This window comes from Paramisgurnus dabryanus, chromosome 5 (assembly GCF_030506205.2).
Source record: "Paramisgurnus dabryanus chromosome 5, PD_genome_1.1, whole genome shotgun sequence".
Classification (NCBI taxonomy): Eukaryota; Metazoa; Chordata; class Actinopteri; order Cypriniformes; family Cobitidae; genus Paramisgurnus; species Paramisgurnus dabryanus.
Window position 1 is genome coordinate 32,614,508 of NC_133341.1, and position 121,896 is coordinate 32,736,403.

At 37.5% G+C, this 121,896-nt stretch overlaps 4 protein-coding genes across 5 annotated transcripts in view; 1 reads left to right on the forward strand and 3 right to left on the reverse strand.

Moving 5' to 3' along the window:
- Positions 1-31,064, reverse strand: part of rnf43 (ring finger protein 43) — a 108,652-nt gene extending 77,588 nt beyond the window's left edge. For both annotated transcript variants that reach the window (XM_065251114.1, XM_065251113.1), the window contains exon 1: positions 29,901-31,064. In XM_065251114.1, the coding sequence (XP_065107186.1) occupies positions 29,901-30,140 (240 nt within the window). In that variant the 5' untranslated portion in view covers positions 30,141-31,064. The remainder of the gene's footprint in view (positions 1-29,900) is intronic.
- Positions 31,065-34,245: 3,181 nt separating this feature from the next.
- Positions 34,246-38,801, reverse strand: hsf5 (heat shock transcription factor family member 5). Its single transcript, XM_065250115.1, has 5 exons — positions 38,351-38,801; positions 36,769-37,044; positions 36,218-36,306; positions 34,470-34,945; positions 34,246-34,368 (listed from the first exon to the last, which is right to left on the reverse strand). The coding sequence occupies exons 1-4, from the start codon at positions 38,799-38,801 to the stop codon at positions 34,487-34,489; spliced, it is 1,275 nt and encodes a 424-aa protein (XP_065106187.1). The 3' UTR covers positions 34,246-34,368; positions 34,470-34,486.
- A 1,860-nt stretch (positions 38,802-40,661) lies between these two features.
- On the forward strand, positions 40,662-42,822 carry supt4h1 (SPT4 homolog, DSIF elongation factor subunit). Its single transcript, XM_065251116.1, has 5 exons — positions 40,662-40,861; positions 41,326-41,432; positions 41,584-41,639; positions 42,228-42,281; positions 42,497-42,822. The coding sequence occupies exons 1-5, from the start codon at positions 40,793-40,795 to the stop codon at positions 42,562-42,564; spliced, it is 354 nt and encodes a 117-aa protein (XP_065107188.1). The 5' UTR covers positions 40,662-40,792; the 3' UTR covers positions 42,565-42,822.
- Positions 42,823-54,427: 11,605 nt separating this feature from the next.
- Positions 54,428-121,131, reverse strand: tspoap1 (TSPO associated protein 1). The gene is made up of 32 exons (XM_065251117.2): positions 120,105-121,131; positions 99,682-99,789; positions 98,943-99,071; positions 96,488-96,664; positions 95,754-95,909; positions 88,100-88,261; positions 87,765-87,848; positions 87,591-87,680; positions 85,234-85,356; positions 85,026-85,130; positions 84,724-84,774; positions 84,545-84,577; positions 82,607-82,778; positions 80,059-80,136; positions 77,919-78,136; positions 77,324-77,430; positions 77,093-77,202; positions 73,037-73,924; positions 72,755-72,906; positions 72,219-72,683; positions 71,714-72,130; positions 71,257-71,403; positions 69,388-70,083; positions 67,094-67,193; positions 65,417-65,547; positions 65,060-65,228; positions 62,979-63,047; positions 59,831-59,884; positions 59,188-59,291; positions 58,343-58,414; positions 58,111-58,230; positions 54,428-57,320 (listed from the first exon to the last, which is right to left on the reverse strand). Exons 1-32 carry the CDS (start codon positions 120,393-120,395, stop codon positions 57,093-57,095), a joined length of 6,006 nt encoding a protein of 2,001 aa, XP_065107189.1. The 5' UTR covers positions 120,396-121,131; the 3' UTR covers positions 54,428-57,092.
- Between the last annotated feature and the right edge of the window lie 765 nt (positions 121,132-121,896).

The following is a 121,896-nucleotide window of genomic DNA, read 5'->3' on the forward strand; positions in this document are numbered from 1 at the left end:
GTATAAGCGAGTTAGTGTGTATGTAGTAAGTGTGTTAGAGCGTGCATGCGAGTTAGAGTGTGTGTTAGTATATGCGAGTTTGTGTGTGTGTGAATGCTTGTGTGTGTGTATGTGAGTTCTTGTGTACATTAGTGTGTGTGTGTGTATGTGTGTGTGCGTGTGTATGTAAGTAAGTGTGTATGTGTTGGTCTTACTGTGTGTATAAGAGAGTTAGTAAGTGTATATGTGAATTAGCGTGTGTGAGTGCATGTGTTGGTTTTATGCCGAGTTCAGACTACACGATTTTAGCCCTGATTTTGACTCGCCGACAGGTTTTGAGAAATCGCAGACAAATCGATGCTCGCGCACGCACGTGACATCACACAGTGTAAATTATCAAAGACGTGATTTGAGAGAATTGCCGGAGCTAGGTTTCACGACACCTGTGAGATATTTGGCATGTTAAATATCTGGGTGATTCAACATCATGCTGTAGTGTTGTAGTCAAGACCACCTAAACTGAGACCAAGTCATAACCAAGACCAAGACAGGCCGAGACAGAGACCAAGACCACACTGCAAAAAATTATTTTCAAGAAAACATTTTCTTAGTATTTTTGTTTTGTTTTCAGAAAAATATCTAAAAACTCTTTTGTGCATAAAACAAAATGGGGTAAGCAAAAAAATCTTGAACATTTTTCTTACACTAAATTACACTAAATTAACTAAGAAAAAAATGCAAGAAAAATTGGCATTGGCAGATTTTTTTTTTTGCTTGTTTTATGCAAAAATCACTTAAATTTGATATTTTTGGTCTAGAAACTAGACTTATTTTCTTGGGTCGTTTTGCTCATCAAGAAAAAGCATCTTAATTTAAGAATTTTTAGATATTTTACTGAAAACAAGCAAAAATACTACAATTTTTTTTTCTTGAAAATAATTTTTTGCAGGTCGAGACCAAGTCAAGACCAGTGCAAGTCACTGCATTAAAACACATGATAAAATGTGGAATATGCATATGATTAGGCACTTCTTGTCTGTGTGTGCGTGCGTGTGTGTGTGCCATCAGAAAAGTTGATAAAATAATTAAAGGCATTGCAGATATGTGGAAATTTCTCTTTGTCTATAAGCAAATAAAAGTGAACAAACACTAAAGAGCTGAAATCAACTTAACCATTTACTCTGAACTGTCTTTCCATGGCCTGTCATCCACTTTACACAATGCAGGTGTTTTTAGTAATAAAATGAGAAAAATCAGGGTTTCCCGCAGCACAAAAGGGCGTGAAGTGCTTCTCTGAGAATAGCGTGTATGCGCTTCACTCCGCGAGCGTGCATGCGCGCCACACAAGGCGAAATGAGATAAAACGTAGTCCGTCATGTCTGGAGGATATCCAGTTGATAAAACGCGTGTCCGTGAGAACTGTAAGTGGACTTATGTTTTGGGTTTATTTAAGCCTGTTATTGTATTAGTCTATAGTTCTTGCGAATTTAAAGTAAGTTAGCTGGTGATTTTGTTGTTTGAGCAACCTGCTAGCTAGGTCTCATGTGCTTGTTGATTCAATATAATTGTTGAGCACTCTTACTCATGTTACTCATGTACATTATTTACATGCTACAGTAGTTACACACCTTTAAGATAATGTCATTAATAATGAGAAATTATCTCATTAATAATCTAGTATGTGTTCATTTTCTGTCATAGTTTCTTCAAAATTAAGTTTTATTTGAGTGTTTAAAAAATATATTTACATTTTCATCATGATGCATACATACGCCCCGCCCCGCCCCTTTGATTGCCACACCCTCGGTACCACCCAACCTTACCACCTTAACTAACAAATTTTCTGCAGGAAACCCTGAAAATTGTCATTGGGAGAAAGTTAAACAATGCTTAAACAATGCCAACATCATATGCTAAACCTGAATAAACTGCATAAAATTAATGATAAAAAATCAATTTGTGATGTGTCATCAGTTGTGGTCTTGACTGGGTTTAAAATAAAATTCAGAGTCCTCTTTGTCTGAGATCGAGTAAAAATGCAGTCGATTCCAAGACAAGACCAAGACCTTTAAAAACCGGTCTCGAGAAGTACAACACTATCATGCAGTGTGAAATGTGTTTTGACTGAAAATAACATAGACGATGACCTACAGGCAATGAGAGAGCAACATACAGGGCAGCTGGAAGTTCGGGGAGGAGTCTCTCCAACCATTTCCTCCTTCATAATCTTTATTTCTTTTTCTTTCTGCTACAAATGAGTGCACATGCAATTTGTATGGCAAACTTCTTGCAAGCTACCCTTTTTAATAATAATCCCAGTCTCACGTGAGATAAGAGGTCTTGCACGCGTGACCTCGCGTGGTTTTCCTTCGCGTCACTTCTCGCGTGCGTTTGGTTGTGAGACGTAGTTTTTGGGCCGAGACAAAGTTGTCTGCGACATGCAAACTAGTGTGTGTGTTTGTGTGTGATTTGGTCTTAGTGTGTGAGTTATTGTGCGTGTATGTTAGTGTCTATGTGAATGGGTGTGTGTGTGTCGGCGAGGAACAGCTGGTCTTTCATTGAAAAGTTTTAAATGTTGGCAGTTAATATTTCACTGTAAAAGTGTGTGTGTGTGTGTGTGTGTGTGTGTGTGTGTGTGTGTGCGTACGCGTGCATGTGTGCAATTGTGTGTGTGAGAACAACACATACACACTATGGCTTGCTGACAAAAAAGCCAACTGCATCAAAGCAAAACAGACGACAGATGCACTTTGGAAAAGCACATTGTGCCTGGAACAGAACTGAAGAGCACTAAGTGACATTATAAATCACATTACTGAACATGTAAACAACATCGTTAACATTTACAGGTTTACGTCAACACATCACACTTTATACGTCATGGCTTTATCACACCCTGAAACATAATTAGTACGACATCGGTCTAAAGCTTTCATCTCTTCACCTTATCTGTCCTCCACCAGCACGTGTATAAGTCTCTCAATACATGTCATAAATTAAAAGTATGCGGCACATTAAAGCATGCCCGACTGTAATGATGAACATTGTCCTTATCATCAAACACATCCCATAAAAGAATCAATGGTAAACAGAGATTCACGAGATGTCTGCTGTAGAGAAACCGGCCTCAGTTCCAGAGTCATTCTGGCTGTCGTCCCGCAGTGCGGAGTCATCAGGGTAAATAAATGAGCCCGTACAGATCCGGATCACAGCCGTCCACCCACTGGTAAATACAGTCACTGTGATCTTGCATGGGCAAATACTGAACCGATGCATGAGAGAGAGAGAGAGAGAGAATAAGACGGTGTGTAAAATACTGTGACATCATACTCAAAGTCATTTAATAGACTTTCAATGGTTATATATCAGCCTATAATAAACCCATCTTTTTAAGATTTGAGAGCAAGGTTACATTGTGTTACCTTTTAAGATACATTGTTACAGCTCCATTTCGAGGGAACTCACGCTGCGTCACTGCGGTGGCACTTTGGGGACGCCTCCAGGGGTAAGTGCGTCTGAATGTGTATACCAAATTCAACCAATGGTGAGGCTTAACGACAAAGACAGGGTGACGCGGGAGCCAGGAAGTATATCGCTATCTGAAATATTGCCAAAGATGGTGTTACAGGGACGCAGGAAGTATGGCAAGAGAGACGCAGCGTCTCGTTCCCTTCTCAGGGAACAACAGTTACATACGTAACCCGAGACATTTTCATGTGTCAAACACAACTATGCAAAAAAGCATTTTGGTATGAATCAACATTCGCATACAGAAGATATAATGGTAAATAAATGGTAAATGGACTGCTTTTATATAGCGCTTTTAACAGATCTACGGCCATCCAAACAATTAGCCTAACATTCACCCATTCACTCCCACATTCATACACCGACGGCGGTGTAAGCCATGCAAGGCGCCAGCCAGCTCGTCGGGAGCAGTTGGGGTTAGGTGTCTTGCTCAAGGACACCTCGACACTTGGTCCGGTGGAGCCGGGGATTGAACAACTAACCTTCCGGTTTGTAGACAACCTACATGAACCACTAGGCCACTGCCGCCCCATATAAGCATTTAAAGCGAACAGTTTAGCACGTGTGCTTAAAAAGTGTAGACTTTTTATAATATTATCCTACACTACACAGGGAATAATATGGATTTTTTCCCAGAAAACATTTTAAATAAAATTGATTGAAGCACTTTCAATGACCTATATCTATGTATGTAGATTTTCAAAAACTTCCCAGGGCCTTTTTAAGGATTTCAAGGCCCCGTGGGAGTCCTGAAAGGGAGTTTGTGTTAGAGGTCTTCTTTGGTCCAAAGAAATATACCCGACCCAAATAACCCGAATCACTTTCTACCCCAACCCAAAGTGCATAACAAATTTTTTTTAAACAAAAACAACCTGGAACAAACCTGAGAAAATTAGACCCGTGTCCGACCCCCCTGGATGAACCCCACTGGACCCGAATGTAAACGGCACCGCTGTGTGTGAAGTCTGCCGCCCCGCATGGCACAGTCAGACAAAAAGAAACCCCGCTTCTCCATTTCTTTTCATTTGTAATCCAAAAATAGAATTGATTGACAGGTCTGTCTCAACGAAAATGAACCTAATGCCAGCCACATGATGTCACAAGCACTCTCGGCAAACAGAGGAGGGGGCGAAAAAGGACTCGATGTGTACACGCAAGATTTGTCCAATCGACAAAACACATTCAAATTACCCAACACTAATTTTATTCCAGATGCGTGTCCGAGGCACACGTGAAACTTTTAGGCTCAAACCCACTCTCGGGTCGGACCTCTGGTTTTCAGATCTAAGTGGACCTGTGAAGACCTCTATATTGGGGGGCCTTGCTTGTACTTTTTGGGTGTAAAAAAGTGCATTATATTGTAAATAAAACATTATTGATCAATATTGATTATTGTTTATTAAAAACACGGATCGTTTTTCCGCCAAAGTTCTAATTTTTCAACTTGCGCGGTTGCCGCGGCAATGATCAATTCGTTCCATTCGTGCAAACTAGACACGCAAATGAGTCGGAATGGCGTCTACCGCGCTAAACGCCTCATTCGTCGCGAGATCTCCAGACACACGTAAATGGGTCTTTATATTGACTTAACATTGAAATCACTCGCGCTTGATGCTTGGTGTGAACACAGCAACTATGAGCCCTTTGTGTGTCTCTCTAGTCTACAGAAAAATCCAAGATGTCTTGTGAGGATCTCAACACATTCATTATGAGCTTTATGGCACAAACATACACACAGGATAACACACACACCCTTCCCTCATTCCATCACAACATCAACAGCTATACAAACCATGACCTCATCATATAGTCAACCCTTTACACACAACAAGCAACAGTGCTCCTGTAAACCCGGACAGTCCTGTTCCTGTGTCTTAATTGGTAGAGGGTTACATTAACAGCGCAAACGTCATAGGTTCGATCCAATGAAACACACATACCGATAGCTTAAATGTAACGTGAGCAACTTTGTCAATGTCTAACAACTTCAATATACTTTACTTTATCTGACAAAGCAGAAATATAAGTGGATGATACGGCTCGACAATGTTTGGTTGTTTGGGAGGGCATCTCTACACCTGTCAGTGCTTTTATTCTTATTTCTAAAAGCAGAACACAAACTCATCTGATCAAAGTCTAATATTACAGAGCAAAAGTCACAAACATGACAGGCAGACAGACACATCAGAGCCGTAGACAGTCAAGTAAAAACTTATTATTTACACAGCGTTCATGACAATATCAGTTGGAAACAATCGAAAAAATCATAAACTGTTTCACGTAACAATGACCCGTGGGAAAGACGCGTCTACAGTACCTGCTCGCCTATGCACAAAATAACAAATGGTGCATTACCTGTAGAGCTTGTCTGTAATGCATCTGTGCTACAGTAGTACACGGCTGTGTGTTTATGCTAATATATGCTCTTTGATGTTTTATCCTAATCCTTCATCATGTAGATGATGCACGCTATTCCTCCATCATGCGTTATACAGAACATCAACGATAGAGGAAACTAAAATATGATGTGGCTATTTGAATATTTCAACTGGTGCATTTAGTGCGAGATTAATTTAGATTTGCATTCATTTTGCATTCAATCTCGAAATACTTAAGTGAAAAAACTTCTTATTTTGCACAAGCACAGGTTCTGTTTAAGTTAAAAATCTTATTTAAAGTCATACGTGTGTGTCGGAGAAGGGAGGGTGCATGGGCTTTAAATAGCCGTGGTAAACAGAGCACTCGCTTCATTTCTATTTACATTAGATTAGCGTTTCATTTAACAATGAACAATGCAGTTGTCCTACAGTATATCACAGCAGTGCACGGTCACATCGCAGATAAAACTCAGGGGTTATGGAAATAAGGGCCGAGAGGAACAAAATACAGGTCGAACGCTCATGAAACGCACCTGGCAAAAGATCAAACTTAAACTTTTCCAGCTGCTGTGGTGCAGAACAAGTCGAACCCTGTCTGCGGCTTCGTTTTAAAATTTTGCTTTAATTCCTTAAAAACCAAGACTTTAAACTAATGAGGATGAAGATTGTACAACTGTACTTGTCTTAATAGTACAAAAGTAAATCAAAATGTCCTTGGAGTCATGTTAGCGTAAACTTTACATGCCCAACGCAAGATAATTCTGACAGGCCGAAAGGAAACGGACAATTGTGGTTTGTAAACGTTTCCTGAATTTCGATGGTTTCACGCTCTTGGCAACTAATAGTTCACCAAACAGAGTGTACATGGACAAATTTCAATTCTGGTCATGGTTTGGATGGGTGCGACCCTGCCCTGCTGGCATTTATCCAATTCAGACCAAACTGAATATCAATATCAAGAAAACTATTTCTCACTTTAAAAGATAAACGTATTAATTACATGCAGTTTGTGCCATATTAGTCCAAACACATTACCCATTGATTTAGTTGAGAATTAAAGTCTGGCATGGAAAGTGCAACCCTTGTGACACAGAAAAGCACGCAATGCCCGAGATTCATACTGATGGCTGAACAACACTCGATGCATTCGAGGCGTTAACTGCAAATAAAAGTGCAGGTGATTCAAACTGCATCCAATACATGTGTGCTGCGATGGCGCCAAAACTTTTCATGCGGTTCCAGTTACCTGCGCTGTCTTTCTTTTAAAGGCTGCTACTGAAACTTAATCCTCACCAAAAGGGCGTGTCTGTCTGTCTGTCTGTCTGTCTGTCAATTGATTTTTTTAAGATTTAATTCGCCGCTGTCCTGTCCTACATTACAATTTTGTATATTCTCCTTAGAGAAATGTGTCATGACACGCTTGGGTGCATCAGTGATGTTTGAAGCTGGTCCTGGTCAAGATGGCGACTAGTTTAACATTTAACCTTCTCGTGCACACAACCAGCTGTCAGGCGACTCCTACAGTAACCTCGATTAACTTTCTCACATACCGAGATAAACAGGCGGAGGTTGAGATTGTCTGTCTTCACTGGGGACGGCCGTCTCGTTTCAAACATGAGACTTTCTATTGTGCAGCACACATGAAAATCTCTCTCTTTGTATCAGACGGATGGTGTAACTGATCCACGACGATCCGCTTTCACTGTTTTAAAGAAGGTGAATGTGCCCCAAAAACACATAATGGATGCAAAACAAACCTCTTTGCAAACAATTCAAGAGCTGAGAAAATACAACGTATCATATACGAGTGAAGAATATTAACAGGGCCATATCAAAACTGTAATTATAATCAAATAAAAATCTTTTATTCTATACAATATTCTTTGTTTTGTAATAAGAATCTAATGGCCTGTCTGCAAAAAAATCCTTAAAATAAGATGCAATTATAAGATCAACTTTAGACACTGTGGGGCGGTTTCCCAGACAGGGTTTAGATTAATCCAGGCCTTAGTTATATTAAAGCATTTACAGACAATACTGGTGAGCATCTTGAGACAAAACAATGTCACTAATGTTTGTTAAGATATTTACATACTTTACATACCATGGCCTATGATAACCATTCAACACCAGAGTATATACAGTAGGGGAGAGCGGGGCACAACCTAAAGCTTTTTGGTTTTGGCTCAATCATGCAAAAAATATTTGAGTTTGTTTAATTATATTTTTACACAAGCAGCACACACATCTCTGCTACAAACTAACATTTGAAGTTTGTTTCTATTACTTACCTTTTTTGGACAATTACACCAAACTTGACAGAAGTGCAAATGTTAGAACTTACCCCATAGGTGGGGTTTATTGTAACAGACAGGGGGTTAGTTGTAACACTTGCTAAAAAATACGTTTTCAGGCAAATATTTCATTTTTATTTTGTCTATATACTTAAAGTGGATATTGTTTATATATCTGTCTATAATAGACAGGTATCTACACTATTCATCCCTCATCTAACCATAGTTCAATTATAAATGGATACAAATGTCTAAATATGTGAGGAAAAGCAGCACAATTATGACAAAATAATTTTTATATGTGACCCAGTCTGTAATAATCATACTATAGTTTCAATATCAAATTCAGAGATATTGAGCATTAAAGTCTGATTTTAGCCATTCATTTCATTATGATTTCAATCTTTGACGTGACCTCATTCAATCAATATTAAATATATGAACAAAAATAAAAAATCTAGTTGGCAGCCAACAATCATTCATGTGTAGCCTATATTTAAAACAACGGCAAGAATTACTTTAACGTTAGTTTTCATATCGTAAGTGCTGAGGGGTTAGTTGAAACACAGCGTTACAATTAACCCGCTAGGTCAAAATATTTTCAAGCCCAAGAAAAAAGTTGCAGACATATCTCAAAACGATGCTATGTTTTAGTCAACAAGACACTGATTAAAGGGATAGTTCGGCCAAAAACGATATTAAACCCATGATTTACTCACCCCCAAGCTGTCCGAGTTGCATATGTCCATCGTTTTTCAGACAAACACATTTTCGGATATTTTAGAAAATGTTTTAGATCTTTCAGTTGATTAAATGTAATGTTACGGGGTCCATGACCTTCAAGTCCAAAGAAAGTGCGTCCATCCTTCACAAAATAAATCCAAACAGCTCCAGGATGATAAACAAAGGACTTCTGAGGGTAATCCACGCAGTGTTTTTGTAGAAATATCCATATTTAAAACTTTATTAACGTAAATAAATCCCTTCCGGTTGCGCCGCCATCTTAGACTCCTCTGTATTCAGGAGAGAGTATTAGCGTAGTGTACGCACTTTTCTTAGTGACGTATGACAAATTCGGAGGGCGGGGGCACAGAGCAGCAGCAGAGTAGCCTCCATAGGCTGCATAAGCTCTCATCCTGAATGCGGACGCGACTAAGATGGCGGGTGGTGCTACCGGAAGGTAGTTATTTTAGTTTTATTTTTGCCCCGCGCACCCCTATCATATGATAAGATTTCATGTTTTGGAGTGTTAAAAGATGTTTGTGCATATAGAAGCTCCATAATGTCACAAAGGTTAAAATATCAAACCCAAAGAGATATTCTTTTGAAAAGTGAAGCAATCATTCAAACACGCCCCCACATATCTACGTCACTGTGTAGGAAGATTTGCATAACACCGCCCACATGTATACGCAAAGAAAGAAGGCGTTACTTTTATTCTCGCTGTAGCATTGTTGCCGCCGCCATGTCTTGGAGACACTGTGCTTTGGGAGCTGATATTGTAAATATGGTATGGGGCGAAACATCTCCATCACACGATGAACTTTGTAAAAATAGTTGCGTTTCAGAAAGATGGGGCATACAGTAGATGTTACAATAATGTACAGTATGTAAAATATATTATAGTATATTATATATAATATTTTATTTATAAATAAATTAAATATTTGTGTGGAAAATATTGTTTTTAACCCTTAACCATTTAGGTAAAGTTAAAGTATTTGATGACCTTATAATACGCGCCAAGAGCATTCGGTTAATATCATTACCTAATTTTTAACGGCTTTTGCATCTGAGCTGCTCATATCTTGTTTGGAGACTTTAAATGAAAATAGATGAAAATGTCTGTGTGTTATCCAAAATACTACTTGTATGTTTGTATCCCTGTAGTGTATGAACTTCAAACTCCGCCAACAATCCAGATTGATTTCAGTATCTCTGTCCAGGACAATGTCTTCTGACAGCGTTTGTGTCATGCTATCCATTCAGCAGTATGTCACAAAGGCGCGCTGCAGCTGGCACTTCAGAAATATTATACAGCAGATTCATAGCATGTTGACTAGGAAAAACAATCCTAACAATGTCAAGGTCAACAGGAACAGCAGCCTGTCATATAGCGAGTGGTAAAGATCACGGTACAAACAAGATAAAACAAGCTTAAATCCTGACTTCAGCTGATGTATTTAATAATAACCATCAAGACCAGGGTAGCCTGGCTGGTTAAGTTTGTTGAAAAGTCATCAACTTCACCTGCTGGTATACAGCACTGCTAGGCAACAGTATTGTGCAGTATACACTCAAACTGTACAGAATATGTAAATGTAAATCAGTATGTAAATATTATATCGTATATATGACGATCTCAGATGTGAAACCCTGCAAGTGCGTCTGACATATTTTCTTGTAAATGTTTTATCAGACTCTAATGTTAAGGTTCAGTCATTTTACTTATATATAATAAATAGGTTATTAGTCAGTAATTGAAATTTCACAAATGTCGCTTTAGTCATTTCATCTGTATTTTACAAATTAAAGCTGCAAAACCAACGCTATCTCACAAGAATTCGTGCATATTTTATGAGTTGGCTAACTCGTATTAATTTAAACATTAGACCACATTCGTAGATTTTTGTACGATTTGCCTTGACCCCTGTGACGTTGGGGTTATAGTTTTTTTCATGAGAATTGTACGTTTTTGCACAATTAACTTCCTATGAGTTCATACGAATTAGCCAACTCGTAAAATATGTACGAATTCTTGTGAGATCAGGCTGGCAAAACCCTCTAAGTGCATGCAAAAATTTCCACTTCTAAAAAAGTCTGCAGACCATTCAAAAACATGACTGGGGTTCTAACTATACAAAGCTTAATGCAAATGGGTGAAGTGTCCCTTTAATGAGTTCTGCCAACAAACTGGTCTTTTTAAAAGGCCTGAGGCCAGGATATGGTTTCTGCAGGTTTCATCAAGTCTTTTTAGGACCTTTTTAAGACCATTATGAATTAAATTTAAGACCTATATCATGACAATGAAATACAATTATACAGTACATTGTGCATGCGTCCATTTATTTTTAAGACCTTTTATGACAAAAACAAGATGTATTTTCTCATATTTCTGACACTTACACTCCACAAGACGAAACGAGAGACACGAGATTGAGTTCACAAGAATAAGACGAGATAAGATTTGTACACTTTGCTGATATTATGAGACAGTTTTTCACCTTGAGACTTTAGGACGAAGTTTTAAGGAATCCTCAATGATGAAATATATGAATAGAAAATAGCCTTTCATCTAACACAAATATTTTAACCAATCTAGGGTTTTAACTAACAATTTGTTTGGTAATTGATGATGATAAGTAATCTGATATTTCTTTAGTAATAAAAATAGAACTAAGTGGGCAAAAGCATTTAAACTATTAATAATGATGAGACATTAATAATTGGTTCAAATAAAGTATCAAAACCAAATAACACATGGTTTTACTAAACAACAAAATATTTAAATATATATGGGTGGTTTGCCAGACAGGGTTTAGATAATCCAGGACTAGGTCTTATTTATATTAGGACATTTAAGGAGTTTTGAGAAATATACCTTTTTTTGCTTGTGATCTTCTTTGAAATTGTAGCACTTTGAGATTTTGCTGAAATGTTTTGTTGCTATTTATTGTTTATGATCTTCTTTGAAATTGTAGCACTTATTTTATAAAAAAAATATAATTATTTATTTTATTTTAATATTTATTTATTTATTTATTTTGATAAAATGTATTTAATTATTATTATTATTTATTTTTATTATTATTATACCTTACAAAATTAGGGTGACCATACTTGCCTTTTTTCCCAGACACGTCCTAGCCTGGAAGTCGGATTTGTCGACCACATGAGTCATCGAGATTTATTCCATGTTTTATTTCAGAAAAGCAAACATTACATTTCATGGTAAGAATTAAATGTATAAATAAATGTTAATTTTATAACGTCTTTAATTGAAATGTCAGAACCTCAATGACGTATGCGGTTGACAATTGCGACTTTCGGAGGAGGCATCCAAAATCCTGGCCAGGAATACGTTATGGTGTGCATCTTGAGACAAAACAATGACACTGAAACGAGTATTCGATGAACAAATAATAGCATTCGGTTAATTTCATTATCTCATTTTTGACAAATGTGGCGTTTAGCGGTATTTGCATACAGTATGAGCTCATATATAGTATAGTCAAAGATTCAGACAGCATAAGAGATTAAAGTCATAAGGTTCAAGTGTTTCACACTGGCCTTCATAAAAACTGCTTCAGCATGAAAAGACTAAAAAGATGACACAGTAATTTTAACCAATTAGAAGCCCCAAAGGTAAATAGATAAAAGTGCAAGGGAGCCAATCAGGAGTCAGATGGAAGGGTTTTCCCCACTGGATTCCCATCAATCATCTTTATCATCTGATGATTGATGGACGTGTTAACAATACACAACACCACACACAGCCAAATGTTCATCTATTGTTTCAGAGAGCTCAAAATCTTACATTCCCTTGTCAACTAATCTCCAATTTAATTTAAACACTTATTGACAAACTGACCACCAAACTTTTAAGTTCATATCTCCTCTAAAAAAAAAGAAAAAAAAGAAAAGAGTCAGTGCACAGGATTGACGGGAACACCGGGGAAAGAGGAAATTAATGAATAACCGTTCGGCTGAAGTACTGTGGGAGATATTAGGGTAAGTAAACACAGTAAAGTTGTGCTGCAGGCGATGGGCCTTTGATCGGCCGCCATCAGTAACCGGAGAGAGCGGGGCGGAGCTACAAATGAGCAGCAACATCTGTGTGTGTTTATCAAGTTTGTGTGAACAATAGACATAAAGAAATATGAATATGAAAGTGAGTAAATGAGGAAGAACGTGGCACAATAGCGTCTCGAAAGCAACGTTTCTCCGAGCGCCTTCGGGCCATAATGCCTTTTGATATTCACCCATGTGTGTGCAAGAGCGCTGGGATTCAGCCAAATTACACATGCTTTGCTAATAGTTAACAGTCCACAAACACAGAAAGAGAGACGCTGAAACCCATATCATACACATTCTGGGATCATTTGTTTTATGTTAATAAATTTTTTTTAATAATTCATCGATGTAACGGTCACAGGTGTTCATGCTCCACAATCTCCCTTTTGTTTATTTAAAACATATGGCGTCAATATTTGGATAAATGATGACCGGCGTAAAAGCAAAGTCCATAACAACCCCTAAATCATATAAACCACGTGCATTCATTTCGTTGCTTGCTTTGGATAAAATTGCCTACTAAATGGCTACAACACTTCCATGCGTGCTCGTACGGTAAATGAGTAGGAACGTTAATTATTTCTTCAGCGTTTAAGATGGATGGCCGCTCGAAGCGAGTATGAAGCAATAACTTTACAAATGGTTTTGCCGCTGTCAAAGTTGAGCGCGCACGCATAAACGTGGCCAAACGTTCAGGAGCTCTTTGAAGAAACATTCCGAGCGTGTCCGAACAAACGCGGGTCCGCAAACCTGCGTCGAATGGAAGGAATGCAAAATTGAGAGCGCACTCAACACTAATTGAGCCCCTGCATTAATATAATAAAAGTGAGGAATGTTCAGATCAAAAGAGAAATTCTCCATCGTTACAGCGATCCGACAGGCCACGCCCACTGCAGATCCGGCCAGGCAATCAGGTTTTAAAGGAAATGAAGGGAAGATGCGACTCGAGGGAAAGAAAAGCAGGGATCACAAACACACGATCACCAATATCATCTTCAACACCAGACAAATTCACTTGTATGCCTGTGTTATGGTTTAAAGATTAATATGAACCCATATCATAATCATAATTAAATAAATAATTAATTTAATAGCTTTTTTATCAAAATAATGACAAAACTATTAGATGCTAAAAAATACAAGTTTAATGCAGCAACTGCAGCCTTGTTAATACGATCTAGGTTAGCATTAGTCTTTCCCACATACACAGACACATTTTCTTGACGTGAGCACTTTCTCTATTCAATGTAAATGTATTGTGATTTTGTCAGACGATGTCGCTAGGGATGTGCATCTCCATAACACATTTTGTTTTTGCTTCTGAAACCCACGGATTTGTAATTACTTAGTGAAGGATAGCTGGTGACTTGGATATTGGTCACTTTCTAAATAATAAAAGTATAGTGCATCTACTAATAATTATATATAAATAAATCTGTTTTTAACCGATGCATCGTTTCTTAGCCTGACTACGTCAGACTTTGTACTTCCGCTAAATTCCATGAAGCGAAGCAAAATAGCAGAGGATGGTATTACCAGGCTAATCGTTTCTAACATTTTGCATCACAATGCAAATGCGAATTAAATCCGATGCACAGTTTTTAAAGCAATGCATTGCGTAGTTAACTTTTTATGCTGATGCACCGAGCGAATCAGGGAATTTCCCCTACCTTATTATTTTGAACACATTTGTATTTGCATACATTTCGATAACGTCCCATGTTTTCGCGTGACTCTTGACTAGTTGTCATAAGCATGTTTCATCACAAGACGTACAAGAACCAATGAGATTCAATGTGCTGCCGTATCTAAATTTACAGCACTGATCTGTATGTAAGCTTAACATATTCATAGTTTTTCACACTGATTCAACAACAACCTTAACCATGGCCTTAACACAGCCATGATCGGCTACTTTAATACAATAATGAAAAGGACAGAAGTAAATATGATCATTCAAAATGTAAAGTGTGTGTGTTAGTGTGTGTGTATGAGGAATGCAATTGGAGGCCATACGTGCTGCCCGGCGTTCCAGACAGTCCAGAGTCTTCTGGGAGACATATCATTATCTAAAGGGAAACCAGCCGCACAAACTCGGACAGGAAGACACAGCACACACACACACACACACACACACAGTAACATACACTTGATTAACACACCAAAATACAGGAGGGGGTCAACAACTTGTGACTTTTGGCTAAATTTCCTTATACTGTAATGCAGTAAGTAGATCTGATATTTGGTAGATAACACATATTAGATCGCTTTTACAAATCCTGTTTTAGAAAACTGAGTAACAGTATAAATACAATTCATATAAAGAATAACAAGGATTACAAAAAATTACAAAAAAAAGAATCTGGAGGACACAGAACGAAGTGCAGAATGGGAAATAAAAAATTCAGGGTGTGCATGTTTGGTCTAATCCTGCAGTCCGACACAAAACATCACTTCGACTGATATAACAGAGGCCTTGAAGTGGAAGAGACAAAGCAAAGATAGAAAGAAAATAATGTTGTGAATAAAACTAACACCGCACTGTGTGATGCAAGTTCTGGACTTTACAACTAAGAGACAATTACACAAAGCAAGACCAATGGATAAAGTTTGTCTTGTGAGTAATGGGTTAATGGTGTGTGCTTTCTGTGACTTGTGAAGCTTCAATCATCTGAGCTTAGTAGCAGAAGCCAACAGAGCAGCAGTCCTTAAACATTCCTGCAATGAGCCAAAGCATTTCACCTCCAACACCAGAGAGAGAGAGAGACATAGAGAGAGAGAGAGAGAGAGAGAGAGAGAGAGAGAGAGAGAGAGAGAGAGAGAGAGACATAGAGAGAGAGAGAGAGAGAGACATAGAGAGAGAGAGAGAGAGAGAGAGAGAGAGAGATAGATAGACATAGAGAGAGAGAGAGAGAGAGACATAGAGAGAGAGAGAGATAGAGAGAGAGAGAGAGATAGACATAGAGAGAGAGAGAGAGAGAGAGAGAGAGAGAGAGAGAGAGAGAGAGAGAGATAGACATAGAGAGAGAGAGAGAGAGAGAGAGAGAGATAGATAGACATAGAGAGAGAGAGAGACATAGAGAGAGAAAGAGGCCAGTGTCAGGGTCATGTGACTCAGGGGCACCACGGGGAGAGAGATTTTCTTTCCATGCTCATCATGTCTCTCTCTCTCTCTCTCTCTCTCTCTCTCGCTTTCTTTGTTCTCCAGTCAGTGAGAGAGGACGGTCGAGTCACACAGTTTTTAATTGTTGGTACACAGACATCAGATGCATCACTACATCAGTGCCACGATGTGAAAGACAGCATGACCAACATGACATGACTGCTGCTCTCTTAAGATCGTGCCAATGTTAGAAGCAGCTCACAAAAGTCAATACTGGATGAGAAATACACTTTCCTGCCCGTCTGAATGAGTGTAAGAACTTCAGACGATGACACAGCAAAGGTCTCGCATAGCCACGCCCACTGCCACACCCACTGCCCACCCCATGACCGTCTGAAGTGTATAGCAAACAAAAATGACAAATTTCTCAATACTAATCTTACTGGCTAACAGATTTTAAAGCATAAAGATGCAATGAAAATCTTGCCTTGCATTCATGTAGAAAGGGCCGGCCCATGAGGTTATAGGGCCCTAGGTGAGATCATTGCTGCGTCTGAAACCGCATACTGAATGAGATGAAGTACCTACTTACTGACCGTTAAAACAGTATGTACTGTATACTGTAGTATGAATCCTGGTAGTATGAATGTGATTCGGACGTCATGCCATACCAGCGCAAATACCATAGACAGTAAAAGAAATGGACACAGCGACCCCATTGGATTCAACAGAGACAAGTGAAGTCAATTAGAAGCCCGACCATTGATCTGTGTGCGATGTGTCTATGCGGTTTGTGTAATGACAATTTTTTTTTTATGCTTGGAGGGCCCTCGTCTTGTCGCGGGGCCCCAGTTAATCGCCTGTATTGACTGTTGGACGGGCCGGCCCTGCATGTACAGCATGTTTCAGACAGTGGATAGACCTTTATGTCCACAGTGACAGAAAAACTCAAGCAAATAAAACGGTCTGTTCCAACACGCCGATCTGCTAACACAACCTGCATCGAATATATTTGCTTAAGCATCAAAAAAACATTACCATGATTACAAATCTTGGAAAAATGTCTTGTCGGGCGGCACCTTTTCTGAGGCCTGAACCGAGGTTGTTTGGAAACTTTGAAGGAGTGTTTGAGAAAGGCACGGTTGGCACAAACCAGTTGACAGTCAACTCTGAACTCTTTTACAAGGAGAGAAACGGCGAGGAAAGGTCAGGTGAGGGACAGCGCGAACGCCATTGGCCGTCTGCACGGCGAGCATGTGATTTCCAGGAGCATAAAGCGTCAGTGAGTGCGCGTACAATATGGCTTTTGTAGTCAGAATTGCACAAGATCCAAGACGCTTTGATGTGAGGTAATGGAGTTTAGTAAATGACACACATAAACCTCACACACAGCACACATTTCAGATGAATATCAGTGACACTTGCTTAAAACAGCAAACTGAATTTAGGTTCACACAGAAAATCATTTATTGATAAAGCGTGACCCAGCTTACATTATGAAGATCTGTATTTCCGGAGCTCACATCTCAATGAAAAGCTAAACATCTAGCATCTAAGTTTCTCTATGTTTGATGATCAAGCATAATGACTTAAAGACATTTAATGTAACTGAAGTGTGTGTATGGCCAGCGAGTTTCCACACGGTTCCCATCTGTCTCTCTGTTTTTTCTTCTCTAATCACCGTCTTCCTACGTTTAAACTCAGCGTTTGATGTTTACTGATGGAAAAGCTACACGATGCGTGTTATTTACAAAGTCCTAAAATTCCTCTCGGAAAACACATCCGGAGAAAAACGATGCAGGCTATTAATAAAACCACGAGACAATCACACAGAGATTGACAAAATCACAAACAAGTTAGTTTGCTTAAGCACATTGACGGATGTTAGACTAACAAGCTTCCACCTGATCAAAGCAGGCATGCTTACTAAAATCAGTTAGACACACAACATACAATATGATAATCCATGCTTCACAACCTTATACGTAATAAAACAGTATATCTTGAATTTTTCATGCAGTTTCTCCATACACAGTTCATGTCATTTTGTGTCAAGTTCATTTGCTTTTAGATATTTAAGATATAGCGCGTTGTTTATTTATACAATGTTTCATTGGCCTCGTACACACTGCATATAAATTCGGTTGTCAATTCATCTTTTAAAGTTATTTTTTGGCCATTTTGCCTTTATTTTAACAGTGAGTAAGAAAAGGACAGGAATGTAGAGGGAGGAGAGAGGGGTATGGGATCGGCAAATGACCACGAGTCGAGAATCAAACTCCACATGTCGGAGCGCTGCCCACTACATCGGCTCTGACGTCACTTAACCTTTTAATGTTTCATCCTTTTCTGTACACACAAACTTTAGTAATTTACAGGACTGACAACCACATTGTACAACTGAATGAACTCCCGCAAAATGCAGGTAGTGACAACCGCATTTACAGAAACTCTGCATAAGTTAGTGGTTGCAATCAATTTATTTAAGCCACATTTAAGCAAAAGTTTTTTGTTTTGTTTTTCTAATTTTTTTTGTTTAAATGTAGCTTAAATAAATTGATTGCGACCACTTAACTTAAAAAAAAAATAGTAAATTGAATGAAACATTTTTTTCAGTCATAACCAAACTGAACATCTAGTTGTTTATTAAGTATTTAAATTTGCATAATGGACTTAACAGGTCTCTCTTCTGAAAAAATAAATGCCTAGTACAGGAAAGTAAGTCTTCTGTACACTGAAAAAAATTATTCATTAAATTTAAAAAACAAATTTAAGGTAAGTGGTCGCAATCAATTTATTTAGGCTACATTTAAACAAAAAAATTGAAAAACAAAACAAAAAACTTTTGCTTAAATGTGGCTTAAATAAATTGATTGCGACCACTAAATTGAATGAATCATTTTTTTCAATGTATGCGCGGTGCAGAAAAAGACAGAGGCACGAGCTTTCGCTGACTAGTGTCGCCAGATCTTGCACGAAATAAAAACAATGAACAAAAAAATCCAATAATAAACCAAAATAAATCCAAATGTTTTCCCTCAAAGATTAAATTATTGGAACCGGCACCTTCACACTTTAAAAACACCACAAACTCCTGGTAACACTGCAAGATGGCGCTTTGTCTGTAATATTATTTTGGTCAAAGCTGTGAATGATAAGCACGTGAAACGGCAAAATGTTGCCATGGTTATCTCTCTGAGTCAATCATTGCATTTTCGGGGATTCACTCCCGCATTTAAATGTGGTTACCACTCCTGAAAGTTTGCAGTGTGTACGAGGCCATGGATTCAAAGACGCTTTACATGAAAATAGAAATAAAAAAATTAAATATTAAATTATATACCAAGTAATTATTTTCTTAGCATTAAGCATTTGTTTGGATGCGAAGATTAAACTACGGTGAAGGTTTAAGATTGCATATTGATATTAAGAGCCGTCAGGTCCGGTTGTGCGGCAGATCACTGATTTATCAAGTTAAACACTGATCGAGCACAAATAAAACAAGAGATGTGCTCTGTTTATGAAGATTTCACTTTTTTATGAAGAAATCAATTCCTGTTTGACACTCAGCTGATGTTTTTATGGCTGATCTCCTCCCATAAACTCAACCGTACACATCTGAATCTCATCATCTCAGCTGAGCTTTGTGAATTATCATCGTTCATTACAGTCGAAGAAACACTGCTGAGCTCACAGATCTCATATGGACTCTGTGAATGATAATTGTGTTTATAACCCATATTTCACAATTCCTTTAAACAGCTATTATGAAGGAGACACCGCAATTTAACAGTTTTTTACTTTGTCTTCTTGGGAGGGAGAAATAAAATGAATGTTTATAAGAAGATCAACCCCTTGCACATCACATGGCTCCACCCAGTTTCATATAAAACTACTGTGTATCACCGCAATTTGAAGACTGAAGACTGAAGACCACCGGGCAGGAAGATGAACTTCCTTTTGATGTCTCAAAGGTGTCTTTACTTTAAAAGATCAAAATGCAATAAATTACTTCACCGTTCATCTGATGTCCTGACTTTAAAACCTGGACAGAGCTCAGTCTCAATCATGAACTGTGATGACAAAATAAAATAACATCTGTTACTATTAGAATATAAAAAAGTGTCATTTATACATTGTTGGCATGAGAAAGTAAGTCCTTAGCATCAGTGCTACACCCTGACCTTCTGCATCACTCTTCAACCAATCATCTGGCTCCATTCAGACCTGGAACGCCCCCTTTTCCACCATCCAATTAAATCCTGACGAGTTTTTCAAAAAGACATTTTTTTCACAGAAAGAGTTGCACATACCACTTTATGCTGACTACGAGTGTCAATAATGTGATGACTCAATACAAATACAAATACACACATAAACACTAATGGATCTAAATGAGCACTATTAGCATAACTTCAGCCTGATTTAATGAGAAACAGGATGAGAACATTTTTTCTTGCTTACAAACTCATAACTCACAAATGAACTGAATTAATCGTCTATTAATAACTTACAGTAATCGTACAGGACCTACGAACACAGCGACGACTGACTCACATTAAGAAACATTTCCACAGGCTTAATTCAAGCCTCATTAAATCTAGATTTAAAACATTAAAGAAAATGATCGCCCTGTTGGTGAATAAGTGTTGCCTTTGTAGGTGACAATCATAAAAATGCTATAATTGGGTCCCCAGTGCTTCTATCAACCTAGAAAATGTAGGGAAAAAACTCAGTAACTCAGTTTTGGTAAACCATTCTCAGCAAGCATGTAAAAAAACTAGGTAATTGATATTTGGCTCCCCTTGTGATGTCAGAAAGGGATAATACCACCCCTTATCTGCACTATCCAAACACGGCACTGCCATTAAGTGCAGAGATCAGTTCATTTGCATTTTAAACTGCACACCCAAAAACTGCACACTACACCGATCAGAAGTCCCATTGACTTTCATAGTATTTTTTCCTACCGTGGATGTCAATGGGGCTTTTGATCGGTTCGGTAACAAACGTTCCTCAAAATATCTAACTTTGTGTTCATCAGAACAAAAAAATGTATACAGGTTTGTAACAACATGAGTGAATAAATAATGCCACATTTTACCCTTTACATAACCCTTTAAAAACATTTGTCTTCCAAACCAAACTAAAGATCATAAAAGTTTGGGGAAATGATATGAACCCCAAAAATATACAGAAAGAATTACAAATAGTTAGGGCTGGGCAGTATATAGGCTATTGGGTTTTGGCAATATATAGACAATATATGACTGTTTGTCTTTACAACAGAAGTCAGTACTAGGGCTGCGTAATGATTAATCGCGACTAATCGTTTGCAGAATAAAAGTTTTTGTTTACATCATATATATGTGTGTACTGTTTATAATAATTATGTATATATAAATACACACACACACAGATCCATTTATAATTTTAAGAAAAAAATATATCTATACATTCAATATAAAAATGTATATATACACATGTCAATGTTTGTTAAATATCTGTGTGTATTTATATATACATAATTATTTTACACAGTACTCACACATACATGATGTAAACAAAAACTTTTATTCTGCAAACGATTAGTCACGATTAATCGTTCTGCAGCCTGTACACTGAGGTCAGACGGACGCTTTCCAACCAGGTTGCATTTTGTGCAGGTGTACATTTTTAAACCTCATGTCTCTTGAATTTTATTTTTAATAAAGGTGATTGAGACATCTTACATGATGCTTTGACTTGCATGTAAACATTTATTCCACTTTGTAGAAAACAGAGATATTTATCATATAGCTCTCTATTCATCACACAATTACCAAGAAAAAAGGTACAAAAGTTGTCACTGGGACGATGTCTTTTAAAAAGGTCCTAATTTATACTACTTTGGTGCAGATATGTACCTCTGACATACCAATATGCACCTTTTAGTTACAAAAGTGTTCTTTTTTACAACCTTTGAGACAACCTTTGAACCTTCTTGTACCTTTATTTCTGATGAGAGTGTATGAATTTCGGTCAATATCGTCCAGCCTTGTGTAAAGAACAGCATGAAATACCCCAGAATAATGTAAAAAAAAAATGAGTTGTAAAAGCCCACTGAAGTGTTTGGCTGTATTGCAGACAGTATACGGTTATTTTGCTGTATATACAACGTGGTTAGCTTGATAAAGCCCCCATAACACTGAAACCTCCAGAGGAATGTGTTGTATAACATGCCACTGACAGACACGAATACATCCCAGCATTCCTTTCTCATCTAATGACTAAAACAAGAGACTGTGGCCCAGTGTCTTTAAGAGCTTTGCCATGCCTGCCCTCCACTTCAACCCTCCACACACACACACACACACACACACACACACACACACACACACACACAGAATATGACATACCTTACACAACTACTGTTCACAAATAAAGCACATTTACAAGACAAAACAACATACAGAAAATGTCAACATAAATGTTTCAACCATGTCAATGTCATGTTAAAGAAACAAAGCAAGTACTGTGAGATGACAGCAGGGTCTAAAAAGATCTTCCTGTTCCTCTCGTCTTCACAAATTTCACAATGGTACAAAGCAAACAACCAGCAGTTACTGGGAAATGAAAGCATGGAAGATGATTGGTTCCTTTCCTTTTGCAATAATGTTCAGCAATATTCCAGACCTGGTGCTCTTCAATGCAATTAATGTATTCAATTTGTTTATGTCTCACATACACAGTTATTCACACATAAACATTGCATTGAATTGAGTGAATTGAATTGAATTGAATTAAAGGGCAGAAGGTCTGGAGTGTTGCTAAACATAATGGACTTACTTGTAACCTCCCAAACCCTGGCATTCCCATTTTCTAGCAAAGCTCAGGGTGAAGCTAGTTTGCATTAATTTACCCAAAGCTGATATAGTATAGAGTAGTGATAGGACAATATATTGCAGAGGCCTATATATCGGCCAATATTTTGATTTTTTTTATTATTGCCATCGGCCGATAAATCTTTTCTATTGGCCAGTAAATTTCTCTATTATTTTAATTTGATGTTTGTAATAAAAAAGACACTCAGTGTCACTCAATGTAAAGCCAAAGTCTGACAGACAGTAAAATGACGTTTAACAGGCTTATTCAAACAGATGTCAGATCCACATTAATTATGTCTTGTAAGTACTTCAAACTGCTATTTTTATCAATGTTATGCATAACAAATGTTTTCTAGTTTTACCAATTTTAGTGTCCTATTTACTGTAATAACATTTGTGTTATATCAGCCTCAATAAGTAAAGTCGCACTGTAACGTCACACAAAAGTAGATATTTTTTATTTTTCTTGCCGAAAATGAGGATTGTTTTGCAAGATAAGACCTTTATGCTTCGGTTCGGATTGTTTAGAGCCCTTTGACCTGCGTTGAAACTGTGAACTATTGGGGTCCAATAAAGTATATTAAATTGAGAAAAAACCTGGAATGTTTTTCTCAAAAAAACATTTTTTTTTTTTTTTTTTGATTGAACAAAGAAAGAAATAAACATCTTGAATGACATGTGGATGAGTAAATTATAAGGATTTTTTTAACGAAAGTGCAATAATCCTTTAAGGAGAAAATTGTCTACCTTATCTAGTCTTTACAGCATAACTAGTAAAACATTTTGGGGTGGTTTCCCGGATAGGAATTAGACTAGTCCTTTGACTAAAATAAATACAAGAGGTGCCCAAACTAAAAACAACTTGCACTGAAATATCTTAAATAAATTGGTTTTGCTTCAAAATGCACACAAGTAATGTTTTTAGTAAGGCATGTTTGTTAAAAGTAGTTCTATTTCATAATTAAACTAAGCCTATTCCTGGCTTAAGCCAATCCCTGTCCGGGAAACCACCCTATTAACTATAGAAACATACTAAACTTTTATTCATACATTTTTTCAGGCCTAGACATCACTATTTTAAAATGTCCTAACGTTTCCAGGTTTATATCAATATGCTCTTCATTTAAACTAAATTACTGAGACTTGAAAAAGATCTTATATGCCACAAGATTCTTTCCTATAGATGGCTATTACTCCGAAAAGCAACGCTGCCATGGATCACACATGCAAACTAAACTAAACTACAATTTCAAAGAAGCAAAAGAGCAACAAGACAAACATCTCCAGGTCGTGAGGCGAGTGGAGGGGCGGGCAACCTGTTATCAGTTTCCAGAGGGGAAATACAGTCAGGAAATCCATCTGAATGAAGGGAGGGGAAGCCTATCGGAAACACAGAGTAAACAAGCTTCTTTTTAATCATCTAGACTCGCGTTTTCAACTCCAAAGCCCTTTGATCTTCTCCTCCGTGAACTTGTTCATCTCTTCCTCCCCATCATCTGCACTCCTGAGACATCAGAAAAGGAGTTTGAAGCTTGTAAGTGAAGATTAGTTAAAAGTGGAGAGTTACACGATAGATAGCAGGCTGCCAAAACGTTTGTTTAGTTAGCGCTAATGTGTTCGTCTGCTGTCAGGCTCTTTGTTACTCGATAATCGATTTCAGTGCGAATAACCTGAGAGACTTGCTTTGATATGACTCATTGCAAATCACAGATTTATTTTTGCTGGAGTCCTACAAGCATAAAATATATCATTAATAGTAAGCATCGCTTCATTGCAAATGTCATAACGTGAGTTAAAGATAACAGACTGAAAACGATATAACTGATATAATAAAATGACTCATTTTGATTGGATGAGCCACTTACAAAGTGCTGCATAAACATCATACATGTGCACAACACCCACACATCGGTTTAATATATTAATGTGTAAAGTTGCATTGTTACAAGGTAAATATTAAAACACTGTACACAAATATCTACACTCTAAAAAAACAAACGGTGCTATATAGCACCAAAACAATTGCTTTGGATCGTAACGATAGAAGAACCATTTTAGTGCCATATAGCACCGGTGAAGAACCAGTGAAGCACCAGTGAAGCACCAGTGAAGCACCAGTGTAGAACCATATAGGGGCCATATAGCACCACATATGGTTCTACATAGCACTATATGGTTCTACACAGGTGCTTCACTGGTGCTTCACTGGTTCTTCACTGGTGCTATATGGCACTAAAAATGGTTCTTCTATCGTTACGATCCAAAGCAACTGTTTTGGTGCTATATAGCACCGTTTGTTTTTTAGAGTGTAGCGCAGAACCTAATACAAGATCTTAAAATAGCTTTAATGCTAGGGCTGTCATAATGATTAAATAATCGTCTCATCGCAATGATTTCAGATCACCGCAATGATTGCACATCTCTCTAAAAAAACACAAGGGGGAGCTGCAGCACCTGAATAAACAAGACTTAACCGACAGTGTAACGCGATACATACATTGCAAAGCCATTCAAAAAAGTGGAAAAAAAACAGCATTTAAAAAAATGCTGCAAAACTTTGATAAACAGTATGAACTGCCAGGTAAAACATATATTTCCAAAACAGCCATTCCAAATTTAGGGAAATGAAGGATGCTATTAAGGATCTGTAAGGAATTGATTTTTTTGCAGCCACTACAGACATGTGGTCCGGTACTAATTTGACCTTAGTAGGATTGGTGTTAGTTTATTTTGATTGCATTTTTATTTTCAGTTATTTTTAGACACTCTGGTGTGTTTATTTCTTATGAAGAGTTTTCAATTTTTAGATATTTTCATTAAATAATTACTTTTGAAAGTGTGTTCTGTGTATTAATATTAACTGCCAGGTTAACCTTGCAAAAAAAGTTATTTAAATAATCACAAAAATGTGTGAAAATTATTTCATGAAAAAAAAAAATGTATAAGAATTAAAAAGCAATAAAACAGGCAATTAACCGTCAGCCAAATTTCCTAATTGTGACAGCCCTATTTAATGCAAGAGCTGGTATAACCCAATACCCAATTTGGGGAAGACCACAATGATTAAGCTGAATGAAACATGGAAATAATTCTGTAAATCAGAAGATAAAACTTCAACAGATGTGGTGTGCGTTCAAGCTCAAAGCCGGTTTTGGCTTTTGCTTCAATTCACGAGGGGAGCATCAGAACGCCTGACCTCTCCGACATGTGCAAACACTTTAAAACGGGCCTTCACTGACCTCAGGGCCAAACCGATATTGAGAAAACAATATAACATAAATATACTTACATTAAATTGAGAGGCAAATTTGTGAAACTAAATCAACTTTTGTTATGCAATATATAATCTATCAAACCTATCCCTGGCTCAAACTGAACAAAACACAGCTTGTGTCACGTCTGAAATGCACATCTTTACTAAAAAATAAACAAAGAGGGCAGTGACATTAAGGAGATGCTTTTCTCTCTAAATTAAACCTTTCCACCATCACCATCATCATCATGTCTAATCTTGTATTTTTCTGCTCTGTGATCCACCGACAGGCCCAGAAAAGAGACTTAAATTTGGGGAGTGCAGCTCGCCAACCTGTGGCCTGCAGAAACAACATGCTCGTGAAGATGAAATGGGACAGTGGATGTGTAATTACTGGTGGTTATGAAAACTGGCTGTCATCCTCTACGAGCCCGATTCAAAGCAGCCCGAGGACAGCCAGACCGACACGCCTGCATTAAACAAGAAGAAACAACAATAATCCAACTCTCTTTAGCTTCAAGTTTTTAGTACTGAATAAATGCTGCATGGCAGCGCTCGGTTATCTATCGCAGATATTTATGATTATTGTGATGGTGTTAATGCACATTTTATTTAGACGTTCAGTTCACTAAAAGAACCACACTGAGAAAAATTGTGTGATCCTTGTCTCGTGAACTGCATGAAGTGTTTGAGATTTTGGGGCGGTTTCCCGGAGAGGGTTTAGGTTAAGCCAGTCCTTAAAACTAGTCCTTAGTTATATTAGAAATTTTGAGTAGTACCTTACTGGTGTGAATCTTGAGACAAAACAATGGCACTGTAATTTTTAGATATGTCAGCGGAGGCTGTTTTTAGTTAAGATAAACATGCATTTTAGTCTGGGACTAGACTTAAGCCCTGTCAGAAAAACTGCCCAGTAAACTTCTGTCATAATACTGCAACAGACATAGCAAGGTTCATGAATCAGTTCAAACAAATCAATTCATTATTAGTTTGCTTAGAAGGTGGGTAAAACTTTACACATTTCTTAAAATGTTACAAAATTGGAATACATGAATAGCTTATTACACACCTATTTACCTCATGAGTAAGGTAAGAAACATTAAATATTGAAATATTGAAATGCAGACCTTTTGTGAGGAAAACACGTTTACTTTTGCTTTTAAGATAAGACAAGACTTTTAAATGTCACAAACACACTGTTTGGTTAAATCATTTGTAAATATAATGTCATATATATGTTATTAAAAGACATATTTGAATGTAATTTTGTGTAACATTAAGCTCTACCTGTCAAAATGATTTGCAGCATCTGGGTTACGTGTTTTATTTGTTTTAAATGGTTGATAACTAAAAGTATGAACCTTGAAATGTCGCGACTGGCAAATCAAAATCAAGCATTTTAGAGAGCTGTCACTGCAAAAAATGACTTTCTTACTAAGTATTTTTGTCTTGTTTTCAGTAAATATATCTAAAAATGTTTAAATTAAGATGCTTTTTCTTGATGAGCAAAATGACCTGAGAAAATAAGTTTAGTTTTTAAACAAAAAAATATACAATTTAGGTGAATTTGTGCTTAAAACAAGCAAAATAATCTGCCAATGGGGTGAGAAAAAAAATCTAAAAATAGGATTCACCCCATTAGCAGATTATTTCTAGGTCATTTTCCTCATCAAGAAAATACATCTTGACTTAAGAATTTTTAGATAGTATTTTTGTCTTGTTTTCAGTAGAAATAAGTAAGAAAGTCATTTTTTCCAGTGTGTTATACTAAAATTAATGAATGAGAACTTATGTAAAGTATTAGCAAAATGTGTTTCTCAAAAAGGTTCAAGCAAATCTTAATATACTAGCTGAGCTCAAGCAAAAAAGTAGTTTTAGATCAAAACATCCTTACAAACGTCATCAACATAACTGAATAATTACATTCTATAGATAACTTAACATCACTCTTCTATAAGTAGATAAAAGCCATTATGTTGTATTCAAGCGATCTGGCCTGAACAAAGACACATGAATCTATCACTTTGTCCCCTAAAGGAAGGAACATTATACAGCAGGACAATCCACCAGGGCAACCCAGACCTGTTTCAACAGGTAAACGCTACAACAAAAAAACAACAGCGACACGCTCTCAGCACTCGAGTTAAAGAGAGCAGCACCTTGTACCATCGAATACTGAGCCGTACATACACTTCAGTCATTTCATTCAACATTACAGCACACTTAGCTCATGCAAAAGAGAGAAAAGTGGCAACTTTTCTGGGCTTGAACCTTCAACCTTTGAGTTACTAACCCAGATCTCTAACAACAATCCTCCTCTGCTCGGGCATGCGTTCCCAATTTCACATATTGCATGTAGATACTAGTTAGCAGTGTTTGGAAAGACATGAATGATGTGCTGTCACTTTCTAAGCGATTGGTTGGGTTAGATCGGAGGGACTTGGAGCGGTGTCTTTTGAATTGAGAGAACTCCTGAGCCTCATGGTTGGGGTTAAAAACTGCACTCACGTTTAATTTACAGTAGACGCAAATAACTATTTAGTTCAGTAAGTGCTAGATTGAACTCACAACAACATCTTTAGTTTCTAGGTTGGTTCATACAACACACACACACACACACACACACATTCCACAAAAGCAACTTGGTCTCAAATCTATTTTTATGGTGTAATATCTTTTTCCTACAGGGATAAAGGCTTTCATGTTTCATACAGTTAGCGCATCCCCTCTGGCATTATCTGAATTGCTCTTGCAGAGAACTGTGCTGTACGCAGCCTTCAAAGACTTCACATCTGGCAGTATGGCCTCAGAGAACAGACCTAACTGTTTACAAGACCACAAATCTATCACCTCCAATAAGCCTGGGTGGAGTTTTTGGCACTAGGAGCAACACATATGAACACGTCTTCCCAGGCGAAGAGGTCTACATGCTGGCCTGAAACATTTCTCAGATGAAGGACGACATTACATTTACATTTATGCATTTGGCAGACACTTTTAACATTATTTTTTCGGCCATTATTGTCTTTATTTGACAGTATTAAGGAGACAACAGGGTGGAGAGAAGGGTATGGGATCGGCAAAGAATTGGGAATCTTGGGATTCAAACTCTGGAAGTGCGTCTGCACCATATTTCGGAGCGTTGCCCATACCATCAACATTTTTATCACTGCGTGTTCCCTGGGTTCGATCCCATGACCGTTTGCGCTGCTAATGCAATGCCCTACAACTGAGCTACACAAGATCTTCTACATCTGTACGTGTTTCTGATCTTATAAGAGGAGTGATTGAACAAGCCACCTGAGAGATGTACTGATGCTTAATTGGATGGCAGGTCATGTTATGAAGCTCCAAATGTTTTGACAGAACCTGGAAATTACTATTTTAAACAAATATTATGACATAAGTTAAACGAAAGATCTGGAACTTTGTAGCTTACAAGTTCAAAAAAAAAAAAACAATCATTGAACATCTTGGTAGAAAAATTGAGAGCTCACAAGATGCTGTTTGGACATTCAAACTCTACAGTATGATGAAACACTGCATGTCACCATAAGTACCCAGGAGGATACAAACTCCAGAATTGATGCGTATGTTCCCAACCTCATTATTCCCAGGGTTCCTCTTACAGATCCTGTGTAGATACTCTTCCCAACACCTGTAGGCTAATGCAGGACCAAAACAACACTTCCATCCACCGCTTACCTGCATCAGTTTCCCCTCGGCATAGCCGGCACTGCCTCCGACGAAAACTCCTTCCAGCGTGATGGGCCTGCTGGTGGGTTCCTGCTTCAGTAGGGTCACCTTGATCATGGCTTTGGGCGCAGATCTTTCCGACTCAACGGCAGCAGCTAGTTCCAACCCAGTGTGGCCCAACACCACCTGTAAGGCGGCCATGAGCAGCCACGGCCAGAGCCCGGCCAGTCGCCGCACAGGAACCCTCATTGTCCCGGGCGCAGCGGCGGGCTCCGGCCATACATGATGCACTGTCCCCAAATCTACCTGATCCCAGCAAAAGATACAATTCCCAGCAGTCAGGTTTACGTGTCCAAAGGATTCTGCAGTAAGGTTTAACTAGTAAACATACTACCAATAAATCATTTAACTGTTTATGAACCTCAGATTTCACTTTTATCACACACGTGTAATTTTTAAGCATTCATTCAGTGTTAGTAAAGTGGGTCACATGACTGACGTGATGAAATATGACATACTGTAGACACCACTGTAAAACACACAGGTGACCCATAGAGTTTGATGTGATCACCTGAGCTTCCAGTCAGATCGCTAATACTGGAAACATATTGTGATTTGCTGTTGTTTCCCGCGCGCACGCACTAATAAAGTCACGTCATAATCTCTCACTTCTGCGCGTCCACTTCAAAGGATTCCAAACATTCCAGAACGCAACAGGTTGTAGCAGAATGATTGTATCCATCAATGCGACAATGTATCACTCAAAGATCTGATAATACTCCAACAAATCAGATGTATAATCTCCCTTTGAAAACTTTCCCCGTCAGGTCCGAAATGAAGACGAATCGAGAAGAAAATGTTGAAAAGTTTCACCGCACGAATCGCTTACGCTTTCCCGACAACACGTGTCAATGAGAGCCGTTCACGTACATATAAATCCATTCCAACCAATGAATTAAGATGAACAATCTGTTGATCCTTTACAAACCTGTTCGCCTTCAGTTTTTCTCTCAAATTCAAATCGATTATCCGCAAATCGGTCGTGAAATCCAGTGGTTTTAGTACAAAATCCTAAAGGCGCTGTTCGTGGTGTGAAATCAAAGCTCCGTGTTGTTGAACCGTACGCGAACAGCAATGATCGCTGGAAAAGTGTAAAGTTGAAGTGTGTGTGTGTACCTGCTGTGGGACTGACACACTGAGGGTGGAGCAGAACCCGACTGATCTGACCAATTACATCCACATACACTGCGCCCTCTAGCGCACATCACTGCACTTACAGCAATCATCACTGATAAACAATAACCTATATATACAGTACTGTGCTTAGGCCTCCATTCCAGAATTAGATTTGTTGTTTTTGCAATGTTATATATAATTGTTTCTCAGTCTCTTTAATAGAATACATTCAGAAAATACAGGAAATGTGTATGTAGTATTAAAAACTGTATAAAAATGTTAACTATTGTATCAATTTTTTAGGGTAAACTCCCCTTCCACTTCAGCAATAGCAGGAAACTGCAGGATCTCTTAAACCTAAATAAATTAAATTCTATAGTCTTTTTACTTTATTCTGCTCAAAAACGCTCAACAGACGATGCCTAAAGAAGACATTTAGTCCTGAATTTTTTTTTTTTTTTACATATTTCCTGTATTATCTGTTTGTATCTTAATAAAATAGATTGAAAAATAAATATGGATGGAAATTAAAACTTCTTAAACAACAAAGCTGGTTGTGGTTGCCTAATATACATATACACTCACGTAAAGGATTATTAGGAACACCTGTATTTCTCATTAATGCAATAACGTACAATCACATGGGAGTTGCTTTAAGACAATCTCGTGAACTCCAAACTGAATGTCAGAAAGGAGATTTAAGCAATTTTAAGCGTGGCATGGTTGTTGGTGCCAGACGGGGCCGGTCTGAGTATTTCACAATCTGCTCAGTTACTTGGATTTTCACGCACAACCATTCCTAGGGTTTACAAAAAATGGCGTGAAAAGGGAAAAACATCCAGTATGCGACAATCCTGTGGGTGAAAATGCTTTGTTGATGCTAGAGGTCAGAGGAGAATGGGCCGACTGATTCAAGCTTACAGAAGAACAACTTTAACTGAAATAACCACTCATTACAAGCGAGGTATTCAGCAAAGCATTTGTGAAGCCACAACACGCACAACCTTGAGGCGGATGGGCTACAACAGCAGAAGACCCCACCGGGTACCACTCATATCCACTACAAATAGGAAAAAGAGGCTACAATTTGCACAAGCTCACCAAAATTGGACGGTTGAAGACTGGAAAAATGTTGCCTGATCTCACGAGTCTCGATTTCTATGAGACATTCAGATGGTAGAGTCAGAATTTGTCGTAAACAGAACGAGAACATGGATCTATCATGCCTTGTTACCACTGTGCAGGCTGGTGGTGGTGGTGTAATGGTGTGGGGGATGTTTTCTTGGCACACTTTAAGCCCCTTAGTGCCAATTGGGCATCGTTTAAATGCCGCGGCCTACTTGAGGATTGTTTCTGACCATGTCCATGCCTTTATGGCCACCATGTACCCATCCTCTGATGGCTACTTCCAGCAGGATAATGCACCATGTCACAAAGCTCAAATCATTTCAAATTGGTTTCTTGAACATGACAATGAGTTCACTGTACTAAAATGGCCCCCACAGTCACCAGATCTCAACTCAATAGAGCATCTTTGGGATGTGGTGGAACGGGAGCTTCGTGCCATGGATGTGCCACAAATCTCCATCAACTGCAAAATGTTATCCTATCAATATGTGCCAACATTTCTAAAGAATGCTTTCAGCACCTTGTTGAGCAGTTCTTAAGGTGAAAGGGGGGTCAAACACAGTATTAGTATGGTATTCCTAATAATCCTTTAGGTGAATGTGTATATATATATATATATATATATATATATATATATATATATATATATATATATATATATATATATACACACATACACACATATATAGACTATCTTTATAAAGTTTTGAAATACTTATTCTTTATCTTTTTACCACCTTTTAGAATCATGGCGAAAAAAATCTAAATATATCAAAACTTATATTTTAGCATCTTCTGTGTAACAGTTTCCAGAATTTGCCAAAAATGTTCATTGGCTGCTTTATCTTCATTTGGTCCACGTCATCCATCAAAAAAAAAAAAAATCTAAATAAATGATTAGTTTAAAAATAAATGTATATGTCGGCAGAGTTATACTTTTGTACACAAACATTTATAGTTTTGCACCCAGCAATCATTTTTCGTCAAAACAAGGCACAAATTGGCTGTCAGTGAAAGTCTAATAGATGTCTAACCATAGCCCAAGAATAGACAATGTGTACACATGTAAAAGAAATGAAAGCAAACACCTTGACCTTGCTTACATGATGCAATATAGTACAGTTATTTTGGCAAAAACAAACTCAAGGTTATTTAGGTAGGTGGGTTAATCATAGCCAGACTATATTGGGTGGGTCTATTAGTTAGCCGTCTTGGCTTTTGCTTGCTGGGCACCTTCAGAGAAATTATTTTTAAGATCATGAAAAAATATTTTAGTGAAATGATCTAAAACCTTGAGTGGTAAAACGTGTGTGCGTACGGTTCAAAAGTTTTACAACACTTAGTTATAATTTATTTATATGTTTTCCACATTTTAGAATAATATAACCAAATAAGTAAGACAATTATTTTAAGACAAAAATCATTACAAATAAATCTAAACTATGTTATATTTTATCATCTTCAGTGTAGTCGTCCATTGCCTAGAGTTTGCAGAAATGAACTCTTGAGATGTACCTTGAGATGTTTAGATCATAGATAGACGGACAGAAGTTCACAGACAGATAGATAGAGAATTTATGTTGATCTAAACACGTATACGTTTTTTCAGTTGATCTATGGACTTCCATAGTATTTCTTTTTCTTACTATGGAGGTCAATGGGTACCACCAAAATCTCTTCTTTTGCATTGAACAGAATAAAGAAACTCATACAGGTTTAGATGAGGTTAGTACAGTTTTGGGTGAACTATCCCTTTAAGGGATGAATCTCTTCCACAATCAATTCATCCATCTTAATATTTTCATACAATAACAACTAAAACAATAAAAACTTTAATAACACACATTTTCAGTGTTTTCATTCTGAATTTATTCAAATTAAGCTCAAATAAATGCTATTAAAATCTTTCTTTTGTTCTTGTGTTGTATTACAGATGTAGTGATTAATTATTTATAAGAAATATTTAAGATCATCAAAAATTCTATATAATAGTCTTTGTCAGTGGCTATTAGACAAATAGCTGTCTAAATCATTAAATAACTATAGAAAAAAATATAAATAACTGCTAAATATTTGTTTAACATGGAGCATTGAGAAATACTGATATATTTAAATATTTGATTGATATTTTAATGTCTGCCATGAGCATCTGCTGGGGAACATCGAGTGTCATCTGTGAATCAAAATTACCACAAATTTATAATCACTAAAGTTAACGAAATCATTTTTACAAACACAGTAGTGTTGAGGTGACATTTTCTAAAAGAGTCGTACCAAAGCAGCTGCAGTGATTATTTTCCAAGCGTTCTGCTGTCCTGTGTGGTTATGATCCTTTCCTTAGAAGATGAATGTAAGACCTGATTCACGCTGTATTTAGACATTATGTCATTGTACTGTTTATAAGCCTCTAGATTGATGTTATCGGTGCGCCTTCTACAAGCACCATCAGAGGAATCCAGGCTTGGCACAGAACTTAATGACACAGTATTGGGCCTGGAGCTTTGGTCATTGAGAGATTCAAGCTCAGATACAGCAGGTAAAGTGTAAAGAGCAGATCCAGAAGGGTCAGATAAGCCAGAGTTGTGTTGGGGTTTTACAGGAGAATCCACTTGGACTATGTCAACATTAGGTAAACCCTGAAACTCATCCACCATCTGAAACACTGTGTCCAGGTTGATGTCACCCCTATCCTTTGGTATACAATCTTGAGTTTGATTTCTGATGTGGGGGTCATTCACAGAATAGTTCTGCTAGAACAATAATAATAAAAGTCTTTAAAATGTTGAAGAGTGTGAAATTAAACACAGGAAACCAGCAAGTCAAATTTCCCACAGAGAAAAAAAATAAGGAATTGTATTTTTCATAAAGAAAATGACACCAAATGATTTTAGACCTAATCGATTTTATATGACAATAATGGTACACTGTAAACAATTTCTGTAGAAATTACAGTATTAAAATTTGCCAGTAACTAACTGTAGATAGATGTATGTTATTTTCTGGCAACAGTTTGTTCAAAATGAACATTAAACATTAACAAGTCTTTATCTTTACAGAATAAAACTATAAAATAACTGCATGTAAAGCATTCTGGGAACCAAAATCTAAAGGAAACAGAAAAAGTTTCCCAGAATGCTTTGCATGAGGCTGTTATTTTATAGTTTTATTTTGTGATGATAAAGACTTGTTAACTCATTCCCCGCCAGCTATTTTTTGAAAAGTTGCCCCCCAGCATTTTTTGTGATTTTCACAAAAATTTCACAAAATGCCTTTCAGGAAAATGTTCTTCTAAAAATATACAAACATACAAATATTTCAAATGAAAGAACAGACTCTCTGCTTTCAAACAAACAAACAAACAAAACAGGAAAAAACGTTTCATCCTATCTATTTTTTTTCTCTGCTTATAAACTCTTAAAAATTTTTTTTTTGCAAAAAGCTAAAATAATTGAATTTTTGTGATGGAATTTTGTTAGAGATCAGATTCAGAATGATTATCAAAACATACACAGAGTTTAAAATTATTAAATGACGTTTTGCTTCAGTTTTTTTTTTTATAAATTGGGTAAGTGGATAATCACGGTATTACAGATTAACATAAAAATTCATCAAAAACAGGGTTTTTAATGCAAATGTTTTCTATTAATTGACGAGATAACTCGTTAATGGCGGGGAAAGAGTTAATCAATGTTTAATGTTCATTTAACTTTGAACAAACTGTTGTTAATAACATCAATTTAAATCTACAGTAAGTTACTGGCAAACAGCTGCATAACTACAATAAATGTTTTACAGTGTAAAGTATATCACAATAATGTATAATATATTTATTTTTTTCCTGCCTAGCATTTTAGGTAGAATTGGCTTTACTATTAATATCGACGTCGGACGTACTATTGTATATTTTGACCAGTGGTGAGTTGTTGTGACTTATAAAAATAAGTCTGTAAAGACATTGAATGTTTAAAAAAATTAAAGCAGCAAAAAAAAAAAAAACAACAACAACTGTTAGCAGCTCTTACCTGGAAATAACCATAAGGGGCAAATGAATATTGACCAAAGCCTGTTCTGTCCACATCCATAAAGCAACTTCTGCTACACTGACAAATAGCTGAGAACACAAAAATCATACAACATAATAATCTATTCAATTTGCATCTAAAGTATAAATAGCATCAGAGGAAAGTGCTATGAGGCTGCTCATTCATAAGTGTATAATTCATAACTTGTCTCTGATGCTTCTCCCAAAATGCTTTTAAAAATTATGAAATAAATAAATAAATAATATGTGTAAAGCATTGCTTTTGGTTTTAGAAAACTTTCATATATATATATAATGTCTTCTGATCTCAGCAAGCATAATAAAGAAAAATCTTTAAAAAAAAAAATCTAAATGCAAAAAGCCCAATCTGATCTCCATTTAATTTCATAGCTTGTCTGAGAAACAACCGAGTTACTCAAAGAGATCGTTCTGTATTTTGAAAAATACTGAGAAACAATTGAAAACAATTCTGATAAAAGTATATAAATAAAGTTATAATACTTTAACAGGTGCTTACATAAAAGGGTTTACCTGGTGGGAAATATCTTGATGTGTATGGTGAGTAAAATGGTACAGGTACATATTTTGGCTCTTGGTGAAGCAGCATGGTGTTAGGGGTAAAGGCAAACCCGTGAGAGATGTCAGGTGGATATCGCCTCAAAACAGAAACTGGGATTCCCTTGTCAATGTAGAAGGGAGATACATCACCGTAGTGAAAGATCAAGGGATGGGATGCGATCGGGGTTCGATCATGTGATCTCAGCTGATGGGATTCAGTACCGTAGTACTGATATGGATGTACAGAGCCTAAAAACGAATTCACTTAGCATTGACATGAGATCATCAGACAATCATTAAGACACAATCAAGCAATCATCCTATATTAATGACACAGAATAGAAACATGAAATAAAACACTTATTAAATTGATACTGTAGCCAAATAACAAAATAAACCCATGATTCAAGAAACATATGCCCATCAACCTTCAGAGAAACACATTTGGAGTTATTTTAGGAAATGTTCTTGCTCTTCCAAGCTTATAATGGGAGAAAACATGGATCAGGGAACAACTTAAAAGTGAATTCATCCTTCACAGTATTAATTCACATGGCTCCAAGAGGTTAATAAAGGTCATTGCGCGACAAACTAATGGAAATGAATCCTCACTACGCTAAAACTCTCACTTGAATCGTATGAGTCAAAAATTGTGCCATTAACGGAAGCTTATTATAGTTTATAAAGTTTGAAATATGGTTATTTTCTTACAAAATCCCATTGATTACCCGCAGAAGACCTTTATTAACCCATTGGAGCAACCTGATCTTCGTGAAATCTCCTGAAATTTCCGTGAAATAGTCACGCATATTATACCCATTATTATGCCCGTGCCACGCATTTCTTTTCCGTGTCAGTTTCACGTATTGGTTACTCAACTGTTTTTCCTATTTTTAAACAATTGTCGCTTTGGTTTGGAGTTAGATTTGCTGTTTGCGTTAAGATGTCACTTTAAGTATTGGTTTATACAATTTTTTCGTATGCTTTTTAAACCATTGTCGCTTGACGTAAGGGTTAGAGTTGGGTTTGGGTAAGGATGTCATTTTATGTAACAAAAAGTTGTTCTAACCCCAAATTGGAAATAGGAAAAACCGTTAAGAAACCAATACGTGAAACAGACACGGAAAAGAAATGCGTGGCATGGGCACGTAAAATGGTGGAAAAATGTGACAATGGCACGCAAAACTGAGCAAAATAATGCATTACTATTTCACGTATTTTTTGAGATCAGGCTATATTGGAGCCATGTGGATTACTTTTGTGAAGGGTAAATACACTTTTTGGGTGTTTAAAGTCAAAAGTTGTACCCTGATCCCTGTTTTATACCATTATAAGCATGTAAGAGCAAGGACATTTACTAAAATAACTCCAAATGTGTTCCTTTGAAAGATGATGGACATATGTATGTTGAATTGCTTGAGGGTGATTAAATCATGGGGTAATTTTGATATTTGGCTGGAGTATCCCTTTAACTGCATTACAACAATCTTCTGATCAATGAACCGATCATGTTTCTAATGTAATAATGTACAATCTAGTATTAACTTAAACTGGCCTTGGTTCTCATCTGCGGTGCTGTGCTCAGATTTTCGACGGATCGGCCTTGGTGCACAATCCATCGCTGTCTCTCCGCACATCTTGACTCTATTAGTGATGGTCAGTCTCTTTAGATTGACCAAAAGTTCAGGCTGATCCTTTCTAAAGTTGGGATTGTAAAAGTGGTGGAGTTGTCTGGCCTTTGAGGAATCATCTAACATCTTCCTAAAACCGTACAGATTGAGCTGACGGATGAAGCTATGGAAGTTGGTGGTCTTAAACAGTTTGGGATTTTGTTTGACGGGTAACATCAGTTCAATCTCAAACTGCTGCTGGTTGATTATCACTCCATCTTCATTCGGGCTCCAGGTGACTGAACTGTTGTGAGGATCATTAACCAGTTTCCATAATTTTGCAGGAAAAGTGTTGTGGCTTATGGGGAGTTTTAAAACAGACCCGTCAGTCTCCATATCTTCCGTGTTTAATACAAATAACCTCTTTATTTATGACCTGCGGAAATGGACACGAGGAAACAATTTAAATATATACAAAGAAAACAATATAGTGTGTTCAAATCAGTGTGTTACCAACCAAAATATATATTCAGATTAACGTTACAGTATGACTATATGTTTGAATGATCGATCAATCTGTTTTTCATTATAGAATAATACTAATAATTCGTTCGTAATTCATTTCTTGACAGTTTAAGCTTCATAATGCTCTCGACTTTGGATAAAATTTTTAATTAATACAAGATGATAATACATGTCAGGTAATTATTAAATAAATATGTATTTAAATCTATGAAATCATGTTTTATGTATTTACCGTCGTCTGTCAGAGCCGTTATGCGCGCGTGCTTTTAAACATCAACTGAACGCGCCTCGCGCGAGCTGGTTTTACACGTCACAACAGCGACAGCTTGCGGCTATCATGGCAACTGCAGTTTACAGTGTACCGTGCAAAAAGTTTTTTTATTTGTCGGAAAATATTATTATGGGATATTGAAAAATTCCAGTTGGCTTTGTTTCTATCTATGTTATACTCTGAAATAAATATATTATTTTCTGTAATCTAAAGCGCATTTTGCGTTCTAAATACAACTTTGTGGCACGTAACTTATTAGTCAGGTTTAGAATCAAGATGTATATAATTAGTTTACGTTTGATTTACAGTGTTTGATGTCTGTATAATTTTTTTTTTAATACAAAATCATAGATAGGCTACAGCAAAGGCAAATGTATTCATTTTACATGAGGAGAATAAAAAAGGCTCAACACAGTACCAATACATGACAATTATGTATGTTTCCAATTATTTAGAAAAGACAAAGAGAATAAAATACAAATGTATAAATCATAACATTAACTTAAATAGAGAGTGACAAGAAAAAAAACGAATTAAGGGCAATATCACAATAAATCATGATATCAATAGATCAAGCAGCTTCATTGCACTCTGACCTCTCAAATTTGATCAAATTATTGTAATTTTTAATAAGCAGTGGAAGAAGAATCTACATTTATGAATGAATCAATGTTATTAAAGGGATAGTTCGCTTTAAAATAAAAATTATGTCATCATTTACTCATCCTCATGTTGTTCTAAATCTTTATGGATTTCTTTTTCCTGATGAATACAAAAAAAAAGAAATTTTGAGAAATGATGGTAAACACACAGCAGTAAGTGACCATAGACTTCCATAGTAGGATTAAAAAATATGATGGAATTTAAGGGTCACCGTCAACTGTGTGCTTACCATCATTTATCAAAACATTTTCTTAGTAATTTTTTACAATACTTCTAAAATATTTTTTCCTACTATGGAAGTCAACGGTCATTTACTGGTGTGTTTACCATCATTTCTCAAAATATCTTCTTTTGTGTTCATCAGAAAAAAAAATCATACAGGTTTAGAACAACATGAGGATGAGTAAATGAAGACAGAATTTTCATTTTAAAGTGAACCTTTAAGCAAATAAAAATGAACACAGCAGTCTTTGGGTATTCCAAATAAAATATGTGGTAAAGTAAAAGCAAAACCAACAACAACCACCTCATTTTCTATACACCAGTCTAAAACTGATATCCAGAAAAGTTGAGAAAACTTCATTAAATAAAGATATTTTTAGTTTCTTCACAATGGCTATTGCAGAAAGAACATGACATAATTTCTATATTCATTTTTTTTATTTAGGAATTTGTTATAAAAATACATTTCATTTAAAATTTTGAGGTGAGTTTCTTTTACTTTAGGAGGAATAGGAAAAGATTTCTGTACAAATAAATTGGAGCGGTCGAATGGCGCTTGTGTGTTACGTCATTAGTCCTCACCGGAAGTGGTGTTCAGGCTTGAAAGGGTAATGCTAAATGCTCGTTTAAAACTACCATCGTTTTCAAGGATTTATATCTATTAAATTTTGTGATTTGAAGTATATCTGATTAAACTATATTAGAAATGTCTCTGGAGACTGTGCCAAAGGATCTTCGCCATTTGAGAGCGTGTCTGCTTTGTTCTTTAGTCAAGGTAAGTTAAACTGACAACAGATAACTAACGTGAACTGTACTGTAGTTTATTTCAAATGTATAATTAGTAGAGCTTGTTTACTACGAAAGTTTTAAAATACGTGCACGTTTATACATTTTGCAGACGCTTTTGTCACATTGTTGAAAAACATTTTTGTCTGTAATGTTATATTATATAACTTATATTATATACATATACGTCTATATGTGTTTGTTTCTATTTCCCCTTTTGTTACCAAATCTAGATTTATACACTTAAACACCCACTTTTATTGCATGTTATCAGACAAAAAATGTATTATTAGTTATTTAATAAAATGTTAAAAATGTTTGTAGCAATAGACCATATAAACTATAGTTAGTTAGTGTTTCAGTAGTAAAACCATAGTTAATGTTGTTTCTGTGACAATTGGAAGTGAATTGTAAATGCTAGATTGTTAATGTGTTTTCATCTTCTCTTTTCAGACTATTGATCAGTTTGAGTACGATGGCTGTGATAACTGTGAATCATATCTGCAGATGAAGGGCAATCGAGAGATGGTTTATGAGTGCACCAGCTCTTCTTTTGATGGGTGTGTGATATTTCTTATTTCCTAAGAAATGTATCCAAAAATGACTTAATTCAAAGGACAAAATGTTCATTTTTCGAGCGAAATGTTCTTATTTTAATAACACATGCATTGTAATTTGACTGCCAATGTGAGTGTGTTTTTTTTTTTGTAGTGTTATTGCAATGATGAGCCCAGAAGACAGTTGGGTGGCAAAATGGCAAAGAATTGGTGAGTATTCAAGCATACCTAAGGGGAGATATGAACATTTTTTTCATAGACTTTTTTCATGTTTAAGTGCTATAATTGGGTCCAGTGCTTCTATCAATTTAGAAACCTATGTGAAAAAGGTCAACCCAGTAACTAAGTTTTGGTAGCTCATTGAAATTTGTCTCCTCTTGTGATATCAAAAGGGGATCTTGTTATAATAGTACCGCCCCTCAATTTGCACTATCCAACCACAACACTGGCATTTAGTCCAGAGAGAGAGAGAAATTACAATTGATTTTCAAATTCAACAAATGATGGTGTCATTGTGATCAGTGTTTGAATTTCATCAACTCATTTGCTTTTAAAAAGACACACACAAAAACGGCACATTTTTGCTCACACCTACAAAGTGTCTATTTTAACATGTTATAATAAATAATCTGTATGATATTTTGAGCTAGAACTTCACATATGTACTCTGCGGACACCAAAGATTTCTTTACATCTTAATAAAGTCTTGTGTAATGTCCCTATTAAGGACAAGATGTTCATAACTGTGTTATTGATAAAGTTTTTCATCATTTACCCGACTCATGCTGTCTTCCTCAGGTAACTTCAAGCCAGGTGTCTATGCAGTAACGGTAACAGGCAGGTTACCTCCAGGTTAGTGTCATATCTTCTGATGATTCGAGTGACCTGCTCATAAACATCCAATCACACAAACATTAAACACACTGTAGTGACTGCCTAAGTGGAAAGTTTACTAGACGTACCAAAAATCATAGTGTTACATTAGACCTGACATTCAATCCACAATCTGAATTCAATTTGTATTAATAATTGTTTATAAATGAATATTTGTTTGTGCTTTCTATCAGGTGTGGTGCGAGAGCTGAAGAGCAGAGGGGTGATCTACCGCTCCAGAGACACTGCTGTTAAAACATGAACATGATTTACATCACAGTTTATGGATTAAGTGTTTGTAAAATAGTTTGACCTCATGTTGCATATTGAACATCATTTCTCATATTTTTTTTTAAAAATAATTTCATTTTTGTGTCTTGTCTTCTCATAATGTTGAATATTCAGCCCTTGGTTGGGTGTAGGATATTTGGGGGTTTGGTTAGAAATTTGATAATGGAGAAATTGTTTTGATTATTGGATGTTTAAGATCTGAATGTGAATAAAGTTGTTAAAAACTCAACACCAGCAGAGGGCGCACGCAAGCTTTAGATGCCTACTGACAGTCACTATAATCCTTTATATTGTACATCAACCCAATTTAAGATTTCAACAGATTTATAATTACAAGTGTAAAATCATTACTGGTGTTTGCAGAATGATCACAAATACTTTACTCATAATTAGTGATTTAAACAAACCACTAATTTAAAGTATTAAACTTTAGCAGGTGGAAACCCATAATCTTGCACCAGGAACATCACGATCATGACTGAACAACAGTTACTGTGTACTGCTTTATTTCTCAGATTAGTTCTCCTCCAAAATGCTGAATTCAAACATACATCTGTGCATAAAACATTAGAAGCAAAGTCTGTTTGAGAAAATGTAGGAGGATAGTTTTATTTTGACATTTTAGTTCAGGCTCATATACTGTCATGATTTAAGTTTTGTTACCAGTCAGTATACTTAAACGTCATTTGTAAGATTAAACAGCTTTCAAGATTAGATAAGATACAAGTACGCCTACATTTCTGGCTATGTTGAAAGGCACAGCAGGTGCGCATTTTAATGATTTTGCCCAAAGCCTGAAGTTTTTTGGATGTGCAGGGTTGTGTAGAGGGACGTTAATGTCAAAGCACATTCAAACCCAGATACACAGAATAAAAGTTGACGTTTAAACGTTAAACAGTTGTGGAAATGAAGAGCAGATATATTCTGACCTCCTGTGGTTATTCTGCTTAACTGCTATAAAGATGAACATACAGCAGATCATCTTACAGTGTTTCTGAATTGCAAAAACACATTTTTCAAAACCTAAAACACAAATTCAAATTTTCAAACAAAATTCACAGAACCCCTGACTCTTTGAACAATTCCTTCATTTCACCTGTACTCACAATCAAAAGCTTTCAAATCATACACACATAAGTCAATAATATAAAACACTAGAGAGTATTCATTAGACACCCTAAAAAATAGAAGAACATCCAGGACATCTGCTTAAAAATACATGTTTATTTTATAAAACGACACATTGACGAATACTTGGCCTGTTGGCATTTGTATTTTGTAAAAATTTAGCAATCTAACTGCAAATTTTGCCAATTGCATCGTCTCTGGTGTCCTGCTCTTCCTCATACTCTTCATCTGCCTCTAAGATGGTTTCCAAAAAATACCATTAGAAAAAAAGTGTGTACAATTTTGAGTTGTGTTTGCTTGATGACAACTGTGTTGTAGTCATGTTCAACTTTTGCCTGCCAGTGTTTAGCATTTATCAAACAAGTGCATTGCAGTGTAAAATGTGTTTTAGTGAGAAGTTTGTGTTTAAAGTTTTGCAAAATGAGTGCATGATTTGACAAATGGGTTTAGGCCACTAGGAATTTGGGGTTTAGTTCCATTCAGAAAAACTGTAACTCCATTATATTCACATCAGAAACTTAAAAATGCAACAAAATCTCTGATATTGTTTGCTTATGCCACATGCTTTGACATTTTAGCTGACACAGTGACATTCAGATATTTGTATCCTGTAGTTAGGTGTGACACACATCCATATCGTTTTTGGGGCCTTTGAAGATACGTTTCTATAGTAACTAGAGAGTAAAAATCTCTTTATAGACCTAAAGGCTTTTCTGTGGCACCAGGCTATAAAATCATTTTTGTATTTTGAACTTAATGGTTGAGTATTGATTAGTTTGATCGTTTGATGATGGATCATTGTGAAAATCAGACAATTTTTGATAAAGCGTGTCTGATAAGGTTAATGATATTGTATAAACCCTCGCTGTCTGTTCATTTAAGAATGAACTGTACAGAGCTGCTGGTCACATGATCAAAAACCTGCATCACTGCATTTACTGTATCACTATGAACTAAAGCTCATTCGTCTTTTCAAAGAAATTTCTTATCAAATTATCTTGTGATTACAGAGGTTTGCATAGACCGCTCTCCTGATTTTGCAAAGTGGTTGATGTCCCCAGGGCAACATTATGATGACCCAACATTTCAATCAACCAATCAGATTTCCGAAATAAATGTAGAGTTTGTTTCAAATGTAAGCTTACAACCAGGATAACAACCTGCATCTAAACCATTGTTTTTATTTATAATTTCCCTCTGATTTTAGGGTTCAGTTATGGTTTTATTTACAAAATGTTGTCCTTGCGTGTTGCCCTGATGAGGACATCTCTCTCAGGTCGAGCATGCATAGACTTAGACACGTCTAAAACGTCTCCTGAACATTATTTTTGTTAAGCAATGCTGCTGTATTAAAGGGATAGTTCACCCAAAAATGAAAATCCTGTCATCATTTACTCACTCTCATGTAGTTACAAACCTGTATAAATGTCTTTGTTCTGATGGACACAAAAGAAGATATTTTGAGAAATGTTTGTAACCACACTGTTCGTGGACCCCATTCACTTCCATAGTATTCCTTTTTTCTACTATGGAAGTAAATGGGGTCCACAGACAGTTTGGTTACAAACATTTCTCTAAATATCTTCCTTCATGTTTATCAGAACAAAGAAATTGATGTGGGTTTGTAACTACATGAGAGTGAGTAAATGATGACAGGATTTCCATTTTTGGGTGAACTATCCCTTTAAAGAGCGTCTATCTATATGACTCAAAATAACGTTAATGTGCTTGAAAATCACAGAAATGATTTAAATGAGAGCATATTTTCAGTGATGCAATAAAAATGCTGGGGGGTTTTCAACCCATGGTTGGGTAAAAAAGGGACAAACCCAACCTTTGAATTAAATTAACCAAAAAAATGTCTACGTTTGAACCAGGCAACAAAGGTTAATTAATAACACAATGGTTTGGTTTCTTTTTTAACCCAACAATGGGTAAAAAAAAAGTACCCAGCTTTTTTTAAGTGTAGAAATTGTTGTAAAGCATGCAGGTATTTTTCATGTTTTTTTTTGTAGTGGGATAACCATACACTTTCAAACAATTCAGATTTAACTTAGATTTTCAAGTCATTTCAACTAACTATTATTTATGTTGACTAGAGATGAGTTTTTATAACTACAGATAAGTTGTCTATTTTGGGAATTTCCGCCTGGATTTGGCCTACCCAATTTCAAAAGCTTCCCATACCCACAAGCAGAGGTTTACATACAAAAGTTTGGTATCATTTTACAGGAAACCCTTTGAAATTTCATAAAACACTGTTGAAAGTGCTAAACATGGTTGTATGTGTTGTCAGTCCTCTAATAAACACATAAATAAATAGGCGCTTTTTTATGTTTCTTTCTGTTTTAAAAGTGTATAACTCTGGCCCTGGGTGCTCCAGCAACCTGCAGACAGTTTTGTTTGATTCCAGCAACGAAACCTGCAGATATTTTTATTATCTTTTTATCATTTTACAGAAAACCCTTTGAAGTTACACAAAAAGCTGCTGTTTGTGACAAATATTGTTATTTAAGTTGTTTTTAATATGATTAAACACCAATTTTTATTTTTTTTATGTTGTAAACACTGTCTTTGATAGTGTATAACTCTGGTTCTGTGTGCTCTAGCAGACTGCAGACAGTTCTGGTTGTTACCAGCAGCAGACAGAAAGAATGATCTCTTTAGCATGTCGCATTCAAAAGATATGCTTATTTTACTTAAGGGTGTTAAAATACATTTTTCATATAAAAATATTTTTTTTGTTTTGCACATATAATAAATAGCAAGGGATTATTAATGCACACAACCAAAGAAAATGCTGTGAATGGACTCATTGTTTAGAGTAGGACCTAAGATAAAAGATGGTGTATCATTTGTGGCAATATGTGCTATCTGAGGAAGTCCACACTCAAGTTTCCCATATGTTTACAAAAGACCATTTTTTACCTCATTATTCATTCAACGATTGTTGGATATGTGTTAATAATAGAGCAAAAATAACAATGTAGCCTTATTCCTGAGAATGAGAGCTTTCATTTGATATAAGACTTGCCCATGTTTGTCATACTTGAAAAATATGAAATATGTGAATATTAATTTGGGGGGGGATAGTGTAAATTAAGTGTAAATAACTTTCTTACAGTAAAACATCTCAAAGTGATGCATATCTGCAGTAGTAGAGATTCAAAGCTTTTAAACAGTATCTCATATGTGTTACTGGGGTCCATGACAGACAATTATAAATGAAAGGAATATTTTATATTAAGTCATAATAATTAATTTTGGACCCAGTACAGGGTCCACAGAGTTAAATTGGATAACTTATAAAATAATTTTTTTCAACTATATATTACAAGTTTTAGCAACTCATCACTAGTTAAGATAAATAAAAGTAAGTTGACATGACTTGTAAATCTGAGTTGATTCAACAAAAAAATTAATAAAAAATTTTTACAGTCAAGGTTTATTTCTGACATACAAATACTTTTACATTTAAGCATTTAGCAGACGCTTGAATCCACAACGACTTCAATATTTGAACAGAGTTCATCAGCATGAATGAATAACCTCATCTGCTTTAAAAGCCCCAACTGGAATAAGTTTTGAAACGATGTTTATATTCAAATTGAGTCTGTTGGCCACATTTGGGCGCGAAAACAGGTGACATTGCCTCCCCTCCTCCAGTGTAAGATCTGTTGGGTATAACCGCAGATACATAACAACGTCTTACTATGTAGGCTGAATATGTGCACTTCAAAGTGCTGTAGTTTTGCACCCAGGTTTACACTCCCAACACAGAGTGCAAAACACACCCGCTTAAAAACACTAAAACTCAGTTTACTCATAAAAAACAGCAAGTCAGCTCTAATCAACGTACAACATTTACACACTCATACTCGTATTACACATATTAAACATGATAATACATCTTTATATGGTATTAATAAGACACTTGTGATCTACTGGAGTTACTAAAGACTAAAACTTCAAATAAATATAAACAACACAATGTTTTTAAGCAAGACTGCAGTTTAAATGATAAAGTTCAGATCCGCATCAACTTCCTGTTTTAAAATCTGCCATTGAGTTTTTATTTCTCTGACCACACGCAGTTTGACCTCATTAACTTTTTTACTTACTGTATATAAAATTAACTAAACTTCACTAAAGTTTAAATCCCTAAATCATTTAGCTTTTGTGAATTTGTTTGCTTTACAAAAGCTCGTGTGCTCATTGGTGAAGGGAATTTCCTAATAAACCTTTGAGAGTATAACATGAAAACTCTTCCTGTGTTTAATGCATTAATGTCCAACTTTCACAATCTTGTATCACTTAATTCAAACTTATATCATTCAAAGTTATAAAAAATAATGTTTGTTAAGTGCATTAAACTGAACCCAAAAATCTCATTTACATTATTAAATATTCTGTCTTTCATCATTTCAGTCTCTGTGGAGAAAACACACACATGCATGCACACACTGACGCACAACTGGTCAGTATCTGGTCAGCATTTGGTCACTTATGCGAGTAAGCATTTCAACCACAGATACAAGAGAACAAGAGCTCAGTTGAAAATATTTTTTATGAGTGTCTTCCCGTCAACAGGACGCTCACTTCTCTATCACATCATGTCTTCTAAAGGGAAGCTGCTATTGGCCAGTTCCTTTATTGCCCATATTTGGTGATATGTGCACCAATGAGTGCGGTTGATTGATTTAAATTAGATTTTACCTCATACGAAGGAAATGTGAGGTGTCTTTGTTTTTGCAAAACTTGTCATTGCGGTGCTAAGGTGCTTGGATGCTATCACATTCTTGCTTAATTGTTATAAGTGGTTGTTAAGGTGCTGTGAGAGTTTCTAGATAACAAAAAGGTTAACAACTTTTCTTAGTTATGCAAAAAACTTTTTACTCCCTGACGAAGGCTTGTTTGCCGAAACGCGTCGGAGTTTTTAAAGGTTTATTATGACCAAGCCGTATTAATAAAGGCTATTTACTTTTTTAGAGAGTGCCTTGGAGTGTCTTTTTGTTTTTTACTATTCTGCCAAGTTCAAACCAGATCCTTACCTCTAACCATAACCTTACTTTTAAAACATAAATGTAAATGGTTTAGGACTCATGCGACATGGACCCATTTCATGTCATTAGTGGTTTTGCTAAGGCAACATGTTGCCAAATTAATCTCTCTCTCTCTCTCTCTCTCTCTCTCATGGTTGATTTTACAAACAGGAAGTAACAAGTGGTGAGAAATGGGTGGCTGTGTCTTCAACACTGGCCAGTGGTCTGTGTGTTAAAGTACAAAGATAAAGACAAAATGAAAGAAAGGAACAACGACACGAGAAGAAGAAGAAGAAGAAGAAGAGGGGTGAGGGTTTGAGAAGGAAGGGAAGTTGTTGCTAAACCAGATAAAGTCTGAGTTCAGACACAGAGAGTTTACTGTGAGCCAATCAGCTTTCAGCACAGCAACAGGTCACTTCCTGTTCTGACAGCTGTTACAGTGATAATGTACATTTACACACAACACGTCAGCTGCACACGGTTGCATTTGATAACAAAATATCAAAGCAGATGTAAAACGCAAACAATCATGTTATAGTTTTCTCACAACGGTCTCAAGCTTTCTCAGATGATTGCTGTAAAGGTGATGTTAGTGAAAGTCAGGTTACGATTAACACATAAACTATCTTTAGCACACAACAGCTTTAGTATTTTAGTCTTTATTTTGAACACTCAAACTTCTTTTAGTGAAATGTTTGACTCAAAAAGTGTGCAATCTTTACATTAAGTGAATCTAATTCATTTAGAAATTTTAAAGTATGACTTAAGCTTTTAAATTATGCTAAACATCATCATCATCATCATCGTTTTCTCTGAACATGAACAGATAGCAGAAGAGTTTGCTGTGCCACACGGCTGTGACTCCTCCTCTCATGAGAAAGTGGCAACAGAGAAACTCTCACAAAGCGTTTGTCTGACCGTTCACATTTTCCTTTCATTTCCTATGAGGACATCAAGCAAAATAATTCATTTTTATAAATAATTAGATTACATCAAACATCTTATTTGTACCTGGTTAAGTGTACAGTACAAGTGAAACTGTATTATTAGGCAAAGCGTTCCTTGGCATCGATTGGTAGGGGACTGGGTAAGCACTGCAAAGGTCATGGGGTTGATTCTTAGTGAACACATACAGTACAGTCCTGATATAATGTATAACTTGTCATGCACTGCTTTGAATAAAAGCAAGAATGGAAATGCAATATAAATGTCAACATTTTAATTATGGTTTAGGTAGTTTAGCGGACGCTTTTATCAAAAACAACTTGTAAAAAAGTGAAAAGTTGGATCAACTTATACATTACTTCAATTGGTAATGCTTAAAAATTATATATATATTTTTTTACTTGAAACATCACTGTTTAGGTGAAAAATTTAAGTTGAATAAACGTAATTGTTACCAATTGAAGTAATTTTTTTTTAAAGTTGACCCAATTTTTCCCTTTTCACAGTGTAGAAAAATGAGGAAAAAATAAAGCTATTTATCTTGGATTCTATTGACAAAGTTTGTATAATTTTTAACGATACTGTTACGTTACAGAAATACGTTGGTTTAAATACAAATTAGAAAATAAAATCAATAGCTTATTTTTGAAGCATTGCATGCCGACCCACTCTAAGTGCATACTGTGGTGCACGTCACACTGAAAAGTAAAAGTTGGATCTACTTAAAAAATGACTTTTATTAGTAACACTTAATGTTTTACCTAAAAGTGAGAACATTTTCAGCTGAAAAAACTTAAAATATTTAATGTGCTACCAATAGAAGTATTTTTTTTTTAAGTTAATCCAATTTTTACTTTTTATAGTGCAGTCAACATCAACATGTTATAAATTCAGAGAAAATGCACAATTTGTTTAATAGAAATTCTACATGAAATAGGTCACATTTGTTTTATTTGTAGAGTAGGCTAATTTAAATGATATTGATACAATATACAATTAGCATCAAACTTGTAAGTTTTACTCAAATGTATTCTATTTAATTACTTTTTGAAGCACATAAACCCTCTATCTGACGGCGGGAAGGTGTGTCATACTGAAACTACACACCAGACGAGAGTCAACGACAAAACACGTCCCTCTGTCACACCACACCTTTTTCCATACAGCTTTTTATAATTGTTCAAAAACTATGTGGTTGTGACCTCAAGCACAAGCACACACACAAAAGCGCACAAGCACACACACACAGATCAGATCTAAAGGTTGTGCTGACAGTGTGAGGTGGGGAATTGAAACCCGGCCGCTGCTCTCTGTATTAAAATAAAAGTTCAGGCCCTAAAGTAGCAACGGCTGTAAGCAACATAAACCCTCTAGATCAGGGGTCTCCAGACTTTTTGTGAGCAGGGGTTACCACAATGAATAAAACATTCTGGAATGCTACTTTTTTGATATAGTCTACTCAAAACTTTACTAGTTGATTTTATTTAGTTTTACTTGTTGATATGCTTTCATAATAATGGTTCATAATGTTAACATGCATAAAGAAAGCAAAGCTAATATAATAAAATATTCATTACATTTATAAAATGTGCTTTGGCGGGCAACTCTCAGATTCTGGGTGGGCAACCTGTTGCCAGCGGGCACCACTGCTCGAGAGTCTTTATAAAGATCGATCATATTTTGGTGTCTACATGTCTTAGGTCATTATGAGATTTTTGCTTAGTATGTTTACGCTGTAATGATGGAGGTTTAAGAAATGACTCACTAAATTATTATTCATAGACTATTGACACAAAACACAGCTCAAAATAATCACAATGACACAGTTTTTGGAATGATATAGTTCTTATTGTATTGTTGTAAGCTGTATGAAGGGTACTCAGTATGAATGACTGCCTCTTTCTTTCTAGTTGCTTATTCAATACAGACTATATAAATTTTATGCCTGAATTGGTGAATTGTATGTTAATTACCCAGATATCCTTAAATATAGATTTTTTCCCAGAAATATCTTCACAAATGGCTGCACTAAAAAAATGCTTGTTTATTTTTAACACTGTGTTGGATCAAAAAGGCACGAACCCATCCACTAGGTTAAATTAACCCCAAAAATGTTTGTTTGACATAACAATGGGTTAAAACAATCCAACATTTTGTGTTAAAACAACGCAACATGGATTAGCTACATTACGACCCAACAGATCTCTCTTTTTGACACAACGTTGGTTGAAAATAAGCCAGCATTGCAGTGTGAAGCAAAAATGGCATCAAGACTCAACGCTCAGTTCTGAATCTCATCACGACAATATAAACCTGTTACGAGACGCACGGTAAACTTTCCTTTATAAAAACAATACAGAATGACTGACAACAATAAATACCACTGAAACAGCCTTTATAAGAAAACAAGCATGAAGCAACTCTTTGTGTTGCACGCACAGGGTGTTTTGTAGCAGGTGTTGCAGGCACACAAGCAGGAAATAACACGCTCGAGTAGATCTAGAGCTTCTTCCTGTGCGTGATCTCATCTGTGATATCTTCACTGCTTTCTTCAGCTTTATACATCTCAACTCTCACAGATCTTTGCTTTCACAAATAAAATTAAATAAACTATTCTGCTTTTGGTTGGCTAGACAGACTAGGACGTGTTATGCACAGATGTCCACTGGTTCATATATCACTTCCCCTGTGAAGGCCATTTCAGAGATACACTTTGGCATTTCCTCTTGTGTTGAAACTGTTAAGCAAGAAGAAACAGCTACAAGAAAAAAGAGAGATCTCAGGAGAACAGAAACGCAGATTAAAACCCTCGGTGGGACAATAAAACTTCACCAGCAGTGTGTTCGGCGGGCGGGCGGAGACAAACAATTCGTACCAGATTAAGGCTTTGGCTTATAATGATAACAGAAGCCTTGCTTTAGGTTCAGAAAAACTAAAGTGCCCCACACAAAATAACACTTCTGTACAGACTGAATAGATGCATTTTAGTCAACATGAACTATAGAAGTCCACAAAATTATGTTTATACATTTTTATTTTCATTCAAGCTTTTGAGACACAAACAAAAGCAATGATGCCCAAAACGGCACCTGCAGAAAAACAGCGTTTGACAAACAGCCCGGCATTGGGCAGTGCGAGAGGAAATATCTGCATATCTGTAGATGTGTGGACATTAGCATGCGCTTAAAGCAAGAAAAGCGTGAGGCCGTGACTGTTATGCCTCTTCCTGTGTGGTTGGGTCACGTGATTGGCAAGAAGGTTAAATAAGAGAACTTCTCCAGCTTAGGCCTATTTCTACTTGGCCTGAGGAGGAAGAAGATGACAAAGACTCCTGAAGCGACTCAACTTCTACAAAGACACGGTGAAAATAAAGACAAAGATGATGAGGACTTGACTGACAGAGGTGAGTATAAAACTGAGGGTTTACGTTAGGAACTACTTAAGAATCTTAAGTTTGTATGTTTGTGGGTGTCCAGTCAACAAATTATTATTTATTTTTTACTTTCGTTTTTATTATTAGTTTATATTATATTGTAATAACTTGATGCATTAATGTTTTGCATAAATAACCCTTTTAACCCCTCATGTTACTGTGTGAGAGTAAATTATCTTGTATTTTCTATTTACACACAAAAATTAAATTAGCTTCATTTAAAATATTTTTATACTTTATTTTAATTTTTTTTATTTTGCATACTGTGCATTTGAATTGGTGTATTATTTTTAATGTAAATACTGCTAACGTGGGACTCGTCTTAATGTTTTATTTTATATCCAGCTCCTGTTCATTTAAATTTTTGTTTTTAAGGTTTGTAGAAAAAATTACACAGTACAAAAACCCCCACAAAATACAAGCATTTGAGAATATAAAGTTAAAGATTTAAAGCTTACTCACGCTGTTTAAAATGGCTGCCGTGTTCAGTAACGCAGCCGGTGGGAAGATGTCTGCGTTGCCAAGATGACGCATTGCATATTTTTTCTCTTTTATTTGATAAACCTATTAGCAAACATTAATGTGATTCCTGTACAAAACAAACAGAAATACCTTCCTAATGTTTTTTTACTGTCAATTTGTTGTATGTTTTTACCCATAATTCACCAGTTCACATTATTAGTTTAATGAAGAATGAATTGGGAAAAGTCTTGTACTTTGTAATTACCAAAAATAATAATGTATGATATTCTGTTTGAGAAGTTAACCAAGTGAATTGTAAAAATTTGGGTGGGGTTCACACAGCAGAAGTGCAACTATGTGTGTGTGTGTGTTTGTGCGCCGGAGACTTTGAGACCTCACGAGATCTCCACGAAGAGCTGCGGATGAGACGTGGATGTTGGGATGTACAGTGCAGTCATCCATAAAGTAGAAAGCACTACTAAACCCCTCACCACCGTGTAGTGTTTCCTACTTTATGGATGAGTGCACTGTTTGCTGCTGGGAGACGTCACGAGATGAAGACTTTATACAGAAGAAATGAGACAAAAGAGGAACTTGGCCTTGTTTCATAAAGCTGTGCAGATCTCATCGTGTGTTAATATATACATCCACGTGAGATGATTGCAAGCTTACAGAAACTAAAGCAAGATTCCTCTTCTTCTATATTTTGCAAATGTATGCATGTGTTTGAATCTTTGGATTTCTTTGTTTCAATAAAATGATTAAGAGTGAAACTATTTTTGTCTGTTGAATAAATCATGCACACACACAAAAAACACCTCACATTTTCTGTGAAAATATACTTTATTTCTGTAAAAAGTCCATATTGCAACAAGTCTTCTCATTCGCTTTAAGTGAAACGTCCCAAGAAAGTGAATCGCTCATGTTGCGAATCCACAATCATTTACCATGCAAACAAAGAAATAAATAAATACTTCACCGAAAGAAGCATTAATCACAGGTGAGTTACTTTTTACAAAAAACTTGAAATGTACAAAAGAGTTCGGTCGGCCTACGATCACGGACCGACACTAGAAGAGAGTCTCTTTCTCACCATATATGAAAATATCCTTAAAATCACAAAAATACAAATCACTGGCAATCCCACACACAAACCTGCAGTACTGACACTGCAGACGTGGCCTTTGTGTATTTCTTGCAATAAAAACAATACATGTACATGCGACCATTACAACTACACATAATAAATAGAATAAATAAGGCAGAATATAGATGGAGTAACATCATGCATGCAGTTTATTGAAGTACAGTCTTAGTTACTGTACATTAAGGCTCAGTTTTTATTATGGCCTGGCATTTACAGTATGCATCTACTTGCTGAGTTTCTATTATTAGTAGCAATGACAATATATATTTATATAAATCGGCCTGTGCGTACTTAACATTGCTGTTGCGTTCAGATTATATTTTAGCTAAGTTAACTGTATGACTACACACAGATGCTGTTCACTAACATTTTATTTGGATATTAAATAAGCAACATGAACTCATTGTGCCTACTAAGTACGATTATTGAGCATAGCTGCAAGCTTAATCTACTTCCGTCCTGTGATGTTTGATCTCAAGCCCCGCCCACTATGCGGCTGGCATTTAGTGATTGGTCTCTAGACCTAAAGGTTTGGCAAACGCTCGAGCTTGCGGTTTGGACATCAGCGAGGATCTGCTTAAGACGCAAAACTGATTCACATCCAGTTAAAACCTGAGATATGATTTAACGTGAGCCCTGTGAAAAACCAAACAAATATACAGATGAATAACACATAATCATACTGTGTGCTGCAAACAAACATTAACAGCATTTTAACAAACGTTTACTGCAAATCATATTGCAATGTGATTCAGATGAGATATTTTTACATGCTACATCTTTACAGAGCTCCTAAAACGGAGAAACGAGTACAAAAGTGAACGAATACAAGTTGAGAGTTCATGCAGAAACAAAAGAAGCAAATGTCGCTCTCATACAAATGTGCATGTAGCTTTAAGATGCACGTGACTGATTTATAATGTAAATCACTGAGATTCACGTCAGTGTGTTTGAGAAAAGGCAAAGCTGGAGATAAAATAAACCATAAAGACTTAAGTCACATCTGAACCTTCATCTGACACGCGCACACACTTTTACAGAGAAAGATTAGGTTTCTGCGTACAACTGACATGACATTCATTCATTTACAGCTTTAGATGACTTCCACTTTGAATCATCATGAAGACGGGAGAAATAAATCTGAATCAAACACTGCCAAAGAGTTGGTAACACTTTTCAATAAGGTTGCATTGGTTAATGTGAGTTAATGCATTAGCTAACATAAACTACAGCTTTATTAATCTTACCTCATGTTAATTTTAGTATTTACTCATATATTTTTTAAATCAAAAGTTGTCCCTGTTGCATGCACAATGAACTAACATGAACATCTGTGAACTTTGCTCATTGTAGTTTATGGTAGCTAATGGATTTACTAATGTTGACAAATACAATCTTATTGTAACGTGTTACCGAAAAGTTTTATCCACTCATAAATACAATATTTCATTGAGTGCAATCTTTGAAAACTCATCTGGGTTTATCAAGTAATGTTAGCATAAATGATTTGCTTTCACAGTTAAAATGCCTGGAATTGCACAAAACACAAATAAAACTTTAAGTGCCACATAAGCATAACAGAAGCCAAATGCATTCAGATTTTCACCAGTAAAATAAACAGGTATCGAGAAATTGAATCAGTATGAAAGATCTCTACTCTCAGCTCGTATTGACCTCAATAAAGTTTGGGTAAAAACTGCAGGTTAGCTTTTGCAGTCACAACACCACATCCTGTAGCTTTAACCAGCTAAACCTGTTAATATTCAACCGGCAAGTTGTGGACCAACTTAGTAGTGCAAAAACTATTAACTATTACTTTCTTTCAATGCATTTTCCATGCAATATCATTAATTTTGCCAATACATTAAACGAGTCTCCTCATAAGTGTGCTTTGCTTTTCATTGTGAATACTAACTGAAGACCATGACGTTTACACGCCATTATTAAAGTTAGCATCACCGTATGACCACAATGTGCACAGTCCATAATCCAAATCCAGACTTTGTCAATGTGAAGTTTCAGCAGACACAAACTCTTAGTCACAGCTTTAACCGATTCAAATCCCTGTTCATACACAGAGGAATCATTTCCAGAAGAATCAGTCTGAGATTCAGTATCAAAGAATCACAATCAAATCACATTCTAAATTTTACAGGACCTGGGAGAAAACCTTTTGAAGGAAACCACTTTCCCGTAGACACAATCACTATGCAGAGGACCTTAGTGAAAACCTCTCAACACAGGGCCCGGGAAACACACACACACACACACGCATGCACACAAACTAACTTAACCTAGAAAATGTGCAATCTGCAAATCCTTCCCGTCACCGTCCTTCGCCGTTATTCCTTCTTGCCGGAGCCGAGCTTTCTGAAGAGCTTCTTTCCCTTAGAGAAGAAACTTTTCTTTTTCTTCTCAGGCTGTGCGTTCTCAGGGGATGCGGGGGTTACGGGCGGAGATGAGTTTGGGTTTGGCTCAGAGTCCGGATGAGGATTCGGCTCTGATGGAGCGGGATCAGACTGACAGGGGCTCACAGGATCAGGTGCTTCTGATGACTCAGTCTGACTGACCTGTGAGGTCACACAGCCGTTAATGTGTTGAAATGATCCGACAGGACATACACAAACAACGCTTGTGATCCTTCAAAGCGTTTGATCAAAGGTTTAAGCTTTGATGCTTTAAATGAGTCGAGCAGACAAAATGAACAAAAAATGGAAAAATAAGGGAAAACAAAAACACACTGAACTGGGAGCAGTGTTGGGGAAAGTTACTTTGAAAAGTAAGGCATTACAATATTAAGATACTCCCCAAAAAAGTAATTAATTGCGTTACGTAGTTACTTTTCATGGAAAGTAATGCTTACGTTACTTTTGCGTTAAATTGCATATTTCCATTGCAAAAATGTCAAGCCATCTCCATTTCTGACCGAAACTGTTCCTGCTCAGGCGCGCACGCATAGAGTTCGTAAACCTACGTTAATACATTCAGTTTTATGCAGTACATTGTTTTTTTACATCAAATTAATTAAACTGAAAAGTTTTTTAAAAAAGTAACTCAAATCTTAATCTTATGAGAAAAGTAATATTATTACGTAATCCACGTTACTTGTAATGCGTTACCCCCAACACTGACTGGGAATGTGTTTGATTTTAGGGAAGAGGACTTGAGGTGATTTAATGTATTCAGATTTATAAAACACTTACGCTCATAGTTTAAAATGAACTCCTCTCTTGTGCCTCTGAACATCATGCAGGACAAATGAAAGAAACAGCACACATAAGACGGACATGCACGACTATAAACGGACTGATGACAGAACAGAATGAAAACATTCATGCAGAACGCAGTACAAACACACACCTGTGAATCTCTGCGGCTCTCCGCTGACGTGTGTTCAGACCTCAAGGCTTCATTCTCCGTCTCTGGAAAGACCTGGAGAAAGTTTGACGGCACCAAACCTTTCTGTCCGTTGAGATCGCCCTGAAACATCACAAACTCCCATCATGCACCGCTACTGCACTCAGCCAATGAGACATCATAATTTAACACTCGGTGAAACACCATAAACATAAAACTAGAGGGGGAAGCTTACGTAATAAAAGCCATCATCATCCATATCACCGAACACATAGATGATGTCACCCACGCTGAAGGTCAGCTCAGCCTGGAGTCAATGAAAGACAATATAACATTAATCATGTAGACAAACTTTTTTTGGTTATTAGTCAGTAAATGAAATCCCCTATTTTTACAAATGTCACTTTTACAAATTTGACTGACTTTCGCTGCAAAACCCTCTAAGTGCATGCAAGCTTTTTGGCAAAAAACAGATAGAGTAAACACTAAAGATACAAATATTGCAAATGATGAAAGTCGAAAAGTAAAAATGATTCATGTGGCTGCCACATTCCGATTGTATTCAGGTCCGAGAATTCACAAGGGACAAAGTTTGAATGGACTTAAAGGACTTTGCTGAAAAACGTATGTGGCGTTTTGTGGATCAAAGCTGTATTTCTGAATGGCCTGAGGCTGGGATTAAGCGGATTTGAAGCAAATGTATTGGATGAACGTATAATACGTGCAAAAGCATTCGCTTCATATCATTTTTGACAGAATAGCCATCTGAGCTCCATATACAACAGCTATGACAGGAGAGACTACATGACACATTCACTCCCTGTTTTTCTTTACAAAGTATCAAAATTATAGAAATCTTATGAAGATTTTTTGGCACAAACTTTATCAATGTCTTTTGATGTTTCAGAGCATAAACACATATAAAAACAACATTCTACGTTTATTAAAAATATTATATACTGTATATACAAATAAATACATGCATAGTTTAAGAGTCGGGGTTGGTTACATTTTGCTGAAGGTGTAGTTTATATAAAATACAGAAATTCAAATGTTATAATAACGTGCAATATGTGTCACCTCTATGTCAGCATTAGGTGAGCTCTCTCTCGGATCATAATCAAAGATGGCCACCATCCGACGAGGACGCGAGCTTCCCATCGGTCCGGCTGAGTGACTAAGATCTGCAGGTCGAACATACAACATCACTGAACATCATACTGTTTAAACCAGATCAGCTTCAGAGAGAAATTAATCAGATGATCAAGATGTGAACTGCTGTTCTGATGACAATGTGTAGCTGTCAAGTCTCCAAAAACAAAAAACACAAATTGTAATGCATTTTTTAATCTACTGCACACTACTTAAACACTTAATATAAATAAAATAAAAAGTGCACACAAAGTTTATTCAAATTAAGATAAAGCTCATTTCTCAGGAGAAACATGAGAGTGAAATATAAAAACATCCCATGCATGTCACAAAATGAAGCATAACAAATAAACAAGATGCAAACGAAACGTGTCAAACAGAGATCAAAAGCCAGTGATTGGTTCGAACAGGAGGGCGTGCTGGATGCTTATCTCCATGGTAACAGCACGTGATGCTGAATGAGCTGAAAGTTGACATTAACATGCGGTTAAACTGTAAGAGACTGAGTTCAGCTGTTATGGGCTGTTACAGGATGAAGAAAAGAAAGACACAACGCAGAGCGATTTCAAACCTTGACTGGACGAGTCAATCACAGATGTGTTCTCCCAAACTGCTGCTGACTCCACTGTAAAGAGAGAGAGGTGATGGGTGGAGCCAAGGGTTAGACACAATCTAATTGGCTGCCCTGATCTGATTGACACTTGGGCTCATGTGGATAAAAGGCAAACCAAACAAAGACGAGAAAAAGTTATTTGAAATGAAGAAAGCATACATTAGCCAAACACACAGCGAGACCTGAGAGTCACACCACAAACTACTGACTGTAATTCATCAACACATCTCAGTCTATGAATCACAGAAGACCACTCAAGACAAAATGATATAGTGTTTAGCTGTGTATTTACTTTCTTTAAACCTTGTCTTCAACCTTTTGAAGCAGGGATCCCTACTGGATTGACATACTTGATATGATATTAACATTACAAAGATTTGAAAATGTAAATTTACTAGTTTTTAGTTTTGGGAACTTTCATTTTGATCAAATTAATATTAATAATATTTTTTGTATGATGCCTAATTTAGAGGACCCCAGTAATACCACAGCAGTACCACAGGGGCCACCGGATCCCCTGTTGAATTCAATTAAATTCAATTTTATTTATATAGCGCTTTTCACAAGTTTTAATTGTTTCAAAGCAGCTTTACATTAATAGATGTAGAAAAAAGCATAGAAAAGCATGGATTGAAGACCCATGGATTACACCAGGTGAACCCCCTAGACCTAAATTATTTCTTTGAAGTACCCCCTAAGATTTTAAATTAATATTTTAATAATTGAATAATAGCACTGCATGTTTAACTTTAAAATCATTTATTTTTTCAAAATCAGAATTTTCTTTTATTGGTACATAAAACATATTTGTCCATTTTGCTCAGTTTTCTGATATTTTGTAGTGTTCTGTTCAGATTAAACAAACAAAATATATCTTTTGTGTAATTAAGTGCTTTTTTATAAATGATTATTTACTACCAAGGAAGATTAGGGCCAAGCTAAAATAAAAAATAAAAACATCTCGAGATTAAACTTATTATAATGCGAGATTTAACTAGTAGTTTTTTGAGAATAAAGTCTAAATAAGTAACATTACGGAATAAAGTCCTAATATTTCGAGAATAAAGTCGTAATATTCCGAGAATAAAGTCGTAATATTGCGAGAATAAAGTCGTAATATTGCGAGAATGAAGTCGTAATATTGCGAGAATAAAGTCGTAATATTGCGAGAATAAAGTCGTAATATTGCGAGAATAAAGTCGTAATATTTCGAGAATAAAGTCGTAATATTTCGAGAATAAAGTCGTAATATTGCAAGAATAAAGTCGTAATATTGCGAGAATAAAGTCGTAATATTGCGAGAATAAAGTCGTAATATTGCGAGAATAAAGTCGTAATATTGCGAGAATAAAGTCGTAATATTGCGAGAATAAAGTCGTAATATTGCGAGAATAAAGTCGTAATATTGCGAGAATAAAGTCATAATATTTCGAGAATAAATTCATAATATTTCGAGAATAAATTCATAATATTTCGAGAATAAAGTCGTAATATTGCGAGAATAAAGTCATAATATTTCGAGAATAAATTCATAATATTTCGAGAATAAAGTCGTAATATTGCGAGAATAAAGTCGATACTAAATTACATACCAGCGTTATTAATAAAACAATATGAGGGAGATGCACTTTATTTACTTTCTCTCTAAATATTATGTCTTTATTCTCGAAATATCTAGGTAAAAAAATCTACTAATTTCAAATTATTTTGACCTTTTTCTTAAAAAAAACTACTAGTTAAATCTTGCATTATAATGACTTTAATCTCGAGATGGTTTTATTTTATTATTTTAGGTAGGCTTCAGAATCAGAACCAGAATAAGAAATAGGCTTTAATCCTCTTTCGTAAATTACACTTTATAAAACGGGCAGTTCTGGTTCTTCATTCTGATTGGTTGAAACGCGTTCTAAGCCGTGATAAAATACACCGGTAACCTCACGGTTCAGACCACATTACATAAGTATCACTGCGCCACTGTTACTGCGTATTGATTTATGAAAATAAACACCACAGTCTGAAATCATATTTTTAATTTGTCTAAAATTGCACAATTAATGGCGATATCCAGATGAATGTCAATAAATATTGTTGAGTCATCTCGTCAATAAAGAGAAAACGTTGTCTAAGGATTTTATAAGTCAAGTTCACACGTCCGCTATTATCCACTGGGTGGCGATCTTACCCAACTTAAACACTGACGCATTCACTGAAAACACCGTGTAGTACTGTTCATGGCTCCGTCTGAATCTAATCTCTTACTAAAGTTCTTTACAAAAATGGAATTATCTCCGCTTTTAATAAAAAAATTTGAGAGGTGATAAGAGATCAAATGAAGGTAGGATGAAATGTTTTTTTGTTTGTTTTTGTTTCAAAGCGGATGGTCTGTTCTTTCATTTGATATTTTATGTTTATATAAAGAAGATAATTTTTTGGAAGGCATTAAACTATGGCAACTTAAAAAAAAAAACGCTGACGGGGAAAGAGTTCAGCATGCTTCCAAGCATATTTGATCATCACTTCAACAGTTGCACGATATAAATGTTAATGTATAAATTAGATGAATGGTGATTTATAAAATAAACACCACAGTCCTAAATCATATTTTCATTGTGTCTTTGCTGTGTCTGTGTTGGTTGGGAACTGCGCTCTGTTTCAGTCACACTTGATTCTGAGGAACTACTTTGTTTGGCGGAAGAGTAATATTTGTACTAATATAATTACAACTTTTTTGGGTTTTATTTTATAAAATCCCGCTAACGTTATGCATATGAAGTAACCGTTTTATAAACGCAATAAACCCCTCGAAGCGTTGGGTTACCAGTGCATTTTATAACAGCTAAGGGGGTTTAGGCACTCCGCTTCGCGTCGTGCCTAACAACGCCCCTTAGCTGTTATAAAATGCACTGGTAACCCACTGCTTCTCGGGGTTTATTGCTTTATTATGACGTGATTGTAATTAATTAATTTATCAAGTTTTTTTAATTTCAGGTTGTCTTTAAGATGTCTGCTGTAAAACATGTGACTGTGAATATCTAATGAAAGAGTCAGATGCAGAAAAGCTGATGCAAAAACGCAGGTGGAATCTGAAAGGAACGCTGACACACACCTTTCTTGGAGCGTCTAGGTTTCGGCGGTGGGGCGAGGCGGCGTGGAGTCTGAGCATGTAAGTGGGCATCTTTATGAAATTGATACAGGAAACGAGGAAACAAAAAGCAGCAGACAATAATGAATGAGAAGCCGAAAGAAAACCAAAACTTTATAAAGAAAAGAATACAGCTGAAAAGAAAGAGAATAACAAGCGTTAGCAGCGAGACACCACAGTGAGAGGAAAGTGTTGAACCATCAAAGCAGCAGCAAAGCATTCTGGGAAACGAGAGAGAAGAGAAACGAGCGCCAGCTGTCAGCTCAACTTTTTCCTTTATAATCGCTGTGTGCTCATACAAACCACAAAAACACGACATCATTCACAACACTATAAACGCAGCATGTCAGCGACTAAGTGCAACAAAACTTTGTCATGGGTGAAATGGTTTATTGATGGACACATCGTAACATCGACATTTAGATTTCTGGGCATAGACACTGAGGAAACTGTATGCGTCTTCTTCAGTATTTTAAACAAGTTCACTGTGCTGTGATGTCACATGACATTGTAAAAGGAAAAAATGAAGAGTTCAGATGCAAAACCCACTAAGTGCGTCTGGCATGATTTCTTATTAATAAACATTTTTATCAGACTCTTAAATCTTTCCCTGACAGCATTTTTATGATAAATAAATAAATATTAAAATTGAGGCTATTAGTAGAATGTGCTTTGGCGGCAGTGGCGTGTTTACCATTTTGGTGGCCCTTTGCAAAGTCCAAGAACCGGGGCCCCCATGCCCCAGCATTGTCCAAGGTTTTTCATTTGAATTGCACAACAATAATATTCAGTATATAGACTTAAGAGAGATATATAAACCTGGTTTATTTTGTTTTACACTGCTTAAAATAACACTAAATTGTTAGTTTGGTATGACAAAAATTTTTGGTTTAAAAAAATGTTTCACGCCCCTCTCAGATATATATTTTGCTTGCAAATGTATTATAGGATTTAAAACAATGTAATTAAAACTGCCACTTCAGTGTCTGAAATCTTACTAAAAAAAAAACTAAATGAGGAAAAAGAGGAAGCATTAGATTAAGATTCATACTGATCTAACAAACTGAACTAATTAACACCAGCAAACAACATTGTAAGTTGGTTATTGCTTGAATTTATGGATGGGGATCACATAAAACTCTTATGTTCATATTGCAAAAACAAACTTACTGTGAGATACAACAAGCATATAGACTAGAAATACACTAAAGATGATATTTTAATGACAATGATGAGATACAGAATATGATTTGTCGTCTATTTTTGACGTGATTAAAACCCCTGCGTGGTGTCTTTATCATGTTTATACCTGTACGAGTGTGGAACAAAAGATGCGTGTCGTCAAACCGAACCACCAATCACAGCTGTGAAGCCCAAAGTCTTTAAAGTAAACTTGACCATCGAGTGAATGTTGTGCAGTTACGAGAGCACAGAGAGAGTCGAGCGAGCGCTCATTCCAGCACTTGTGTGGCTGCATTTGTGCGCGCTGAGCAGAGGTGCGCTTTCCCGTAGAGTTTCACTCATGAAGTAGCCTATATGTGCCCTCGCGAGGATGAGCGCAAATATTATTCTACGTGCATACTCCCAAATCTCTCGCTCGCGCGTGCTTTATCCGTACCTTAGATTCGGGTCTGAATAAACGTGACATACTTTCCCACACCTTGTGGCCAGTAGGGGGCCCCCCAAGCCCGCGAGGCCCCACGCAATTGCGTGGTTTGCGTGGTGGGTAAACACGCCACTGTTTGGCGGGCAACTCACAGACTCTGTGCGGGCAACCATGTTAGAAACCACTGGTTCAAATTCATTAACACGATGTTTCAAACTAACATAAATGGACTAAAAACTCGCAATTGTGCAAACTCAATTCTGCATTCGCTCCCAGATCTATAAGCTTCTCTCAAACATGCCTCCAAATGACCTTAAGCAATGCCTTAAATGTTGTCTAGTTGGACAGTTTGAATCAGAGCTCAACAGAGGATGAGTTAATTTCAATATTTGCAAAGAATTCTGGTCATTCTGGAGATAAAAAACAGTGAAAACCACACCTATCTTCTCCATAGATGTCTCTGTAGAGAGGAAACCCTGTAGCAGAAGCTGATCTCTGGTCTCCTCATCCTCAACCTGGATCTCTGAAACCATATTGCACGGCACGTAACCGTGGCGACCGCCCGCCTCACCTCGGAAGAAACCATCTGCATCTTTGTCCCCGTAAACCTGCAGAGGGGAAATCGTATAACCATAACGAACTTTGCACAAGAAATAATATTGATCAGTTAATGAACGCTGTACTGAAAATAAAATGAAACGTATAAGTTACTTTTGGCTATACAAGATACAAGATCAACACTGACACTTTCTGATGTAAAAGCATCAAATGAAAATGTTTAATCTCGCTGTCATACCTTGATAATCTGTCCTTCTTTAAAGGGAAGTTCTTCTTCAGCGGCGTCAGGATTGGGTGACATGACGGCAGGGTCGTATGGAAATAAAGCAACAAAAATCCTCACCTCATCTTCTCTTGCTGCTCTAGACTCTGCAGCACAAACACACAGTACAGTATGTGAGTACTTTAAGCTACACCTTTAATATTTACACAAAGGAGCTTGCATTACAAAATTTTTTTCTTTGTTTTGTAGGATGACGCCTTTCGTCAATCGTTAACGCTTACGCCACATGTGAATGTACCGTTACTTTGAATGGGTGACGTCATGCTTTGCCGAACTGAATTGTGGATCCGTCAGCGCCGCGTCACTGCCGTTGCTCGCAGCAGAAGTTGAACATTTCTCAACTTTCCCAACGCCAACGCGTGCTTCAGCCAATCAGATCGCCTTATGGAAATAACCTAGTTGCGAGCCAGCCAATTATGTTTATGCAAGATCGAAGCATGTGTTGCGGGCAAAGTGATTGACTGTTGGCCACGCTTCAGACACGCTTTCCCTCAAGCGTTAACGCTTACGCCCCATGTGAATGTACAGTTACTTAAATTGGTGACATCATAAGTTGCCGAACTGAATTGTGGATCTGTCAACGTTGCATCACTGCCGTTGCTCGTGGCAGAAGTTGAACATTTCTCAATTTTTCAAGTGCCAACGTGTGCGTCAGCCAATCAGATCGCCTTATGCAAATAACCTAGTGCAGGGCCAGCCAACTACGTTTATGCAAGACCATGCGGCCACTGTGATTGGCTGTTGGCCACGCTTCAGATACGCCTTCCGTCAAGCATGAATGCTTACGCTCCGAGTGATTGTACCCATAGAGAGATGTGAGCAGCAGTCTGATGTACATTACATAATGTTTCTGAGTGTTCCCTAACTCAGTCGGTAGAGCATTACGCTAGCTATGCAAAGGTCATGGGTTAAAAATGTAGAGATTAAATGTGATGTAAGCCTCTTTGGATAAACTTTCTGCCAAATGCATCAATGTAAACATAGAGGAGTTTACTGTACATGGAGGGAAAACCAGAAATATGATTGGCTGGAAAATATGCAGTAATACGGAGATCTCTTCAATTTCGGCTTTCCTCTCCTGAGGGTGTCCAAAGGTAAGACGTCCATAAGCAAACACATAATGATTACAATACTTTCCACGCACAGCAAAATTCTAGGTTTTGAAGGGTAAATGAGCACCATGACAGTCGTGAGTTCATGTCCGTGTGTCTCCCCCCATCTGCAGAAACCTGATGGTGCGGTCCATGGGTGTCCTTAAGTGAGGTAATCGTGCTAAAAGCTGCTGTACCTAATCCAGCATGATCCTCTTGAGAAGTTTGCATTAAATACTTAAAACAGAAGGAGCTATGATGTAGCAGATACTACGTGTGTCTTTATCACTGCGCAGCATCCACAGAGACCAAATGATCAACCTAGGTTTACTTGTTAACATTTAAAAACTGTGTAAAAAAATAAAGAAGATGTCCATCTGAATGTGTATGACTGCAGAAATGTTTGTGAATAAGAAATGAAAACAAGTATCTGGAAATCTCGATAAGTGTAAGTGTGTAATGCTAATGGCAGTCTATGTAGCATGAATCAAGATAAGAGGAAAGACAAGAGATCATTTTACATCACGAGCGAGAGACTCACCTCTGGATTGTCTAATTTCAGGTCGTGTGGATTTAGTAGTGACATCATTTGTGCTGCACCACACTGCACCTGCCAGTGATGCTTCTCTACCTTCAGTCTCCTGATACAAAAGAAACTTCCAGTTAAAGACTAATAAAGATAATATGCAGTCCATCAAATACATACACTATTCCACATACAAACACCAGGGGCTTCAGACTAAAACAATACTAAAAAAAAATCTCACACTTTTAATCACTTACAACAGTGGTCACCAACCCTGTTCCTGGAGATCTGCCCTCCTACCTAAATTAGATCCAACCCTGCTTCAGCACACCTGCTTCTAATTTTAGGTAGCCGTGAAAAGCTTGATTATCAGAATCAGGTGTGTTTGATTGGGGTTGGAGGTGAACTCTGCAGGAAAGTAGGGCTGCGTCCAAAACCGCCTGCTTCCATACTATATGGTCCTAGAGGGCCACTGTCCTACAGAGTTTAGTCCCAACCCTAATTAAACACACCTGAAAAATCTAATTCAAGTCTTCAGGATTACTTGGAAATGAAATTCAGGTGTGTTTGGTTAGGATTGAAACTAAACTCTGCAGGACAGTGGCCCTCCAGGACCCAGGGTTCCCCACTCCTGATATGGTAGGTGAAAAGCAGTAGGTGAGGCGAGTAGTATGTCCGAATTCATAATATTCCTAAAACAGTAGGCGAAAAGTACCCGGATGACCTACTACTTCCGGCAAGATCCAAAATTGGTCATTTGATGAACCCTTTACTAACCCGTAAGCTCCCGGGAGAGGAGTTATTCAACAAAGATGACGAATGGGTGTTGTTTTATTCGTAAATGTCTAAAAGCGGTAACGCAGCTCTATTCAAATGCAAATACATTAAACAGCTGTCCCTTAAATTGGTTAAATTGCACTAGTTTAACGTTATCCCACTTAACGACTAACTTCTTTATATACCAACGTAGGTCACTTGATGTTTCAACATGGGAAATGTAGTACGTCTGTCCATTTGCCACAAAGAAAGTTACCCATGTTTTACTCTAATATATAAAAGGTTATTTTAAAAAAATATAAGCCCCACCCACAACTTCCTGTTTTAACAGGAAATACATCAACACAGAATATAAAAATTAACGATTATACAATTTACGGAAGCCAAGCTTCAGAAGAAAATTCAAGTTTGATGTATGCCCCCTAATGGGAAACAGTTTAGTCCTGAAGCTAGATGTCTTCACGGGTCCACTTAGATCTGAAAACCCGAGGTCCAAGACGAGACGGAGCGTGTTCAAGTCTAACGTGTGCCTCGGACACGAGTCGAGTATAAATGAGCGGCACCGGGTAATTTAAAATGAATGTGTTTTTGCCGAACAGACCATAGAAGACCCGAACTAACTCCCGTGTGTGCATCGAGTCCTTTTCCAACCCCTCCTCTGTTTGCCAAGAGCGTTTGTGGCATTGTGTGGCTGGCGGTAGGTTAATTTTCACTGAGCCAGACCTGTCAAAAATGTGAAATGCCCATTTAAGCAGTTACCTTGTTGTCATGATCAGATAACAAATAAAACATAAATGGACCAATCGGGACAAATTGGTTGGGAGGCAACTGGGTTTCTTTCTGTCTGACTGGTGCGTGAGGGGCTGCAGACTGCCCACACGTCAGTGCCATTTACATACGGGTCCCGTCAGTTCCACTGGTTCGAGTTGGACTCAGGTCTAATTTTCTCGGGTTTGTCTCAGTTCGGGTCTTTGTATTTATGCACGCTGGGTTTGGGTAAAAAGTGATTCGGGTCATTTCAGGTCGGGTACATTTCTTCGGACCGGAGAAGACCTCTAGCTGGAGCCGTGAAACCAATCACACACAATACTGCTCAAATAACATCTGATCTGTGATCAGCAGAGAAAGCTAAGGAATGTTTTAAGTTACAACACAAAGGCAGCCGATATAGGAGCTCTATACTAAAGCAGGTTAAAAACACATCTCTGAACAAACACAGCAGCTGAGCCACAGCGTACAACCACAATCTAAGCATAGCGTCAGTTTACCTGAACATCAGATATAAAAACACAACAAAAAGCCAAAAGCTACATCACTACAGGGTGTAGGGACACAGACAGCTGCAAGTGAATCGTGTTTGGACTTAAACCTTTTGCGTGGACATACATGCAAATGCACTACATGGATCAATTTAAGACAGGTGAGGTGCGAACACTTGCATGTCTTCATTTTTAGGATGCAAAAGGTTTCCATCTGGTTCAAGGAAAACAAGGACTGCTAAATAACAAGAGACGGACACACATGAAACACACCCATGAGCGGTCACTTGGTGCGAGTTGTGCCCGGAGCAGATGCTGATATTCACGATTACTGCCCTTCACCCACCACTCTGAACTCATTTGCTCTAACACCACTTCACCAGAATCAGACATTTGAGGTTCATCATTATCAGTCCCGTACTCTACATCGATCTCCGTCGAGGGCCCGGTGGGCGACTTCACGCGTCGTACGGTCTTGCTGAGTAAATATTGTCCCCGTCCTGTATCTGAACGCGAACCAACACTGGCAAACTCTGAGGTCGTCCGGCTACGGAGCAAAGCTTCTCTCTTCGGTCTGTCGCCGTGTCCTTTGTGCGATGTGTGGGGCACACACAGAGCTCCAGAATAGGAACTACCATCAGCGTCCAGCTCCACTTCTTCCCTGTCCGAATAGTTGATGGTGTCTACCGTATCCGCGTAGTGAACCTTGGGTCTGACGCGCACCGACCCCTTACCTCCTGCCAAATCAGATTTGCGTCCTTTATTGGTGTGATCGGGGGAATAACGACGCCCCTGGCCCGACACAATCCGGCCCGTGGACGATCTAATGTGAGGTTCTGACTCTGTATTGTCTTCCTCTTCTGTGACCTCTGGGATGCTAAAGAGCTGCTTGTTGTGGAAAGCCTGGGGAGGGAGCTTTATAATCTTCTCCAAGATTTCTTCATCACTGTCTGTTTCCAAGACTTCAGACTGGGTGTTTTGGAGAGGAGTGATGGGGTGAGAGTAAGAGATACCAGTGCATATACGAGTGAGGTACAGGTGTGAAAGTTGAAAACAGAAGGAAACAAAAAAGAAACAGAAGAAAATTAAAATGCAATAGAAAATATAAGAACAGAAAGAAAAGCAAAAGATAACACAGCATCTCTTGAGCAATGACCATCAAACTCATCTGTTTAAATCATATTAAGCCTTATAGTTCTGCATAATTAAGGGTGTGGCCACTTGAGTGACGGTTGAACAGTCACTGCTGTCAATAGATTCGAGCTTGGGGGGCGTGGTTTCAGCAACCAGTCATCTCAGCTTCACCCACGTCCCGCCTCTTTACCCATTTTCAGATACCCGCGAGGAATGCGCAGTGACGTGCAGCCAAGATGGCGACGGCAGGCACCGCCTACTATTGGCTTCAAAAACGATCTTCAGAAACCTATGGGTGACGTCACGGACACTACGTCCATCTTTCTTTACAGTCTATGAACATGACACAACTTTAAACAATCCAATCAATTCTCGATTGGCGAATTCAAGTCCAGCCCTACCTTTTATTCATTTCAGAAGCTGTTTTACTTGGATTTACATCACCAAGGCGAAAATAAGACAAACTCTACTTTCGTTTTAGGGCGACTTTAACCAGCAGACGTCTTCGCATATCTATAAACAGTGCATCTAGTTTTGGATCTAACATCTTACCTATTGGCGTAGTCAATGTAGTAGAATAAAAACATTACGTAGCCAATTTCACTCCATCGGTGCTGGATACCTGTGGTTCTTTTAGCTACGGACCTCAACGATGAGCTTCTCCATAGGGTCCTCTCATTTCATGCAAGCATTTTTAATTTACATAGATTTAATTAGCAGTCAATGGTTCATTGTTTATCAGACGGACAAAAAACGCTCCGAAAGTGATCCCAATGTATCTGTGAGCTCTATTGTTTTCTTAAATTGAGAACGATATTAAAAAGTATATATTATATAGTTATCATTATCGTCTGTAGTACAAACAGCCCTTAACACAGAAGAAAACTATTTTATACTTGTCATACATCATCCTGTTAAAATGTATTATGTTGTAAAGTCTGTGAGATACAGTAGGACTATTGGCGTGCTAACCAAAACAAAAATTGAGCTCATGTGTACTGTACGTACTCTGCCTGTAGGACCTCTGTTTTGGACATCTGTGAGGGATTCAGAATACAAATCTTCTTCCTCTTCCTCCAGTATGTCAGACAGATCAGATCGACTGCTCTCTCCATGATAGTCTGGTGGAGGATCCATGAGACCTCCAGCATACACCTGATAACAAAAAGATAACCTCATGTAATTGATGTTAGCTGTGCTGCTAGACTTCTCATTCATTCAACTACAAAATCACAGACGTCTGCAAATTTGATGTCAAACGCAAAAATGACTGAAAGGACAAAGGCTTTCTGATCATTTTACTACTGACAGAGTCTAGGACACACAGAAAGTATGATTTCTTAAAACACCTCCAGCATTTATGTAGGATCTGTCAGAAACTTTGGATAAAAGCACCTGCCAAATGCATAAATGTAAATCTGGAACTACTCCACAACTTGTCCTCAGACCTGATTTAGAAACAGACCTTTATTCGAGGTTGTGGTACAGGCCGCAGGAACTCCTCAATGGACACCAGTCTGCTGTTCTCACCCTCCTCCTCGGTCTCTGACTCGAATGGTGATTGATTGGGAGGTCTCAGTGGGTGTGTATCCAAGACGTTGAGAGGGTCTTTACTGGGGATGTCGACATTGGAGTGGGTGGAACTGGATAATGGCGTGTGAAGTTTGGCACAAGGTTCCTCCAAGAAGTCAGAAAGGGAAGCGACAGGACGCTGGGCACCTGGGGTGTCTTTCTCTCTAATGGGGTTTAGCGCACTACTGCCCTGCACTGGAGCAAGGGGCACGGGCACAGGTGGTGGAACAGCCACAGGAGTGCATGGTGGTGGTAAAGCCATTGACACAGGCAGGGACGGAGGTGTTGTAAGGGTCACAGGCACCTTCACCTGTTGATAAATACACAGTGTGTATTAGATTACAGACATTAACTACACACAGAGACGCAGTAGCTGAAACAACCGCGATAAGACTCACCACTGAGTTATTATGAGAGGCAGATAGTGATGGAGGATCCTCTGCTGTCATGGCAACTGACGCTGGGTTTGCCCAGGCTTCTACACATGTTGCAGTGGGCAGAGTCACCTCACGAGCGGCCGCCGTGGATGTGTTGATGTAGACTCCTCTGACGGGACCGGTGGAGCATTCTTCTGGCATCGCAGGAATTTTGGCAGCAGAGAAAGACGTGGCACAGACAGCAGGCTCTGAGTTGGCACTGGTGTTAAGGAGACTGGAGTCCGCTGGCACAGACTGGCACTGAGGCAGTGAGCTACCAGACATAATAGCAGGCAGTTTGGCAGGAACGTTCACCGGCAACGAATCCATAGACTCACCGAACGCCGACATGGTTCGTACGGTTAGCTCGTGGGCTGCCTGTAACGTCTGAATCTGTGATGGACCAATCAGAGCACTGCCTGCTGTGGGTGATGACACCTCTAATACCTGAAAAAAAAAAGAGTTTGTAAGACTCAAAATCCAAGTCCAAATTGTTCTTTTTTTAAGAATAAACAGACCTTCTTCTTGTCTGCATAGATACTGTAGCCAGTGACTCTGACACCGTTGGATGTCCCGGCAGCGTCGATGGTAACGGGCAGCCAGCTGATCTGAGCAATTCCTGGAGATGGACCGTGTTCCAGTTGAACATCCAGAGGAGCATCAGGAGGACCTAAACACGAAAGATTTAAAAATCAAACCATAGGACTTACAACAAAAACACTGAGATCTAAGCGTTTTTCTTTGTAATCTCTCATCACAATGTAATAACTTGTTTCATGTTGCAGCAGTTTACATCTCACCTTCAGTCAGTGTTGTGAAGGACGTCTCTGCAGTTTTGCGATCTCTGCATTCTGGTGGCAGCTCCAAGGCTGTGCGATGAGGCCTGGCCTCCACTTTAACACGGTAATGCAGATTGGGCGTGAGATTACTGAGGCACAATGAATAACATCCCGCTTTGACCAACTCACACTCTTCACCGTTCAAAGACACAATGTGCACATAGTTACTGTTGCTAGGCAGCCAGGTCAGGTTGGCCGAGGTAGCGGTAACGCGCTCGACGCGCAAATGCGTCGGAGCAACGCACACGTCCCGTCCGACGAGCATACTGCAGCGCAGCCGGTCCGAGTTTCCACGCTCTGTTAAGCTCTGTACCGAAATCCGATACGATTTCTGCGCCAAGTCTAACCTTTCCAGAACGGCCTTCATTTGGGTACCAAACGGCACGTTGATCCGCAACTCCTGGTCCACATAGACGTTATAGCTGTAGACAGAACCCCAGCCGGCCGGTATCACCGGAACCTCCCAACCGACAATGATGCTCTTGGCCAGCTGCTTGATCAGTGTCAGTCTGCGGGGGTAAGGCACGGTATCCACCCCGACTTCCTCTAAATCTAAATCCAAACCGTTGGTGAGGGGGGCGGCTGGGGACGAGGCAGAGGGCTTCGCTTTGGCATTGTCACCAGCGGCCGAGGCCGCCGTGGAGGTCTCCGTTCTCTCTGAAACGCTGTGAGCGAAGCGTAAGTGATGTTGGTGTAGTCTCTCGCTGCCACTGTGAAAGCTGCTTTCCTGAAAGGAATTATGGGATATATCGCCAGTCTGATGAGGGTGGCTGCTCATGAAGTCGTCGTCTGATACCCGCTCCACAAAGTTGGAGGGAAGGAGACCTCTCCTCCCATCCATTAGTTCCCCTATAGAGAACAGTACCCAAATGAAACGGCACAAGTAAGTGTAGTGATAGTAAATATGTGTTCTTAGTAGGGATGGGAATTGATAAGAATTTAACGATTCCGATTCCATTATCGATGTTGCTTATCAATCCGATTCCTTATCGATTCTCTTATCGATTCTCATTGGGTGAGGGAATAAGTACAAATTTGTATGTTTGTATTAACTCGCTTTAATATCTGTTCAGAAGACACAGAACAGAGTATACACACATTATGTCTAGCAACCTCATGAACAAACTTAAAAGTAGGTGAGCTACTTCTTAAAGTAAAGTCCAGGGACCTATAGTCTAGGGCAGTGTTTCTCAACCAGTAAATGTGATAGGACTAGGAATTAATAAAACAGAACTAGACTGACATAAAACCTGCAACTTTTGGTCATGCATGCATTTGTTATTATCTTTTAAAGACATGATGCTGGACAAAATACAGCAAATAAACCTACCGAAATGCAGAGGCATCTACTGTTGCAAACGGATGCAAACCCTTTACCACAAACTTAGTCACTGCTCGGCAGAGGGGGACACTACTTGAGTATTTTAGTTTCATTTTCCAAGCATCTGTGCTTTATCAGAGTGTTGTCTTGGAAAAAAATTACTTTACTTTACTAACAAATGTTCACTACATTCTAAAGCATAGAATCATACTGTGTATTTATATTGCATATTAAAATTGATTTAATACATAATTACATAAAAATTGTGTACTTTTACTTTTCTTGAGTAAAAGTACTTTTTACTTAAGTAAAAGTAAAAAACATTACTAGATTTTTAATGTACTTAAATATTAAATATAAACCAAAAACTTGAAATTATGAAATGTAGTGGAGTTACAATTATGATAATATTTGGAATGCATGTTTTCAAAAAAATACAAAAACACTGATAAAATACAAATACTTGAAAATGTACTTTTAAATAGAAATACTTAAGTAGTGTCCGCCTCTACTGCTCGGTGAAATGTGTTTATCCTCGCCTCGGTCATTTTATTCCTCCCTGCCTCTGTAAACGGAGTAGCTAGAGGTCCACGAAAGATACTTTCTGCAATCTCTCTGAGCCAGTGTGAGAGCCAGCCAGACTCTGGCCGTCAGCAATTTGATGGACAATGACACCGGATATTATCCGTATAGTAAAAGTTTACATAATGAAATGGCGCTCACATTAACATTAACACATTACCTTCTGCATTAATAACAGATGGCGTCCCGTTAGCTCCGCTGGTGCTTGACTCACTGGTGTTGTTGTGTATAGTGTATCAAACACGCGACAGTCCTGCAACGCGACCGTATTGTCTTATGTTTGCGTGAAATATAAGTTACTGATTCAACTGTTTCAGTGTTTCGCGAAGCCTCGCTCTGCCCACCACAAAATATAACCAAACTTTGGATCGTTCTGCCTCTATGCAATGTTTGCTGCGTTCTAAACCAAAACAACACAGCGTGTGTGTGACGTCATTTGCAACGAGCGGAACCGATAAGCGGAATCGTTAAGCAGGCATGCTTACGGTTCAATGGAATCGATTCACTGGGAACCGGTTCTTAAGTAGAACCGGTTCTCGATTCCCATCCCTAGTTCTTAGTTTGTCACACCACAGAAAATGTGTTATTAAAGGAACAATATGTAAGAAATTTATATAATTGAATCATAAAATGGCCCTGATATGTCACTAGACATTAAGAAATCATTTTCATTTCAAATACTTATGTCATTGACAACAGTGGTCCAGCCAGGATATTGTCATTTAAAAAGTGGAGTTGCAGCCCTCAACTGATATTATGTTGTCATTTTGTGTATTGGCCACAAGTTTTGTGATTGCAGTACCAGTTTTGGCCACAATCCTACATACTGTTCCTTTAACCACCAAGACAAATTTAAATGATAAAAAACTTGCCAAGTAAGTTATACAAATTTGCAAAAAACAGGCAGAATTCTCATCTCTAAACCGCGGAGGCGTGTCCGCTGTCTGCACTGAAACCAGCACACTCAAGGAAAAGCCACTGTCTCTCTCAACTATCAAATACCACTACAACCTAAATGAATGCTAGCGCTTGGGTTAGGGGGCGGGGCCATGCTCAGAGGCTCCAGTGCATCATCAAGCCACCAAACCGCCCCCCAAATAAATCCTGAACATAGAAATGTGAAAAAACTGTAACACCACAATTCAGTACTACATAGTTCACAGTCTTTTTAATGTGTTTCAGTAATACATGTTTAGAAACAATTCTCTGAAATAAATATAACTTTTTAATATAACTATTAATTAGCTATGGGTAACAGGCTTATAAAGGTCAAAAATATGCAGGGATGTATGAATAAATATCATAAAAATCCAAAACTATTGGTATCTATCAGTATTGTTAGATGTAATTCTAAGTCTCTAAATATCGGAATTAGCACAAAAATGTTGCAACGATGTATCTCTAGTAAAAATACATGCAAAATAATAACTAGAGTTTAAGAAGTAACTCTTTCACTGTCAGCATTTAAAAAAAAGCTGCTAGCCAGTGCCAGCATGTTTTATAATTTTCACAAAAGTTTAATGCCTTCCAGAAAATATTCTTCTTCAAATATATAAACATACAATATAAAAAAAACAAACAGGCAATCTGCTTTTAAACAAAAAACCTTTACCCTATCTTTATTTGTTCTCAGTTAAAACCTCTCAAATATGGGTAGGTTTCTTCAAAAATACAAAATTTTGAGCAAAAAGCTGAGATAATTGCATTTTTGTAAAGGACTTTTGTTAGAGATCAGATTCAGAGCGATGATCAAAACAGACACAGATTTTTCACTGTTTTTAAATCAGTGGATGTTTTATAAGTTGTGTAAGAGCACCACCTAGTGGAAAACAGCGCAAATATGGATTGCCGTAAAAACTCGTCATTGGCGGGGAAGCGTTTTCTCTTAATTGACGAGATAACTCAAAGTTTTGAGACAGCCACAGTTTAAACACCGCAGTGACTGAACACTCAAGATAATTCAGCGCTTATGAGCCAAAAGACAAAAACATTTCTGTGTTGCTAAATCTGATAATTAAACAACTCTGATTTGAACTGAATCCTCAATGACAATCATCTGTGACTAATGTTTGCGTTTTACAAACGCTTCACTTTTGAGTGATCAACAAACTCACCCTCATAAAAGCCGTCATCGTCCATGTCTCCATACACATAGATGTATTCACCCGCTGTGAGAGGCAGCTCGACCTCAGGGTTATCATTAGGACCCTCATACGGATTGTAACTGCGTTCAGAACAACAAAAAACCCAAATATTATCGCATTCAGCAAAATCATTTCATTTACACAAAGGTAAAAAGGCCTCCTTGCATGTATCTGGAGAAGGTCACATCAGTTAAAGTTTACCTGTAACGTGCGATGAAGACCTGGAGTTTAGCTGCTCCTTTACTGACTGAATACAGCGCTGGAGAAACATCAATATCCAAATCTTCAACCTCACTGGCAGTGTCCACCTGACACACAACACAACACAATCATATAAACTAAACATCAGCAATAACCCAAATCATTTTCTGAATGCGATAAAAAGGTTAAAGACCACACAACAATAAGTCATCATGTAAATACAGTGATGTGATATTACAGTGAGTAAAAGTTATCGAGTCATGCAGGCTGTATTTATAGCTCCAGGCTAAAACCTTTTATGGATAATCACTTACAACTACTACAACCTTCGTAATCCAGCACAGCATCGGATTATCTCACTGCATATCAGCTTAAACAGCAGCACACGCCCCGGGTAACTACTGCAATCTGACCCGGGAACAGTTGCAACTTTAAAATAATCTTCATTTTAATAATCAGAGCAGAACTGGAAGACGATAAACGGATTACAGAAACTAAAACTGATCCAGTCTGCTATTCAAGCTGTTAAAACTGACCAGCTAAGAAATGATCCCAACATTTCACCCAAAACATAACAAACAGTCTGCTGTGTCACCTCATGTGTTGGGCTGGCCTTTCGGGGACTGGCGGGGCGAGAGCCAGCAGATTTGGGCGAGAGGTGGGTGTCTGATTTGGGTGGTGTCGGGCTGGACGTGGAGCCAGATTTGACGCTGACAGTGGGAAGCTCTCTGTGCTTGATGGTCGGCGAGCGCTCGGGGCGTGACAGCTCTGCTGCGTGTGGAGTCGAACCCGAACACAGCACTGCAGCCACATCTAACACAGGAGGACACGCGATGATATCACTGCATTGCACTGAATTAATCTTTATGACTTGACATATAAAAAATCCTTTTAAATAAAAGTACTGCGGTCACACTGAAAGAAAAATAATAAATACAGTAAATATATATATGTATACATACAGTAAATCATTTTTGGTTGGGTGTCTTGTAGGGTGTAAAGCTGTGTGCACACCGCCATTGACTTTGTCCTTGTGTGTCACCCGTCTCTTTCAATGAGGTAGTCAGTAGGCAATCCTAATTCTGGTTGTAACAATTATAAACAAATGAGTAATTGTCCTTTCAGTAACTGATGAAAGACTGATGATGTAACTCCTATTGGGAGTCACTACCAAAAGTCATCCCTCATTTGCATAAAGTTTACTTTTTTCAAATTCATCGCATAGCCAGACAATTTCCTGTCGCTAAAGATCACTGAGCTTTCATCAAAATAAACAAGATGACCTCGCTTTGCCATTGCAAGTAGTAGCTGGCGGTGTGCACGCAGCTTAACTGTGAGTTAGTCTATAGTTATTACAAAAGGCTTTATATTCAACACATATATAATTGATGTGTCAGGGACTGATAAAAGACCAAAAATGGCACAGTGGATTAAAAAAACAAGCTAATAAAAATGCAAAAACCGTGCAGCATAAATGAAAAAGTGCATGCTATCAGTTTCCTGTCATAAACATGATGATAAAGCAGAAAAAAGGCTATGTTGGGAATGGGCTACCAGCGTGGTCTTTACTAGATGTACAGTACAAAAATAACACCGTTTGAAACAGTAGAAGAAACCATGATGACCTCAGGCTCTGAATGGCCTTTAATCATCAACCTTAGATTGTCCAACATTTATTTCACTTCTGTGCAGCATAAAGTCGAAGTAAACACAACTCTATCGCAGCATTTCTGCCCTTTCTATTGTTGGTTTTAGAGATCCAGTTATCTTCAGTTTTTACCTCAGCTCAATAATCATTAAGTTAAATCATTAAAGTTTCTTTCTTACAAGCTGGGTTTTCATCCCCTGACTTTATGCACATTTTGAAGTATCGCATCAGAAACGAGTGATGGAAACGCCAATTTTTGAATAAAATAAAAGATTTTACGCTCAATTAAGGTGTTTTTATGCGAATAATGGGAGATAAAGATGCATTTAATAAATTCTGTCACAGTAAACATTCAAACCCATGAGACTGATCGTCTAGTTGTTTCCGCTTTATCATATACGGGGCTCAATGTCATCACAATGCCCTTGCTGTTAGTGCCTGCATCAAAAATGCTGCATTCCTTCTTCTGTGCACAGAATTCAGTTTGGCAATTACAAGCTGCACTACTAGTAAAACTCTAACTTGCCCAATCGTTACTAAATGCTGTCCTGCCTCTATTTTCTAAGCGTGGCTTGTTTTATTTACTGTTGGTTACCAGTATCACAATCAATGCTTTGAACAACTTAACGCACCCAATTCGCATTTTTTTTCTTCTTTTTGGCAAATTTTGAAAAGATTCACTAGACGTTTGGATGGAAACCCATCTACTGTTAATTCCTCTTGTCACTTAATCATGTGATTCAGTATTTACTATAGTAACAGTACAGGAGGTATAATAGTGTGCCATTCCAAACATATCCAAGCTGTACATCTGCAAAATAAAACAGCCAACCATTTTCTCACATAGCTGAGTGACATGCAATGCGCCACCAATTATTCATATAATAAAAACTTTACGTCACAATTGTCACTTTCAACACAAGACCATTTAGCAAATCAGAAAGTAGCTTGTATTGTGGTTCCACTGAATGTGTGATCGCCTCTGAACTGTCTATCATTTACTACATGGTGACATTACGTCATTCATGCATGTTCGGTATGTGACACTGTGAACATAGGCTGGAATGATAACCGAGAGTTAAAGTACCAGGCTCAGTGGCATCACAGAGGGCTTCATTACCCTCAAAACTCCAGAATGTGATGTCTTCCCATGAGGCTTTTGTGTCTGGAAAAGAGGATATAATGCAAACACAATCTACTGAAGAAGCTCCACCACAGAAAAGTGGCTCAAAAAGAGCCGTTTACATGACAATTTCAACTGTAAACTGGGAAAGTTTGGCTTTTGGGGTCCTGAAAACACATCCTTTTGATAGTGGAAATCTCTTACACACTCCATATACATGTGGTTGTCACTTCACCTTTTAATGCTTAATCCTGTCCTGTACACACACGTCAGTCATTTACACGACGGACAAGCACACTACAATCGAATTAACTCCAGCAAAATGCAGGTAGTGACAACCACATTTACAGAAACTACATAACCGAACAACTAGTTGTTGATAAACTATTTAAATGTGCATCATGGACATGTAAGCTCTCTCTTCTGAAAAAAGTATTCTGTATGAGCAGTGCAGAAAATGACAGAGGCACGAGCATTTGCTGACGAGTGTTGCCAGGTCTTGCACGAAAAAAGCGAACAAAAAAAATCTAATAATAAACCAAAATTAATCCAAATGCTTTACATCAAAGGTCAAAAAATTGGGACCGGCACGCTTCGTGAGCCAAAAGCTATGCAAGTATAACAAAAGACGAGGACCTGGCAACACTACAAGACAGCGTGATGTGGAGCAGCCTCACAAATGCGTACAACGCCAAGACAGAGGTTTATTGCAAAACATAGCGCTGTAATATTATTTTGGTCAAGGCTGTAAATAAGCACATGAGACGGCAGATTATGGTCATCTATGTGTCAATCATTGCATTTTAAGGAGCGAGTCTTATTTGATCATTTAGGGGATTTAGTCCCGCATTTAAATGTGACTGTCACTCCTGAAAGTTTGCAGTGTGCGTGAGGCCATAGAAACCTGCTGTTTTTCAAGTAACTCTAGTGTCCTTTGAGAAATCTAATTCTGTTCATATAAAATGTCTGTGATTAGCCTGGGTGCCAGCCGATCTTAGCCCCGCCCACCACATTTTGAAAAACGGGAAGATCGGTCTGGGGTTTTTCCGTTGAGGAGCTACTATGCGATTCCCAAATTGTGAGGGCGGGCTTTATACGATGATGGACAGATGATCAACAGTAACGTATCAACCAAGTCACCAAAGAGCGCGTGTGTTGAATCTGTTTACAACGAAATGGCTGCCGCTGGAGAATTCATATGTATGGAATCTGACATTGAGTCTGTTCTGAAAGATATCGACAGAGCATTGGTTTAAAAAGAGGAACAGAGAAACGCGATCAAGGCATTTGTTTATGTTTTCGCCGTCCTTCCTACGGGATTCGGCAAAATTTGTTCGCACTTATGGAGGACAAAGTTAAAGAAGCAACTGAAATTGGTATCACGGCGATGCAACTCGGCGTGCACGACGAGATGGATATAATTAGCGGTTGTTGCCGGCTTCTTTTCGGAAGCCCGGAATCGTGACTGCTGAATAAGTGGAGGGACAAGCTAGGCTCCGATATTTTTCAAGCCAATGTAATGGGTAGCTATCGTCGTGGATGAAGTTCACCTAACGTACAAATGGTAAGAGATAGTCTTACTGTATGACCTAGTAAATACTTAATGTTGTGATATAAATGAAATATTGTGTAAACATAGTAGGTGTTGATGTACGTTCGCTAACTCAGACATAGGATAATCACAATGATGTTAGTATCATTGTAGCAAAATTACTAGCAGTTCGGTCAGGCTGCAAAAGATGACATTTCAACATACGTCACACACTCCGTTGCTCTGATTGGTCGTAGGTCTATCCAATTGAGTGCAGAGGCATTTTTCGATTGAGACACGCCTCATAATTTTAGCTCAATGGAGCGGTATCAGACTCAAATTCTGACTAGAATTGAGTATGACAACGTCAGGCTAGTCTGTGATTGCTTTTACTTTAATTTTACAAAGCTTCTTCTCATTTATTTTGGCCAAATAGCATAATTAACTCTTTCCCCGCCTTTGACAAGTTATCTTGTCAATTAACTTCCCTGACCAGTTTTTATGGCAATCCATATTTCCGCTATTATCCACTAGGTGGTGCTCGTACCCAACTTATAAAACACTGAAGCATCCACTGATCCAAAAACAAATGAAGATTGGAAGAAACTTTCTTTTTTAAAGCAGAAGATCTGTTCTTTCATTTGATATATTGCATGTTTATATATTAATAAAAAAAGTTTTTTGAAAGGGATTAAACTTTTGTGAAAATCATAAAAAATGCTGCCACTGGCTGGCAACTTTTTTCAAAAACGCTGGCGGGAAAAGAGTTAAAGCTAAATTTTGCTATCTGGAGCACCTTCACATTTACAACTTTCCCATCAAACTTCCAAGTAAAATGATCAACGGAAAACATGAAATTTCTAAAAAACCTTCACTAATGAGTCCTAAACCAAACTAACAAACTCCAAAATGAGTAATAATATTACAAACATTGATTTGAAGGTAAAAACACAAAACCTTTATTAGGCAAACCGGTCTCACCAGGAAAGTCCAGACCATTGGTCAGCTGAGTCAGCCTGGAGTCAGACAGCAGGCCGGATCCTGACAGGTCGATCTTTGATGCCTGAACCCGGAATTTATCCAGCTCCTGTGAGAGAAGTCCAAACTGTTGGGTCTGAAGTCGGCATTTGTCCTCCAGATCCCGAACTTTTGCCTACATACAAAAGTGAAAATATATTGAATGTTTCATATGCATAATAGTGAATATGCAAAATATATACATTTGTCTGATGAAGGAACACGAATGTTATTAGCATACCAATGCAATCATACGTTGCAATTGGCCAATCTGAGCATGTGATGGTACAATGAACATGTGAGGAAGCTAAACAATACAATGTCAGCCAATTAGTGTCTCTTCTATCACATTATAACTTACAAGAGTAAAAAAGTATCTGAAGGAAATCATGAATATATCCCACTCTTTCTAGGTTTATCTTCAGTGCTATGTGATTATTTTTCCCCACTAGAGAAAAGATGTAAGTGCCAAGCATCTAATGCAACAGCAAAATAAACCCAACTTGATACATCATTTAAAACGATGGAGGATGAGTTAAACTCATGGGTGTGAAATAATGATTAAAATACACCCTTTAAAGAAACACAAGCCAGTTTTTACTTGACTATAACATGACATATGCACCATCATGTAACTTGCTTTGGCAAAAAAGCATCTTGCAGCAAAACAGACATGGAAAATTGGAGAATGGAAACTGGTGAGTAAAAGTGGGAAGCAGGTGAGGAAAGTAAATAAAATGAGTGAAGGTCTTTGTGCTAAACGTGAAAGACCCAAAACTTTAGAAACGCTGTTGAGTTTGTGAGAGTACAGAGAGTTTACTTTCACTTCCAGCTTTGTGGTTCAGTTTCCTGACACAAACACACACACATGCACACATGAACACACTCTTTTTGACTGCAACTTTATCTGTTACCCTGCTGTCAGCTCTAAAAATAAAGCGAGTTTCCTGTAAAACTCTCACCTCAGATATCTCACCTTAAACTTTAGACATTACACTGCATTTGTATATTGGAACACTGGGGTCATATCAGCAGATTATAACAATAACCAGAGACTAAAGGTTAATTAAACAGTTTACATGTCAGGGACCGGATCTACCAGTATGAACTAACCCTAACTTTGGCCTAAAACACAGATGACTGCGGGTGGGTACATACAGGGTTTCTGAAAGTGTGGTCTGATACCTGCATGCAGTCCAGTGTATTCTGGTTAGCAGTTTACAAAACACAGATTATAAGACACAGAGAGAGAGAGAGAGAGAGAGAGAGAAGAAACATCATGCATTTCAAATGCAGTCAGAGCAGATATTAGTTTAGTTTATTAAACACTGCAATCCAGGACCTGTAGTACAACATCACTGAAGATGGCATCCAAAATCCCACACATTAAAAATATCTAACATTACACTTCATAAGAATATGTTGAAATGTTATATTAGCAAACATGAATATGAGCTGTGTGATCAAAAACATGTTCATGTAGCGTTGGTAGAGCATGACGCGAGAAACACCACGGTCATGGGTTTGAACCCCAGGGAAAACACAAACGGATCAAATGCATCTTAAAATAAACTAAGAGGTTGCAGACTACTTTTATCTATTTTTAAGGCCTTGCTGTATACTTTTAATGACTAAAGTTGAATACTGAATGCTTATTTTATTCAAATTATTTGAATGTTTTTTTATTCCTACTGGCATCTTTTGTCACTTCTTGTGTTGAAAGAAACAGCTATTTTGTTTGTAAAATAACCATGCCTTTAAAGTACTTATGACTTCAAATATGAAAATAGGTCAACAGAGCCCTCTGCAGGATGAAGACGCAATCATCAGTGATGTCATTCTGAGAGAGAAACAGGAAGTAGAACACATCAGACAGGAAGTGCACACTAGTTTGTACTGTACCAGCTCTCTGTGCAATACAAGCTGCACCAGATCCTGAGAATGAGACGATGCAGTTAAACGACACCATACACACGACAACAAAACACAATTCACAAACAGTTTGACCAACTTCAAATGATTTAGAAAAACACAAAGATGAGACGAAAACAAGATGTAAAGCAAAGAGGTTTGAAACTCACCTCCAACATCTGCACGACACCTTCATGTTCACGCTTGGCAAATAACTGAGCCTGTGAAGCAATGAAACATCTCTTATAAAATACACAAAGATATGATACAAGAGTCATTCAGTTAATAAAAGCTAAGTCAGAACAGCGGAGGGCGATCTCATGCATCACAAAATCAACAGCCAAGCTAATTTTTTAATAAAGGTGTAATTTCAAGTAAATACTAAGAATTTTTTTCTTGAAAATCATTTTTTGCAATGCATATTCCTCAACATAGTGTCATTAAAGCTGGAGAATTTTTTTACAATACCGACCCGCTGTAGTCGTTTAATTTCATCCTGTTTGAATTTGAGGATAGCCAGTGCCTGCTCGTGTTCCAGTTCCAGCTGCTGTCTGCGCTCGGCGACCTCTCGCATGTGCTGCGATCGCATGCAAAACACACAGAAAGCGCACCAATGACGGTTTATACATCTTGAAAGCAATGTACTGTAGTTCCCGAGTGCTGCTTCTGGAGAACGTTACCTTCAGGACCTGCTCTAGGTTCTCCAGCTTTGCACGCAGTCGCTGGTTCTCCTCCAGAACAGAACTATGCTGAGCGTTTAACACACAGAGCCGTTCCTTTAGCTCCTCATTTTCAGCCCGAGTCTACACAACACAGACACACAAATACATGCAACGTATAAATCAATAAATCATTTCACTGCTTTCAGATCTTCAGCTTAAATGGACAGAACGTCTGTGCTTTATTCACTTTTGTAATCTGGTTTCCATAAATGGGTATTAGGGAGCGTTAACACCAAAGAGTTTATACACGGCTGAAAATGGCAGGCAGACACCGACTGTAGGCCCTTGAAAGCTTTCTTCAGCTTAGCGCTTTGGTTGCTATGATACTTCATTTTTTTATCAGTGGTTGGTTGTTGTGATATTTGTCTGACCCTCCTCCACTGTGATTGGATGGCAGACTGAGAAGTGACATTTTTTAACATTCGCCGTTCAGTGTGGAAAAAACACCTTGTGCGGGGCGCAGAGCGGACAACACGCTGGCGTTTTTAGAAAATGTAGCGCTTCCATTGGAAACAATTGAAAACATATGCCAAACAACGCTTTTGTGTGCATGCTACCTTAAGCCCTAAGTACATAGGCACTGATTTCTTTTTCCGTCTGTGGGTGCTTGTCAACAACATCACACAGCGCTTAGGTTGCTTAGCAACGGCAGAGGCTACGGGAGCGCCTAAGCACTTCGGAAAAAGGATCAAAGAGGCGTGGTTTTCGACACAAAGTGTGAAATTCCCCTTTGGGGATTCACATTTTGCGTCTTTTGTGCGCTCAAGTTTGTTATTTTAAATGTAGGCATGTGGTACATGCGCTCATAATGGAAGCGACGCGGTGGCGACAAGCATGCGGTGCAATGCGCTCATTTTTAATCAAGCGCATCCGCACCGATCGAGGTAAAAACATCCCAACTTTTCAGAATGCCGCAAGCGCACCGCAGGTCATGTGACAAGAACCAACCGACGATCGTGTTTTCCGTGCAGTTTTAGACGCGAAATGTTAACCGCCCCTTTTTCAGCTTATTCATCAAAGCATTTTACATCTCGCGAGATCGACCAATCATAGAGGCTCCCAAATTTCAAATGCATTTTTGATTACAATTAATTGAGCACATCTGCCGTTTTTCCGTGGGTGCTCGGCCTTTTTGGTGGGTGCTCAAGCACCGGAGCATCCATGTTATCGGACTTTTAGGTATTTTTAAATTTCTAAGCATATGCGAGGGTCCGCGTATAGTTCATGTCATGTGCAATGTACGCGCATTGCTGGATTTGTTGCAAATGCACACGTACAAGTTAAATGAAGTATACTTAAGTATATGCTCATTTACACGTAAAAATATAAGTACATGTGACCCTTTACTGTATGCTTTTGTACTTAACCCTTGTGCATTGTTCTGATTCAATACCCTTTCATGTTGTTAGTGGACAAAAAAAGGCCATTTAATTAAATGGCTGTAAAAATGTACCATGAATTGTTGTGGGTTTTTTATTTTGCAAAGGGGTAAAGTTTGTCATTTTTACTGTTGATCACCATGTGGCACCCTTACCCCTTTAGTAGGCCTGTGCAAAAAACAGAGCATAATTTCTGGTTTGTACAATGAGTTATATGAAGTATAATCACAAAAGAACACAAAGAATCAATAATGCATGATAATAAGTTGTCATGACTCAAAAAAATTTCAACTGGGCAAAAATGGCCACAAACAATAAATGAGGGAGAACATTTTTTATCTGATGTTACACAAAAACTAAAAATGCATCAAAGCCAATGTTTTTACCAATCTTTTACATGCCCGAGACTGTGAAATGGGTAAAAAAATCCAGTCCACAATAACTTTTTATATTAAAAATATGTCATTTTGTGTGGTTTTTTCCCAAATCAGTGACACCACTTATAAAATTGGCAATTTAAGAGTTAAAATCATAGAATTTTTGTAAACATTTGGTAGTTTTGTATAGTACTGCAGTTGTTTAACAGATTTATGCAAAAAATGGGGACAAAAAATATTCATCTGATACATTTTTACAGCGGTTTAATTTAGTGGCCATTTAATTAAATGAATTTAAACAACATGAAAGGGTAGTAAATTTGCCCATGGTATATTGTCGAGTTTTTTTTTTTTCAAAGCATTTTCTTAAAATATGTGTAAATATAAGATTTTTCACCAAAAATCATTCCATTTGCTGAAACACAAAGTTGTGGCCAAAAAGACAAAATAAAGAAAAAAAAATGTCCACAAATGGCCCCAACAAGAAATAAGGGTTAATGTTGACTAAATTAACCATTAAATTATATCCACATATACTTTAGAAAACACTAACACAAACCTGCTCAAGCAGATAAGTTTTCTTCCTGAGGACTTCAGCCTCATCCACTAACAGCTCATTTCTGCTGCGCTCGGCCTGGAGCTGGTTCTCCTGTTACACAAACAAACACACAAACACGTGTGTTATCCAGCCACACATACACAAGACATTAGTGAATTTGAAACAAACACTTACCAAATCGAGACATCGCTTTCTCCTCTTCTTTACTTCATGCTCGAGAACTTCACATTCTTTCCTCTTCCCGCTGAGCTCACGTTCCTGAAAAAAAAAAAATCCCAATCTCAAGTCATTCAGACACATGGATATAACACACAACACAATCTCTCTTGTGCCTCACGTGATTTTGTTTAATGTTTAAAAATGTATTACAGAAAGTCTAAAAAACAACAGCATACAGGTGTGTAACATGAGAGTGGGTAAATAAATACAATTTTTTTGCATTTGATGACTGAGATATAAATGTATGCACATATATCTGCATATTAATGAGATTAAAATGTGTCCCTTACCAGCGACTGAAGATGGTCTTCTGTGGTCTGCTCCTCCTGGTGGTTGGGGCTTGTGGTCTGTTTAGGTTTTAATTGTTCTTCTGACTCCTCCCCCTCACAAAGAGTCTCCTCCCCCTTAACAGGGGCCTCATCTACAACTGTGACTGGGGTTTCAAATCCAACCTGCATGGAGATTAAAACATAAACATTTATAAACGACAAGCAAACATGTAGGAGGAAGGATTTACAAAGAAGAAGGCAGGGAATGTCTCCGTTTGTCAAAACTTGTTCTGCAGACAGACTCAGGGTTTAGATTAATCCAGGACTAGGTCTTAGTTATATTAGGTCATTTAAGTCGTTTTTACAAACATACCTCATAAATATTTCTTACTGATGTATGTTAAAGGTGGTGTGTGTGTACATTTGAGCGGCATCTAGTGGTAAGATTGCGAATTGCAATCAACAGCTCACCCCTCAATTTTAAAACACGCATGGTAGCCGCCACAGGACAAACATGTTGTCATTTGAGACAACGTATAGACAAAACACGATCTATAAAGCAGTTTGTCCGTTTAGGGCTGATGTAGAAACATGATGCTGACTTCCAAGTAAGGGGACCCACCGTGTGTAGATAAAAATAGTAAGGTAATTAAAAACAGTATGGTTCATTATATTACACAAAGCACCTTTAAAATATGTCTTTAAAAAGGTTTTTTAAATTGAGCCAGCTTAAACAGGCATTTTAGTCTGGGACCAGGATAAGCCCCGTCCGGAAAACTGTCCCTAAAGTGTCTACTGTGTCATGTCTAACTAATGTCAAAAATATATATATATTTATGGAAAATACTTGATTCTGATGAAAATGAAATGTGTACATTTCTTAAACTTGTTGTGTGACTCTGAAATATTTATTTCTTCACTCTTAGAAAGGATATTAACACATTGTGTAATTTTCTGTTGATTTTGTGCTAAAAGTAACACAAAATGTGTTGTTTCAATAATAACACAGAGATGGGTTGATTCTGGGACAACGCAATTAGGGTGTTGTCCCAGAATCAATACTAATGTGTTGTTTTTAACACCTCTGTTCTAAGAGTGTTGATGTGCAATATTTCAAATATATCAGAAATTTGGTCTCTTCACTCAGAAGGCCAAGGGTGAAGCCTTAGTGGTTATTTTAGTAGTGACCGTACCTGCTTATGCTTTATGTGAAAGTATTTTACTGTGGCCAACAACAGAATAACCGACTAACAGGTCTGCATGCAACACTTTCACTAAACGGTTAGCAGGGTCAAAAGCTGTTGTGTCAGACTATAATCTCTTGTATATTATAGTAGTAACATCTTAATGGGTTGCTGTTGCTCAAAATTTTATTCGGAATATGTGACCCTGTCTGTGAAAAAATTATTCATTCAATTTACTAAATTTTTTTAAGGTAAGTGGTTGCAATCAATTTATTTAAGCTACATTTAAACAAAAAAGATTAGTTAAGTAAAATAAAATAGAAAAAGTTTGTTTAAATGTAGCTTAAATAAATTGATTGCAACCACTTACCTTTGAAAAATTATTTATTCAATTTACAAAAATTTTTTGTGTATTGTTTTCTACAAAATTATTCTACATGATCTAAATAACATTCTATGAAAATGTAATCTTGATGCCTTTAATATTGACTGCGTAAAACCATGACAAAGATTGAAATCAATGAGTGAAATCAAACTTTGATGCTCCTCATCTCATCATTAGATTATAAAACTTTAGTCTGGATTTCACAGACAGGGTCACATATTCATCATTAAAACCACTTGTGTGCAATTTTCATCAAACAACAATAATAGGGAATAACATGTGAAAAATCTGCGCACAATCAGCTGCAATATGAACACACACTACAAAAACCTTTCATTAGCTAAAAGTGAAGGCTTATCATTACTCGAGTCCAAGCACAACTCTATACTTTTCTCATACAATATGTGACATCTGTTTCATCTTATCGTACGTCCTGGTGAGTTAAATACGATCCAGAACCGAGTTCAAAAGTTTCTTGAGCTAAAGGACATGTTGATGATCATCTTGCAAAAATAATTTCTGGCTGTCATTTGCAATGAATATGGCATGAAATGAATCAAGTTAAAGTGCAGTGATGGCAATTATCCAGATAACCAGGTTATAATCTAATGTCCCTGAAACACCTGCAGAATGACAGATTTAATTCATCCACCTGCCATCAGTACAACTGTTTCATTCACTGTCACGTGACTCAAATGAACCTGTGATTGTTTGAGAAGAGAAAGACTGTAGATTTCTTTCTTTTTCTTTCTCTTTCTTTCTTTCTTTCTTTCTTTCTTTCTTTCTTTCTTTCTTTCTTTCTTTCTTTCTTTCTTTCTTTCTTTCCTTTTCTTTTCAATGCCATACCAGCTTCTAAGGCTATATTCATGGCAAGAATAAAGTGCAGTTAAATAAAGTAAGTCTTGAAAAGATGTACATAACTGCTAAAAAAAAATGCAAGGAAAAAATTATTTAAATGAAATATCATGTGAAGAGTCAGGCAGCTAGTTGTGGAAATGCACTTTTACTGTTTTTCACCATAAATTTTACAGTGACTGAAATTTTTTTTTACTTGCAGAAACTGTACTTTTAACAACATTTATCATAATACTGCATGTATAATCCAGTTGAATATTATAGGGATTTTTACCATAAAATATATAAATTTTTTTACTTTATTTTACCATGAAATTAAATGTAATGTTTGTTAAATCTGTTACAGTTTTTAATTGTACATGTCAAGGTTTTTTTGAGTTAACCAAGTAATGTTTTTAGCTGTAGCATTTCTAAATTTTTTTACTGTTAAAATTACAAACATTTTTACATTATACTGTAAAGAATAATATTGCACTACCAATATAAAATACTATTTACTGTAACCAGAGAAGCCCGAGTGCACATGAACAGCAGTCACTTAAAGGTTCAGCAATTTACAGTATCTGTGTTAATATCCGTATGAAAGCTACAGCACATCCATATTTTATATCAGATATAACAAGAACAAAGCAAATGACTGCAGCTAACAGCACTAACACATTAATTCATATGATTAATTTACTCTTTCATAGTAAAGTTAAAGCACAAGTAACCATAAAGAACAGCAGATTTAGCTACATGAGTTTGAAAGGCCTGCAGGTGGCTAATGCTAACGTTCATGCAACATCCTCACTACAGCCCTTTTTATAAAGGCCTGCAACACGTTTTTTAAAAAAAGATGTTAAAAGGTTTTCATCTAAAAGCAAACATCCAGTTAAAGCTTTATTTGATCAAGTCCTGAGGCACTATAGAAGGTGTTTCTATCCCTGCCGTCGACCCCTGTTGGCTGTAAGTACATTGCTGTAATCCCCACAGACTCCTGAAACAGGTAACTGGATCATTTCTTTAAAAAGCACCTTAATGGATTGGCCTGCTTGCAGCTGGTTTCCTTTTGCAGTTTGTGCACAGAGCCTACAGAAGGTCAGGGCTTTGAGTATCTTTTGATCATCTTACCTTTGCTATCGCAATCTGGCTGCCTGCGCCACGACATCACATTCAAACTCCCCGCAGATGACAAAAAACACTCACTGTATTTGACATGCATGCATCTATGCAATTATTCACTACTGCAGCATGGTGCATGCTCGGTACGGCATGCATTATTTGGATTTTTGGTCAACAAACTATATAATCAAAAGATCTAGGATTCGTTTGAAGGGTTGTAATCATACACAAGCATTATAATCTGTCTCGCAGTGATGGCACGCGCTCACACAGCGCTCATCACATAACAGGTTACATCACTATTACTCCACTATTTAGCTGTAAAAAACTGTAGCAGAAAAGCATATAAATGCATTCCTTCACTGTATGTGCTATAATAACATTTGAGCCAAACTGCAAACCTACCCCTCTTCTGTAAGGCCTTGAATATCAAAGTGCTCCTGCTGTCGTACGTGTCTTGTACCCCGTGGACCCAAAGCAGGGATCTTTTGCTCGCTAAAGTCGCATCTACCATCCAAAACCCTCTCAAGGCTAGCACGGCTCCAGCCCGAGGATTATGGGACTATACCACTCACGCTGTCACAGGGGATTAAAGTGCACACAACATGGCTCCCATCTGCAAGCGTGTGTATGTGTGCTCAGATTATCAGCACTGCTGTTCTTATCAGGACAGCAATGACAACTGAGATTGACACTTCATACGCTCTGGAAATTGGGTGTGAAGCGTAATGTTGCAGCTGTCAATTTGAGCTTAGTTAAGCACCAATCTAGAAACACTTAATTGTTACGTATTACTATTTTATATACTGTATAAGAACATAAGGACTGTGTAGCTCAGTGGTAGAGCATTGCATTTGCATTGCAAAAAGGTCATGGGTTCGAACCCAGGGAACACACATACAAACGTTTTGTCCCCATTCTTTAATTCATAGATAACAACAAATGAGATTTTAATGATATTTTGACCATTTAACTAGGAAATGTCCCCGGTTTTCATTTAAAAAATCTGGTCACCTTATATAATGATGCTCAAGATGAGTTTTAAGCGATTAATTATTAACTACTTTAAATAGATATGGATATTCTCCTGCCGAGGCGGCCTATCACATTACTATGATGTCATAGTCACACACATTAGGGGCCCTATCTTGCACCCAGAGCAATTGACTTTGTCAGTGATGCATGTATCATTCGTATTTTGCACCAATGCACAGCGGGTTTTTCCCTCCACAGACGCACGTCGGCAAACTAGGGAATGAACTTGCGCGTTGCGCTTCGCACTTGCGTTTCAGATCGTTAAAATAGGGCCCGAAGTCATATTCTGACCCTGGTAAATAAAAGCTGTTTTTGAAACAACACAGAAGTGTTGAGCTGTGAAACTTAAAGGATGTCGTTATAGTAATAATTACTTCTTAATTGTCAAAAGATCAAGGAGAATTAAAAGTTCAGTTCATGACCCCTTTAAAAAGTTACATTTTAATTCAAATGAAGAATTAAAATATGAAACGCTGAAACCATTGTGAAAAGGGCAGAGGTAAAACACTGTTCACTGCTAATGGCAACCACTGGTTTAGTGAAATAGTGAGGTAAGTACTTAACACATTACATAACAATGAAAACAGTCAAAAACATTTAATCCAGCATTTACACATACATTAAACACTAAAATGTCCCACTTTCATAACACACGCACGCACAAAATCCCTAATCCCTAATTGTAAAGAATCCTCTAGAGCTTCAATGATATGAGTGACACTCAAGACTGTAGAGAAATAACTGCAGAGTACTGAAAGCATCATGATGGAGCTGAAGATTAAGCCAGGGTAGCTCAGTATCAGCCCTGGAGTTTTATGCCTTAGACCAGTGGTTTTCAAACTGGGGGCCGCGAGATGGTGCCAGGGGGCCCCAGTTTTATGACATTTTATGAAAAACATTAATTTATCATGAATTCTGTGTAATTAAACCTAAAAAATAAGCCTACTAACCAAAAGCACTACTTTTTTGTATAATTTAATGTTGTTTTTATTAAAATGTTAAGTTTTAGAACAGTTTTTTGTCACAAATTTTCTTTGGGGGGCTGCAAAGAAATGCACCGTACACAAGGGGGGGCTGCACGCTGAAAAAGTTTGGGAACCACTGCCTTAGACCAGTGATTGAAAGATTGTCAAAGATTATGTCGGATTAGGCCTGATAGTGCAATAGCGGCTAATATGTATCACGATACATGGGGCATGATACAATGTATCACGATACAATACGTTGCGCATTGCAATACATTGCAATACTTTTTCTTTTTTATTATCAAAACTGTAAAAAAATAGAGCTGATTTTTTTTTAAGCCAAAGTGCGTCCACACGTCGGCTTTGAAAGCTGCAGGCATTTTAAAATTTTCTGCCATTTTCTCACTCCCGCTAGCTTCTGAGACATTGGCCGAATGGTCGTATATGACAGACAAATGGACAGTGACAACTACAGCAACGGCAGAGGAGGTCGTTGAATGTAAAACACAGAGGGATTTGAATGTAAAAAAAAATATTGATAGTAGAGATGGAAATATCGATATAGTATCGTGGAAAAATGTATCACGATAGTTAGCTGTATCGATATTTTTGCACAGCCCTATATAGGGTCGCCGTGATACCACAAAGTAAGATGTGATTCCTGGATAAAAAAATTTGTTGGTCCTAGATCAACGTTTTAATCAAAGAAACCCCAAATTACCCATAATTCAAACTAACCATTTTCACCCCTCAAATTAGTGTGAAATCATAGTTTGAAAAAAAAAACGAAAAGCCCCTAAACCCTAAGATTAGTTAAGATAATAACAAACGATTCTTAACGCAGAGACATTGACTCTGTGAATTCCTCCAGAAAACAGCATGAGGGGCACTTGAGAGTTTACATTTATTTCAGACAGAAATTTCTTGAATTAGTTTATTGCGAAATTGGGACAAATAATGGACAGTATCGCTTTGTGGCAACTCAGCACGACAATTTTAAATTCATGTGGAATTTTAATTTTGATAAAAAGCAGTGGACACCCAATTTATATTTATAGGGGGTCCCTTAATGCTTATAGGAGGTCCGAGACCAACCCAGCCCCCCTCAATTCGAACACTGCCTTAGACCGTACCTGTCTACCCTCCTGTTTTTTTTCTGTGAGTCTTCCATATATTAGGCTACCATTCTATCCCGCCATCATCCTGTTTAAATAATTTCCTGTATTTCTCCTGTATTTTTTATCTTTCTATAAAGAAATCCCACTGGCTGTATTTGATGTTTGCTACACCTCCGGTAAAGCAGGCGTCAGTATATCTGTAACATATCACTCAAACGACACCCACCACTAAAACAATAATAAGAAGAAAAGCTTCCAAAGGGATGTGGAGGAAGAGGAGCGTGCATGTCCGCCCACTCCCCACGTACACAAAGTCACACACTTGGATGTGTGCGCTAGTGCATGTTGTGTGCATTTTTTATAACTTTGCCTGTTGGGAAACACTGCTTTTTGTGCATTACTGCTTGACTCAGAAGGTGTTGCAGAAGGAATGCAATGTCTGCGACCTATGTGTATAACGAATGTAAAAGAGCCATACAAAAAAATTATACAAGGAATACCATCCATTCCCTTGCATAGTAGTGAAAACAGGGGGCTGTTAGGGTTTGGGAAATTTCCCTTAATTTCAGATCCCGATGTTGACAGGTATGCCTTAGATCGGCCCACTTTAGTTTACAACTGACTATATTAAAATAATATCATTAAATCTTCAGTAGCCTACATAAGTCTGCAATAGTGCACTGTTCTCTGCAGCCTTGAATTTCAAACATATCATTTACAATTCAGTGCAAATACAGTAGCATAAACAATTATGATTTTTTGCCATAATCCTGCAGCCCTGCTATAAGGTATTTTAATATGATTTAATTAAACTTATTTAAAAACTACTGAAAGGGAACAAATGTGTTTGTGTTTTCCCATGTATTTTTATTTTTACAAAATAGTGGGTCTTGAGATGACCTGTTGGGTTAAAAAAAATTTGGATACCCATAATATACAATACACAAGCAATATTTACCAAGTATGCAGGGGAAACAGGTGGAAAAATAAAAACCCTCGTCTTCATTTTTATTAGTACTTAGATCTTACCTCGACCTGTCTGTCCTGTGTCTCTGGAGGCGTTTCACCTGTCGTACTGCTCTGATCTCTGGTAACAGAGGCGACAGACAGCTGTCTCTGTAGACGTAACACCTCCTTCTGTGATTCCTTCAGGAGACGCTCAAAATCACTCACTACCACTGGACCCTGAGACAAAGAGATGAGATATCAGTGATAATCCTAAATAAACTTAAACTATATGAAAGATGTCTGCAGACATCTCTTTTTGTGCATAATTTTTTAGTCAAAGGCAACATACAGTATATAAAACATGATAAAAGCAAACATGTGAAGCTTGTATATTTAGTCAAGTAATAATAATAATAATAATAGCTTAGTTTAAACAACTAAAACAGTACAAGAGTTTAAAATGAAAATGTTTTAGGATGCCTAGTCAATATTTCTCCAGCAGGGGGCATCAAAACCTGTGAGACCTCTTAACTCAAATACATGAACAACTGTACTCAATTTACACATAGTTAACATATTTACATTATTAATACAAACACCCAACTAATTAGCTTTTGAAGAACTTAAATACAACATAAAATCTGAAACAGCCATATTGTGCCATTTATTTTGTGTTTTGTGTGTCCGCTTGTTTTGATGTATTTGTTGGTGCCAAACTTCCACTCTCTTATTATTTTTGTAAAAGCAAAAAAATATTAAAGAAACAAAAAAAAATGAACGTGTTGTGTATGTTTGTTTTTTTGTACGTCATGCACCTTCCCCGGCTGCAGTTGTGCTTCCAGTTGTCTGCATTCGTGCTGCAGTGTTGCGATCTGTTTGTCTTTACACAGCAGTGCGTCTGCGTGTTCTGCCAGGTCTCTCGCTCTTTGACGGGCAAATGCACGCTTGTACTGCTCTACTGCACCCGCTTTGATGGGCATGGGGGAATTAACCTGGTCACAGTATCAGAAACACACAGAGAGCTTAACAGAAGTACACAATACAAGACAAACATCACAGTGTTATTGATTAATCCAGCTGTCAATCAAAAACAACCCACCAGTCATATAACATAGATCACAAAACCATATTTTACCACTAAAATATTTCTAACATTAGGCAAACAATATGACCAATGTTATTATTTCATTGATAGTTATTAATAATTATTTATAGATGTAAAGTTATTGATTATAATAAAATCCTAACTTGATCATTAATAATTTAACTTTGAGGCAAGAAACTATAATAAATCATGAGGTTAAATCACAATTCATTGTTGTCGGTCTTTTGAAAAGCATGATTTTAACATCTTTACTAGTTGCAGATGATCAGTCAAAACATCTTTATACAGAATAAAACCTAGAAATATAGATGAAGTAACTGTGTGTGTGTCAGATGAATAACAGGTGTCACGCGATGTCCATTACCCATGAGCACCAGTGAGCTGACAGGTGGCCACACAGGTGGATTAGAGTTTCAGTGTAACACACACACACACATGCACACGCACACACGCAAACGTCTGAAATGATGAGGACATACTATCTTCAAACTCTTTTAAACATGCACAACATCATGCCATCATCTATTTCTTCCATTACAGTAGTGTGTGTAGTTTCATTGTGTTATACTGGCCAACATCAAAAGCTAAATCTCATTGATTCAGAACAAAGGTTGTCTAGCATTCACACAACTTTCAATAACCCTCAGTGTGTGGTTTGGGTCAGACCCACTCAATGACTACTGGTTATTCAGTAAACACTGGGTGGGCAAGGCATGGCTGGTGAATTGGTTTGAATCTTTAATTAAACAGACGCTGAACTACTGGGTTTCAACATTTGGTAAAATGTCAGATAGACAAAACACCACAATTCTACTACAGTTTTCATTTTATAGGGATGTTTTTCAGCAATCACGATCTTATATGGCTTCAGAGGCCTCAAAACATTTATTTTAGTATTTTTGTCTTGTTTTCAGTACAAATATAAAAAAAAATCTTAAATTAACATTGACCTAAGAAAATAAGTCTAATTTTAAAACAAAATTTGCTTATAACAAGCAAAAAATCATCCAATCAGTAAATTTAGTGTTTAAGAAAAAGTTTAAGAAAAATTGTCTTACCAGTTTTTGGCTTGTTTGAAGCACAAATTCACCTGAATTGTATATTTTTTGTCTAAAAACTATTTACTTAGGTTATTTTGTTCCTCATGAAAATGCACCTTAATTTAAACATATTTAGATATTTGTACTGAAACGACAAAAATACTTAGTAAGAAAGTAATTTACTTCTTACTTAGTATTTTTGTCTTGTTTTCAGTAGAAATATCTACAAATTCTTATGTATTTTCTTGATGAGCAAAATGGCCTAAGAAAATAAATCTAGTTTTTAGACAAAAATATACAATTTAAGTGAATTTGTGCAAAAAACTCTGCCAATAGGGTGAGAAAAATGTTCTTGAATTAAGGGTTTAAGAAAAAAGTTATTACTCTACTAAAAGTTATTACTAAATTATTTCAAGATTTTTTACTCAGCCCATTGGCAGATATTTTTGCTTGTTTTAAGCACAAAATCACAAAAAAAATTGATATTTTTTGTCTTAAAACTAGAGTTATTTTCTTAAGTCATTTTGCTCATTAAGAAAAAACATCTTGATTTAAGAACTTTTAGATATTTCTACTGAAAACAAGACAGAAATACTAAGTAAGAAAGTCAATTTTTGCAGTGTGTTCACATACTTTCACTTTTTGAACATAAACATTGTGTTATTTTGCTAAATGTCTGTGATTTAATTTATACACTTTTAAAACAACATAAGGGTGATGCCATAATTGTCATTTATAAGGGGACTGTGATAAAAGTTCAAGTTACTTTATACTTTAAAACCTGGTTTCACAGACAAGGCTAGCTAAAGCCAGGACTATGCCTTAGTTAAATTAAGATGTTTAAGCATCTTTTATAAACATGCTTTAGAAAAATAAGTTACCGGTGTATCTTGAGACAAATCAAGGGCGCTGGCATATTTTAAGATCTGTCAGTGCAAGTTATTTCAGTTGAGTCAGCTGAAACATGTGTTAGGATTAGCCTTAAGCCTTGTCTGTGAAACCGGGAGTTTATCTTCACACTCAGACCTTACTAACAAGTTTTACGCTGACAACTAGAAGAAGTCTGAAGTGTTAAAATCACATCTGTCACATAAGAAGAAGTGATCGTGCAGAATAACTTCGCACCACTTTCAGGTTGGCCTCCTGTAGTTTGTACGCTCTCTCCTCCAGACGCTTGGCAATGATGGCCAGTTCTGTGTTCTTCTTCCTCAACCGCTTCACTTTCTCCTCAGTCTCTGGAGAACTACTCTTCCTCTGAGGACAGAGAGATAGATGAAATGTGCATACATAACACACTGTTTCTGTATATCTAGCGATTGTTTTCCATAAAAGCGTGAAATCCCGGAGGCGTCCAGTGAGAGAATTATCCCACTATCTCTGGATAACTTATGATTCACTATATGTTCGTGTCGTTTTTCCGGTTGAGACCACCCAATTTCAACAAATTCCAGTGTTAAACAAACAAACACACATGCAAATCCACTGCTACCCCGCATAAACAAACTATATCCATTGTTTCCATAAGGCTGGGTTACTAGGAAAGCTGAACAAGGCTTTCTTCTCCTTACTAGGGATGGGCCGGTTACCAGTTTCAGGGGGGCGTGCTTTTCTGGGGGAAGTGCCCATAAGTGCCCATATAAGGAATATGTGGTCACTGATATGTAACGGGTACCTATGTTTAAATAAACTTTCCAAAACTTGCAGAAGAATATTAAAGAAGAATGACAACAAACCAACAGAGTACTATTAGTAAACAGGTCATATATTACTTCAGATATTTTTGATAGACATCTTATAAGAGAACTAATTGAATTCTTGCTCAACTATATTATACATCTTCATGAGAAAATCTGAAAGAACTCACCAGGACTTTGTTTTCTTCTCTGAGGTTTGAGCAGGTCTTCTCCATCTCCTCCAGAGCTCGTAACAGCTCGGAGTTCTGTCGCACCAGGAACCCAGAATCCCTGCTGCTCTGTTAGACGGGAGAAACACAAAAACACAAAATGAAAAACACCAACGCACAAATTCAGCCATCCGTCAATCGACCTTAAACGCAGAGCTTCTCTAATTCATCTGACACGGCTGAGAAAGCAGAAGAATACAAGACAACAGATGGACGGATACACAGCAGCATGAGGAGGGAAACTCATGGACAGGAACATTTCTAGTAAAGACAACAAAGTGATAAAAAGCAATAATCCATGAAAAGTAATAAACCATATGGTTGGGATTTTTTTTTACTGATTTTTAATCTGCAAGGTGAAAATCTAATAGCTCAGGAACCTCTACTAATATTTCTCTCATGTGATCCAGATCTCTCCTCTGTTAGGACCCTCAGGACAAAATTAAATAATGACAGCTTTGATTTTCACACGTCTGCCCATAGTCGAGTATTTGTTTGTTTGATTCATGTGTTGCCAGCTGGTATCATATTAAGATTTTGTCTTTGCTATCAGTATGAAATCATTTAATATCCAAAGTTACAAATTATTATGTTGTGAAGTCCTTGAAATGTAGGGCATAAAAATATAATTTACCCTGATCATCGGCTGCTTTTAAAACAATCATTGGAAAAAAATGCTTTTATCTGAAAAAATAGTGATTATAGGTGGATATATCGGTGCATCCCTAAGGAATGCATTTAATAAACAATGACAAATCTAAAGCAAAGAACACTTAATTCAAAAGATGAATTAAGTTATTTCATCGTATTGGCATTTTTTTCTTGTTTTAAGAATCTTACAGAATTAAATGCCGTTTACACACTGCAAAAAATGATTTTAAAGAAAAAAAATATTTGTAATTTTGTCTTGTTTTCAGTAAAAATATCTAAAAATTCTTAAATTAAGATGCTTTTTCTTGATGAGCAAAACGACCCAAGAAAATAAGTCTAGTTTTTAGACCAAAAATATCAAATTAAAGTGATTTTGTGCATAAAACAAGCAAAAGAAAAAAAATATGCAATGAATTTTGATGAATTTTTCTTGAATTTAGTGTTTAAGAAAAAAAATTTTTGCTTACCCCATTAGCAGATTTTTTTGCTTGTTTTATGCACAAAATCACTTCAATTTGACTAGACTTATTTTCTTGGGTCGTTTTGCTCATCAAGAAAAAGCATCTTAATTTAAGAATTTTTAGATATTTCTACTGAAAACAAGACAGAAATACTAAGATTTTTTTTCTTTAAAATCATTTTTGCAGTGTATGAATTAAGTTTTTTCATCCCATTGGCAATTTTTTTTATGTTTTAAGAATCTTACAGAATTAAATGCAGTTTACAGTATGTCTCTTTAAGTAAGGAATAATTGACGACGGGTTATTGAATTATAAGAAAATAATACACACCCAAGGTGGTTATGCGGTTACACTGCAGGTGCATTATTTTCAAATAATTCAAAGGACCAGAGTCAATTATTCCACGTATACCATGGTTGCCAAAAATATTGCTCTGGGGCCGGTTGCACCAACAAGGCTTTACTAAGCCTGGTCCTAACTGCTAAGTAGGTCTTAGTTAAGACCAGTCTTTAGAGTTGATCTAACGTCGGTTGCACCAACCAAACTTAAGCCTAGGCGTAACTACGCCCGGTCTTAGCGTTGCGCGTTCATGTGTTGTATTCCAGCAGCGTGCGTTGCAAGGTTACGCTGTAAACTATCTTCCGCTGTTTATGCGGTGGATTTGTGGACATTAATCATATCTCCAACATTGTTTTGAAACGCACCATTTGCATAAAAACGTAGCGCTATTAACAGATTTAATGCTGGTGGCAATGCTGCGTTGTGGTTTGATATGTACTGTAAGTCGGCTGACAGCTCTTCAACAAGTTAATATATATCCCTCCGACAGAATCGAAACCTCTCTATCAACTCATCATCATTGTAAATGTCCAATGGATTGCTTCTGTCCCTAATTACTCTCTCCCGTCTAAAAGCCCGCTCGTTGTAAAGTCTGTGTATAAGGCGCGCCATGTCTTTACTTCTGTCTTTAGTTATGTGGTTACTATAGAAACATTATTTATCGGATGATAACGGCTATTATATGCCTAGATTTTGAATTTACGCCTGCTACTGACTAGGCGTAAGATTTACGCCTGGTCTTAGAGAGAAGAAGACTTAAGCCTGGACGGTGCAACTTTCGTAACTTTTATGTCGGACTTAGAATGCGGAGTTAAGACCTACTTACCTTAAGACCAGGCGTAAGCCCTGTTGGTGCAACCGGCTCCAGGTGCCTATTTTTAAGACATTTGAAAAGTTAGGTGTGCGGTTATCGAAAAATAATGCATACCCATGGGACATCAATCTGAACAAATCAGAATACAGAATTGAACAGACCCGTGATATAATTTTATTTAATCAAATGTACTATTTGTACTACAAATTTTACTATTACATTTATAACTAATTTACTAGTACTGTATGCAAGAAGTAATGTACAAATGCACCTTCAATAATACAGTTAAAAATGTAAACATTTAGCTTAAAACTACAGGTTTTTTATAAACCAAAAGAAACCCCATCATTGGCTTTGGCCAAACCTCTTAACTACGATATGATTTAGGGGTTGCAGCCAATGGGACTGTTAAATATGATTGATGTTCACTCATTACTAAGGCGTCTGTTCTGGACTCTCATCATCCTTTTGTGCTTATTATTGATCGGCTGTGCTGTTCAACACCACAAAGGATAAAGGTCAAAAGTCATCTTAATTAAAACCGAAACGTCCATTATATTACTTTCACCATGGGATTTTCAGCACATGTCTACCTGTTTGGTGTGTCAGCATTTTGCAAATCGTTTGATTTTGTTTAGGACAATTTAGAGATAGATAAAATTATGGCTGCATGAAGAATATTTAGTAGTTTTACTCAACATGTGAAGAGCAAGCTGAACAATCAACATTCGCTACTTTCTTTCTCTCTTCCGTTCCCTTCTTTATTATTCTCTCTCTCATCAACAAAGACGCAAACCGAGGTAATTGAAGGCTACGTGCTGTTTCCAAACACATGCTGACTCAATGACTAGCCCGGAGACGGTTTCCATGACGATGCCGTTTATAATCCAGTGCTTCGTCCTTCATTTCAACTAAAAGCCATTGAGTTTGTTACTCTGGGGAAATAATGTTAAGAAACACATACTGAACGATACGCAGATGGTGACCTCTGCACGCTGGAAATGAGAGAGACACAGGTGAAACTGTTCTCAGTTCAGTGAAAACGCAAATGCTTTAGGCCTCTAATGTAACAGTGTTGTTCAGCCCTGGGGTTACAAACACAAAGACTTGGTCTTTAACAAATTACATCATTTCAGCCAAGAACCCTACAGAAATCAAATTAATCAGCCAAAACTGGAACAAAAGCCTCTCAATGTTTATTGCTGGCAGGGCTTCTGTTGTAGAGAAGAAAGATCATGTCAGACCACATACTGATATAAACGGTAAAGGTGACGTTATATTACCAAAAACTAAACATACAATCAAGCCCCATTTTAGATCTTAACTAAATCGGTAACCTGATACAAACACACTTTTGAATATTCAGGTACACAAAGGAGATCAGAGTTTGTTGTATTGTAGCTTTAAACAGAATGAAAAGAACAAAAGTAACAGTAACGGTGAACTTCAACACAAATAATGAACAATAGCTTGATCCTCAAACACAGGAACACACACACACAGTCTTCTCATATTACAGGAACTATGGAGGAGTCTTCAGGAAAACACACAACAGCGTTTTATCCAGTAGACTGCCAACAACAAGGCCCAAAGATGAGAAACCCAGAAGAAACCGAGCAACAGAACAATAAACTCTACAGAGACTTTACAACAGACAAAAACCCTGAAGTCCAGCATCTTTACTGTGCTACAACAAATGATGAATTACATTTATAGTCTGGTTATTTGCAGGCTCATTAAAAGCCGAAGTTGTACTTTCTGCTATTGTTCTCTAAAAATACTAAACCAGAAGAGAAAGGTGTGTTTGCTAAATCAAGCATCAATATTACTGCAGTTTTAAATAAACCTCATGCCTTTAAATATTAAAGTACACTTTAAAATAGACATGAATCACACCTTAAATCTTGAGCCATATGTAGATCACAGACTTAAACTTTTATACAACTAACACACCAGCAACCATCTTAAGATCCCTTAAGATAAATTCACTTGAAATGCTCCAAATGCCCAACCTTTGCCCGACATGCCCGCCCTCTTCTCCAAATGCCCGCCTTTTAATTCCGATGCCCGCCCTCTTCTCATATTGCCCTCCTTATCCTTTTAATACCACCCCTTTTCTCAGAATTCCCTGCCTCTCCTTTAAATGATCACCCTTTGATCCAAATGCCTGCCCTCTTCTCAGATTGGCTTACTTCTGCTCCAAATGCCCGCCCTTTGATCCAAATGCCCGCCCTCTCCTCCAAATGCCTGCCCTCTCTTCCAAATGCCCACCCTCTCTTCCAAATGCCCGCCCTCTTTTCCGATGACCCTACTTCTGCTTCAAATGCCCTCCCTCTCCTGCCCGCCCTTTGATCCAAATGCCTGCCCTCTTCTCTGAATGCCTATCCTCTCCGCCAAATGCAAGAACCGACAGCCGGATGACGTAAAAGTACCACGAGAATGATTCAAGAAATCATATTTCGTCTCGCTCTCTTGATACTTTGACGTCATCGGGCTGTCGATTCTTGTGGCGCCGCATGAAGTTGAAAAAGCTTATTGCCTTCCTTCTGCTCCAAATGCCCGCCCTTTGATCCAAATCCCCCGCCCTCTCCTCCAAATGCCATCCCTCTTTTCCGATTGCCCTACTTTTGCTTTAAATGCCCTCCCTCTCTTGCAAATGCCCGCCCTTTGTTCCAAATGCCCACCCTCTTCTCTGAATGCCCGCCCTCTCCGACAAATACTGCCCTCTTCTCAGATTGCCTTCCTTCTGCTCCAAATGCACGCCCTCTCCTTCAAAAGCCCGCCCTTTGATCCAAATGCCAGCCCTCTCCTCCAAATGCACGCTTTTTAATCCAAATGCCCTAACCCTCTCCTCCAAATGCCCATCCTTTATCCAAATGCCCGCCCTCTCCTCCAAATGCCCGCCCTTTAATCCAGATGCCAGCCCTCTTTTCCGACTGCCGTACTTCTGGTTCAAAATGCCTTTCCTTTCCTCCGTATGCCCGCCTTTTGATCCAAATGCCCGCCCTCATCTCTGAATGCCCGCCCTCTCTGCCAAATGCCCGCCTTCTTCTCAGATTGCCCTCCTTCTGCTCCAAATGCACACCTTCTTTTCTAAATGCTCGCTCTCTTCTCCGAATGATTAGCTTTACACTGACAGCACACATTAGGTGTGTTTGACTTCATGTGGCGCTGCACAGAACAACGGTGGCAGACTTGAATAAGTGCATGCCAGTTAGAAATTTAGTCCAACTTGAGCTGGCGCCAACGGCATGTGACTGTGACATATGGCATTAAAGTACCTCGAGAACGATTCGAAACCAACCAAGCTTAGTATAAGCTGCAACAAAAATATTCAATATAAAGTGTTAAATACAAACTGATGGAGCATCATCACACCAGCACGCACTTACTGTATGTGGTGAATGTGTATGTACCGTTTGTTTGTATTTGTGTGTGTGTGTGTGCGCGTGTAAGCACACAAAACACTGGTCATTAACAAAGTCCGCAGGTCCATCAGTTGACTGTGAATGTTCGCTCCAGGAGCGCTCAGTGCACTAATGTGTTCATGTCGACTTAATAATGATAAATGGCTGTAATTTGATAGACAGTTGTGCAAAGTTACGATACGAACACAAATGTCCTGAAATCCAGACTAATAGCCAGACAACAGAGCTCATTACATTTATCCCTGACGCTAGATGTTCTGCCCTCGCTCCTCAAAACACAACCTTATATTTCACTGCCATTTAATCGCCACACAGCCTTTGCCTGAAGTGTCAGAATATAAATGAGCAATAAATATTTCAGTCTATGTGTCTACAGACGGCAAACCCCTCCACCCATGTGAACAATACTCAAATCTGCATAACAATGAGACCCGGCGAGTGCTTTGATCCATCATCATCTTCATCATCAGGGATTTTTCCAAGAAACTCCCGAATCCCCCACCTCAAGGGAATTTCAAATCCTCACAGTCCGAATGCCTTCAGTTGCCTGGAAGGACACAAATTTCATTTCAGCATTTAAATTGGATCTGTGTGCTGCTGTTCTGTGAAAGAGAGTGATGGGAGATCTGAAGAGACGCCTCGGGCAACATACTGTACAATCATCTTAACATAAGAAATGCCCACTGTCTGGACACAGAAGAATTTATTTCATTTGAAAGATTAATTGAATTTAAGAGGGAAAGCCCAGTAAACATATCTTGATTTTAAAAATGTCCTGTTATCTGTTGGATAAGCGGTGCCTTGTAATACCTTCACAAAAGGGCTTCACGTTCCCGCTCCTTTCCTTCACTACTCCCAGCTGGTGGAATGATCTTCCCATAGGAGTCCAGTCAGCCATATCTCTTGCAACATTCAAATAACAACTAAAAACTCATCTCTATCAATGACTGCACTTCCACCTCCACCTCTTCTATTTTTATAAATTAATAAATAAATAAATAATTATCTTATGTTTCGGAATAGTGAAAACTTGATATATTGTTGCCTCCCTATGACAAATCGATTTATTGTTTCCTAATCTTTGTAAGTCGCTTTGGATAAAAGCATCTGCTAAATGCCTAAATGTAAATGTAAATGTAACAGTACATTACAGCATACAATAGGATGAAAATCAGAGAAAATAAGTTATTTTCTGATCGGAGACACTGTGTATATCTTACGCAATGTGTCAAACTATATAGATATGAATATATAACCTATACTACATTTGCCAAAATGTGCAGTAACAGAGCACAAAATTGTATTGATGTTGCAAATTGTATAATATTAAATTGTATGCACATAAGAATTGAGTGATGGAAATGACACATTTTGAATAAAAATCCCTTAATTCGCAAAAACGTTTTTACGCTCACTTAAGGTGGTTTTCGACTTGTGTTAAAGAGTAAATGCAAATAATGGGAGATGGAAATGAATAAATTCTGCCGTAGTGAACATTAAACCCACGTGACTGATTGTCTTGTTCCAGCTGTCATTGCCTTTATCATAATATGGGGCTCGATGTCATCGTAATGCCCTTGCTGTTAGTGCCTGCATCATAAAGTTTGCATTCCTTCTTCTGTGCACAGCATTCCGTTGGCAATGACAAGCTGCCCTGCTAGTAAATTTATAACTTGCCCAATCATAACTAAATGCAGTGTCTTGTATTATTTACTGTTGGTTACCAATACCACCTTCATTCGCTTAAACAACTTGATGGAAACGCACCTAATTCGCATGTTTGTTTGTTTTTCGTTTAGTTTTTTGCTAATTTTGAAAAGATTCGCTGTATGCTTGAATGGAAACCCCACTACTACATTTGATACATCAGTACATAGCAAGATCACCCAAATATTTCTTACGCAGGTCCACAAACAAAAATGAATCATACAAGAAATGCTTTTGGTCCTCTATTAGACATATTAAAAGTTAACTTTCAATAGTTACAAATCTCTGTCACTGGTGTATTGCTCTATCTACCCCTCTTTATAGCTAAATGATGACCTGACCAACTTACTGGATGTTATATACAGATGCAATGTAGCTCTCTCTTGGCAGCGTGGATACTGTGGGGGTCACTACCAAACAATGAAGGGAAAAGAATCAAAGAAATGTTGAAACTGGCCGCAATTACTATAGTAAGGTCATGTGAATATTGAAATGATCTAAAATTGAAAGTATACACTAATATGAAACTCATTTTATGACCAGGTTAGCCTTAAATCAGTGCATGCAACCTAGAATGCCTGCATTAATATTCAGTCCTACTCATCTGATCTCTGCTCAGTATCTTTCTCTCTTTATTTACTCTTTTCTGTGTCTGTCTCAGTAACAGGATTGATGTTCAGAGCTGCTGTACATCTGTTAAAAGTCTTCTGTGTTTCTCCTGCTGGTGAATGTTTAAAGTTGTCCTGATATAACATCAGGATTCCAGTGACCTACATTCACACAACACAAGCTCATGTATACTGTCTGTACTATCCTATTAACACTATTCAATGTGTGTTACATTTAATGTGTTTCCACACTTGATCAGGAGACTACTGAAGAATCCCCAACACCACAAACACACACACACAATACATGCACACCACCAGAAACGCACGCACATACGCATGTGCACACACACACACACACCACATGTAAACCACACACACACACGCACACGCACACGCACACGCACACACGCGCGCACGCACACACAATAAAATGGCAAAAGTATGATGCAATAAAAATGTTGTATGCAGCTCACCAGCTATAAAACGAAATGAAACCCCTGCAGTATTGAAGCAGAGGTTACAGTTGGACTGGGGGTGATAATAAACCTCACTCGCCCAACACTCATCTATAAGTCATAAAGAGAGACCCTGAAGTGCTGCCTGGGTCCCCTCGTGAGGCAATGTGTGTGTGTGTGTGTGTGTGTGTGTTTAGGCAAGCAGACCTCAGCAATCCTAACAAAGACGTCTTATCCAATGTCATTTCAGCTCATCATTTACAGCACATTTGCAGTGTCAGAAGCCTCTCATTCTGTCCCTGACACAAACACACACAACATCTCTCTATCGTCTTCCCTCAGGCAGTCATGATGATGGTTCATAAAGAAGAAGATAAACCTCAGAAAGCCTCAGATGTATTGTACAGCATCTCCTCTGACACACAAACACACAGTCTGATGTGTGGATGGACAGAAGTGATTTTCAATTCTGGTCCCTGTCGATAGCCGTGTTACAATAAAAGCAGAAAATTGTTTTACATGTTTTATGAAAAAATATTTTACTCATCCTAACTGTATATGCCTTCATTTCTTCAGCCAAACACATAATAATATCCTGCCTCTGCCTAGCTTTGTATATCCATATATCTCCTGTGGGTTAATATACAGTATATGTCTTGTTGTGGGAGAAAATGAATCACATTTAGCGATCAATACATGACGTTTAAATTGTAAAGACAATGCCGCATTGTAGTAACAATATTTTCAGTGAGTATTAGAAACTGCGATCAATTTATTAGGTTGACACAGACAGATGAGATCTCAATATGTTAAGAGACACATACGGTGCATTTAGATCATTAAGACAACCCAACTGATCCATAAAAAACTAAATCACACAAATAGCTTCATTAACACATGAAACTGTCATTTCCCAAAATCCATCAGTTCTCAATGATTCAGCTGACCTCAGCCCTGACGCCTACAGAGTCATTAAACCCACACGAGTCGTTCATCACGTCAAACTAAACGTCTGCCAGTAACGCCGCCATCATCCTTCAAACGCTGTCAGATACAAAGAAATATAAAGATGATGTGGGTTTCTGATCAACTTCTCGAAGTCTTTGAGGACCAAACTACTGTGATTCAATCAATTACCTTATAAAATCATTTAAACACATCAGTGAGGCAACATCTGACATACATCACTGAAACATAAACTAATCAATTAGACATACATCAACTTAAAGCTCCCATAACACATGCTGTTTCTGCTCATCTCATGTTAACCTTGAGAATTTCCCTCACAAACAACACCACACTTCTTTGGTGACGTTGATTTCGTGCCAGCTCTGGTGTGTGCGCTATTTCGGTTACAGTGCCCTTATAAGGACTTCCACTGTACTTCCTGCACTGAAATTACCCATAAAAGAAATAAAGCAAGTATGTTATGTATGAATCATTCATGTTAAAAAAAAAAACTGTCTGAAATTTGTACAAACCCTGGCAAAATACTCTGTCACACGTCAAACTACTTTTTTGACACTTTGCCTAGGTTTAGCATGAGGAATCCAACTCTTAAACAGGGTTAATATGTCAGAATGCACAAAAAACAGTATGCGGGTGCATTTGATCTGTATCGTGCAAATCCATCCGAGAATGAGATTATTGTCGATTACCTGTATGTGTGAACATGTGTGTGTGTATGAGAGTAAATGTCAACTGTATGTCACAAATTACTTCAACAACATTTGTCCATAAACCCACTGGCAAAATATAAATGCAAAGCAGCTCCCATAACGTTAAAAAAAGTTGACAGGTTGGCAGGTATAAGAAGCACCAAAGATTCAAACAATATTCAATACGAAAGCTATGAGGAGTTATCTGTATTGATATATGTAAAGATGGCTGTGTTGGGAAGGTAATTCAGCCATTATAGAAGAGTTATGTAAACTATAAAATGAAAAGATCAGTTCATATAACCAGGTGTTTCAGCCTGATCTTACAGGAATTTGTCAGTAGCAAATCATACAAAAACGAATGATTAGTTAAATAAAACAATAATGAAATCCCGCCCCTAATCCTGATGTCACATGAGCCAAAGCAAATGGTACAAATGTGGTCATTTACAGTCATATGAACTAGCCACCTCATAAAATGCATATTTTGCCATGAGATTGCATTGAATGTTTCGACCAACACCACACTATTAAACATAACGTTTGACAACTTAATCTTCCTCAGCGGCCCGCACAAATCCGCACCTCTAATTAATCGTCAGCGTCTGCGCAGACACAGTGACAGCCAGCAGACGCATGCAACATATATCCCATGATGAGTCTACAATACACTTATTGGATCTGTTTTCGGTTATTATTAACTTATTAACACCTATTCTCGCGGTAGCCATTAAAAACTAGATTAATATAAGCAGCTTTTCTCCTCAAAATGACCTTTTATTAGTCACAGGTGGCCAGAGGTATCCAGCTGTTGATGTTACCCGACTGTATTACACATACAGACACACACACACACATATACAGGCAAGTGTGCGGTTTACTGTGCACACAGCAGAAAATTACTTTTTTACTTAGTATTTTTGTCTAGTTTTCAGTAGAAATATCTAAAATTCTTAAATAAAGATGCTTTTTCTTGATGAGCAAAACGACCCAAGAAAATTAGTCTAGTTTTTAGACAAAAAATATACAATTTAAGTGATTTTGTGCATAAAACAAGCAAAAAAATCTTGAATTTAGTGTTTTACTTAAATTAGTGTTTTTGCTTGTTTTACTCTATGCACAAAATCACTTAAATTTTATATTTTGGTCTAAAAACTAAACTTATTTTATTGGGATGTTTTACTCATCAAGAAAAAGCATCTTAATTTAAGAATTTTTAGATTTTTTACTGAAAAAAAGACAAAAATACTAAAAATAAATTTCTTGAACAGCATTTTTTGCAGTGCAGCCCCACTGCAAAAAGTTACTTTCTTACTTACGATTTTTGCCTTGTTTCCAGTAAAAATATTAAATTAAGATGTATTTTCTTGATGAGCAAAATCAACTAGGAAAATAAGTCTAGTTTTTAGACAAAAAAAAATCTGCCAATGGAATAAGAAAAATTTCTTGAAATAAGTTTACTTTTTTTCCAGAACACTTAATTCAAGAATTTATTCTTATTCCATTGGCAGATTTCTTTGCTTGTTTTAAGCACAAATTTGCTTAAATTTTATATGTATTTGGTCTAAAATCTATTTTGCTCATAAAGAAAATACACCTTAATTTAGGATTTTTTTTTATATTTTTACTGAAAACAAGACAAAAACACTAGAAAGTCATTTTTGCAGTGCTTTGTTTATAAGCAGTATGATAAAAATGTAAAACAGTAAAATTGTTTCTCTGTTGTTTCATTAAAGAGACTTTAAAATACTGTATGCAGTAAAAAATAGCATGCACATTATGTTAGTACACTATTTTTGACATACTCATGCATTACATATTTCTGCGAGACACTGTGCATCTGATCAGGAATGAATGATGATGGGATGGTTTGGAGTATAACACATCTGTCTGAGGATGGTGCTGGTTTTCCCAATTTATCTCATCTTATAGCTTATCTGAACAATTGTTCAGAGTCTACTTGACATGTCAGGACATTATTGGGTCCCGTAAGGTCAAGAGAAAAGCAAATGAAAGTGACAAAACCAGGAGGTCAGGTGATCTGTCACCTTCTCCTTAACCCCCAGGACAACACACAAACCCTTACAAAGATTCATAACACATCACGCTCTGTCTGGATACAACACAGATTAAAAATAAATGCGTTAAGAAAACTGCAAGCTGCACATTTATGCTTTTAAACCATTTAAATACACACACATCATCTGATGGTCTGGACTGAGGGATAAACCTGACAAAGACACAAGAGATATGATCCACATTCAGAAGCAGTGTTGCATGACTCCCATGAGATCATCTGACAACTGAACTTCAAAGAGATAAAGTTTGTGTGTGTGTGTGTGTGTGTGTGTGTGTGTGTGTTACAGATATTATTTCACATTCACTGCCTCCACATTAAAGGGAACATAAATGTTCACAGCATGATTCATTAGTGAATCATTCCTAAAAATGCCTCCCTTTTTCCAGTCCTTCTCCTCTACTTTGCTCTTTTCTGTTTAAATTGATTACAGTTGTGCATTTTGTCGTTCAATTGGTAAAGTTAAAGGTCATGGGTTCAATTATCTGGAGCAACAAATTGACTAAATTTATCCCTTCTAACAAACAAACTAAGTTTGGTTCTGTGGTCACGGCACAGATTGTAAGAAAACGAAATATAGACGGTTTAAGCAGTAACAACATAAACAAGCGGCTTTGTGGTCATCACGTAACTTCTGGTAAACTCTGCAAAGAATAAATAACAACAAAGTCCTTTTAAAGTAGTTTATTTATATAACAAGCTAAATAAACAACACGTAGATTACACAGGAACACAAAACATTATTATATTAACGTTATTTTCGACGAGGTATTTGTTTAAGAATTCAGTTTCAGCAACTAGTCAGACCATTAAACAAACAGAAACCGGAAGTAAAGTTCAGACCAGACGGTTATCGTGTCACCGCACGTGCGCCCGATGAAACCGTCTATAAAGTACACCTAGTATAGTGACATGAAGCACTCTTATCTTTATTTGATCAGTTTCTGTAAATAACTGCACGCTGTGAAAACAGAGCTGGATGAATCATTCAGAGAGAGCGAAGGGTGGATGTTTCCAAAAAGTCAGTCGAAGTGTTTTCAAAGCCTCACGCGTGTCGCTCTACAGAAACATCACGCCTGGCATTTCAAACGCCCGGATTGTCGTCTACGACAGAAAGAGATAAACACAAACACAACACTGTGAGGCGTCTTTAATATGCAAACAGTGCATTCTGAGGCGACGTGGAAATAAATAAATAATGTGACAAACTCTTTGATCTCTTCTGAAAAGAAAAAAGCTGTGTGAATCTTTCATTAATGAGAAGAGCTTAAATACTGTATAATGTGTGTGTGTGTGTGTGTGTGTGTGTGTGTGTGTGTGTGTGTGTGTGTGTGTGTGTGTGTGTGTGTGTGTGTGTGTGTGTGTGTGTGTGTGTGCATTACAAACATTTCTCATTTAAGGGCCATTTTCATGTAAGAAAGTCTAGTTTAATATGACACCTTTCATTTTTATATTAATCACACCTTAGCTAACTTCAAATTCAAAGACCTTTCAAGGACTTTCCAGGTCCAATAACCTCAATTTCAAGGACTAAACGTGGGGACACATTTCAAGTGAGAGCAAGGTTACATCGTGTTATCTTTTAAGATACATTCTTACAGTCCCCTTTCGAGGGAACTTGTGCTGCATCACTGTGGTGACACTTTGGGGACGCCTCCAGGGGTAAGTGTGTCTGAATGTGTATATCAAATTCAACCAATGGTGAGGCTTAATGACAAAGACAGGGTGACCCAGGAGCCAGAAAGTATATCGCTATCTGAAATATTGCCAAAGACGACGTTACAGGGACGCAGGAAGTATGGCAAGGGAGACGCAGCGTCTCGTTCCCTTCTCAGGGAACAACAGTTACATACGTAACCAGAGACGTTTTCATGTGTCAAACACAACTATGCAAAAAAGCATTTTGGTATGAATCAACATTCACATACAGAAGATAAGCATTTAAAGCGAAGAGTTTAGCACGTGTGCATAAAAAGTCTAGAATTTTGTGATATTATCCTACACTACACAGGGAATAATATGGATTTTTTCCAGAAAACTTCTTGTATAAAATAGATTCAAGCACTTTCAATCATCTGTATCTATGTATGCATATTTAAAAAAACTTCCCAGGACCTTGAATTTTTTTCCCAGATTCACAAATTTTAAAGGATTTCAAGGACCCGTGGGAACCCTGATTAATTGACACAACATCTCATAGTCGAAGGAAAGTATACAGTATACATTTTTTAAGATAGTAATATATAATTTTATATATAATTAAGTTATGTGAAAATAAATAAATTCTATATACACTATGTAAGGAATAATTGACAACGGGCCATTGAATAATAAGAAAATAACGCGCACCCAAGGTGGTAATCCGCGTTGTGCTGTTTCACCGCAGATGTGAATTATTTTCAAATAATTCAAAAGAAAAATTATTCCGCTTATATCACGGTTACCCCAAACATTGCTGTGGTGCCTATTTTAAAGACATTTGACAAGTTACGTGTGCGGTTTACATAAGGGATAATGTAGAGGCAGCCGGTAGTTATCGGGAAATAAGCCCCGACAGTGTGATCAGGACCCGACGCGAAGCGGAGGGTCTTGTATCACACTGAAGGGGCTTATTTCCCGATAACTACCGGCTGCCTCTACATTATCCCGCTTATTACACGGCTACTTGTCACATAAGAAAAAAAACGGACATGAATATGAATTTGAAACATTTTATTGGCATATTTGTTTTAAATTAACATTTTTATCCTTCCGCGAAACTTTGCACAGATGCATAAAATGATCGTAATACCTTATTAAGATCCTCTGCTTCATACTTGTCTGTCTCCATTTTTTTCTCTTTAACCAGTCTTTGAGAAGTTTTAATCCTCATTCTGTATTTTTTTTGTGTGTTGGCTTCGTAGCTGTCATGCTCTATTTTGTCAAGTTCAGTCTCAGTAAGCTCTCTGTGTCTTGTCGTTGTTCGTTCTTCTATCCACTGTTTAAATGTTTTGTTTTTCCGTACATGTTAAAATTAATGTCAAAATGTTCCATTCTTAATTGTGGTTGTCCAGTGTTTGTCACAAGAAGGTGCCAAACAGTAATCTTTATTGGCGCAGAGCGATTTTAATCGTACAAGTAGTACCGGCTATGCGTTATTACTTTGGAGCGGTTATTATTTGAAAAGAACGAACCTGCAAATGTCTCAACTGACCAATCAGAATCAAGCATTCCAGAGAGCCATGTAATAAATAAGAATAATTCTTCCATATTCTGTGGTTTCTTTTCATATAAAGCTGTTTCGAGACAATGCACTATAAATATAAAATAGCAACAAGAGGTTGAGAATAACAAGAATCTTTATGATTTGGGTTTCAAAATTTGATTCCATTCTTTTGTTACTCAGAAGTCTTTTTTAATGTGAGTTACATTAGTTTCAATCTCTCTCATATGATTTACTTTATTAGACGCTGCAGGAAATTACAAGCATAAACATATAAATACATATTAAGATTTAAAAAAAGAAAGTATTTACAGAAAATTGTGGAAACTGTGATATATGACCGAATCAGCACAATGTGAGCATGCATGTGCCCAAAATGAGTGAGATAAAGAAATCATTAGCAATCTCACTGAATGATGTCATAAACACATTTCACTTTAAATATTCAAGAAAAATATTTATTCAAGCCCTAAGGCCAAAGTCAAACATAATATATGATTATAAAGCTGTTGTCATGACAAATAAACTTGTTACTTTAATAACCATTGTAACACATTTAAGTTCACAGCGATTACTAAAAAGCGAGTGGTTTGCATGTTTTTTTTGTAAATATTGGTTAATGCACATATATCGGCATATAATAACTACCATAATTACCCCATTAAAATAAACATAATTTTGACAATATAACTTCTTACTGTTTTATCTTTCTTTTGATTCAAAGATAAATGTGTCAGACATTTCTCATGAGATCAAGCCTGATTCATCAGAATTCTCTTTGTTGTGCTCCGTGGGATTTTAAAGCATTATTGGAAATGTTTGGAGTCGGCATCAAGCTAATGGAAATTTTCTGTCAAGTGTCATCCAGTGTGTTCCCACATGGGTAGAGGATGCATTTGATTGGTCAGGAGTCAGATATAGATGGACCAATATTTCTCTCAAAGCACATCAGAGAGTCGGCCGGTGGGCCTCTGAGTTACGCTCAGATCTGATCTGACAGATCCCAAAAATCTTAAAGCCCCTTTAAGGGGGTTCCAGAGGTGAGATCGAGGGGAAACTGGTGTGCATTTTTAACCCACTAAGCTTTGATTGACACAACTTACTGCCACGCTGCATATCAATAACAGCATGCAGTTTGATTGACAGTATAGCAAAACAAAAGAGGCTAAAAATACCACACACAAGCACGCGAACACCTGGATGAAAGCAGAGCTGTAAAACATCCACGCTCCAGTTTTCTGGTGATCGTAATGCAGAGAAATGTGGGTCAATGCGGCTCCTCACAGAGCTGCAGTCGCATCAGAACCTGCAGCCTCAGAAGACCAGATCAGATCTTTATAATGTCTAATAATAACAGCACATAAGTTGCTCTTCATATTCTCTTCATCAGCTTTATGTGAGTCTGCCAGTGTGTGTGAGATTTGTTCACAAGGTCTGAGTCATTATATCAGAGGTTATAGGCCTATTAAACCCCCTTAAATTCTTTTAATACACTTCAAAGCTTCTTATAAAACCACCAAAAGCCTTTTTTACTACAACATGAGAATTTATTCACAGGCTGCCAGAACCATTCAAAACTTTGACGACCCATAATTCAGTCTATTCACAAGATAAAACATGACTTATGTTAATGCTCTTTTCATTTACTCATGACCTGAAAGTAAAAAGGCATCTTTAGGGGCGTGCACACCAAAGCTTTTAAATGCGGCTGAAAACGCGGACACCGACTGCCAGGATTTTTAAGCTAAGCGCTTTGGTTTGCTTATACTTCTGCTTTGTTTATCAGTCATTGAATGATGCACCAGTTGGTTGTTGTGATGTTTATCCCGCCTTCCTCTACTGTGATTGGCTGGCTGAGGGAGAATAACATTGCCCAGCTGAGGTTTTTACCCAAAGATGAAAACTCTTGGCGCCAATTGGAAACAATTGAAAACATACGCCAGCTGCCAACATAAAAGTTTTGGTGTGCACGCTGCCTTAGTCTTCTGCTGTAAACCAGACATACAAAACAAAGATTTAACTAAAGTTTTAGTTTAAAGATAAGCTAATACTATGTTTGTCATATAATTTTCTTATTCCTATATCAGTATATATATATATATAAATATATATATATATATATATAAAATCAGTAACACCACAGTATATATATAAAATTAAGTTTTTGCACTAAAATATTATGCGTACAGCTGCTTTTGTAACATTTGTAACACAGCATCAACTCAGGTTTGTATCATGCTCTGCGTATACAGAGACAGCACCAGTAAATGATCAGGTTAGTGTGAGAAAAACATAGGGTGTAACACCAAAACGTGCGAGTCATGTTGTCCTTCAGATATTTTGGATGTCCTCTGTAAGGCCATTTAAATATCAGACGGTGTCTGAACTCCGTCTGCCCCCCGCAGCGTTGGATGGAGTGTTTTTGATTTAAAAGGGAAGTCACAAGCACGGGGACGGACGATATATCCCACACGCCTACCGCCAATTCAATCATGCATGAGCCAAAATCCATCTTTCTATTCATCCATCGCTCTTCTAGTTTCCCATGGGAGCACTTTTACCAGAGCTCGCCCTCCACCCTCCCTTACCATCGCAATTCATCCATGTCCAATATCCCTTATTCCTGTTTTCCGACTTTATACTTGAAGCCCTTGAAAGGAATATTATACTCGAGATAAAAATCTTTGATCACTTATTCACCATCAATGACTTTCAATAATAATATTCACATAGGAATAAAAAGACATAAATATTTCATATACATAACTTAAATAACACGATGACGTAAGCATCTGGAGTAAATTTATGTGATCTCATTTGTGTTTGTGTTCAATATCGGCCATAAATTTTAAACAGTGGTACCTCCTCATAGATTCTGAAAGAGATCTTTACAAGGACTTTAATATGAATCTACCCCTACCGAGTAGTAGGCCAATGAAAATGCACCATGAAACGACATATTGATCAACGTGACGTGTTGCAAAACATTAAATGAATTTTACTGCGTAAACTCCATGGAAAGACACTGCTGAGCTTAACATCGCAACAGTCATTATAAATAAATTTAGTATTACTGTAAATACTGGCAAGGTTTATGGTTATGTAAACTACATGCAAGCACCCTGAGCAAAAGTGGCATCCGCAATTCAGCTTGCTGATATATTGATGAAGTTTCGTCATGGCCTACAAATAGTAAGCGTCATCATTGTTGAGTCTGCACTCGACATACATGTCCTACCCAAGTTTATTAGATTACATGGTGCAATCTGTCACAATCTTATAAAATGGCAGACATCATACAGTCTGTGCTTATGGGCACTCAACTACACATTTTTGGGCCATTTTGCATTTATCTGATAGACAGTATGGATCGGCAATGGAACTCGGCAATGGGTCGCCGAAAGTGCATATGCACCAAATGTCGTGGCACTGCCCACTACACCATCGGCTCCGACAACATGAACGTTTTTTTATCAAGCCACAGGAAATGACATCATGACAACAGTGATTCATTAACCGTCAATCACCCAAACTCCGCCTTTACACCTTCGAGTGCAATCAGTGAGGTCGGGAACAGAAATAAGTGAATCTGCAGTTGCTATTGATTCTCAATGTGAATCTGCACTGTCCCACATTAAAGCAGTGAATGTGGGTTGAGGTCATTCACTGCGTCTGAATTTAGCTGCTGTCAAACGCATCACAGATATCATACATCATACAAGCTGAAAAGTTCAGGAAAAAACATTTTACTTGGCATATGTTGCATTCACATGATTTATTTCTGGTGTCCTGATTCGATCAAACCTTACCGTCTGACACACAACAACTGTAAATCATTGGGTGAAGAGCAAACGCTGGAGGTGCACGGTATAAAAATAAAGCAATGCTATGTTACAGCAAGTTGTATGTGAACTTACAGGAGGACATTTCACGAAATTAACTAAAACCTAATCCTGAACTTACAGTTTTACAGCATGAAATCATAAATCCTAAAAACAGGGTTAAACAAGTTAACACAGGATAAGTCCATGTGAAATTAAGTTGATGTCACATCAGATGCATTACAACCATCTGTACCGTATGAGACTAAAGCTGTGTGCTCTAGCAACGACAGAGCAATGCAATCTCGTTCATTTCAATGAAAGCTTGGAGACTTCCGTCAACTCGAACGACAATGACCATTGGCCACAGGAAATGTGCGTTCCCAGCTATGCGACAAAGTAAAAAAAAAGTTCAACTTTATGCAAATGCGGAGCAACATTTGAGAGCAACAATCTATGAGGGAGTTCGCGTCAACCGCATCTTGTCAGTACGGAGTATACACTTACTCATTTATTTATAAGGGGTCGACCAATTATCATTTTGGCCCGATTATTGGCGCTGATATTAGGCATCTTAATGGTTATCAGTATCGGGCATTTTCAAAACCGATGAAGTAAATTCATTTTGAAATGCGCTATTTTGTTCTGATACAGCCACAACTTTAGCACGCATTTGCACGTCATTTTAAGTCATGCCAAAAAATACAAACAATTGTAAAGCGTAACGTATTCAGCCAAGCTCAAAAGATGGTCTTCATTCAGTGTGTTCACAGCCAATAGAAACGCACACATGGGACACAGCCGAAGAAAGTTTTTGTCAGAGTCCGTTCATTCTTAATTTTGACATTAATTTACATTTTTACAGCAGACATACAGCATATAAATATTTGTATCAGTCTACTTGATCTTTAATACTTGGTATCGACCACAAAAAACACATACGGGTCGACCCCTATTGTTTATAATTGTTATTAGGATGATCAGAATTAGGAACGCCTACTAATGGCCTGAAAGAGACGTGCAGTGTGCACGCAGCAGAAAAATGGCAGAAATAGTGTTAAACAAATCTCAGGCTTAGAATTCGTCACTTCTCGGCAAATCCATCCAAAAAGAAAGCTGGACACAACAAAAATACTTTACAATGAAACACTGAGTCGTACCTTTCCCGCATCTCTTGATTCACATCCATTAAGACCCTCATATAGAGAATGATGACGTTTCCCCAGCAGCATGGTTGGCACCGTCATGCTGCCGTTTCCATTTGTCGTGTAAGATCCTAAGTTTGTCACATTCGCAGCCTGCAATCTTTCAGGTGGATTTTCTCTGTCCGGATGCCCGGGCCCTGCTGGAGACTCGGGTTCACCATTACTCATCACTAGACCTGTGTCTGATGTAGGAGAACCATTCTGGGGAGGCTCAGGAGGGTCTGGTCTCGTACACAGGTCATGCATTACTCTGTATGCAACACGAGGTCGCGTACGTCAGAGGTAGGATCAAGGGTATATTCCCTACTGAGGAAGCAGGACGGACATGAAGGAATAATAATGAGAACAGCACATCATTCCTGGTCATCCAGCAGTGTAAAAATAGCGGTAAGGCTTCCTGTTAGCTGGAGATTATAAAATGAGCTCTTCTGCATCAGTAACCCAAAGCATCTGTACAAATAAAGAAGCAAATCCACTTTACCTCATTAACCAAGTTCAGATGTCTCAATTAAAAAATACAAGATAGAGACATCACTGTCAGTGTCTTATAAAAAAAAGTGCGTATCCAGTATCCAAAATGAAATCTGGTCGGTTACAATCCCAGACTGTATTCAGTCACAATGAGACGTCTATCTCACCGTGTCTCTGCATCAGCAACACGAGTCCTTAACCGTCTCCTGCTGTCATTACAAGAGAGATTGCAGCCGAACAGCCATGTGACCGAGACGCAGAGACACACAGCCATGTACAACCAGACAGCAAGAGTTTCGAGCCAAAACCAGAGACGTGACGTCTTATTCTCTAACAGGTCTCTTTATAGCCTCGTTCTCCATAGACTGGATTTGCACTCGGCTCATTGCGTTGGTCTTTCATCCTTATCATCTCCTCCGCTCGCTCGTGCCAGTTCATGAAGGAATAAGACAGCCAATGATCCCGCGCTGCATCGGCGGTCACGCTGGCTCTCGATCTTCTGCCCAAACGTATGTTTGGTGAGATAACAACATTAAGATGAAGAGGAGGAGAGTGTGTGACGGAGCGAGCGAGAAAGAGAGAGAGCGAGTGTTTGTGATGAGAGGAGGGGGCTGGGTTCTCCTATCACATTCAGACAGACTCTGGGAGAGAGCCAATCCCGGTCGCGGACCAGGACGGTTGCCATAGAGATGACGCTGGAATGATGTTTTTCTATTAATCGTCAACGAGGCAGCGTCGCGCTACAGAAAGCGACGGTAAGAAGGACACACACGCTTTCTCTGACATTACCATTGAAGACAAAGCAGGGGTTGATGTACACGGTCTGGAATGTGGGATTTAAGAGGAATGTGCAGAAATGAAAGAACAGCTGTGCTGCTTTCTTAAAAACACGCTGCACTTTTAAAAATAAGGGTGCTTTACGATGCAATAGAGGAATCATTTTTGGCTAAAAGGTTCATTAAGAGCCATAGATATCTGAATAACCTTCGGTTTCATAAAAGGTTCCTCCTTGTAATGAAAAAGGTTCTTACGATTATAAAAAGGTTTGAAAGAAATTGTTGTTCTTCCAAGAATATATCACTATGGTTATTTGAGCATCACTTTGAAGAACCATTTAAGCATCTTTATTTTTAGGAGTGTGGGTGTTTTACACACATAATTCATTATGAAACAATACTAAAAAGTAAATTGACTCCGTTTACACTCTTAACACATTTCTGCTCTTATTGTGCATGCATCAAAATTATGAAAAAGAATATAAGTAAATTTATAAGAT

Coding starts and splice junctions, on each gene's coding strand:
- hsf5 (XM_065250115.1), bottom strand. CDS start 38,801: ATGGAGACTGACGGGTCTGTTTTAAAACTCCCCATAAGCCACAACACT. Junction 37,045..38,350: donor CACCGCAGATGAGAACCAAG/GCCAGTTTAAGT, acceptor ATTCGTTTTTAG/GCTCTGTACATCCATATCAG. Junction 36,307..36,768: donor ATCAAGATATTTCCCACCAG/GTAAACCCTTTT, acceptor TTGTGTTCTCAG/CTATTTGTCAGTGTAGCAGA.
- supt4h1 (XM_065251116.1), top strand. CDS start 40,793: ATGTCTCTGGAGACTGTGCCAAAGGATCTTCGCCATTTGAGAGCGTGT. Junction 41,433..41,583: donor ACCAGCTCTTCTTTTGATGG/GTGTGTGATATT, acceptor TTTTTTTTGTAG/TGTTATTGCAATGATGAGCC. Junction 41,640..42,227: donor GGCAAAATGGCAAAGAATTG/GTGAGTATTCAA, acceptor TGTCTTCCTCAG/GTAACTTCAAGCCAGGTGTC.
- tspoap1 (XM_065251117.2), bottom strand. CDS start 120,395: ATGCATGACCTGTGTACGAGACCAGACCCTCCTGAGCCTCCCCAGAAT. Junction 72,684..72,754: donor TCTATGCAGACAAGAAGAAG/GTCTGTTTATTC, acceptor TTTTTTTTTCAG/GTATTAGAGGTGTCATCACC. Junction 71,404..71,713: donor TACCACAACCTCGAATAAAG/GTCTGTTTCTAA, acceptor TTTTGTTATCAG/GTGTATGCTGGAGGTCTCAT.